The following is a 144,179-nucleotide window of genomic DNA, read 5'->3' as shown; positions in this document are numbered from 1 at the left end:
AGTGCACATATGCTCCCTTACCCAGATACACAACCAAAAATGAAAACTAGCTCTTTAAACTAGTCAAAATGGGCAATGTATTTCCCTTTCTTAAACCAGGCAGATGAACCTCTGCATTTCAAATACACAGCCTAATGAAATTTAACCTTTTACTCCTGAATTCTTAGCTGGCACTGAGAAAGAAATTCTCAACTGAATGGAGCAGAGTTGAGTCCATTAGCTTGAATTCAGAATTAAGGTGTGTTATGCCACCACTGTTTACAAGAGAAAATGTAGTTTTCCACATCAAAGAGTCTTTCAAAGTAGAACAATACTTAGAATACCATTTAATATTTATTTTTCAATAAATAATGTGTTGGGCAATCACTTCATAGACCAAGTCTTATCTGAGGATGATAGACTAATATTGCTTCAGATTATCATTTATTAGTAAGGTTTCCTAATATGCAATTAGAAAAATTAATTAAAATCAAAGTAGCTATTTTAGGTAGATGTTAACACTGATCTTTTCTTTGGTAAAATGCTAACTCTTTCTAAGCATTGACTTTTACCCTCCGTACCTTGTAGTAACACTTTCCCATGCCTTTTAAGTGACCCTGTTTTGAGCAGTGTTAACACTTCAGGAAAATCTCCAGATGCGTGCAGTGCATCTTTTGGTCCCCTTTAATAATAACAAAAAAGAGCCTCCTTGTTATCCTCACTTGCTCACCAACGTACATTTTTGGCCCTGTGTTTATGCAGTGCATTCATTAGTGGTTTTACTTGTCTAGTCTTTGGGGCCATAAAACGAGAGTTTATTATTCTCCAGGTGATGAATTTTCTTATTTACAAATTACTTGCAGATCATGTGTGGGCCGCATGATTGCTGACCCTGCCTAACGAACACATTTACTGTTTAATTTTTTTTTTCTGTTGCTATTTCTAATTTGAAGTGGGTAGACCAAAACCAATTAATTCTATTCCAGTTTTTCAGTACTTTGCTGCATGCCTTTTCTGTCACTACAGATGCTTATGTCTCTTAATATATGGCTTTAAATAACACCGACATTAGAAATGTGCTGATATTAAGTTACCCGCTGCTGATCACTGTATCTTTCAGGTAAACCAGAGCTGCTAATTACTTTAAAAATTTTAGGTCACATATTCATAAACTGAATTAATTTATCTTCAACAAAACTGCTTGTAGCTAGATTGTTTTAATGATGATCATAACCATAGAATTAGAAATCTTTAAGAACCTTTGAAAACATAGCCCCAAAAGACTATAGTATCTAGCAGAATGTAACTTTACCAGAGAAAAGTGGAGGTTTTCATATCTATATATGAAATTATGAAATAGACACGTGGGATAATTTAGCTGTCAATGTTTATAGATTTTTCTACTCTGCAGGGTCTAGCCAGTCAAAAGGCATGAAAGAAATTGAAGAAGCTTGGATTTGCAAAGGTAATTTATTGAAACTATCATAAGATTCTAGAATTTCTCATTATGTTTGTAGTTTGGGACTGAGCTTCAAGGAACAGAGTGAGTTGCAATTGAATGAATAGGTAAATATCTATGCAAGTTCATCTTGACGTAGCCAAATCCCTATCACCATAGCAATCTAGAATGTTACAGAAGTATCATCATTTTCCCTTCATTTAAAAAGCTGTAGATTGGTTCTACACGATAATATTAGACCAATGATGCTTCAGCAACCCCAACTTTAACATCATGGCAATAAAGAACCAAAAATCCTCATGTGACGTAAAATAGAAGTAGATATTTAAACAAGAGTGTGATTCAAATGGATTTAAATATAACAAATTTGAGTGCACTTTATTTCTAGCACCCTGTAGGCATATTTATATAGGTTAAATCATTTAATCCCCAGTTTTATAAGTCTTTCACAGTAGTAATTTATTCCTAGCTTATTAGTTTTCTTATTCCTTACTATGTATGATCTGGCAATAATCACAGTGATTAGTGACACTGAGGATGCATTTGTTCTTAAAGGAATTCAAGCATCAGATGGGCAGTTAACCTAGCAAACTCAAAACACATCTAGTTCTGAGATTTCTTAACTTTAGATAACATTACTGTAATAGATAATGGAGGGCCTTAGGACATGGTGAAGATAGGACACTGTAAGCTGACAATGTGAGGAAGCCATGCCCCGATGCTCCAGGTAGGCCACCTCCATGGCACTCTATACGGGAAGATGGGAATGCAATTACAAGTGTAAAATTAGTTGTACATCCTACTGTTCTACAACGTCTACATTATAGTAGAATAATCACCTAGTCACTAAAACACGATAAAAAACTGACTTTCCTAGTTTTTTTTTCTTTTTTTTCAGTCAGTTTAATATTCTCACCTACAGAATGAACAGGGGTTAGAACATTCTGATTCTATTTCTCTGTAGGACACCAAAAATAGAAGCAGCTTACATTGAAATAGGCCTGTGACTAAGCCTAGCCTCACTGTTGCATGTTTCTAATTGCATGCATTTCAAGGTTGGAATTTTTTTAGAAAGCTATTAAAAAGTGGGAAAGTAGGCCCCAAAGTATGACTTAGAGTTTACTTTTAAAAATTCAACTACTTAAAATTCATTAGTGTTTAAGGCAGTGTTATTTTCACTTCTTCTTCATTTCCATTTTTACCAATAGTCATACAGATAAATTACATGCTCATGTGTATGGACTTTAAAAAAATGTAACCTGGAGAAAAAGATACCTGTTTAGAAAAAAAAGAAAAAAGAAAATTGGGGAGAGTATGGGAAGAACAGTTAATTGATTATATCTAACTTTAATGTTGTCTTTTGTGACCTCCTTTGATAATTGGTGCTTGTATGAATTCCAAAGACAAGTAACTCCTAAGCATTTGCTCCAATGAGTTGGGAAGAAAAATTGGTTTTTCTCCTTGCTTGGCCATACATACTATAGTGTTGGGCCATTGCTGTAGCTTTTAAAATTTCCACCTGCCTTTAGTCCCAGGACTCAGCAGGCAGAGGCAGACTGATCTCTGGTGAGTTCAAGGTCATCCTGGTTTATATAGCAAGTTCCAGGTCAGCTAGGACTATATAATATGACCCTGTCTCAAAAAATAAATAACATAAAATAAAATACTTCCACTGTCCTTTTCTTAGGTGTGTTCCAGGAATAATTTGCCAAAGGCCTTTGTGTTTTAAAAGGCCAACTTTATATTTATTTGTACCAACAACAACAGCAACACAAACAAAAACATAGGAAGAAGTAGTTAAGAAAAGTGATGAAAATAAAAAATAGATAAGCCAAGGAAAATCCTAAGGATGAATAGGATGTCTATAAACTCATAGATATTCCAAATCATTTGTAAAATTAGAGTTGTGTACTGAAACAAAAGATTTGAAAAATATCCTCTAAAACTAAAAGCCAATACTTAAAGCTTTGAATTCCTGCAACCTCAAGATGGTTCTCAAGAACATGAAATAGAATATGGAAGATGAGTTTAGATGATACCGGGTCTGAACCTTGTGAAAATGTCAATTCTTCATATATTAATTATTTGTATAGCCAACATTACTGTAGCTACTGAGTTTCTGAAATAGCTTTTCTATGTCTGTTCTCATAACATGCATGCAAAATAGGGCCAAACACACTCTTTCAGAAAATTAATTCATTCTTTAATTTGCTTTTCAATTGTGCCCAAGCATATATCAGGTGAAAATGAGAAGATCCGATCTGTCAGTATTGATATATGTGTGGGTGGCTCCTTTATTATAAATTGCGAAGTGCTCGTGAGCTGTCTTGGTGAGAGATCTCACATGGGAAGAGAGAAGCAAGATACAAGATGGTCCAGGCCAGTCAGTTTGGATGTGTTTGTTGTGATCAAGTATAGTATGTAAATAAATGAAGAAAATTGTCAGCCCATTCAAAGGCGAGGTGCTATCATGTAGCATTTTTTGTGCAAGTTATTTGTATCTTAAAAGCTATTTCTTGTTATTTCTTTTCAGTCTAAAGTGACTGACAACACTTCTGAATCACTTGTTTCAGGTTGAGTGGCATTTCATTAAAACATTCCCAGCTAATGTCTCTTTTATTTTTTTTTAAGTCTACATAAAAACTGTCCCTGACCATGACCACAACTTGATTGTATTTATATCTTTATATTAACTACTTTTCAGCTGTATTGAGAAAATCACTTTTATTTTTCAATTACTTATTCAATTCTAAGAGAAACAGTTGTCAGAAATAGGTTTACAGTGGTGAATGACTGTTTCAATAGGTGTAAAATCAATTTGTAACTTTTATTTAAGAAAAGAGATCTGCCAAACTACCCACTGTTCCTTTAGTTACTGACTTTTGGAATCAATGGTATGCTGAATTCCAAAGGGAATTCTTTTGTTCTTAAAAAAGCACGACAATGTCATTTACCACCAAGCCAAACATATTATGCTGTGTTGACATTTTTCAGAAAAGTAATTTTTTTCAAACTTCCTTCTTTGTCTTAAGTTTTCCCTGAAATGATTCAGTCATCACTTCAACATAGTATAAATCAATTTCAGAATCAAAGTTTACTCTGGTGAGGCCAATGATGAAACTTACTTAGTGTTAAGATGGAGAAATGGCAAAAACTGCACAGGAAACAGATGGGCCAACTATGTAGCTAGATACTGTGGTAAAATGAAATGGATGGTTTAGTTTTTTAATCCTTTGCATTTCTCTTGTGGTCAACTTCTGTGCTTCAAATTCAACACAAAATAGTGTAAGCAAGAACTATGATGGCTGGCTATGTGGTTATGTTGGCACCAACACTCTTAAGGGGCAAAAGAACTGTTATTAACCAGCAAGTATTAAAATAAAAAAAAAAATAAGGCGTTTGAGTTCTTGATTAAGCATCAAAAATCGGGATAAATTTACAACATGAAGACTTTGATGTAAATAATAATCAGAGAGGTACAGGGCTGAAGGGTACTCAGAACATCACTTAAAGCTACCAAACGCACAGTACTAATGGCCTGCATTTGAAAACAAAACTGTTGCGTTGAAGTGTAGCCAAGTAGGCAAAAACACATGGTTCCCTGGACCCTGTGAAATGGATATGTTATTTTGGGTCTACCTGAGAAGGGACAAAGATGAAGAGAAGCCATTTAAGAGCAGTTCTGCTTTCTGCCTCTTTTGTTCTTGCCAGGGTGCCCATTTTTTAAGTATTCAAACAAAGAACCACAAACCGCCAGTCACACCATAATACCAGCTTGTGTTTACATTTTCAGCTCTCCGGATCGTGATCCTATTGAGTGCACACAGAGCGAGTGCTCGTGTACACGCGCCCGTCCGCCATCAGGAGGATTGCAACTGTAAACACAAGCTGGTATTTTGGTGTGATCACGCTAATATGGCGGTTTGTGAGGTCAAGGGGTGGAAGGTGAATTATGGATCCAGAATTTCCTTGCTTTTGTCAGTTTAAGTCAGGCTGCCTACACAGTAGCTGCTTCTCAAACTTGAATAACAGCTATTTGAAAGAAATGAAGACTCACCTTAAATAACTAAAAGGCCTACGGTGGAGAAGCCCCTGCCCTCACAATCTTAAAAATTAGATCATGAAGAACACATACAATATTGTTTACAACATAGCCAGGAGTCCGTAAAAAGTGATGCACAAGGTAACCCACAGTCTTTAGAGGACATCTTGTCCTGAGAGAAACCCATTTTGGAGGCTTGTTATATTACTGGAAGTCCACTTACCCAAGAAAATTGGTCATCGTACCCCAAAGAAAGAAAAGTAGGCCAAGGTTCAGATGGAACACAAAATATGTCTCCTCCTTTGCTGTTTAAGAAAGTGAAGTCTAAATCATTTAACTACAGGTAGATAATACATTCGTAACCACATGTGCTGGGTGCAGCCTTCTAGGTATGTAACGTGAATTTTGAAGCACTGTGGAAGCAACTTTAGTGGAAACAAATCAGAAATGGTGCCATAACCCACCCACCAAACACAAGAATTGAATTACCAGCATCAGATTTATTGGAGATCAACTCCTATGAAAACAAAGGACTGCTATCAAATATAGATAATTAATTTCATAGCCTCAGTTCTCCTGCAAATAAATGCAAACAACTAGAATTCTTTTATTCTGTTAATTTTAAAACAAAGTTATACTATTTACCAAATCATCAACTTCAGAAAGGCAAATGAAAGAGTCAGAAATGGGGGTACATTTATGCTCTATTTGTCTCATGGAGACCACCCATGTTTCTTGTGATTTCCAGAAGTTCAGGTGTTCTAAGAGGCTCAAGTGGCCTTTTACTGTGTTATAATCCTAAAGCTATCACCAGGAATGGGGTTTTCAGCCATATACTTCCACTCATTAGCCAACTCTACTGAGCAAGGTATAACGAACAGCTGACAAACCCTCCCCATCACATGTGCTAGTTCTTAGCAATGATATGATAGATATACGTCCATCTGTACAGTGAGGAAAACCTACAAAGAAACACTGAGATAACTAAGTAATCCAAATTAGTTTAGTTTAAGGGAAGTCATCTCAAGGTTATCTTGTCTCTCAGATTAAATTATCAGATGTTTAAAACTGAACTAAATTAAAATGAGAGTTGTGTTCTCACAGTATCACTTCTCTTGTTAGTGCTTGATAAAGATGGCAGCCTGGCAACATGGAGGTGAAGAGAGATGAGAACAAAAATAAGGGAGAGGATTATGTACCAAAGGGTTATTAAAACCAAAGTCAGAATTTTCAAACTTTTAAATATTGACCTGCCTAACTATTTGGACTGCAACAATGCCTCCATTCTGTAATGACTACAGAAATATAACCCCTTTTCTTTTTAGAATAAAAAGGGAATTAAGTATTAAGTTTAAAGAATAAAGAAAATTACATGAATAAGTAAATAGAAAGCAACGTGGGGTTAGAGAGATGCAGATGACCCTGGTTCCTTTCCTGCCTGGTACGTCACGATCATTGCTATCTCCAGTTCCACTGGATCTGGTGTCTTTTGACCTCTGCCAGCACCAGGCAGCAACTTTGTGCATAAAATTAAATGGAAGATTCTGGTATTTTCCTGCTTTGAGGTTTTTATCTGCCTAGTGTTTTCTTTGGAATGCTTTTATCATAAACACATGAAATCTGCTTTTATTTTCTATGTTTTTATTATGAAATATCTTTTTAAATTAGAAAAAAATTAAGGCATGCGCATTTTTCTGTATGTATGTGTGTTTTGCCTGCATGTGTGGCTATGTGCTACGTGTGTGAGTTGCCCACAGAGACCAGAAGAGGGCAGTGGATCTCCTGGGACTAGAGTTAACAGATGGCTGTGAGTCACCACGTGAGTAAAAAGCGGGGTCCTCTGTAAGAGCAGCCAGGGCTCTTAACTGCTGAGCTATCTCTCTAAGGCCCCAAAATGTCCTTTTTTTTATGAAAAAGAGTTGGTCTGGAGAATTGGTTCTCAACCTCTGGGTCAAGACCTCTTGCAGTTGCCTAAGACAACTGGGAAAACACAGATGCTTACATTATGACTCATAACAATAGCAAAAATAGTTACAAAGTAGCAAAGAAAATAATTGTACAGTTGGGGGGTCACCACCACATGAGGAACTGTAGTAAAGTGTCATAGCATCATATTACTGGTCTGGAGGAATAGCTCAGTGGTTAAGAGCTATCTGCTGCTCTTGCAAAGGATCTGAGTTCCTTTTCCAGTACCTAGCTGCAGTCACAAGTGGGGAAAGAAAGAGAGAGAGATTTTTAAAACATCTTTAAAAAATAGTATTTGAGCCTGACCTGTAGTGCATGACTTTAATCCCAGCACTCAGGAGGCAGAAGCAGGCAGATCTTTGTGAGTTCCAGGCCAGCCTAGTCTACATAGTGAGTTCCAGAACAGCCTTAGCTACACAGAGAAAACACTCTGAGATCAGATAAAGGAGAGAGAGGGGAAGGGAGGAGAGGATAAAGAGAAGAGGGGAGATGGGAGAAGAGAGGAGAGCAGGTGCCTGGGAAGACCGAAAAACAATGTCATGAATTATAGGCAGTTGTGAGTCACGAGATGCAGATGGTGGGAACTGAACTAGGGTCCTTTAGACTATCAGGAAGTACTTTTAACACCTGCACTGCTTCTCCATGCTCCACAAAACTTTTATTTGGGGAAAATGACTATTTGGGCTTTTTTTTTTTTTAACAACTAGAGCTGGAATTAGGTTTTATTCCATATGACTATTACCCTTTTCATTTAGAACATAGCAATTTGCTTTGTGAACCGATTGATCGTGCTTCTTCTGTTGAGCTCACAGAACTGGGCGGCAGCTATATGGGGAAAAGCAATGCCTAGTTTTCTTTGTAGTCTTCATTAGAAGTCAGCTTAAGGGAGTTGGAAATTTAGCTCAGTGGAAGAGTGAATCCAGTGCCCTGGGTTCAATCCTCAGACCTTCCCAAACAAACAAAAACAAAACAAAATTACAAGTCAGTTTAAAGGTCTTTAAAATGTATACTAAATTGATTTTATATATTTTTTTCTTTTAATTTGTTGGTGGGGGGTGCATGTGCTATGCATGCAAGTCAGAGCACAAATCTGGTTTTCAGAGGATGAGCTGTGGAAGTCAGTTCTCTCCTTCCCCATGTGGCTTCCACGTTTCCTCACGTTTGGCAGTAGGCACTCCTGTCCTATTTTTGCCTCAGAAAGTGTACATTAGTTGTGCAAATGCTGCCTCATTTGTACATGTCCACAGTAGGCTTCAATCATACTAAACCTCCTCCCGTGGCTCGCCTTAGTCCTCTTCTCCGTCACTGGTGGTTCCCAACTACCAGGTTTTCTCTCTTTTTTCCAATATTTTAAAACAGCCTTAAAAAAAGCCCCTCACTCAGTCATATAAAAAATAACAAAAAGAGAGTCTTCTTTTCTTCAAGGAAGATCTCTGTTAAGAGTGGAGTTCAGAGAAAACCATGGTGGGCTTATCTTAGATCTATCTTCAAGACATTTTTTTATGGAAATCAAAACCTGTACTTGAAATACAATGAGGGTTTACAAGGAACAAGTAAGTTTAAGCCTGTACGACACTGTAAAAGTTTTCTTTGTTTGGAAGGTAATTTTCTCCTGACACATTGGTCGTCGTCTTCTTCTTCTTCTTCTTCTTCTTCTTCTTCTTCTTCTTCTTCTTCTTCTTCTTCTTCTTCTTCTTCTTCTTCTTCTTCTTTTTCCTCTTCCTTTTCCTCTTCTTTTTCCTCCTCCTCCTTCTCTTCCTCCTCCTCCTCCTCCTCTTCTTCTTCTTCTTCTTCCTCTTTTTCTCCTTCTTCTTCTTCTTCTTCTTCATCATACTTTAAGATATTTCTTATACTAAAATACAGACAAGAGATGGCGTAGCTGAGTTGCATTTTGTAGACAAGTCTATATGAAAGCAGAGTGTGGAAGAGGTGATACCACTTGTAGTCCTCATAATTGAATTAAAAGTAAGAATAGATTTCGTTTCAACAATAAGTATATTCTGTAATCAAATAACAAATGAGAAATAGGGCCATGTATGGTGACCTTTGATCCCAGCAATCAAGAATTAGAGGCAGGTGATCTCTCTGAGTGTGAGCCAGGATGGTTTCTATAGAGAATTCCCGGTCAGCTGCATCTACATGGTGAGACTCTACATGGTGAGGCTCTGACTCAAGAACAGATGATGGAAGGGCGTGATGGGGCCCAGTGTCTAGTTTAATGACAGAGTACTCACCCTGCATGCTTGAGGCCCTAGGTATGATCTGCAGCACCAAAGGAAGAGGAGAAAGAGGAATGGTCAAGGGGAGCAGGAGGAGCCAGAATATGCATTTATTAATATCACCTTACATTTGTTATGTACATAAAGAAAATGTTAACTCAACATAAAACAATTAGACAAAAAAAACAAAATGCTAATATGAGAGGCATCTACTAGTTCATAAGCATTTGAGAACTATTCTTTTTTAGCTTTTTGTTTTTTTGAGACAAAGTTTCTCTGTGTAGCCTTGGCTGTCCTGACACTTGCTATGTAGACCAGGCTGATCTTGAACTCAGAGATCCATCTGCCTCTGTCTCCTGATCACTGAGATTAAAGGTGTATTCTAGCTTCTCTTTTTGGCAGAAATGGTCAGTTATATATGAAAGTTTAGTAATTATAATATTCTAATAATAATGGAATTGCCAGTATAAAATAAAGCAATAAGGGGGAGGGAAGGTGGGATTGGGAGGGGAGGAGGGAGAAGTTTATGGGAGGATACAAAGTGAATAAAGTGTAATTAATAAAAATTAAAATAAAAAAATATTTAAAAAATAAAGCAATAAAAATTCAAATGCACAAGCTACTGTAAGTCTTTAAAGCCAAGAAAGCCGCTTGCTTAGGTAGTGAGGAGTGAAGCACCAGAAGTTACAGCTGGCTTTCTCTTGCGCAGATGTGGAACCAGGGTAAATATCACGTGTGGCTTAGGGGAGTCACTCTTAAAACTCCTGACAGGATCAACTGTTTCTAATCTTCAGATGCACTGCTTTCTTAGGCAGAGTTGGAGAAAGGATAATTTTGGTGAAGTGAACCAGAGGCTGGTGATTAAATTAAAAACAAACATATTACATCATTCTTTTTTTTTTTTTTTTACCCAAAAAGTACAGATTGGTCAGTTCCACTGACAATTGAAGTTATATTTTGAAAACAGACATTATCTCTTAAACCCCCACTCCCTGCATGCCTTAGCTTTTAAAACTGAATATTGTCAACTTTGATTAACTTGCTTCAAGGGTCTAAGTTACTTTTAGTTAATTTTCTTATTTTTTGCACTATCACCAATTTTTCCCATCCTTTAAAGTGTAAGCAAGAAATATTTTTCAAATGAATATGTAAATAATACATGGAAAAAGGAGAAACTACCCTTGCCTATTTAAGGTTACTCACAAAACAATAAAAATTGTTTTAAGGGTACTGTTGACTGTACCAAGCTGTGGTGGTGCATGACTTTAATGCCAGCACTTGGGAGGCAGAGGCAGGCAGGTCTCTGTAAGTTTGAGACCAGCCTACAGAGGAAATTCCAGGACAGCCAGGGCTTACACAGAGAAACAAAACAAAACAGAAAACAAACAAACAAAAAAGAATACTGTTGACTGTTTGAGAGATCCTCAGGTGCTCCTGTACCCTGCTCCTCTTCCTCCTTCTAGGTCTTTCTAGACTTGAGCTCATAGCCCTGTTTTGTCACTTCCAGCACTGAGAATGCAGGCACGTGCCACTCTGTCTGTCTTCCTCAAGCCATTTTTGTTGTTGTTGTCCCTTTTTTTTTTTTTTTTTTTTTTAGATTTTATTTATTATATATATATGAGTGCTCTATCTACATGTACACCTGCACGCCAGACAGGGCATCAGATCACATTATAGATGGCTGTGAACCATGTGGTTGTTGGGAATTGAACACAGGACCTCTGGAAGTACCCATGCTCTTACCCGCTAAGCCATCTCTCCAACCTTGTTTTTTGTTTTTTAAGACAGGGTTTCTCTGCGTAACTCTGGCTGTCCTGGAACTTCCTCTTTAGACCTGGATGGCCTTGGACTCACAAACATAGACCTGTATGGGATTAAAGGCGTGTGCGACCACCTCTAACCTCATGCCATTTTTGATGATCCCTCAAGCCACTTTCTTGTGTCCTTTTTGCCTCCACACTCTTGTGCATTCCCACACAGCTTACAATGGGGTTATGTTTCCTTTGCCCACTGTGAGGTAATGGTATAGTAAACTGAAGGTAAGCCTACCAGACACAGCTTACCAACGCAGCACACTATAGAATATCACTTCTCTTTCTTCACGATCATGTGACAAACAGGAGCTGCACCTCATGGCTGCCACCCAACACTGTAAGAAGCAATTATGCTACATATTGCAAGCCAGGAAAAAAAAAGCATTAAAATTCAAAATTCAAAGTAGTTTCTGCAGAATGTGTAAGCTCAAAAATGCAGGTGAAACCACTCTGAAGTGGGGATCATTGTGTATTTCATTGTGTACCTTCACATGTGACCTCTACTCAGGCACACATCATTTCATGTCATCGTCACGTCACCCTAACATGAATATTAGTTTATTTCTAGGACATTAGCCACTCCTTCTGTTTATACGAGTTGAAAATTGATGCAGTGCAGGTTTACCTGTTGTGAATTTGCAGAGTACACATTCTTTATTATGGTTTCTAAGAGTCACTGCTCAGCCTCCTCACAGAAAGCTGTGGACCAGGTTACCCATGAGTATAATAGTATGACTAGACAGTTTCATCAGTTAATGAAGAGGTGCGTACATGTTATATAATCAAAACTGGAATTATTACATATTCAAAAGTCATCTGGAGAAAAATGATGGAGATAGAAAAGTTCTTTACACAGGAATGGAGCAGGGGTGCATCTGCCCTGTCACGTAGGGAGATCTTGCAAAACTATAGGATGTGGCTTTGTTAGGAAACAAACACATGTTTAAATTACTAAAGTGCAATGTGGTTGACATTTGCTTTCTATGCTGCTGAAAGTCCACAGTCATCTCATTTTGACACAGAGGATGCTGAGGTTTGGAAAACACAACCATCTTTGTGTGGCAGGCAGGGTTTTTGGTTTAGTTCTCTAATTCCTTGACATGTCCCCCCTCTCTGTCTCTCTGTCTCTCTGTCTCTCTCTGTGTGTCTCTGCCTCTGTCTCTCTTTCTGTGTGTGTGTGTGTGTGTTTTCCATTCTCATTCATCTATGGTTGGTCACTTGGTTTTCTCAGACCAATACAATGTGGAAAGCAAGGAGCATATGTTCAGTTGAGGCTTAAGAAGTGTACCAAGTTGGAGGTCAGAGAGAAGGGGAGGATATGATGAAAATACTTTGTACTTGGGATATAGTGGCATCAGGGCAGTAGGAAGATTGCCATGAGTTCTTGACTAGCCTGGACTACAATGTGAGACCATCTCTCAAAAACACAAAAGAAGAGAGGAGAGAAGAAGAGGAAAAGGAGGGATTGGGAGGGGAGATGAAAGGAAGGGGAAGGGGAGAGGAGGTGAAAGAGAAAGAAGGAAGAGGTAGGGGGAAGGTAATAGTGAGATTTATCAACATTCTTATCCTTCTTTCCTCCTGACATCCACCAGAGGATGCTGGGAGTGGCTGTCAGCATGAGAAAAAGGCACAGTAGTCCTTAGACTGACTTGAGAGGAAAGTTCAGTTAGTCACCAGAATACTGTAGTCTCTCGGCTGATCTAGAAACTCAAAACACAGGAATAAACGTTTACTGCTGCAAGCTGCTGCAATCTGGGGTGGGGGTGGCGGTTGTTTTGCAGTATTATTGCAGAAAGACTTGAACAAAGCACCCGAATCACATGGCTAAAAACGATATGAAGCAGGAGATAAAAACCAGGAACTGGAGTATCACAGTGCTAAGAACTTAGGAAAAAAAAAATGCAGAGTGTTAAATAGTGAAGCAATAATAACTAGAAAGTCAGGGGAAAGTGTGCTTGAATCTCTAACTTATACTTTAAAGGAAAAATCTACATAGATTAAAGATACGATGAAACTGTGAAAGCATAAATATACTTAGACTAAAATATAGGTTTTTTAAAAGAAGCACTTAGAGTCTAATAGCAAAATATATACTCCAAAGGAATCAGAAGAGTAAGATAAAAGTTAATTCCCAAGGGTAGAAAGTCATGGTGGATCTTAATATAAAAGCATGAGGAAAGGGATCCAAAGGCAGGCAACAGGGTCAGAGGTAGCCCCTGCTCCTGCTGCTCTAGTCCCACACGAGGACCAAGCTGCACATCTGTTACATGTGTCGGGGGCCAAGAATGTTCTCTGGTTGTGGTTTAGTCTCTCTGTGAGCCTCTATGTCTAGCCTCAATAGAAGAAGATGCACTCAGTTTTACGAAAACTTGAAATGCCAAGGCAGGTTGATATTCCTGAGAGGTCTTCCCTTCTCTGAGGAGAAAAAGAGATGGTATGGGGGGGGATAGGAAAGGGAAGGACTGAGAGGAGAGAAGGGAGAAGAATCTTTGATTGGGATGTAAAGTAAATAAATAAATTAATTAAAAATGTGTTAAGCTTTACTAGTAATCAACTTTAGAATTAAAAGAGTAGTGAAATATTTCTCACTTAAAGTGCAAAAGAATTTTATTTTAAAAAATTATAAAAGAACTTTTAAAATAAAGTTACCAACTATATAGAAAATGGTTGAGAGTAAAATTACTGTGATCTTCAAAGTTTATATTACATTTATTTATTTTAGAAGTGTGTGCCAATGGGTGGGTACAATGGGTGCATTTACTTGGAGATCAGACAATAACTTGTGGTTCTCTTCTTCAGCCAAACCCAAGTCTCAAGGCTTGGTGACAGGTGCCTTTAACTTAACCTGCTGAGCCATTTCATTGGCCATACAATTTTTTAAAGTGCTCTGTCTTCATGCACACCAAAAAAGGGCATCAGATCCTATTACAGATGGTTGTGAGCCACCATGTGGGTGCTGAGAATCGAACTCAGGACCTCTGGAAGAGCAGTCTGTGTTCTTAACTGCCAAAACAACAAATATTTTAATTTAATTTAGAAGTAGCATTTCTACTTCTTTCTCCCCATTTATTCTCTTTTTTTTCCCCTTCTTTAATTTTATTTTGATGTTACTGAACAGAGCTTTGCTGTGTGGTCCAGGAGAGCCTTGAATTCCTGATCCTCCTGCCTAGGCATTCTGAATGCTAGGATTACAAGTTTGCACCATCCTAGCCCATGATTGGGAATATAAACATCCTCTACCACATCCTGTAACAATTCAACTTATTAAGGAAGTAATAATGAACCAAATGTAAAAATATTCATTATAAATATATTCATTGTAAACCATATTCATTATAAAAATTGAAATTTACTTAAATGTTAATCCACAGAAGATTTGTCAGCTGGTGTGGTAAAATTTCGATGCCCTTGAAATTTTACTATTTGGGAGGCTGATGCAAAAGCATGTACAATCTGAGATCAGCCTTGACTACACACTGAATACCTGTCCATAGCAAGATTTTGTTTCAAAACAAAACAATAGCAACAACAAAGGAAAAAAATTAAGCCAGAAGATTAATCAACAAATTATAGGACATCCATAAAACCAAAAAATATTTTAGCACTAGCCATTAAGAATTATAAAGATTATGGGCTGTTAAGTGAAAACCCCAGTAGAGTTGTAGGGAGTAGGGTAGGCTATCTTCCTCTAAGTAGTTGGTTAGGGGGAAGTTTAGTTAGGGTTTCTATTGTGATAAGATGCCACTTACTGTGGCAATTATAAAAGAAAGCTTTTAATTTGGGGATTACAGTTCCAGGGGTTTAGAGTCTGAGATCATCATGGGAGGGAGAATAGCAGCAGGCAGGCAGGCAGGCATGGTCGTGGAGTATTAGCTGAGAGCTTACATCCTGATCCACCAGCATGAACTGACCGGAAACGGTGTGGCCTTCTGTAACCTCAAAGCCTCTTTCCAGTTACACACCTCCAACAAGGCTCTACTTCCTAATCCTTCCCAAACAGTTCCTTCCAATGAGAACCAAGTATTCAAATATATGAGCCTACAGGCCTATTCTCATTCAAATCAGACTCCTTCAAATGAGAAGGTTTTTGCTAGGGCTGTTGATTGCCCACTAGGACGAAATGATAAGACCCTAATGCTGCAGATGCTGCATGGTATGGTCACAAGACAGAGAAATCAAGCTGGAACTGACTGGGAAACCCCCTACGTGTTGGGTATCTCCTGTAGCACCAGAGGATGGATGCTATGCCGATTGCAAGGGGAGAATTATTGCCAAGTATTTCTCAGTTGTGTGCCTGGCATGCTATTCTACCAACTGGCCAGTGAAGAAGTGCCCATTGGTCATTCAGTAACGGGGGTAGACATCTACACTGATCAGATTTGAGACACACTCCACAGAGGTGGTACTGGGTCTTTAAATCTGACCAAAAGCCTGTGGCTGAGACACTCACGGCCCCTAGTAGGGAGGCTTCCAAGTTTGTTTTGCTAAGTGGACCTGATATGCCCATCAAGTTTCCATTTAAATAGTTATGTTCACACCCATAGATTAGCACGACCATCACTTTCCGTCAGAAAAAGCTGCAGGGGGCAGCGGTAACTGCAGAGACCCATAGTTGTGCAAAGTGCTGAAAACCAGGAACTGTTGAATGCCCACCCATAAACAAAACTTCTACAGCACTCTCTCAAAGGCTCAGCGAACAGTGCAGAAGGCTAGGTGGCAAGAACAGAGCAGAAAGGAGTGACGTTAGAACTCTGTCTTTGAAACGCAACGTTGCTGTCCCATTCTTTTTTTCTTTTCTGATTTATTCTTTTTCTTTATTAATTACACTTTATTCACTTTGTATCCTCCCCCCCCCCCGTGGTTTCCTCCCTCCTCCAGTCCCAATCCCTCCCTTCCTCCACCCTCTGCATTCTTAAGCACAGTTGTTATCACTGGCACAAGACCTGGGCAAAACTGGGCCTGTTACTATCCTGTCATAGGAAAATAGCTCATGCGCCCACCCTCCACCAGGGATTTCAAGCAGATAGTGGCACCTAGGTGGGAGGCGTCCATAAAGCTCCGCCCATGATGATCTCGAGGCAGCTAATGGTCCGAAACATATTTTTTTCAGGGTGTAGTCACTAGTGAAGAGGGAGTCCTTTCTCCTGTAAGCAGTTCGTTCCCCGAGACCCTGTAATCAGCTCTCATGAAATCACAGGGTCACCAAAAATAATTAAAAAGGTGAAGACAAAAAGGGGAAAGAAGAAAGAAGATAGGTGAGAGTGCAGAGCGACTAGGTAGGAAGAGGAAGGGGATTGGCAAGAGGGGAACATAATCAAAGTACATTTCAGGCGCATGTGCAAACACATAATGAAACCGATAATGAACTCCGTTGCTAGAAAAAAGAATTATGGGGGCTGGAGAGATGGCTCAGTGCTTAAGAGCACCAGCTGCTCTTCCAGAGGTCCTGAGTTCAATTCCCAGCACCCACATGGCAGATCATAGCTGTGTGTAACTCCAGTTCCAGGGGATCTGACACCCTCACACAGACCTACATAAAATAAATAAATTATTAAAAAAAGGAAACCTGAATTATGAAGGTCTATATTTACAGACACCAAAAGATTAATGGTGGTTGCACATCAAGAGAAAAAAGAATCTACAAAACCTATTATTGTGTGTAGTTTCCTTTTTACAAGTATGTAAAACATGCATTAATAGCTTAATTTGTTTATTTTTTATGTGTGCGGGTGTTTTGCTTTCATGTCTCTGTGCACCACTTGTGTGCTGGCTCCTGCTGCTCCCCTAGAACTGGAGTTACAGACAGTTGTGGTGAATGCTGTGTGGTCCTGGGAACTGAGCACAGGTCCTCAGGGACAGCAGCCAGCGCATTTGACCTCTGAACCATTTCTCTAGCTGTAGTATTAATTTTTGAAGAATAAGCCAAATATCACCATAGTTTGTTGCTATTTATAACAAAAAGGAAAAATTACAAGATTGGTTTTCATATGAGAACACATAGTGGTGTTATCTATAACTTAAGAGGTTGAGGAAGAACAGTGAGAAGTTCTAAGGCACCTCGAGAACTGGCGCAGGCATGTGCAGTTCATACTCAAAGGCATGTGTCACACAGCGCAGGGGCAGTGGCAATGGCGGTGGCAACAGCAGCGACAACGAGGGGCAGGGGGAAGGAGAGATTTCAATGTCATGGTTAATTTGAAAATTAACCACATAGTAAGGCATTGCTTTAAAAACAAAAAGAAAAGAAACAAAGAGAAAGTTATTTGAGGGTCTGGAGAGATGGTTCCGTGGTTCTCAGAGCACTGGCTGCTCTTCTAGAGAACCCAGGTTTGGTTCCCAGCACCCACATGGAGGTTTACAACGGTCTGTAGCTCCAGTCCCCAGGGATCTAATCTCTTCAGGCACTGAACACAAGCGATGCAGAGACTTACATGAAAGCAAAATGCCCATACATGTAAAATAAAGGTAAAACAAGATTTGAATGTTTTTTGTGATTAGGACATAGTTCTAGTTAGAGGCAGTAGCAATAAAATACTTGTTTTTGAAAATAAAAATACATATTTAAAGAAATATCATCTATAAATATGAGAAAAAGTACAGCTTTCAAAATAGGTCATATCTGTTCTTTTCTAAGCTCTCATAAATTATTCATGGGAATCCCATACAAACTAATATTTTTTTTGTTCATTTCTCCTTTTAGAAAATAACAGGTATTTTTTATTCACCTAGATTGCCCCTTGTAATAACTGGGTTTTTGTTTGTTTGTTTGTTTGCTTTGATTTGTTTTGTTTTTTGAGACAGGGTTTCTCTGTGTAACCTTGGCTGTCCTGGACTTACTTTGTATACCAGGCTGGCCTTGAACTCACAGAGTGCCTCTGCCTCCCAGAGTGCTGGGATTACAGGCATGCGCCACCATGCTCAGTTAATAACTATATTCTCAAGCCATGTTTACATGACTAAAAGTTTACCTCTAAAGAAAAAATTATATTGATTAAACTTAGGATATTTTTATATAAGTAAATCATTTTACCCTAAACTTGAACTAGTGTTATTTTTAAAATTAAAGTTCAAAACATTTAAACATAAAGTTTATTTTAATGTTTTTAGAGATAAAATATGAGAAAGCTGTTTTTAATTAAGCAAGTTAATTCACAAAGGATTACATATTATATGTCTTTTACTTCTATATATCAAATTGTAGCTACAGATACAGAACTCAAAGATAAATTAATAAACTACAGAACTTGCATAGGACTTACATGAAGAAAGTTCTGTGACTTTAAGACCATAGATTTTTTAAATGAATCTTCTTCAAGACCTGGAGGGATCAGGAACTTCCCAAGGAGAACAAGGCCAAAATACCTGGGCCCAGCAGTGCCTGCAGGGACCAATAACTCCAACCAAGGACCATTCGTGGAGAGGACCTAGACTGCCTGTTCAAAGGAAGCCCATTGGCTGCTCAGTTTCCAAGTGGGTTCCCTAGTAAGGGGTACAGGGGCTGTCTCTGACATGAACTCAGTGTCTGGCTCTTAGATCACCCCTGGGGGGGGGGTGCAGCCTGGCCAGGCCACAGAGGAAGATGATGCAGCCAGCCTTGATGAGACCTGATAAGCTAGGGTCAGATAGAAGGGGAGGAGGTCCTCCCCTATCAGGGGACTAGAGAAAGGGCATGGGGGAGAAGAGGGAGGGTGGGTGGAACAGGGAGGAGACAAGGGAGGGGGCTACAGTGGGGTTACAAAAAGAGTAAATTATAATAAATTAAATTAAAGTTAAAAAATTGTGGAGAGAAGACAAGCAAAAACAACGTACTTGTTTACGTGTATGGATGTTTTGTGTGCACATAAGTCTGTGCACCACCTGAGTGCAATGCCCATAGCGGCCAGGAGAGGGCATTGTATACCCAGGGACTGGAGTTACAGACAGTTGTGAGCTATCGTGTGGGTGCTGGGAATTGAATCCAGAATCTCTGCAAGAGTGTCCTTAACTGCTGAGCCATCTCTCACGTCCCCTAGATCTCTCTCTCTCTCTCTCTCTCTCTCTCTCTCTCTCTCTCTCTCTCTCTCTTTTGGTTTGTTGTTTTTGTTTTGTTTTGTTTTAAAGAGCTGGGCATGTTAGCACAAGCTTGTAATCCCAGCACTTGGAAGGCTGAGGAGAGAGGAGGAAGAGTTGGAGTCCAGTCAGAGCTGCACAGTCAGATCCTGTCTGAATAGGAAAAAGGGAAACAAACAGAAACAAAAAAGGTTTCTGGGGGGAGGGAAAGTATTCTAGTATTATAAATTTGCCTCAATTCATTTGTAAATTTATTATAATTCTGCTTACGATTTCCAAAGAATCATGGCATTAAGCTCTCTCTCTCTCCCTCCTCCCACCCCGTATGTTGTTGTGCTCTAGGTATATGTGTGTGAGTATGCAAGTGAACATGACCTTGCCAGCACATGCAGAGATCTGAGAAGGACATATGGTTTACCCCTCTCCTGTTCCTCAACGTGTTACTCTAAGGCAGTCGTCTTTTGCTGAAATGGAGACTCTGGGTGATGCTGGTGGCCAGTGAGTTCTCAGGATCCTACCAGTGCTAGGTTACAGCATCCACAGCCATGTTCAGGTTTTACATGTTTCAGACCTCCCCGGATGTATTGTTTCTTTTTTTTTTTTTTTTGAGACAGGTTTCTTTGTGTGGCTGCCCGAGAACTCACTCTATAGACCAGGATGGCCTCAAACACCAAGATCCTGCCTTAGCCTCCAGAGTGCTGGGATTAAAGGCGAGTGCGACCCTGCTGCATGAGCTCTAGCTTTTAAAAGACCCTTTAAAGCTTGTAAAACTAATGCTATATCATGACAGAAATTTAAAGTGTATATAGTAAAAAGCAAACGTTTCTCTCTTCATATGATATTCGTTCCCACCGTCCACAGGTAAACATTTCTAATGACATTTTGCCCATTTTCCGTAAGGCACAGATTCACAAGCACACGAACATGAACACTCTTTCTGCTTCTTTGCCTCTTTCACATTACGAAAGATTATGCTCTACATACTGTTCTTCACTTAATATATCTTGGGCATTTTTCCACACCAAAACATATGTTCTCAAGTTAAGCTTTTTAACATAGTAAAGTAATTCGGCAGTGCATGACACAACAGTCAAGAGGGACAAATTCTGAAAAGCTGCGTTAGAAGGACTCTCAACAATAAATGAAGGAGTAGGTAATTAAAAGTTTGCAACTTGGTGGAACATAAATTAATCTCAGGAGTGGATCCTGAACCATAAAAGCTTTCAGGCTGATTGTGAAACCTTTTAAAGTCAGTTGGAGAGAAGTACACCATTCAAAACAAACAAACAAACAAACAAAAACAAACAAAAAAAACATGCAGAAACAATTGATGAACAACTGAAAAAAAACTAAACCTTTACTTCATGTAATAAACCAAAATAAGTGGTATATGTATATGTATGGCATATATGTAAAATATATATACTATATTTATATGAGAGAAGAGAAAATATAAAGTGAATAACCTTTCTTAAGGATGATTTTCTTTTCTTTCATTTTTGTTTATTTGTTTGGTTTTGGTGTTTTGAGACAGGGTTTCTCTGTATATCCCTGGCTGCCCTGGAACTCACTCTGTAGACCAGACTGGCCTGGAACTCAGAGATACCTTTCCCTCCCAAGTGTTGATATTAAAGGCATGGACCACCACTGCTTGGCTGAGGACAATTTTCTAAGTTGAGAAATTGACAATTTAAAAATGAGTTAGTACCAAAATATTGTAAAACTTAGCCTTGAAAGACACTTGTAAATGAATTTTACTACATTTACCAATGGGTAGTATAATGTGGTTTCTTACTGTTCTCGTATGAGAGTCCTCATAGTTTAAAATAATAACATCCCAGTAGAAAACAATGGATGACATACAGGAATAATTAAGTTACAGCACAGGAAAGGAAATGGCCAAGATACTTTCACGTAAAGTAGCAGAACACAAAGATTTTTTTTCCAGTTATCAGTTGCAAAAGGCTAAGCCTGAGAACAGTTAGTGTTGGTTGGAGATGTTGAGTAAGTGGACATTCTCAGGCGCTTCCAGTTTTAGAAGACTCCTCGGCTTATGTGCAGAAACAGGTAAAAAGCAAAACCGATTTAAACCTTGAAATTCCAATTTTAGAAAATTTTAAAATGAAGAGATACATTTCAGATGTAGCTAAATATTTGTTTGTTAAACAGCTTATCACAGCAGGTATCCAGCGTAGACAATGAGATGAGCTGTGTGCATGGTGATGGTGGCAGGTCCCTGCCCAGCATGCTCAGGTCCTGGGTCGATCCTCAGCACACACATATGTGTAACACCATGGGAAAAAGACAAAGACAAACTTTATTAACAACAGTCTTAAAAGGATAATGTGATTATTATTTTACTTCTTTATTTAAAAAAAGTTAATTGCATGTAAATATTGTACATATTTATGAGGTATCAAGGAATATTTTGCTATAATTTGTGACTTTTGTTATTCCTATAATGTCCACAATGAATATGTATTACTTCTATAATGAAAATGAAAAAAAATTTAGGCCATGTGTGGTGTAGACATTGAGATGTACATTTTTCCCTCAAGTGACTGGCTGCCTTGTCGTGTGTTGGCAAAGTCCCAGCTAAGTATCTAGGCATTTCATATCTAAAAAACGGAACAAAATAAACCATCAGATTAAAACTATATATCAATTTTACAAAAAAATAGCAATATTTGGTTTGAAAAAGTTATAAAATAAATGATTATTTTCATTTAAGAAATGATACAAATGACTGTTATAATGAAAACAATTCAATTAGCTTTATTTGCCTCTAAGTAAAGATTAAATTGATTCTCTCATACCTATCAGGTTATAATAGATAGATAACCTGGTTTAATTTTGAACAAACCCCACAAAGAAGTAAACACTGAACAACAGATTATTTGCTTATCTATTTAATCTTCTGAGGCAGTGTCTCATGTAGCCTGAGTTGGGCTTGGACCTGCTATATAGCAAGGATGACCTCGAACTCCTGACCTTCCTGCATCCACTTCCCAAGTGCTGGGATTACAGACTTGTGCTGCTGTGCCAGATTTTGTTTCTTTAAAATTATTTTTAAAAATCTAAATATTTTCCTACATTATTATGCTAAGGAAGCAAGTGCATAATAAAGAATGGTGAATAACCTTCTAGAAAAATGTCTTCACTTGTTATTGCTAGGAAATGCTGACTTAATGGTTTAAAACATATATATGTATTAAGCATAATACAATAATCAATTCTGCAAACTTAATAAAACACTGAGGTTGTCAAATGCAAAACCTCCAATAAATGTTACTCACGCTTGGTTATATATCTTCTTTCATCTCCCACTTAAATTAATGAAGTCAGTTTTACACAGTTCTCAAATGATTGATTAATTAATAACTTTAAAAATCTCTTAAATGGCAAATATTATTCAGGATCTTCTTTCGGAATCTGGCCTTAGACACAAGCGATTCAGTTGGCACCGAAGGATCAGCAGTAATAACTTCCATGACATGAAAACAGGAGTGGCAACCTCCAGTCAGAGTAAGAAGGGAAACTCATCTCCCAAGAGCTAGTCTTTCCAGCCCTTGAAATGCGGTCAGAGACCAGGTGCTGGTCCGGGAGGAGAAAACACTGCCCTCCAGTGGCCTCCAGAGGGGAGCTGGAGCGTGCTCAGGTACCAGGAGAGTGTAGCGTGTTTATCTAGTCTCACTTCTGCCTGTAGATCTTGTGTCCAACCAAGCATAAAGACAGACTCTCCAAAACGAATTCTAATATACATAGTTTCTCCAGTCGGATAGAGGTACTAACCACCGTTAGCTAGAAGCCTTGCAAGTCTCTGACCCCCAAACTGACCACATATCTGACTATCACAATTAGATTGTGCTAGGCCCCTGTAGTTTCTCACTTCCCAGCTAAGTAAGAAGAGATTTCATCTCGATGTTTCCCTTGTTGGCCAATTTTTTAGCTAAAAGACATTTAAAATTGTACAGCAGGCAGAACCCCAGGGGACTGAACAGTGTTCCAACATCCTGAAAGGCTTCCCATAGCTTGAAAAACCAAATTCTTCCTCCTGTTTCTTAAACTAACCAAAGTAGGCAAAAGCAATCGTAAAGTCTTTGTGTCTAGCATTGGAGCTTTCTCATATTTCACACCATTATATAAATGTCACTCTAACCTATATGTATCACAAATGCTACGCTAAATTAGGGCCAAATTTGCAACCTAGTTTAACTGGGTTTCCTCTTCTTTGCAAATGCGGTTTTTGTGTCTGCATTTAGCAATGCATACAAAACTGTCCGAGTAGCTAACTGCTTCGAATTGCTAAATTCGAGGATGGGTGTGTAGATCGCCCATCTTCATGCATGAGCCAGAGTAGTGCTGTTTCTAGTCGTAGGAAGATTTCCTGATCAAATGGACCTTGACTGTGGTGCTAAATTCATGGACCAGGAAAGAGTTTTCAAACCTTCTCCCGTCCTCTGCACTTCATGAACCACAGTGAACCTGCAACACTTGACAAGGTTGTGGGCTCTGGAATTTTGGGGGCTCACCCCTCACTAGCCATGTGATTTAAACTTGACCTTTTTTTTTTTCCTTCAGAGCAAAACAGAGATTATTTATAATGGTCGTCTCTTAAGTGGCTATTAAAATGGAACTAGGGAATGGAGGTGAAGTGTCTACCATAGGGAAAGAGTTTAACCACGACATTATTTTTGTTCTTCTACTGTCACCTCTTAGGCTATTAATCCAATGGTTAAATAAGTTTCCTATGATTTTCTAAGCTAATCCTCTTTTATCATATTAAGTAGCGGATCTTCATTTATTTTACTGCCGAGCAGTGCCACGAATCCTGCAGATAAATTCTTTAAAACAAATGCCTTGTGCAGGAGAAAATATTTTTAACACCATATTGCTCAAGTATAGCACCTTTAAATAGGAATCCGCTTCTCCTCCCTTTCGCTCACACAGAAGGTCGTATCCACTGTATATTCACCTGCATTCACAGAGCCTGTCAGAAGTTCTGAAACGACAAACAGAAGAATTATAATTATTGTGACGATAGTATAATAATTAGACATGTTTGGTACAGTGCAGTGGGTTATATAGTTTCTGCACTTGAGGGTACAGAATGCCAACACCACACCTGTTCTGGTAAATTCTGCTTACAACCTCTATCTTTCAGAAAGGAAATTGGCTTCTTTCAGGAGACTAACTGTCCTCTGAGATGATGAAGAACTTCTCCACTTAAAGGCAACATCTTCCCCCCCCCCACTATCTGTAGCAACGGCTGTTTACTGGGCCATGGTCACATACCAGCACCTCTTACCTCTTTCCTCTTCAGCATAAGAAAATGTCAGTATCTTTCCTTTTTGATAAATTCACGGAGTGTTGCCCTCACCAGTTGTGACATCTTACCATTGACGTCCTTATGACCCTTGATGTTAAACAACACAGACTCTTTAACTACTCAAATGGTATTTTTTTTTTTTTGAGATAGGGTCTCACTATGTAGCCCAGGATGGCCTAAAACTTTGGCTCCTCCTCTGTCTCTCAAGTACAGATATCATTGATGTGTGCTACCAAATCCAGCTCAAAATATGTTATTTTTTTATTTTTTAAATCTTATTTATTTATTATGTATACAATATCTGCATGTGTGCCTTCACATCAGAACAGGGCACCAGATCTCATTATAGATAGTTGTGAGCCACCATGTGGTTGCTGGGAATTGAACTGAGGACCTCTGGAAGAGCAGACGGTGATCTTAACCCTGAGCCATTGCCACAGCCCCTAAAACAGGTATTTATAACTTAGAGTCAAATTGTTTATCATTTACAACACCAAGATATATTGGTAAATTGAGAATGAAATGATTTGAATTCCTTCAGTCAAAAAAATTAAGTATTATTTGAGGACAAAATAATGGAAGTACAAGTGACATTGCTGCCCATGTATAAATATTGTCTATTTGTCTGTAAATGTGCAGGACACTGAGGATGCAGCTCAGTGGCAGACACATAGCACGTGTGAAGACATGAATTCAACCTTCAACACCCAAAAAGGGAGGGAGGAAATTACTTTGCTATGGCTAATCTAAATTACTGTAAAAATCTGATAATTAAACCTATGAACTTATCATAAACATTCTGAATTTTTAAAAGTATATCATAATTGCTACAGCATCAAAACAATCTAAAGTCAGACACTTTTTCTGTATATAATTATAATTCTCTACCTTGACAGATGACAATTTTAGAACATTCTAAATACAATTTCTAGTATATGCACTAAAATAAAATGTAACAGATAGACAACTCACCATAATATAAGTAACACATTCAAATTTAGTAATTTATTTTCCAGGTGGAAACCAGGCTTCTTGGAAGACTTCGCACTATGCCAAATGGTCTGATTTCACCATAGAGGTAGGCACTAGGGGACTAAATTTACCTCTGCGTAATTTTTGTTAACTACATTTTACATGCAAATGTATATACAGCCATGCTAATGAAGTTATAGAGAAAGTTGGCAATCCCATTTCTCTGTTTTATTCAAAAGCAACTTTTCAATGACTTTCTCGCTTTTTAAACCTTTCTTCATTTAATCACAAGAAAACTGGAAAGCCTAACAATACTTTCAAGTTGGATCACAAGTTAAGAAAAACAATACTTATGCATAAAATTTAAACTTGGTAAAGATCATTTTCTTCCTATACACCTAGTCTTCTGGACATAGAATGTGTCTGCTGAGATCAGAGAAAGGTACTCATTTAAAAATGTACAGTGGGCTGATTTAAAGATAGTTTCTTCAGAGGGAAGAAAAGTTCTATGCTCCACATTGTCTTCAATTCTTAATTCATCACCATTCCAAGTATTTTTTCTTGAAAATTTAAATAAATATATTTAAATAAATATATTTAAATTTTACATGAGTGTATTTCTTCATGAAAAATCAGTAATGTTAGCATCTCAGCTCAAACCCTATATTAACAATGAAAGTGTGAAGTGTCCTTTCAACTGGAACATTATTAATTCCAAATTTGTCCCAGATTAGAAGTGTCCATAGAATGTAAGAAGAAGAATGTTTGTAAGCTAAAGACATAGTTCATTTGCAATAAAACAGAGCGCAGAAACACAGGTAACAGGAGAAAAAGAAATGGAGGTTTTAAGCCTCCTGCATGGCACAGTCAGGCGAAGGTAAGCTATCACCTCTCAACCACCAGAAAAAGAAAGCAAGATAAAACTTTCTCCTCTTTCCATGCTAAGGGGGAAGCAGGGTGCTGAGCTAAGTTCCACGCTCCTGGGACTTGGGAATGCCAAGGACCCGGAACAGCCCAGAAACCAGGAGCCCTTCAGCCATGGAAGTGTTTGAGTCCAGATGATACGGGGGTATGGTTCCAGGTGTAGTACCTGACTCACATGCCTGAATCCTTGGGTTCAATTGCTAGTAGTGGGGGAAAAAATTCATAGCCGCATTTATTAGCCACTCCACTCTCACACTAGAGAGATGGAGAGACTGAAGGAAAGAGCATGAGGTGAAGACTAAGTGTTGGGGGGAGAGCCTGCCGTGAGGAATGGCAGGCCCTTTTAAGGGCTTAGGTAGCAGGCCTACTTCCCGTCACAACTCCTGTATCATTATATCAGAGAAAACAATGTATTGTATGTGAGAGAGAGAGAGAGAGAGAGAGAGAGAATAAGAATTAAATTACATTGGGGTGGAGTGGGGGAAGAGGGGTGTTACAAAATTTAACAAATGGTTTTTTTTTAAGAAACATTGGGTGCCGTGTTTATACATGCTGGGCAACATAACCGTCAACCTCGCTGGATCACTGCAAACTGCTGTGTGAAACACACAAATGGCACTGCTGTCAATGGGGGGGAGAGACAGACAGGAATCAAGGGAGGCAAGCAGCACCCCAGGATGTGAAGTTTGTTCCCACTGCAAGCTGGAGTGGAAGAAGATAACACCAGGAACAAGATGTCATTTCACAAGGATGTGAAAGGCCTTGCTTTGTGATCGCTGCATAGGGCAAGAAGATCAGTGGGAATGACTTAATGTCCCTCTCTTCCTGGAATCAAACATATAGGGTCTTTTCTGAAGTTATTTTTAAACTTCTTGTTGAGAGCCCATTGTGTTCGATGAAGCAGGCAAAACTCAGAGACAACAAAGACGTTTCCTACAGAAGAGAAGGCAATAAAGAGCCAGCCCTCTCCAGAGGGTAATTAATCCTTAGTCATTCATCTTAGCAGGCCCAGGTACAGGGGAGGTTAATGTGCAGGTAGCTCTCTCTATTTTCTTTAAAAAAATTTTAAACATTTTTTTCTTTTTGCAGAATGTTATACTATTAATTGCCAATTTGCATATGTGTGCAGCTGCTGTTTTGGCTCTGAACTCAATCCGATAAGCTAGCTGGAGGTATCGCAGAGCACTTGGCAGCTTTCCTATTTGAAAAGAAAGCCTCTCCCACCACAGAACAGCTGATCGTCTATCAGCGATAGACCCTGATGGCGTGAATTACAATTACACTACTTTTCACACTAAATCTGGGTGATAGCTACTTGGAAAGAAGTTTCATCATTTTTTACCACAAACTGGAAAAAGAATTACATGGTCATGCTGTGCTTTTAAAGGCAGTTTGCTTCACTTTTGTCTATTTAGCACCTAATTCCAAGAAGTCCATAGGCATCCAGAGATCCGAATGGCGCGTAATGAATTCACTGTTTAGATTGAAGATTTTTAAAATCTACCTCAAATTACATTTATTAACAAGGCGACCAGGAAGTGTTAAAGTTGTTAGACGTTTCATTTATTAAATAATTTGTGGGTATTTTCAGTTGTCATATCTAGAGTCATGGGGTTTGCTTGTTTTTTTTTTTGTTGTTGTTGTTGTTTGTTTGTTTTTTTTTAATTAGCAATCCAAAACAATTGCTTCTGCGATTTAACAAATTCATCACGTAATCTTGGGCTCTTCCGTTCAGCTGTTAATATTAGATAATTCAGAGAGTTATTTTGATCTGTCTATAAATGGTTTGGGTTACATTGTGCGGTGAGTATCACTATGGCAGTCCAGGCAGACTCTGAGCTTCCCTGTCTTGCCAGCTGAGAGCGTTCCAGAAAATGATTTGGTGTGTTGAGTTTGGTGAACAAGAGCTTGGTGCAGGGAGGCAATGAGAACTTGATTTCCCATTGTTTAGTTGACTTCATTATCAATGTACATTGCCTTTCTCTTTGGAAAGCTGTGGGTGGCTCTCGCTGTAAGGGTGTATTTTATTAGACCCCAACGTCTCTCTCATTTTCTGGGACTTAAGGGAACACTGACTTTTCCTCCTGCAAGAACCCCCCAACCTCAGAACCCGGAATAGCCCCGAAAGGCCCTCTTTCCTCATTCCCCCCCAGCTCCCTCTTATCTTGACATTCAAATCCATTAAAAGTTAAACCCGGCAGCGGAAGCGGAGCACACTAATCCTGACGTAGTTAACCTAAGAGAAAAATAGATCTGGTTTTCCTTTTTTAGTCGCTAGCTTTATTAGATTTCTCACTCTCGCAGATTATCCGAAGACTACCCATTGATTGATCGCCCGTAGAGCTGCATTTGGTGTAAAGAAAAAACTCACAGCTTTATTGGCTCCCAGGAGACAAAACAAACAGAACAAGATATTCATATTAATGCAAACAATGCAACAAATGAGGGGAAGAATCGCCCTGCAGAAGCCTGGCAGCAGCCAGGCTGCAAGGGCCCGGGGACCCCAGCCCCAGCCCCTGGTCCTCGGCCTCTGAACTTCACTCAGTGAAGGACAGCAGGCCTAGAGTTGGCCTCTATAGCTCAGGCCTCGGGAAGGCCTATGAGGCCCTCAACCCTGTAGTGCTTAACTGGATAGGGCCCTGGGCCTTCTTCCTGGCTTCCTGCTTTTGTTCTCCACAGACCCAATTCCTCAGCTTTGCTGGGCAGTTGGGTCAGAATGAGAGTCAAGAAGGTTTTAGTGTCCCTCCCAGTCACCTGAGGCAGCAGGAAAGGAGACAAGATAGATGCTAAGAGCTCTGAAAGAAAGGAAACACCCTTCTCAAAGCTCACCTTCTTGCGGAGACTAAATGAACTCTTACGAAAATAACCCAGAGCTTTGTTTAATCAAAATCGAGAGAAGTACTGTGTGCAGCAAATCTGCATTTTGGGAGGTCTGGCCTGTCTGGTGAACGGGAGGCAAAAATCAAAATTCCAGGCTCCAGAGCTATCTCCCCAGACCTTTAGGGGAAGGCTCTCTTAAGAACTGATTGAATGTCTTTATGGTCCATATGATATTTAAAAATAAAGCTACCAAATAGTGAGGGACGTTCTTGTCCTAAAAAAAATTATTTTCAAAATTTGTTGAGGATCCTGTATTTTTATTGGCTAAATCTATAATCAGTTCTGTAAAACTCCTTTAATCGAAGAAACCACACTCGTAAGGTAGATAGCAAGCCAGATTCTCTGACATAATCCTGATATTGTATACACTTTTACCAGATCTTTCCTTTGAAAATTAGTTGTCTCTCTGGCATAGTTTTCCAGGTACTTTGTGTGGTGGGGAAGACAATGGGCAGCTTTGATGGGCAGCCTGGAGAAAGCAGATTCCTTGAGGGTTCCTTCTCTGGGGTTGTTGGTCTGCTGGCTCTCACCATATCTGTGGCCATCACAACAGAACCCCTGTCAGGGACTGTATGTAATTTTCTAACCCTTTGTATAGAGCAGTATCACGTATTAGTTTTTATTGTGACAGAGAACTAAGTTGGGTCTTGGAAACTTTAAAGAGAAAGAGTAAAGCAAAACCTGCTTTGAAAGTTTTCAAAGGCTCTAATCTAGGAATTTCACTTAATGTCTTGTAGGTGCCTAAGGAAAGGCTCTCAAAATGCCCATAGTAAATCTTCATGGAAAAGGATACCAAAGAGCAGTGGGGCTTTGCACAAGTGTGTGTGTGTGTGCCTGTGTGCGTGCGTGCCTGTGTGCGTGCTTGTGTGTGTGTGTTTGTGTCAAAGCTGCACTAGGGAAGAAGGGAAGAAGCCCCCCCTCCCCGCTGCTGCTTGCATTTCTTTTCCAGCCCCAGTTAGGAAGAGCTTTTTCAAGCAAGCTCTGTCACCCTTCTGGATTCTTCGGTTCCCTTGTGAGCTAGCCACCTCGTAAGCCAGTTGCTTGAAGTTGTAGGAACACACCCACACAGCATGCCCCTTTCCCACCGACACTCAGTGCTATTTAACAAGTGCAAACAGAGAAACTATATGTCTAATGAGAGCTGTTTCCAGAGTTGATTCACCGAGAGGGAGGGATGATAATGCAAGGCGGAGACCTGCCTCTGCGCTGCAGGGCCCTCAGGACAAGGAAGGCCAACTGGAGCCAAGCGCAGCCTGCAGCTGGAGAGCAGCACAGGCTGGTTTCAGAATGGGGCTGGGCTTACGGCAAAGCTCACACTGCCTTCCTTTCTTGTTCTTCCTTGAGGGGAATCTAGCCTCTGGTTCAGAATTCTGATTATTGGGAGTTAGCATTGTCGGTTGGGAGTTGTGGTGCGGGTTAACTGGGCATTTTAGAGGCACAATTGCTGTCCTATCTGAAGTATCTCAAATGAAAAAAAAAAAAAATCACTTCTATACCCTCTCTACCTCCATCTGGGCCAGCCTGAGAAATGTTCAGCAGTGAAGGCACGTCTTCATCTAACAGAGATGTCCTGAGGCCCTTGCCACAGTAGTGGCGAACTCATAATACCCGGACAGCAGGCCTCATTTTACTGCCAGGGTCCCTACGCTCCTCATCACACTTAGCTTAATTGTTAGCCTCTTTTATCAAAAGACTTTGGGATGGATTTAGCTTCTTTACGAAGCTCAGTATAAAGTCAGTGTACTTTGTGTGTGTGCAAGTGTGAAAGGGACCTTATGAAAACAAGAATAGCTCCACGCTTTGGAGAGCCTTAGTTGAGTTCTAGCTAACTTAAGTGCTTTTGAGAGATGCATTATTCTCTTTGGGTAGTGTTGCTTCCTCCTACCCTCCACACAAAACAGCAACAACAAAAATTAAATTGGGCCATCAACTAGGCATTATTATTTTAAAAAAACCTGTTCCTTGAATTAATAAATTATAACATCTTTTATGTATTCTTTCCAAACAAATAATATCAGCACATCAGTTTTTTGGTGTATTCATTGTAGAGCCTTAACTAAGAAAGGACATATACCCCAGATTATCTAGGCTTTGTAGATGGCAAGGGGTCATGTTCAAATGGTGTGTGTGTGTGTGTGTGTGTGTGTGTGTGTGTATGTGAAGGGATTTCATAGTAAAGTGCCATTCTCTGGAGAGGTGTGACTTACAGACATCCACCATTCACAGATGGACATGCCCAGATGTTAACTTCTGTCCTAGTTTTGGACTGAGGCCAATGGAAGAAGAATAATGTTAATGAAACAAGAGCTGAAGCTTGGTGGTGAATAGACATAGGGCCCTCATTCTACACATTTGGGCACTGGGTGCTCTCCTAAGAGTATGAATTCATCTCAGAGGTGTCCTGAGGCTGGAGGAAGTTGGCAGTGCTGTCTGTTGCAAGTAGTCACATATCAGGGCTAGGAAACTCGCCCTTGCATGGTATCAGTGGTGTTGGGTGATGTCTCTTTCGATTTGAGGTCTTTCTTGAACCATAATCTCCAACAATCTTCTGCTAAGCAGACTTCATTCACATTCTGAATCTGGTTTTTGTCTCACACATACTAAATTTTACAAAACAGAAAGAAACAATAGAGCTTATTAGGAAAAACTTGTCTTGAATAGTAAATTAAGCATAATGGGAACAGGCACATGTTTCAGCACCGTTTCTCCCCTTTCTTACCAATGGAACATTTACATCTTTTTCAGTGCTGTGATTTTTCCCCTTAAGTCTTAAGCTGGCACCACACACTTGTGGCAAATCATTTGTATCTACCGAGAGAGAGGTCTTTTTGACACTGTACCCCAAGTGCAGGGCCTTCCAAAAACAGCTTTCTGCACTCACCCCTAACCTGTGTTAATTATCCTGGTTGTGGCTTTCTAAGAACCTACAAAACTAACTCATTTTGAAGACTGTAAATCAGCTGTCAGTGATAACTGGTTTCAGAGTTTGCCTTCCTCGCCAAGCCTGTGAATTCAGAGGTACACCTGACTACATGGTTTGTTATTAAGAGATATGTCCCAGGTGGAAGCATCTTCAAAACCAATATATTTTCTTTATAACTGGTGTCAAATTGATGTATATATTAAAAAAATATCTTGGAAAATGATCTCAAAGAGGAAATAACAGCCCAGTGAGCCATATGTTCAGGGAAGCTATCAGGTTTCCACTGGGACCAAATTTCACTTCACCTTTTTGTCCTTATGTGCAAATAAAAACTTATCTGTAAAGACACCATTCAAACAGCCATGCAAATTTGTGAGGTCTACGGGTTGAGAAGAAATTATCCTAGGCCCATAAAAACCAAGCCGATGAAAGGTAAATAATTTTTGTTAGCTATTTTATATGCGTAAAGCAACATGGAATCAAACTCCAGAAATTCACACTCTTAAATGCAATGCTTCTATAGAACTAGTTAATGAAGAAAAGGGTTGATAAATAATAAATTTCGATATCGATGGAATTGCTGAACACAGGTCTACATTAATGGATGTAATTCCCCCTCCCCTTGCTGTTAGATGGATTCCAGTTTTAACAGACTTGGGGATTTTTTTTGCAAACGCAGGCTAACAGTATAGCACTGAAAAGGCTGTGATGGACTAAGGGCAGAGGTCTGTTCGGCGGTTTTCCAGGGGAGAAACCAAAAGTACTTGTGCTTACTAGCACACAATACTTTAAGTCTTTTCAGGAATTTTCAATCTTAAAGCTTCTTGGCATTTTAGTAGGTAGATCCTAATAACTGTGCAGCCATTGCTTTATTGGTACGTCTTGGGCGTTTTCTAAATGAGGAAATGATTTACATAGAGAGCACTTGGGTACCTTTCCATACGACTGGAGTGAGAATCTAAAGACACTCAGATCACTCAAGCCACTTGATTTTGTATTTGTGCACTTTCACAGGAGACATTTCAACTCCAGGGGAAAGGCAATGATAGAAACGAAAGCCTTGTGTCCTCAATAAGCCTCCGCACAGTTGTTTGTGTCAATGTGTACCGCAGTAAAAGTCGGTAGAAAGAAAATTATACTGTGGAGGTTATCTGAAAGTTTTCTCGTGTTAATTTAGGCACCTGGTTAACTAATAGCTCGGCGCCTTAGGAGAATTCAGCTCTTTGTTTCTGGGTTCCAGCTGAGACCCTTTAGCCTAATCCTAAGAATAGTCGATGAAACGGTACTGCTGAGTGTTTTCGTGTTCAACCATCAACTCTGCGGGTCAAAAGGGGGAAACGGCAGCGAAACCTCCACTGGCTGCCCAGCGATCCACAACAGGTACGGAAGACTTTTCAGACCAGACTCGGTTTACGGCGGATTCTTTAGTGTTGCTGTGTAAGCCCAGCTAGTCACAGGCCAGAATACTGAGCCAACCGACCAAGGAGGGCCGCAGCGCACCAGCCACCAGGCCTCCATCACCGGGTGCCCCTGACTGGGTGAGGGTTGCCTGCTTTGTAAAGGCGTGCATCGCACCCGCTGCCGTCTTAGGTGATATTCTCAGGGGCATATGGCACAGAAGGCCCGTTAGCCTAGTCTTGGGGTCAGCAGGTCAGGGTTTGGGAGTACAACTAATTGTATGGCCCTCTCCGGCTTATTAAAGCGCGCAGGCCGGGGAGCCGGGGTGCGAGGGTCACAGCTAGCAGCCTTTGGAGAGGGGGGACGCGGGTTATTGCGGGGGGCTTGGGGGGGGGCTTGACATCCCCGACAGCTCGAGCGAGCGCGGCGCGGCAGCTCGCACTACGGCTGGAAGGCTGTGGGGTGGAGGCCGAGCACGAGGAACCCGGGCCAGCCTGGGTCCAGCTTTGCCCTTCTGGCTCTTTCTCCCACCCGGGGGTGTCCCTGGGCCCCCGGGGCTGCTCGGACCCCGTGGCCGCCCAGCGCGCCCGCTCTCCCGCAGGCAGGCACCGCAGGCGTGTGCGGGGAACGTGGTTCCGGGGCGCCCCATGCGGGCTGCGCTCGCTCGCTCGCTCGGCCGGCCAACCCGGGTGCGGCTCGCCAGCGGCGGGGAGGACGCGCGGGAAAGCCAGGGAGCGGGAAGCGGGCGGCGGCGGGCCCGCTGGAAAGGAGGGAGCGCCGCAGGCGGGAGGACGGCGCGCGGAGGAGGGAGCGGGAGGAAGGAGGGAGCGCGGCAGGCAGGCGGAGGGAGGGCTGATTAGCATGCAGCAGCGCTCGCGCGCCCGGCTCCATTGTTTTAACACCTCCCCTCTCCTCCGCGCCAATCTGTCACCGTTCAGCAGGCGAACGCTGCTGCCTCAAATGCTGCTCTTCTCAAATGAGACGGATAATTAGTTGCCCCGCACGAATGCCGCACTCTTCTCACCCCTGATTGCTATCACCTTCTTGCTCCTGGCAGTTTTGACACCTCGTAATCAGCCTGCTGCTTTTCTCTTTTCTTCCCGACTTCTGCTTCCCTCCCCCCTTCCTTCCTAGTTGATTTATTTATTTATTATTATCATTTTAAATGCAATTTCGGTGCCTATTTGGACGAGTGCTCCACCGAGTTAACCTTGCGTATACGTGTGTGCCTATATATGCATATGTAAACTACGGTGTGTGTGTGTGTGTGTGTGTGCGCGCGCGCGCGCGTGAGCAGGGGGCGGGCTGGCAGTTTTGCGGGAAACACTGCTTCCACGCGGAGAGAATTTTCTCCTAAAGATATTTTTGGGACGGGAGGAGTTGGGGAGAGGGGCGGGAGGGAAGAGTTGGGGAGACCTCAATTAATGCTTTAAAGATCTCTTAGAAATTAACAAACTGGGGAGTCTCGGAATCTGCTGTCAGAAGCGTGTTTTCCCCTCTTTCCTCTAACAAGCACTGACAGTCTAATTACTGTAGCTACAAGCAGCTGTCGAGGCAGCAGCCGGGAGCGAAGGCGCCACGGGATGAGCGCTCACCGCCGGCCCCTGCGCCCAGCCGAATCCGCCGAGCGCGGCTCGACTCCGGAGGATGGAGGCGAAGAGCGAGGCCTGGCACCCGGCAGCCTCGCCAGCCCACGGCGGGCCTGCGCGCCAGCAGACTCCCTTATTGTTTCATATTTATGAAGTCTTTACCTTGAAGGTTAAAAGATGTGAAGAAGAAAGGAGGGGACTTGGGGGGAGTGGGAAGAAAATCTTTTAAGCTTCCATCCGTCCCTTTTCTACCTCCTCAAGCTCTCCCTCCCCCGGTGTTGGTAAAATAACCACGCAACCCGGGGCTGAGGGGGCGGGGTGAGCCAGGCTGGAGTGTAAGAAAGCAGATGTCCCCGCTGGCAGCAGCCTCAGCCTCCGGGGAAAGCTGCTCGGGGGGGGGGGGGGGGGGGGCATCCCGAGGACATTCACCTCCCACTTCTCAGGCATCCCGCTCACAACTGCCTCGCCTCGGCAGGGGTGGTTTTTTTCAGACTCAGCGTTTTGCGCATGTAGCTTTCTTACCTGGGAGCTGTTCTTACCCGGCCAGCTTAGCAGAAGCCCAGAGGCAGCCCTGGCATGGCTCAGTAATAAGACAGAGGGACAGCCCTTGGACTGTGTCCACTCCACCTTCCGAGCTGCGGCTCCTCTGCAGAGCAGGACAGAAGGCTCCTCTCTAGTGGCCCAATGTGGTCTCTGCCCTAAGAATTTGGAGCTCTTGGTACTGCTGGAATCTAAAATTCCCACCTTACTAAAAGTGGCGAGGACATGATGGCTCGAGAAAGGAATAGTGGGCCACGCTGAGTCACTTTCTGGGATACAGAGTTCTTTTTGGTTGTCTGTCAGCAAGCCAGTAAAGATTGTGTGAGAGGAGGGGGAAAAAAATCCCCTTTCAATAGGTAGTGGGGTGTATCCTGACTGCTACTTACTGGGAAGTTTTGGGTTGTGTGTGTGTACTGAGGGGGCACTAGGCAGAAGGAAAGAGCCTTTGGATAATTGTCTAGGCATTTCCATTCAGCCTAGTGGCAATGGCAGAGCACACATGCCTCAGACCCCCTCACAGTGCATGCCTAATGATCACTATGTCACCTTGGTGAGGAAGATGTCAAAGTGATGCGCTCGGCACCTTGAGAAGTCGAGGTGCCACTCTCATCCTTCCACTGGGCACAGAGGCCTACTCAAATTCCCCCATGCTAACCCGCCAGTATCAGACACTGCTCAAGGACAGTTACATTTCTGTTGAAAGCTACAAGTCAATGCTTACTTCATAAAATGGAAGCCATGTGTCAACCATTTTTAAAAACTGGGGGTGGAGGGAGGTGGGAAGAGAAGCCCAAAGGGCAAGAATGGTGCAGAACGGAAGGGAAGTCTCGTTTTAGACAGCTCTGCAGCACTGCACACTTGGGACCTCTCTCCGCCATCCCCAGTGGCCGTCAATCAGGCTGCTAACAATGAATAGCAAATTTCTCAACAAGAACTTGAATATTTGTAATCTAAATTAATAAATATGGATTCTCCTTACAGGCTTTTTAATTTGTTTCTAATAAAAGGAATAAAAATTTAGATTGCTTAGTTTGAAAGATCATTTAAAAATGTACAGTGACCTATTAATGTGCAATAAATGCCAGACATGAATGTTAGGAACGTTCCCCAATGTGATCTATTTGTCTCAGAAACAAGGAACACTTTTAATAATCACACCATAAGTAACTTTTAATATTTAACTCATTTAAGCATGCATCTATACACATAGTAAAATTTAAAACCATGTGTTATTTAAAAAAATGATTTAAAATGTTTAAATAATTTTCACTGGGTAACTAATGTCTGATTCGATATTTACTTAGATTATATTGTCTGCTATTATCTGTAAGGTACATATGTATTTTAAAGAAATATTACTTCCAGCATAAATAATTAAAAATTCAAATGAAATCCTATACACAGTACCCTATAAACATTTGAAATCACCAAATTTAATAGATCTCATGAGAGTCAAACAATGAGCTTAGGTATTTGAAACATAAATTATGATTATATAACTCTGTAAGTCACATGCATAATTTTGAGGCATGGCAATATATTATAAACAGGAATATAATGAATTACAGTTTTATACAAAATTATTAAAAAATAAAAGTAACAAGTTTAGAGAAAAATTCAAGTAGCTGTGACACTGAATTTCTTTTATAAACAATCTTAAATTTAGCTTACAAGCAAGTGTTCTTTAGCATTAAAAATACAAAATCACATCACAGAGGATGTGATGTGTTTTGTTTTCAAATATGTCTCAAGTCTCCCCATTGAAGTGTGTATTAAGATGCCGAAGGAAATCCTCTCTGGATGTAATGGATGGTGGGAAGAGCTCTTGACAGAATTCACACACTTGAGGCTTAAGGAGTTCTGAGTCTGAACCGCTTAAGTCAGTGTCCTGGTTAAGAAAAGGCTTCCAAAAGGGCTGCAAGAAACAAGTAAAAACATCTTATTATGTTTAAAAGCATTTTGCACTAAACTTCAAATCCAAATATTTGAATGACATTTCTATCTGAATTCTGTAACATGAAAGCAGATTTCTTTTCCAGAGCGGGACAACTTAACCACACTCCTGGATTTTATCTTTACACATTTAAAATTACTGCGCCTTAACAGCAGGACTCATTAATAGTCAGTTATCTCAATGGCAATAGTTCTGAAACAAGGGCCAATACTTGAGACTTTATTAAGTTCTGTATTTACTTCACAATAGGAACCGTAAATTATATGGTCTTTAATAGTACATGTGCAAGCAGTTTTACTGAAGGCAATTCAAAATAAAAATAAACAAATCACATATAATCGGCATTCTGATTTGTCCAAACAGTTTCTTTTAAACTAAAAAGTACAGATATTAAATATCTCAATAAAACCTAACCTGAGACACATTCCTTTGACTTTTTTTTTTTACATCTGTTTTATAGTTGGCCTTACTCTTTCTTGCCAACAAATAAAATGAAGCCTGTCAATAATTGCCCAATTAAAGAACTATGGAAAACTGTAATTTTATAGCACCATTTCCATTATAATTACTGGGAAATAAAAACTTGTAGATATGTTTTTAATAAGCCTAGAATAATATATATATATGAATTAGTGTAATAGTCTTTAATAAAAATGATATTGACAAAAATAGCTTAAATAGCTTTCCCTGAACCATGTCCGTCAGATTGTTAAAACACATTCTTACCTTGACAGATAAATTCCTCTGACAGAGACATAGTCACTTCAGAGAAAAACATTTAAAGAGGCTCTTTGTGCGCCAATTACTATTAAGTTTGTAATGGAACACAGCTCAGTTCAGCACCTGACAGTTTTTATGCCTTTAACTTCATTCTAGTTAGCTGGTATTTATATAAACACAGTATTGTTAATCACAGTACGTGGCTTTCAAGCCATCACTAACAGTGGGCACTGTAGGACAGCTGTGTACAGCGTAATATTAATATGTCCACTTTGTTTAGGTAGCATGACACATTCAAGTGTTAGTACAAACACCGGAGAATGTGAACTTCATTTGTTTTCATGACAAGTGCCTGTTGCCACAAAACTAACAGTATTTAAAATAAATTTTATTTTATTTCAAAAAATTTGGGGCAAAGTAATTGTTTGTTGAAAATTTTTGCTGATGAAAAACAGTAATAATTTTAAGTACATAAGTGGAGGTTAATTAAAAGTTAACTAATTTCAAGTGTTATACTTTAATGCAAAACTGTCATATAGCAATTATTACCTTAAAGATATTTGTATTAAGATTTATACAACAGCAAGAAATTAACTTAAAAAAAGTGAGTCAGTTCCTAAATTTGTTAAGCCAGTCTTCCACTGACAGTTTACTTTTGAAATCTGACATTAGTAGCTTTTGGTGCAGCTTGTTCTTGGAATTTATTTAAAACCCCAATTACTGACTCAGCAAAAGTAAAAAAAGAAAATAATCACACTGAAGAAAAATAAGCTGATATATATTTTAGTCTTTGCTATGAAAAACAGAAGCAAAAAATACATATTCGGTAGTAATGCTTAATATAAAGTAAAAGCAAAATATGTAACCTAAATTTCCCCTCTTCCTGTCTGTGGGCAACTCAATAATTGTATTTATGAGCTTTCTCCATTACAGGAAAGTAATGCTTAAAAAGACCCATTTAAATAAATATTTTTGAAACCTAGAAATGTAACATGGCCTTTAAATCAAACCAATTTCTTTGCTTTTTCTGCCAAAATATCAATTATCTAACCTTATGCCCCATGTCTTGTGACAGCTCAACACCAATTCTCTTGCATTTTTAAAGCTGAATACTTTTCCATCAAGTTGTAATCACATACCAGCTGTTTCCCTTGCTGCAATATAGAAAGTAAATGTACAATGCAGGGTGCCATCTACTGAAACATGAGCGCACAGACGGACTAGTAAAAGAACAAGCAAGAGATATAATGGAGGAGAGTAACAAGCATTAGAATTGATGCAGTTCACAGCTCCGCAGGAATTCCACTCGCCATAAGTGAAATTGTTTAATTGTTTCATTTGGTAGCAACCATAGCTGAGACGGTAATGTGAAATAAGGTACGTGGTAGAACATAGGAACTTAATAATTAAGACCTGTCCGAATCCCTAGTTTTACTCCCTACCAAAACATACTGCAGCTCGACTACTGCCTCCTTACACGCTGTTTAAAAGCCTATAACTGCTAAAAATACTTAAAGCCAAAGTTTTAAGTTTTTTTTTAATCTGAAAGAAAATCAAATGTTTGAAAGTTCTAATGAGAATTTATTTTTCATAAACTTCTACTTATTTTAACATTTACATACTTTTCATTTGCCTTTAGGAATTAAACAAAACTTTTTTTTTTTTTTTTTAAATCCCTAACAAAAAGAATGTTTCTGTGAAAGAACCTGAATCTGAAAGACAGGGTGGTAGGATTAAACTCATGGGCTATGAAGTCTTTTTGCTTTCCAAATAGTAAAGAAGACATTGATGAAATCATTCATATGCACAGATTATCTGAAAAACATATAAGGACGTCTGCTTAGTATCAGGTTAGAAAACAAACTGAACCCTACAGACCTGTGTGCTGATGAAATCGCGACTGTAACAGAAGTAAATTGAATGACAGTTTATTCTGAATATTTGGTTCAATTATCTCCTATGGAAAATTACACATTATTATGTGCACATGCACAAGTTTTTTAAATATTTGTTCACATTACTGAATTTAATAAAGCATCCACTAGAACACTGAAGTAAACACACTGTGATTGAAGAGGACTATGCAAGTAAAGCCATGCCATAAATACCATGATTGAGCTTTATCATATTCGTATTTAAAATTCATGTCCTTTAATAGAGAACTTACATATTTACTGAAAGCCTCAATTCTGGATAGTCATTAATTTAAAATCGTTGTCTGAGAACTTCAAAGCGATTCGTATTTGTGCATGTATGACAAAATGTGTGTTCACACATAATAAAATATTTGTTAATGCAAAACAGTTACCTGCTGTGGTCCTCGGACAGCTTTTCCTGGGGAATCCAGGGAGGGAAAAGGTGCATCAGGCGGGTCTTGAAGTGGGAATGTATTTACATAGAACACATTATGGTCTCCAGCTGGCAAACACGGAGCTCTAAGATTTGAGGGTTTTGTTTTGTCAGTTGTTTTAAGGTTTTGTATAGCTGAAGTTATGGGGTCAATTCTCTGAATTTCAAATAAAGTTTCTTCTGTTTTAACAAAGTTTCCTGGGTTGTCTCTGACTTCCATATTAAATTTGTCCTCACACACTGCCTCAGGTGTGGCAGGAGTAAGGATGTTTGGCGTCTCTGGAGTGCTATGTAGAAAAGTAGAGTCATTGTCCATAGGTGGGAACTTGACATTGAATTTAGAAAGCGATTCAAAGGAAGTATCTTCCTCATCCCGGCCCAGTCCTCTGGGTGTAACAGATGTGATGCACAGCGTGCCTCTATTTGTATCGTCTTTAGCCTGGGGCTTAAACAGCGCTTCTTGTTTATCGGTTCTATCAGTACACTGTACAGGCACGGAGCACTGCGTGTCTGCAGGAAAAAGATACAAAAGGGAAACAGTCACATTCAAGCCACTGGAAAAAAACTGTCGAACCAGCATTAGGCAAAGGACCATTGGTTTTTATAGCAGCTGAAGACAATGTTTTCCGCTTGCTACCATCCTCCGTGAGCATAACAGCAGTCCCCTGCAGATGAACTGAACACAGCGTACAGGCTGCGACTTCATTGCTTCGTCTTCTCCTACGTCTTCCTCTGTAAGCTTTGCATCTTGTTTGCAGGTATATTGATTTACACTTAAAAAACACTTGTAGGATATATATTTAATTACTTTGTAACAAAAGCCACAACTGTACCCTTACTTAGACAAATAAGTTTAAAAGGAGAATTACATATGTATATATGTAATTAGGCATTTATTATTTACTACATGAATCAGTTAATTCACTTCCCCTAATACCAGTGTGTTACTATGTATACCTCTAATCACTTCAGTTACTGTCTACACTCAAGAGTGCATGAGAAGGAGCAGTGGTATCAGGGTCAGGATAAAAGAAGATAGTAGAGGCAAAAGAGGTTGACATTCTGAGATGCAAATGAAGGAATTAAATGTGAATATGGCTCAATGTGGTGGTGCACACCTTTCGTCCCAACACATAGGAGGCAGAGGCAGGCAAATCTCTGTGAACTGCAGGCCAGCCTGCTCAACATAACAAGATCAAGGACAGCCAAGGCTAAATGGAAAGACTCTGTCTCTCCCCCCCCCAAAAAAAAAGGAAATGAAAGAAAACTATGTGTATATGTTATTTTCTCATCTTTAACTAAGAAGCAGATGTGAGATGGGCACCAGAGCTTCTTTAGCACATTCATGTAGAAGCTATTTCTCCAACACGATCTCTAGGCTGCAGCCAGATGCTGGCAATGGGGACTTCTGTGGAAGCAGAGTTGCAGCTACAGGGACCACAGCAAATTAAATGGAGATATGAGCCGTTAATGAAAGACAAGAAATTGGCAAATGCTGGGTGTATGAGAGGAGTCAAACAAAACGAAAATGCAGACTTAGGAATTCAGAAAACACCACAGTGTTATGCTGGGAAGATGGCTCAATACTAAGGGTATGTATGCCCTTCCACAGGACTGAAGTTCAGTTCCCGGAACTCACACAGGGTGGCTCAAAACACCTGACTCTAGTTCCAGGGGATCCTGCATTTCCGGCTTTGATGGGCATCCACACTCATACACATGACTAAAATTAAAACTTAGAAACAAGCCAACAAAAGGCCAGTGTAATAAAGGGCCAGCAAAAGCAGTATTTCATAATACAAAACGAAACCAAACCACACCCAACAATTATCAAAGCACTGCTCATGTTTATGATCTTGAGATACTGGAACACACAAAATTAGGCTTCACAGATGTCATTTCAAGAAGCCAATGTGCTTTGTGGTGTATTTGGTTGTTTGTTTTTGTCTTTCAGACAGGGTCTCCCAACGCTCAGAATGGCCTAGAACTTACCGTGTAGGTAAGGTTAGCGTTGAATTCCTGATCCTCCTGACTCCAGCACCCACAGGCTGGAGTTACAGGTGTGCAATACTAGATGTGCAGTAATATATTTTATTCAATGGAGAAACAGTCATTAGTGAAGTCATACACTTACAAACAAAGACTTTACCAAGAAAGGCACAAGGCATAAGACACAGGGTACACACAGGCCCATCCACAGTCTGTCTTTGTAAGCAGGCACTCAACAAATGGCAGTTTCTTTATATTCCTTTGATCTCTGGGGCCTTATGGCACTTATATGTTGTCATAGCACGTTCCAACACAAAACACTTTCTGCTTGGATATGGCGTGTAGCACAATGCCCCCAACCTCTTCAGTTCACTCTGTAACACGACATACAGACCTACATGCTCTCTCAGACTGCCTCATCACGGCACCCAGGTTGACTCCAAACTCTCAGTCCTCCATCCAGCGCCAGCTTCTTAGTGCTGTGCTTATGAGATCACCATGCACGACTCTCCCATGATGAGGACTGAACTCTTATATTTGCAAGTAGACTCCCCTTCCCCTATTAAAGCAGGTTTCTATGAAATCTAAAACCATGTTCTGCTCCCTGTTTACCCAGGTGTCCCACCTACTGCCTGGCACACATATGATACTGTATCTTCTCCTCACAGGGTCTAAGATTATAACCTACATTTATCAGATATTCTGTCTGTGACTAGGAAAAATATAGTAATTGAGACCAAACTCAATTGCTTTGCTGGATTTGACTTGTGAGGTAGATAAAAGTCCATTCAATCTCAAGCAGTCATTTTTCCTGGCAGCAGACTTGAAGGTGGTGGGAAATGCTAGGAACAGGAATAAGATTCTTTTAATACCTGAGAAGGAATACCTTCTCAAATGATTTTCAGTACAACAGGGTAAATGCTTTAGAATCTGCAGCTGCTGCTAATGGCAACAGCTATTAACACTGATAGCACTTCCATGTGCCATGCACTAACTGTGGTACGCACATTAATCCACTTCGTCCTGAGAATAACGCCAACTCAGGCACCATTATTATCCCTAATTTACATGTGAAGGAATGGATATAGAGAGGTTAATTCCGTGGCTACTTCCAAGGTTGTGCAGTTAGTGAGTGCTAAATCTGGCACTAGAACCCAGGCAGTCCACTCCAGTGTCTCAGAACCACTAGCTAAACTGAACATGTTGGTTTCTACACGGAGAGGATCCCTCAAGCTGACAGAACTATGCTTGCAATGACTTTCTTACCAGCTGACCTGAACCCCCTTCAAAGACAGCAGAGAGATATAAACAGCTGTAATGAGTAGGCAGGTACTTTCTTTTGTAAGAGCTGGCTCCCATATGAGCTTAGCCACGTTAACCCTATGACTATCAGAAGTCTGAGCTTAGATAAAATAAAAACAAAGTTCACAGAAACACTTGTTACCAGACACCGCACCAAGAGCCAGTGAGTATGCAGCTTTTGTAATCTGTTTCTGTAGCACTTAGTTTTGCAAGGAAAACAGGTGCAATAAAAAATTTTTTCCAAGTTTACATATAGGCTCTTTAGACTATTTTTGCAAATTATCATGAATAGTGACAAAAGAGTTGATGACTGTCTACTCCACTTCTACACTCTTCTAGTCTAACTGACAATGAAACAGAAGCCTGCTTTTAGACCAGCTACCCTCCCCTGAGAAGACGCCTGCTTAAGCATACAGTTCCACCCTTATCCTTCTTCAAGCTTATTGCCCTGAGTGAATGGCTAGAAGAGACATGGTAATGACACGTGCGTCTGGAAACCCTAGGCAGGTGACTGCTTCTACACTGTGTCTTCATTTTTCTCCCCAAATCACAGTAGGAGATAGTATAGGCTATACTGTCAGGGCATAATATTTAACATTTTGTGTTTTGTTTGGACCAAGCAAAGCTTTACTTGATTTAATACAGATAGATCTAAAACACTTCAAGAGTAGTTTTTTACTTCTTCTCTGTGACACAGTTATTATAAAGCACAGGAATAATCTTAGGAAACAGCTTTAGTGGAGAAGAAATTGAAGTTAAACACTCAGTGTTCAGGTTGACAGATACATACTAAGAGTTAGACTTAAGCAATTTAAAAATGGTCAAAGTATTAAATAATTGATAATGGGTTATGTTCTCTGTGTAACAAAGAGTATATCGCTATTACAGTGTTTTGATAACATGTTGATGTTCAAATAACATGCTTATGAACTCTAGATACAGCTAGCCTATTTTAAGTGAAACTGCTGATTTCTAGTATCTCTAGCCTGTGTAAAAGATCAGTTTCTCATGAACATTAAAAAAATTAAGGTGGAGAAATTTTTTTTTTTTGAGAAGGAGGGAAGATAGATAGCAAGAAAAGAAACACAAATTCTTTCTACTTACAAAGGTTGTTTTCCTTTCCTCTCAACACAATGTTCAGCTCTTCTGGAAATAAACGCTAGTAGTGGCAACGAGAATTTACACTAGCAGTGATGTAAAATGCTATGATGTGAATGAAGCCACAGAAAAACAGGATCTTCAGTTAAGGACATGCTAGTCATCACAGTTGCAACGTCTCTCAGAGTGAAAACTGTAAATCATATTGCTTAGGCACTGCCTATTGAATATCCCAAGCCACAAGGGTAAAAAGAGAATATATCATTCTGAATGATCATTTTACTTTCCTTTTGTTTACTGAAGTATTTGGATGCTAGACTCAATTTCTGTTATTTTGTTGGTAATATTTAACTACTGAAGTAGCTACTTATAAGTCTAGAGCTTAAAAAACAAACAAATAAACAAACAAGCAAGCAAGCAAACAAACAAACAAAAAACCCAAACACTGCAATAAGCCTGGGGCTCAGGCCTACAATTCCAACATTTGGGGACTGGCAGGTAGACTGCTGCACGTTTAAGGCCAGCCTAGTTGACATGCTGGGTTCCATGTCTCAGACTGCAGGTTAAGACCCTACCTCAATAAAAACAAAAACCCAACATGTGTGCAAAACAGATGTTCCTAAGTGGTATTTTATACCCAATTTTTATTTTGTGCTGCCAGGAGAACTGGTTCTAAGGAAATATGCATTCCACATTTTCATTCTTAAGCTAGATTATCATAATCTATAAGTGTTTAGTGATATGACAGATAAAATTTAGTTAAAAAATAATGTAATATTATAATTTTAGTTACCTCATATATGGTAGTGTTGCTTTAAGATCACTTACTGACATGTGAATTAGTGTTCAATATGACCCCCCCAAATAAACATATAGACATGAATCCTATATTTTTCAAGACGGTACTTCTCATTATGCTAATTTCTAATTAGGCTATTCAATTACATATATACAGCACCATATACAATGAAGACAATAATAAGACAAGAATCTTATAATGTACATTATAGAAGTTAACACCATACATTTATTCAAATCTAAGGGGCAAGGTGCAGATTCTTAGCCTTTCATAAGCATTTGGAAGTATTTTCTCATTGAAAGTTAAAGCAATTTCAACCAGCACAATTAAAATTACTACAAGAAAAATTCAGTCTTACCAGTCACAATATTTGGTATATTAAGTTTGTTTAAATGTTCTTTCTGTGCTTTTGCTAGCAAGCATATCCTATGAAATTCTTCTTTAAGATCCCAGAAAGTCTTCTCTATATTATCCCTATAAAGCAAATCAATATTTTAAAATGTAAAGTTATAACTTCAAATGTTTTAATTGTAATTAAATATATACAGCATAGTTTTTACAAACCATAGAATTATCAAAACGTTAAACATTAAAAATAAAATTTAAACTTGTAGAAAATATCCTGCAAACAATTCTAATATTTAAAAAACTAAGCATAAAGCAAGTGATAACAGTTACAGTTCAAAAGAGCACCTCAGGTTAACGTATCTACTTATTCACACAAAACACTGATGTTCTCCGTAGACACCACAGAGTATTAATTATTCTTCACTCTGGTTCATATCAGGGTTCACACCCATGTCAAACAATATAGCCACAATAAGGCTTGCTGAATAAAGGACTGTTAGAGAATTCAGCTTTTTAGATTTAATTCTGTTTTTAACTATATGTGGTTGTTAGGTCATTTTCATATGCGGGTCCACTCTACTAGTTAAGAATCAACTATTTTTCTTTTATAATGGTTAAAAAATTTAAATATACAAATAGTACATATTTTAATATTTACAAACTCGAGTTGGCAAAGAGGGATGTAGAACCACCTTTCATGCTGTAAAGGAACGCTGAGATCCTTTGAGGTTCTTCTTCCAGAAGAAACTTCTTGTCTTCTCCCCTTAAGATGAAAGAAATGGTCATACTTTGCACACTTCCAAACTCAAATGAGCAAACGCAACATGCACCTGTTTAAGGCCAGTCCCATTGTGCATATGTGCTATCTCTCTCACACACAAGTACAACAGGTTTTATGTACACATAGAAAATATGACAAGACTTTTTCTTTAAATGAGATCAAGGAAAATGAAGATAGCAAATATAAAGTATTTTTTTATAATTTCTCGGCTACTATCCCTGTTAATGGCAATTAACATTTTTTTTCATATTCAGTTAATAAAAATTGCTACTCTGATTACCAAGCACCTCTATACCCAGAAATTTAGGGGAAAAAATTCTGATATTTTGTCCTTTGATATTCACTAATAATGGCCTGTATATATAAAATCAATGCCCTTTGGTCTCTTATTACAGTTTTTAAAAAATGAGAAATGCAGCCGTAACTGAGGAAGTAGTCAAGCTACAGCTTCTATTTATTTACTAAGCATTTAAAAGGTTATAAAGACAATGCATCATATATTTGGGTTGTTTGGCTACAAGTCCTTGCCTTTCACTCCCACCTTGTGGCCTACACTGGTATTACATATATTGACACTAAAAACTGACAGCACAGAATATACCTTAGTCATGTACTCTCCTGTCCAGTTAAAACAGAACCACTAACCACACCTGGTATGCTCTTTGTACTTTCTGAAACCATACGCTGACAACATGTCAACTAGTCCTCATGTCAGAGTCTCAATTTAGCCTACCCTGTGTAATTTTTAAATTAAAATTAAAACCATTTTTTACATTTATTTATTTTGTGTGTGCATGCAGGAACAACTGGCAGAGGTCGGTTCTCTCTTTGCCATCTGGGTCCTGGGAAATGAATTCAGGTCTGCAGGTTTAGCAGAAAGTGCCTATACTCCCTGGCCCAATCTTGCGTAACTTTTAGTTTTATTCAATTAATGTCACTGCTAGCTATTAACAAAATAAAGACTTACTTTTATTATTTTTAATTGTGTGTGTCTGTACATATATGCAGATGCCCATGGAGACCAGAGGCCTCAGACACCCTGAAGAGCAGCAAGGGCTATTAAGTCATTTCTTCAGTCCCTGTACCAAAACTCTGACAATATTATCAAATGTACAGTAAAAAAGTTAAGGGTACAATAACAGAATAAAAATGCTTGATAATTTAATATTAAATTATAAAAAGGATTATAATAAATTGAATGATTTTCTTTTAAAAATTGCCACTAGAAATTTGCAGTAACTGTTTTATTAGGAGCTTAAATAGAACCAAATAGAATGTTTAACCTAAAACTGAAGATAAATTACAGAAAGTTGTAATGACATCCTACTTTCCAAAGTCTGAGTTTTACAAAAACTAAGAGTGACTGTTCTGAGGTCAAAAGATCATTAAAAACCAATTGGAACTGGGAAGGGGTGGAAAAAAAAAGGTAATAAAAGAATGATAAAATTTTGTTTGGCTTAGAAAATGATTGGTGCCAACCTTCTCTGATGTCGAGATTTGATAACTAGTGAAAAAAATCTTTGGGTATATTGGCATGGGCAAAACGAGACTCAGGTAACTCAGGAATTTCTATAAGCATCTAAAAATGAAAATCTTTTCATTTATGATTTAAAAATACAGCTTTTCCTAGTCTTGTTCTTAATACTACTGAAGAAAAAGCATTACCATATCAAACATTACACTGCAGTTTTTACCATTCATACATCTGCTAATGTGATGCAAATGGACGTTTTCCCTTTGAGACAGGCCTGGAACTCACTATGCAGTCTGTGATAGTATCATGTCTTAGCTTCAAGAGAGCTGAGTTTACTGTTGTATGCCAGCACCTCCAGCCCTCATTTGAAAACTTTAGAATCCCTGGCATTTAAAGGACCCTTAACATATTAACTGGAATATAAAAATGTGAGTGGGTTTCTGAAGATGTTCTGAGGTAGGGTTTAGTTAGAATATGTACATGTTAATGCCATTTTCCACTGTAACAATATAAAATAGCTTTTTTGAGAAAAATGTTTATTTTGGAAAGATTTTAGGATTAATGTAGTCACTGACAACTTCAACACTTTCCTCAACCCAGACCTTCTTTTAAATGTTGTCTCCCTCCTGCCACCTCCCTCTCTCTGACACGGTCTTCTGATGTCTCACCCTCCCAACTACAGAACTGTGTGCGTGTGTGTGTGTGTGTGTGTGTGTGTGTGTGTGTGTACGCATGCATGCATATACCAGCAATCCTGCTTTACGGTTACCCTCCTTAATGAAGGCTATTATTTGCTGTGCATGCTAGCAAGGAAGCTAACACTAGAAAGACATTAACTTGCATTTTTCCTTTGATTCTCAAATATTATTCAAGTGAACTTTACACTATAGGAAACTGAAATTATCATAATTTCAAGTAAGAGAACAAGAGAAATTTGAGCATTAAGAGATTATTAAGTGTCAAATCATTCAACAAATTAATTTATTTTGAGGCATGAAACACACAACAGCATGACCTAGTTCAGGTTCTAGTCTAGAATATATAACTAGTGAAATGAATGATGAAGTAAGGTTTACATGTCATATTCACTCTCCATAGGGATAAGCCCATGGAGAATCTATTAAGATAAACCCACCTGAAAGCTGAAGATGTGAAGTATTCCTGATGTGTCATTCTGTGTGAATTGGGATATCTTAGTGTTAACCAATTGTTTTTTCATAGGTAGGTATCATATAAAAATAGGCATGTCAGAGCCAGAGTATTTGTTGATACTCAAATAGAGAAAACAGCAGCTAGTATTTCATTAATAAAAATCTAGTTTATTCTTCATATATAGATAATGAAAAATTGGGCTAGCCATGTGGCTAGCATGGCCGAGACCTGGCTAGCATGCCTGAGACCTGAGGTGTGTTCCCTAGCACTGTAAAATAGACAAAAAGATAACTGAAAATGTTTTGGGGTTGCCTTTCAGAACATACCCTCCAAGAAAGGAATGCAAACTGAACCATGTTTATAATCCTAGCACTTGGGAAACTGAGGCAGGAGAATGTGGGGTCAAGACTAACCTAAACGATGTAGATAGAGACCAGAGTAACATGACATACCTAAGTATGTCACTGAGAGAACTTTCCAAGATCCTCATGCCTCCGCTGCCCAAGTGCTAGGATTATAGGCATGGATCAGTTTACATTTTGGGACAAGTCATATCTTTGTTATAGCTGATATAGAGAGCAAAAATGTGTATATTCTCTTATATTTAAGTAACAAATACCTTAAAAAGATTATATTAACTTTATTTTTATTAATTTACTTTGGTATTGTTGGGGATTGAACCCATCATCTCAAACATTCTAGGCAAGAATGTTTTTTACTACCAATGAGCTGTATCTCCAGGCCTAGAAAGCTAATTTTACATAAAGGAGATAAGTTCTCATAGCAATGACAAACATAGCAATACCTGTCATATTATACCAGTCTTGCATAAAGTATTTTCTAAATTTTAGATGGGATCCTTGCATGTAAAAATGATGTTTACTTTTAGGTGCTCAGGCAACTTGGTGGAGTCAATACTAATTCACATAATTAAATTCTTTTAAAACAGAATAAAGAGAACTGTGTTTTTTTTGTTTTTGTTTTTGTTTTTTTTTTAAAGAAAGGCCAATTTGGGACTGTGTAGACCAGGCTGGCCTTCCATTCCCAGGGACCCCTCTGCCTTCACCCTAAGTGCAGGTCCATCTATCTATCATTTGAGTAACACAAATCAAGAAGCACACACACAGGGGAAGAGGAAGGATTGATAAGGGATGGAAAGCTGTGATGAGCCGGGTAAAACTCAGCACAGAAGAATAAAACATGAGTAGTGGAAAACAAAACAAAACAAAAACAGAAAACACGGGATTCACTTTCATGTAGATTTTGGGAACTTCAAGAATTAAATATTAAAAGACCAACTGAGGCTGGATACTTCCATACAAGCTTCAGTGAGACAAAATTCACAGTGATGTCAAGTAACAGATTTAATTGAACTAGAAGAGAGCAAAAACAAGAGGATTAAGATCCCAGAAAATAGGATCAGGAAAAAATACAGAAAGAAATGAGATAATGTAAGTATAAAAATAGGAAAATTATAATTAATCTGCACAAATCTATGTATATGTAAAATCTCCCCCTGTTCACATTTCTGAAAAAACAGCACACAAAAGGAACAAAATACTAGGAGCTTGGTCTGTTGAGAGAGTGCGCTAGGCACACTACCAGTGTGCAAACAACTCCAGGGCAAATGGGTTGATCCCACTGTTCTAAAGGAAATGGCAAGAAAATAAACACTATATAATTAAATACCCCAATTACTTCCAAGCTCTCTACAGGGTTCTATTTAAATATAAATCTACCATATATATATATATATAAATATATATATTCATTATACATGATATATATATATATATCAATTCAATACTACAATAAAAAACATACTTTAAAAAAGTTAAAAATACTTCATCTACACATAACTATTATAACTTCAAATGTATTACCATCACCTTGGAGAGTAATACTTTTCTATTAAACTATGTTTTAACTCCTTCACTTTCCATTACATTCTACATTTAACTTTCTGCATTTATTTTGTTTAAAAAAATACTGTATTAGTTTAGTGTATGGGATTTTCCTTGTAGGTTTGTCTGTGTACCACATCCACGCGTGGTGCCCTTGGAGGCCAGAAGAGAGCATTGGTTCTCCTAGAACTAGAATTACATGAGTTGTGAGCTGCCATGTGGGTTCTGGGAACCAAATCAGGGCCCTCTGGAGGAGCAGCCAGTGCTCTTACACGCAGAGCCAAGACTCCAGCCTTTTTTCAGATGTAAAAATATTCATTCCTGGGGGTGAATTCTCATGCAAAATAGAAACCACATAAGTTAACTATTTTGAATAAGGTTTCCTACACCCCTCTCCCAACGCAGCCTTTAAATTAAACTGATCTGGGAAAATAACTATAACCTAAGTTAAGTTAACTATAAGTTAAGTTAAGTTAGCACCGTGACGGGCACTCTTCAGTATTTGTATTTTACGTTAAATAAAACCATACTCAACATACAAAAACAAGACAAATCAGAGAATCTTTGAAATTTTTAAATGAGAATATGGAAATATGACTAGTGGCAAAGAAAAAAATCTTTTGGGGTGAGTCTGCTGTCATAACGTAGCAGTCTGCCTCCGTAAGCAGGTGAGTTTAGTGTGTAACATATTAGGTGCACATGAAAAGGTAGGTGAGCCTGCCCCTCCTCAACCCCCAAATTCTAGTACTGTCATTGAAGGGTTTACAAAAAATGTCAAAATACCACATTGGAAAAAGTGCTGGGGATCCCGTGGATAAACAAAGCTAAGTGGCTTTTTTGCTATTCATTTCTGATCCACATATATTCTCTCTTTAAAAAAATTATTGCATTAATTTACACATTGTGTGTGGTGAGACTGGAACCTGCTGTGGTAACCCTCTCCTTTCACCACGTGGGTCCCCAGGACCACACTCGGGTCATCAGACTTGGTGGAAGTATCTTCATGCACTGAATGACCCTGCTGTCCTGTCACCTACATTCTTAAACCCAGGACTGAGAACACTAAACCAGTTCTCTACCCCCGTGCTAGACACCCCTAGTCTCCACACTTTTAATAGATTACAGTAAAAAAAAGTAGCATTTAATGTGTACTTACTACAACGGATACAGATACGCAACTGGAAATCATTTAAACATATAACAGTTATCCAGTAAATGTGAAAAGAAATGATGAGGAAACATTGTGATCTTCATGCATTCTGAAAGCTGATGAAACGCTAGCACATTCTTAGTATTTCTGCCATGATTTTTAAAAACAAGTTTGTAATTAATTTAGGTAAGATGATTTTCTAACAGCAGTTATCCATCTAGACCAGTGAGTCTCAATGTTGAGCTCAGGGTCCCCGTGAATCCCAAGACATCTGCAACTGGAGGGGGACGTCTATCACAGGCCTGGAGTGTCCTTGCACCTGCCACCAACAGAAGGCTCTGACTCTTTTTCATACCGTCATTTCAGGACTGTTTTACAGACAGTCAACTGGAAAGACCGGATAGCTTCCCAAAGATCCAGCTTACCTACTGCTTGTTCTAAAGTGCAGGACTCCCTAAGCTGCATGTTCCTTTCCACTAACGTCATTATAGGCATCCATCCGAGTTCTCCTCTGTAAACCTCCTCCTGCCCAGGTGGGAACAAGGCAGATCCATTACTGCTGCTTGCATTATAGCCAATACACGCATTTTTCTTTGTCATGCTCTATTTTTTCTTTTGACATCTACAAAATGGTTAGTGATTAAACTTACATAATGCCATCCATTTGCTAAACTAGTTTCACAATAGCATTAAAATGGTATTTGCAGTGTTTACTGTATTGGCATTTAAACTGATTGTACAAAAAGCAACTGTGAGTGAAACTGCTGAAGTGTCTTGAAGTGCAAGGACTGTCTTGGGGAAAAAACTTGTGTAATGTTTGAGTTGCAAGCTGAACTAGTCACTTTTTTAATAGAATGCTATTTTCACTTCAAAGAATGAATGACATGCAGGCTATGGTTATTCAGACATTTTCTCAAAAGCAAATGAAGCTAGCCTGTCACTTTAAGGAAAACAAGTGACAAGACTTGTTGTCAATGATAAAATTTGAGCTTTCAAGTGAGAATTAAAATTTTGGAAAAGTTGTACCTGTTATAGTAAGCTTGACAGCTGCCCGATACTTAAAGGCTTTTGTGGTGAGCTTGGTGATGACATTAAATTTGATTTTAAAATATCATCTAATAAGTCAACACTCGGAAGATCTATAATCCATACAATTTAGTACGCCAATATCTCCAAATGTCTACCTCATTATGTTCTAAAACCATACGTAAGTAAAAAGGCAGTCAATATGTAAGACCACTGGCTTTTAAGTCAGTGAGAGTTCACTGATGTGGCTTCCAACGTCAGATTGTAGCTAACATTTAAGAAACTGGACCAGTGAGATGGCTGGGCAGGTAAAGGCACCTGTCACCATGACTCTGGACTTGGATCCCTCCTACCAGCATGATAAAACGAGAGAAGAGACTCCTCCTACATGTTGTTTTCTTACCTCCCTATGTACACCATGGGGTGTATGTACATGCACATGCAAATACATTTTTTAAAAAAGCAACTGTTTCGTACTAAGCTTTGGTATAGTATCAAAGAATAATACTCTTGAAAGCTAAAGACTTTTCTTTTCCAACTGTGTTGTGTATGTGAAGCTGGATTTGTGGCACATAAATTCAGTGAAAATAATATGAAACAACCCAAAATACAACAAATTGAATGTAGACACATTCTATACCCCTGAAAAAGAACATCTTCAAAGCAGACGTGGAAAGCTTTTAGGACGACAGATTTTAACACACAAGTAAGAGAAACTAGACTGCTTTGTGTTGGTCAGTGGAGGGCTGGTCTGTTCCTTACCTACTAATGTTGTGAGAGAAAACAGCCTTTTTAAGCTTCTGCATGAGAAAACAAGGCAGGAAAGAAAAATGCCAACTCAATTTTGTAGGCTTTCCAATTAAAAAGAGTGTGTGTGTAGAAAGGTGGTAATTTGGGGACAAAAGGGGAGAAAAGTCAGCCACACTGAAAATACTCAAGTTTGCTTAAATGTTAGGGAAAATACCACCTCTTTTTTTTTTTTCTAAATATTCTTACATATATATTAATTTAAATTTAAGGGACATAGTAAAAAGTTTTACATATCAACTTCTTTTTCTTAGAATTTGTGATATTTAATTCTGATAGCTTTGGGAAAAGCTTTGAACTTTAATGACTGAATAAAAAATAAAGCCGGTTAGGAGAAGGAATGAGACATTTACTTTTTCTAAATTCTCGAATGTGGGACATATAAAAAAAACATTTTCTTTTAGTTTTCTCTAGGCCCTAAGTTGACATGAACCACTGTTTACCAACCACAACACCATTTCTGTATACTAAACAAGGGAAAGACAGAGTAAGCATTAACAAACCACTGCAACGAGATTTTTAACATTTGAGTAACTTTTAATATATTAAAATGTCAATTTTAATATAATTTCTTCTCTTAGAAACATATAATAAGATGTTTAGATGAAATAAATCAGATATAACTTTCTGATGAAAATCACTTTGTGATTAATGTCTTGATGAAAAGTCTAAAATTTAAGTTTTGTTTAAATGATAAATGGTATGTCTGCCATCTATCTGTATGTTATGCTCTCTTTAGACACAAAACCCAGACTATAATATATAGCAACTTAAAAACAAACAAACAAAAAGTTTACAGAGACTTGCAACAGAAAATAATGTCTACAGTACTGAAGGAAGGTATGGGTCCAGCACGTAGGTATCCCTAAGTTGGAAATCAACCAGAAGTTCACAGTCCGTAAATGCACATAGTGCAAGCATGAAGATGCCATCCAACACCTAAACCTGTCAATCCTGGGTTTATACACTACAGAAGACCAGAAAGCTTAATGGTGTTCAAATAGCCCCAACACAAAAACTGAAGGCTATCTGCTGGGTTGTTTTTTTTTGTCAACTTGACACAAACCAGAGTCATGTGGAAGGAGAGAATCCAACTGAGGAAGTGCCTCCATTGGATTGTTCTGTCTGTGGGCATTCATGTGGGAAGGCCCAACCCACTGTGTGTAGTGCCATTCTCTGGGCAGGGAATCCTGGGTTGTATAAAAAAATAAACTGGGCTCTCTCTCTCTCTCCTCTCTTGCACTTTCTGCTTTGTTTTTTTTCCTGTCCCTCCATCTCTCTCTCCCTCCCTCCATTTCTTCTTCCCTCATTCCCCATTCAATAAATCTTTTTCATAAAAAAAAAAAATAGCAAATGAGCAAGCCATGAAGAGCAAGCCAATAAGCAGCATTCTTCCATGGTCTCTGCTTCAGATCCTGCCTTCAGGCTCCTTCCTTGACTTCTTGCCCTGACTACCATTCATGATGAACTCACTGTAAGACGAAATACATCCTTTCCTCCCCACATTGCTTTTGGTCATGGTGCCTATTACAGCAAAAGAAAGCAAATTAACAGAGACACTGGAACCAGGACCAGAGGGTACTGCTGTGAGAGACTTGACTGTGTTGTTTTGGAAGAACTGTGGTAGCATTTGGAACTCTAGGTTGCAAAAGAACAGTTGAGTACTCAAAGCTTAAAAGGAATTCAAGTTCAATATATATGCACACAGTAGGAGTTAGGGGAAGGGAGGAGGAGGGGCATTTTCACATAATTTGATTTTATTTATGAATATTTTCAGTTTTTAAACTTCTTTATAAAACTAGTAACAACATGTAATGATTTCTAGTTCTCTAGGCACTGTATAGTAAATCACTGAATATAGTAAATTCTCTATTCAAATTATAATTTTTCGAATTCTTAAGATCATAGGGCCATGGTATTTCTTCCTTCTGAGCTTAATCATAGGATTTAAGAAATTGAAGTCACTGTCATCATTTGATGCTGGGACTAATCCTCTCTCCTACCCCTTAACACTGGCATTTTCCTAACAGACTCTAACCTACAATGCCCGTGATGCTTTAAAAATACGTGCAACACTATTGTTTTACTCTTCAACATACAGAATTTAATTCTTTGCTCCGGGAGCAACTGATAACTTACTTCTAATAAACAGAATACTGTGAAAATAAAGGTATGTGACTCCAGTGACTCGGTCATAGGAAACACCTTGCACTATGCTCTTGGATACCTTACTCTGAGGAAAGTTAGCTGCCAGGCTGTGAGTAGACGCCCATATGGCAAATCTTCCTGCCAAAAGTAATGTGAGTGAGCCATTTTGGAAGTGGGTCCTCCAACCAGTAAAGCCATCAGCCTGTACTCCTTGATTAATTTTGATTCCAACAACATTAGAAATTGTGAACCATCCACCTAAGTCACTTCTGAGTTTCTGACAGAAACAGAGAAAATAATTTGTTGCTTTCGTGCTGTTAAGTTTTTGAGTTTGAGTAAGTTTAGAGTAACCAGTTATATGACAGGCAGAGTAAAAGATAGGTAACTACTGTGGTGAACAAGAGGAGAAACAGGTACATTCTTTCAGTTCTGAGTGTCCTCTAACGACAGAGCCTTGTTGTCTTGGCCTCTTTATGTCCTTTTTAGAAGACAAAGGACTCCTGCATATTCTCTGTATAGGAATAACACAAATACAGGCTGAACTATAAATATTGTTTTGATTGATTGAGTGACTACAGTATTGGAGACTAAACCCAGGATGCATGCATACCAGGCAAGCACTCAACCACGAAGGCACATCCCAACCCAATTTTATGTTTTTTAAAGTCAAATTTTTGGGCTGGAGAGATGGCTCAGACATTAAAGGCTAGGCTTACAACCAAAACATAAAGTCAAATTTTCTAAAATGGTTCCTCCATACCATGTATTTCTTATTCCTTTGGCTTCATGTGTCATTTTTGTAGGTGGCCACACAAATTGCAATTTGCCAAAATATCCAACAGCCTCTTGCATATTCTAACAGAAAGTTTAAAGAAAACAAAATTTCAAGTGACCCAACAGATATAAGGACAAAAGGACTACAGGTGGCTAGTAATAAATCCTTCTCTTATGGGTTAAAGACATTTCTGCTAACTTACTAATTCATACAGAAACAAGACCGACTGATTAGGAATGTAACTTCTAGAAACAGATTAGTTTTATTTAAACATTATCAGCATATTAGCGTACACCTAAAAGTATAACCCACCCATTCTTCTATGTCTTCCTACTCTCATCCTGTAGATGCATACTTTTACAAAGGAGCAGCTAAATATGGACTGCTTTCATTTAAAAGAAAAAACTAATATAACAAAGTATTTCAAAGTTCTATTCCTAGGAAATGATTTCTCATCTGGATTAGCTAAAAGTGAACTTAATTATAACTTATTAAGTACAGATCAATACATATGCAAATGTAAATGATTTTAATTTCAATTGCTTAATTAGCCAATATTTTCTCTAAATTAGGCCTAATTATATTATTACATTGAATATAATAACTGGCTCTCAAAAATGTAATAAATTAAAATTATCCTTAAAAACACATTATAGAGCTACAGTAATAAAAACAATATGATACTGGCACAAAAACAGACATGAAGACCAATAGAATAGAACAGAAGACCCAAACATAAGTACTATAACTATAACCATCTAATATTTAACAAGTTGAAAAACATATACAAGAAAAGACAACATCTTTAACAAATGGTGCTGGGAAAACTGATGTCTACAGGCTGAAAATAATGAAATTAGACCTGTATCTATCACCCTAAAAATAAAAATCCAAGTAGATCAAAGACTTCAAATGTGAAACCTGAAACACTAAAACTTCTAGAAGAAAGCACAGTCAGTACCTACAAGATATAGGAGTAGAAAAGGACTTTCTGAATAGGACTATACTTGCCCAGGAATAAGGCCAATAATTGACAACTAGAACCCCACAAAACTAAAAAGCTCTGTACAGCTAAGAAAACAGTCAAGCAGAAGAGGAAAAGGTTCACAGAATGGGAGAAACTTTTTGCCAGCCTACACCTGGCAGAGCATTAATATCCAGAACACACAAAGAACTAAAGAGCAAAGAGCCAAGAAAACAAATGACCCCATTGAAAAATGGGCTAGAGCTCTAAAAAGAGTTCTTAATGGGGAAAAAAAAATGGCTAATACTTCAAGAACTGTTCATCATCCTATCTGTTGGCAGTTAGGGAACTGCACATGAAAACTACTTTGAGATTTCATCTCACCCTAAGTCACAATAGCTAAGACCAACAAATCAACTGCCAACAAATACAGGCAAAGTTATAGAGGAAGAAGAACCCTCATTCACTGTTGGTAGGATTACAAATCGGTTTGGCCATTCTGGAAACCAGTATGGAGAATCTTCAAAGAACTAAAATTATATCTAGTAGGTGATCTGGTATACTACTCCTTGGCATAATCCCAAAGGACTTGGTATTTCACTCCACAGATACTTGCTCAGCAATGTTCATAGCCATCCTATTCACAATAACAGGAAAATGGAAAAAACCTAAGTGGCCTTCAACAAAAAAATGGATGAGTACTGTTCAGCTGTAAGAAAAAAAATGGAAGTTTCAGGTAAATGGTTACACCTAGAAAAGATTATACTGAGTGAGAGAACCCAGACCCAGAAAAACAAATGTCACATGCTCTCTTTCATCTTTGGATCTGAGCATCAAGTCCTCAGAAGGGAGTCTAAACATAGAGTAACCACAAAAACCAAAAAGGACAAAGGATCATTGTGTGTGGGGGGGAGAGAGGGAATAGCAGGATATCGGTGATATGAACTGGGAAAAGAAATTACAGGGAGGGGGCCTCCAACTGCATAAGAGGGAGGAGACAAGGGACAAGAACACCAAAATTGCTTGAGAAAGCATTAAGGAATTGTATTATTTCATATTTACTTAAAAATATACATGGTAAATCAGTACATGTGCACATATATACCTATATCCTTATATAAGTCATACATACTGAAGGAAGTTAAACCACTTGTGCTGACAATGCTTCCCTCAAGCACCACAGACTAACAAAACCCCAAACAGTGAGTATAGAAAACCCTCTTTTTTGAAAAGTTGGTCAGGATAGTCCAGTGACTCCCAAACAATATAGATACAGACCGTGGTTCTCTCTCGGGGTTTGAAGGTGGGTCCCCATGGTGAAAAACGTCTCACAATTGGGACACAGGACTTTGAGGATCTGACCGGAAAGCCTCTTTACTGCAGTTTAGCTTTCACATAAGATGCAGAGGAGTGATGCAATTAAACAGCTGTAATACTTAGGAACCACGACAACTGCCAGCACGGCAAGATACACATAAAGGTGCAGTCAGTGGCAATCAACAGTTGTCTGACAGGACTTAAGGCCCGCTCAACAGGAGGGAGATAATGCCTGGTATTGGAAATGTAGCCAGCTTCCTGGGCTAGTGAGGCCATGGACCTCAGAAAACAATCCATTATCACTATGTTCTTAGGCTAGAATAGTTCCTTACTACATTATCTTATCCGTAAACCTACATTTAAGTGTAGCCACGACCCCAAATCAAAGACTCTTCCATACAGTAAATGGAGACCATCACAGAAAACCATACTGGACCCCATATAGACATCAACAGACGGTGGGGATCCCAGTCCCAATATATACATCTACATCACTGTTCCTGTATTTATGGAAATAATGGAAGACAGGGTGGAAAAGTTTTAAGAACCAGAACACCAGGAAGTTGGTAAGAGAACTCTAAGAGTCAGAGCACCAGAAAGCCAACTGTGAAGCAACTCTCCTAAAACGGCTGCATAAACAAGGCCAGAACAATAGCAGTATCAATGGACACGTAACTTGGGAGAAAAAATTTTGTGGCGTCCCACCCCTAGACAAAGAACTATAGGCAACTAATGACTATTGAGAGAGGGATCATTAGCTTCTCCCAGGGGTAAGTTCCCTTATTGGTTGTACCATAACTATATGTACACAAACTACAAAAATGGACTCAAAGTTGTGTTTGTAGATGTGTATATATTATACATAATACATATAATGCAAACATAAATATCTCTTGTATTGTTAGCAAGGATAATGGTGACAAATGACAGAAGTTATATTATTTCCTTATCCAGACATATATCTTTAGACCTTTTCCACGGTCTATCCACAAACACAGTATAATTGGTGCAGCATTATTAATTCTTTGGAGATAAGCTGGCCAAGCAAAGGAAATTGAAGGAAGAAAATAGAAAACAATTTAAACCCAGAATCATTTGTCTTACTATCTAATTCACAGTAAAGCTTTACTACTTTTTTAAAACTCAAATTTTATTAAATGCTTCTGAGGGGATGGGGAACCACTAGGGAGCCTGGGGAGATGGCTCAGCATAGCTCTGGTGTGCAATCATGAGGAGTGAAGTCCGATCCTAGCACTCAAGTAACAAGCAGAGTGCCTGTGACCATTTATAACCCCAGCACCAAGAGAGGTGTGGGTAGGATTGCTGGTGCTTGCTGGCTTTCAATCTAGAGGAAAATGTAAGTTTTGATTTAGGGAAAGACTGTCTCTGGGGCAGGGGCGATGGTGCGCTGGTTAAGATCATTTGTTGCTCTTTCAGAGGACCCAAGATGGATTCCCAGCACCTACACAGTGATTCCCAACCATCCTTGACTCCAGTTCAGGGGATCTTCTGATCTCTTCCGACTTCCATGGCTACTAGGCATGCATGTGGTGCATATGCAAGCATGCAGGTAAAACATTCACACATATAAAACTCACAAACCAACCTTAAAAAAATCCTGCCTCAAATGAACAGGTAGAGTAGTAATATCAGAGGATACTTAATTCTCTCTTCTAGCTCTGAAAGCCTGTAATAGGCACATGCATCTATACACACAAAGAGCATACTAACATAAAGACATACACAAACAAATCTTTAAAAAACATTAGGACATATGAAGCTTAAGCTTTATTTTAAATGTAAGTATTTAGGAAAATATGTTACTTTTGCAGATACAGAACTTTGTTTGGAATTCTAGTGGTAGGGGACTGAAGAGAGAAGGCTCATCAGTTAATAGTGTGTTCTTGCAGAGGATTTGTTTGGTTCCTAGCACTTACTCTGTTCAAAAGCAACTGTAACCCCTGACCAAGGAGATTTAATGCGTCTGGCCTCCATGGGCATCTGCATATATTCACATACAGATACACACATACACATAATTAAAAATAATAATAGGACTAGAGAGAGAGAGCTCAGTGGTTAAGAGCACTCCTACTTTCACAGGGAAACTGGGTTTAATTCCCAGATCCCACACGGTGGCTCACAACTGTCTGTAATTAGTTCCAGGAGATCTGATGCCTCTTCTGACCTCTGAAGGCACTGCATGTATATGGTGCACACACACATACACATAAAATTAATTTTAAAAATCTCCCTAAAAAGTTTCAATGGTGCATCATTGCCTCAGAGAAATGAAATGAAGAAGATATATTGCATATCCACATTTAAATTCTATTTTCTGCAGAAGCAATGTTAGAGGTAAAAAAAAAAAAAAAAAAGTCTACTTTCTTTCTATGATCTACCCATTCAAATTATGAGATCAGATAGACTAAATAATCTATAACTCTCTGAAGCCTAACCCCTTAAACATGAATCTGACAGTACACTTCCTACCTTTGATTGCTTATCTCTCAGTGTTCCTAGTTTCACTTTATCATGTGGTTCATCAAGGGTCAAATTATTCTTCCTTTTTTCACCATCTTCAAACAAAGGTACATAGCCATAACTATTATCTGCAAGAAAAAACCCTTGTGAATTAGCAGAAAGCCCTGGAAAAATAATTATAATAAAAATGAAGCTGGGTATAGTGGCACCAGCTTTTTAAAATTATTTTATTTTTATTTTTTTAATATTAATCACAGGTTATTTACTTCGTATCCCAGCCGTAGCCCCCTCTCTCATTCCCTCCCAATCTCACCCTCCCTTCCTCGTCTCTACCCTGTCCCTTTCCAAGTCCACTGATAGGGGAGGTCTTCCTCCCCTTCCATCTGACCCTAGCTTATCAGATATTTTCAGGACTGGCTGCAATGTCCTCCTCTGTGGCCTAGCTAGCCAGCTTTTAATCCCAGCACTAGAAAAGCAGAGACAGGCAGATCTCTGTGAGTTTGAGGACAGCCTGGTCTACAAAGCAAGTCCAGGACAGACAAGGCTACATGAAGAAACTCTGTCTCAAAAAAACAAAAACCAACCAAACAACAACAATGAAAAACCAAACAACCACAGAAAAACAAATCTCAGTAATTTCAAAAGAATAAACTGTAAGATCTAGTTTTACAATATTTACGTAATATTTACTTTGGCAAGATGCCCATTTATAGAGATTTTCCCTTCCCACTGAACACTTATTTTCCTATGAGAATTCAGAAAACTTGAATTCTGCTTCTTGCATTTTACTGTATCAACAGGTAAACTTTACGGCTGTTTTAGAGGAAGGATAGCGCTGGGAATTCACTAGCTAAGTGCCCCACCCTGGCTACATCCCCAAGTCTATTAAACTTTCATATGGCCATTGCAAGTACAGATATTTGTCTAAGATAATTACTTTAAAAAAAACTTCCATGCTTATAGAAAATTAGAAAATGTAGTCATGACAAAAATATGGGAAAAAAAAAAAGCTGGAGGCTGAAGAGATGGCTCTATGGTTATGAGTACTTGCTGATTTTTCCAGAAGACATGGGTTTGATTACTAGAGCCCCATGGTGGCTCATGACCATCTATTTTCAGGTTCAGGGGATCCAATATATTTTATGGACCTTGGTGGAAATCAGGCACACACATGGTGTAGTAACATATGTAGGCAAAGCATCCATAAACATAAAATAAACTCTTAAAAATTATTTTTAAAAAAACCTATCTAAATTTTCATGACTTGTGAATTATTGTTATTAACATTGTGGTTTATATTCTTTGTTTTACTTTTTTAAAATTTACTTATTTTTATTAATTACAGTTTATTCACTTTGTGTCCCAGCTATAGGCCCCTCCCTCTTACCCTCCCAACCCCACCTACCCTCTCTCATCTCCTCCCATGCCTCTCTCCAAGATAGGGGAGGTTCTCCTCCCCTTCCTTCTGACCCTAGCTTATCAGGTCTCATCAGGACTGGCTGAATTGTCTTCCTCTTCTATGTTTTTCTCTTCTGCATATAAATTTAAACAAGAATGTTTTTTCTGTACACATGAAATAACTAATTTATTTTTGTATTTTGCTTTATTTTGCTGAACAATTGAACATATCATTGCTGCTTATCATGGCTCTACAACCGCTCATGGTAACTTAACTTCTGGACACTGTATCTTTTTGAATTATTTACTGTTTTTGTTCAAAGGATATTTACTGAGAGAGATGCCCAGGGCAAGGAATACGGAAAGGGCACAAAGCTTCTGCACCTTCCTGGGCTCAGTCCACGTTCAGCTATCTGAATGCACGGATCTTTGATTTCTCTTCTCAAGAAATCTAGTGTGATGTATAACGTATGTGCATCTTCTAGTATTTGCACAAATTGTCTTATATATTCTTAGAGCTTCTGTTTTCTTTTCTTTTCTTTTTTTTTTTTAGAGCTTCTGTTTTCAACTCAAAGGCACAAACTTTTAAAAGAAGCTTGTTGGTATTCATTGGCAAAATGCTTTCAAGGAAGTTTTATCAATCTAGTGTTTCAGCCTACAGAACATACTTCCGCATGTCCTAAAGTTTAAATTAAATAAACATAATGTAAAGCTGTACTATGGTTTTTGTATCAGAACTAATTAAAAAAACAAACAAGAAAAAAAATCCAAAATTTACCTTTTCTCTAAAACGTCCCAGAAATACATTTAAAAAAGAAAGGAAAGAGAAAGAAATACCTCGACTAGACTCCATAAGAAGTAGCTGTGATCTTAGCTTGTCAATAAGAGTTTGTTGAAATGAGAGCTGTTCTTGTTGCTCGCGAATTCTTAGTTCATAGTTCTCAGTCTGCTGACAAAAAAACAAAACAAAACAAAACAAAAAACCTGAAATTCACTGACAGATGCATTTACTGTGTATTAATAAGCACAAGAGCTACATGTTCCACCCAGGTAACTGAAAAATCTATTCATGAGTTACTGATTGGCTCCAGGAATTTACTTGTGATCATTATAGTATCAGTAACTTAAACCATTACAGCACTATACAACTTTAAAAATTATCTTATTTAAAGAAATTCCAGTCAAGAGTTTGATAGTATGGTTTCTTGGTCTCTCAGTAAAGACAAAAATTATAATTTAAAATTTAATGCTTGCAATAAAAAAGCATGAACAATTAAGTAGCTGCACTAAAGTTATGCTCTAAAAATACACACTAGTCTTAAAACAAAATTTTATGTCTTTTAAATAGACACTGAAATTAATTTTTATAGTACAAAACCATAAACCAAGTAGCCTATTAGTAAAGATTATGAAAGTCAAAAGAATAAATACAAATTCTAAAAGTAATGTGGCCAGAAACAAGAATAGCAGGGTTAATTTTTATTATATAAAGATATTATATAGATTTTAAGAGGCATAATCCTCTCATACTTTTATTCCACCCATCTGCTTATTTTATTATAATTGCTGTGAAAACTAAGCAACAAAATTGACATATGCATTAGAAATATTGACATACAGATGTACAAACCTTCAAGAAAAATCTGAAAATGCATCACAATTACCTAATGAGTATTCTTAAAAGCTATATTAAGAAAGTATGCATAATATGAAAGTCTTTGCCACTTTCTACCACTGGAAGAACAAATGACTAAATATAAATTCCTTAAAATATTAAAAGGGCCTTAATAATTATAGCAACATCTGGTATATACTAGATGTTTGATTTTTTAATCGACCAATTCCAAAGTTCACAATTAATGATGTTGAATTATTTTCAGATCCCAAGTAATCCTAACATTCTTTATAAATCAAAGATTTATGCCTTAAGTCTCAAATATAAATTTAAGAGAAATTAAAGAAAAATACTACATTTGCCTTAATAAAAGGTGGATTTTTACACATAGGGCACTTAAAACAAAAGTAACGGAGAGAGCAGGTAAGTAACCCAACTGGCAAGTAAGTTTTGTATATTGCCTGGAGGCAGTCTTACATAACTTGACATTCTCCACAGAACCACACAAATGATGTTAAATATATGTTGATTATTATAAACAGATGAGTTTCAGCCTTACAGAATTCAAGCCCCAGATACTGAACACTAGATATTCAAGTATAATACAGAGCCATACTTCTCAGAGGAAAACATCTTATTCATACATACACTGGCATCCAAGCTGCTAGAATGAGTGGATAAACTGACTACAAGAAGAATTCAAACATTATAGCTAACTTGGAATACTTTAAACTTATCTGGGCTACCAACATTCTCTGAGGTGAAAGTATCAGCAATATATTATGATCTTCCATATGTACTTTATGCATTTAGGACATTTTTATTTCAAAGTACTAAAAAATCTTCATAAACATAAGTAATTTCAATAATTACCCATTTTTTTCAGTGTATCTGGATAGATGCATAAATCCTGTTGTTCAGTGAGCAAGCAACCAAATTAAAAAAAATAAGCTAGCAAATTATAGATAGGCTGAGAATAAGTGTCTAAATTATTCACGTCTCAGCCCATTCTTCATCTATTATGCACACTCCCCAACTCCAGTGAAGAAACCAAAAGACCATGTATGTTCATTTGGAACCAACTCAGAACACTTCTGCCAATTAATTTTCATCTTCTTCTCTGTAGCCTAAAAACACACTTCAGCACATCTGCTTACAACATATTATAATAAAGCTGAAATGCATTCAATATCTGGAAAAGTTAATAAATCACTGGTTACTTCACAGAGAAGTCTTAAACTATTTCTTGACTCAGAAGATAATGTATTATAAAGCCAAGGCAAAACTTTAAATAAAAAAAAAAAATCAATATGCTGAATGTGTAGCTGGGCAAATAACAGAGCTATGGTCCATGTTCTCCTGGGCTTCTAGTTTATTTATGGTATTCTAGTCTGTCTACATGTCTGATGGACACAGACTGTTACTGTAATCTCTAGTGTCACAGAGTGTCTGGCACATACTGAAATGTTCAGTATATATTAATTGAATAGCAAGCTAATTAAATACCTGAGAAATGGATATGCCTTCAAATATGACCTGAAATAATGGAGGGATAAATGGTCTTGCTTTTATGCTTAAAACTAAATAAAACAAGTTTACTTATATGTATTCTTCTTAAAAACTCAAATGATTATGTTCACTGTAAATGAACAAATAGCATGAAAAAAAAAACAATTTTATGCTATTTGTTCATTCAAATTGTTTTTTAAAGATCATAAAATTGATGCACAGTCACAGTATTTTAAAATATAGTGCAATTACAAGCAAGTGCATTCCAGTACTATCAAAGACCCCACAAACAGAAAACTCACTAACAACCACATTGGAAATGTACAACAGTAATGTCTTGTCAACACTTCTGTACAGAGCACAGACATGACAGCTAAAACAGACAGAAGAGAAGATGCTTTTGACAGCCAGTGTGTGTGAATGATTCTTTGAGTCAGATGGCAGCAACAAGTTACCAACTAGGAGATCTGCATGACAACTAACCATCCATCTGTATCAAACACCATCTGGCCAAGATGACTCTGGCTTCTGTGTACTTGACATTCCTTTTAATTCCAAAGACTAGCAAAACAAGTGGTCTATCAGAATCTAAGAAGTAAACAGGTATATAGGTATTTGTGTCATAAAGGGTTGTATATTCTTTCTTAGTGTTCAAAAGCAAAACAGCACCATGGAGATCATATATACAATAATACATATAATCAATTTATCAAAAATGGTCATCCAAGCATACTGTAGACCATCATAAACAAAGCAAAAGCCTCATCTTAAGAATTATTCTGAAGCTGGAGAGCTGGATCAACAGTTAAGAGTAAATGCTGTTCTTGCAGAGGACCTGAGTCAGTTTCCCAGCATTCACATGGAAATTCGTAACCTTCTCTATCATTAGCTCCAGGGGATGCATTGCCCTCTTCTGGCCTCTGTAGGCATCAGGACTGCATGTGACTTTTGACATACATTCAGGCAAAACATTCATATACAGGAAATAAAAATTAATTAAAAAGGCTTATTCTTTTATTAAAGAAAAATTTCAGTCCACCCTCTTCAAAACAAAGATACCATATTTTCAATAATTTTGGACATACAGCTGTTCAAGTTTTCATGAGTTTCATAAATATTAAGATAGTATTCTGTTAATTGAATATTTTTCCTGTTGCAGCATTGGATGTTCTAACTTTTCATATTTTCTAAGATGTTTGCTTCCTATATTGGGGGAAAACTTCAAACATCCTTAAGTCATCTATAATATTCTACACTGGCCAAATATTATTTTTCTCATTTTCAAGAATTAATCCCAATATTCTGAAAAAGTACTATGGCTTTCTTCCAATGATTTTTACTAGGAAATTTAATAAATGTTGAGTGGATAAAACATAGTCTTAATTTAAAAACATTTAAAACTGCTCCAAGATTAATAAATATGAGAGCTTTATTGAAGGCTCTCCTTGCATAAAAATGTTCACAACAGGGAATGCCACAGCTTATGAAGGATATAAATATTACTTATTTCAATATACAGCAGTTTAGATAAAAGCTAATAATTTATACGCAATCTATTTTTAAAACCCATCAAAAACTTTAGTAAACTTAATTATCAATTTTACTTTCATTTTTTAATGTACAAGATCATCTATCTTGGCTGACGTGTAGCTCTTTCTTCAACCTTTCTTTGCATACTAATTTAATAAGCTCCCCACCTCCCACCAGATACTAGGATTTAACTAGGAAATATTGAGCTGGGCAAATCAGATTTCACTTTGATTATCTATTGCTAGTACCGTCCTCCATTTCTCAGCATGGTCAATGGCAAGCTATGAAAAACTGTTTTTAAAGTTTTGCTTCTGTGGGGAAGGGAGCACTCCTGCCAGAAGCCATAAAAACATTCCATTCAACTAGAAGTTCAAACTTCCCCTGGGCCACTGTGGGCTTCTGATGCCCTTGCTAAGAAGGAATAACAATGTTAGACAGGGTGATTGATCCAGATTACCATGGGGAAACCAGACTGCTTCTCCAAAAGGGAGGTAAAATCCATTATCTGGAATACAGGAGAACCTTTCGAATAGCTCTTGGTGCTACCATGTCCTGTGATTAGAATCAATGGGAAACTACAACAGCCCTTTCAGGAATGAAGGTATGGGGTACTCCTTTAGGAAAAGAGGCAAGACCTGCTGAGGTGCTTGCCAAAGGAGGAGGAAATACAGAATGGGTGTTAAAGGAAGGTACTTATAAATACCAGCTAAGGCCATGTGATCAGCTGTAGACATAAGATTTATAGTTGGCATGAATGCTTCTGTTATATTTTGTAAATGTATTTGCAGATATTTGGTTTTTTACCCAATTTCTTTACTATATTATATAACATCAATTAAGAAAATTTATCAATGGTTATCCTATTTAACTTCGAGATACTAAAAGAACACACCCCTCGAGAAACATCTCCACCTATTCTAATTTATAATACATTTGTGGTTGGTTGTATTAGGGATAGTATATCATGTTTGGTGTTAGACCTGGTTAAATATATAGCATATTTGTTATTTTGTGTGTTTAGGCATAATTATGACATGGTTTTTGTTTTAATTTGAAAATTAATCATGATATAAGGAGATATGATTGTGTAACAAGGGGTACACTTGTGATTGGTATTGACCATACTGGAATTAACTAAACCCAAGAATGAAAGGATGCATATGTGAGTGATTTTTGCTTAATATGAAGTGGCAAGATCCACTTCTAATCTGGATCTCTGAGGTGGGAAGACCCATCTCTAAATCTGGGCTACACATTCTGCTGGAAGCTTATGTAAGGTCATGGAAGGAGGATGCTTTTGCTCTTTGTGTGCTTGTTCTCACCTCACTATCAAGTCCACTCCTTCACTGGCATTAGAGCCTACTTTTAAGGGATTCCAGTGTTTACTGAAGACCAGGTGAGACATCTTGCCTCATGAACTGAGCAACTATGGATTCTTGAACCTTCTGTCATAGGCAGCCACTGTTGTATTAGCCTATAAGTCATTCTATGTACTCATTCTGTAAGTTCTGTTACTCTGAAGAACCCTGACTAATACATTTTACAATCCAATTTTGGTCATCCCCCTTTAAAACCTTGGATTCTATTAGAAATGAAAATAAAACTTGATGTAGTGGTGCACGCCTATAATCCCAGCACTCTGGGAGGCAGAGGCAGGCAGATCACTGTAAGTTGACGGCCAGCCTCGTCTACAAAGAGAGTTCAGGACAGCCAAAGCAACACAGAGAAACCCTGTCTCAAAAAACCAAAAAAGTCTGGTATGACAGTGAAGACCTTTGATCCTAAAACTGGGGAAGCAGAGGCAGGCAGATCTCTGAGTTCAAGGGCCAGTTTGGTCTCTACATAGTGAGTTCCAGGATAGCTAGGCCTACATAGTGAGACCCCATCTCATAAATAAATAAATTATCTTTACTGGAATGATTGAAAAAAAAATGGCAAATACAAAATATTTGTATATATTAACATTTTGGTGAATGTTAGATCTTCTTTTAAATAAGAAATGTAGTATCTACATACTATTTAGAACTGTGGAAGCTGTACACTGAAGTCTCCACCAGGGTAATGGGGTTTGGGTCACTTTAGAGTGCTCTACAAGGACAATGTTTTGTGGGGTAGTCAGGGTAAAGGATACGCTCAGACCCCAGACTGGTAAAGTGAACAGTGTGTAACTTTAGCCTGGAGAATCAAAGGCATGTCATCCAAATCAGGATACAAAAATGCAGGTAGAAAAATGGATCCAGGATTACCTAGAGCCTTGAGGACCCAACCTCCACCCAAGAGTGTATAGAAGGCGAACCACAGACTCAAAGATTCTCTGCCTCATGATTTTATATTTGTCCTATATTTATATGTCAGGACCTATTGTCTCCCTTTTCTTTCTCACTAATCCCTTTTCAAATGAGAATGTCTATTCTATACTTGTTTTCATTGATTTTTAAAAATGTTTATTTTATGTGTAAAGATGTTTTGACTATCATGTATTTCTTCGTGTCCTTTGCATGGTATCCACATTGGATCCTCTGGAACCTGAGAAACAGAAGGTTGTCAGCTGCCACGTGGGAGCTGGGAAGCTAACTCCAGCCCCCTGGAAGAGTAGCAAATGTTCTTAGCTACTAACCCACCTCTCCAGCTCCCCATTATCATTGTATTTTTTAAAGCATATAACTTGCTTAATTTTTTTTTTAATAGGCTCACAACTGATAGGGAATATGTTACAGGACGAACTATACCTTGAGTCTCATCTATTCCTGATTTTAAAGCTGGGGAGTGCGCTGCTCTGGGCGTGGGTGCTGCACCTACATCACGAACTACCAGCTCGACCGAGACCCAGTGCTTTCAGTGGGTCCATTCTCTCCTCTACTCCATCTACTAGCTGCTGGAGCACAGGGAGAAGCCAGTGATCAGGAGCATCAACACTGAAGATGAAAACCTGAAGCATGGCTGTGATTAAAGAAGACAGTGACCCCTGGCATCTGCTGATGGGCTGCCAAGCATCTCTAAGGAGCTTGGGAGAGCCATGCAGACTCTGAGGAGAGACATGGCGGTACAGGAGGAATCTGCAGAATCTGCAGTATCCCTTGAACAACTAAAAAAAAAGACAGGTCCTATAGGAAGATGCTTTAAAAAAAGTGGACACACAAAATTGGAAGGAAACAAGGCAGAGCAGATGTCCCTCATGCAGGGGAGAAAAGCAAAACTACAGATCCAGTGATGAATGTATGGGAGCAATATAGGAACATAGCCACAGTGGACAAAAACATGGCATTACTGAATAAGGATGGCTTTGTTGATGAGTGTGGTCCATGTTACCAGCAAAGGTTATGTTGGATGTCCTTGGTCTTTTGCTGCCATCTGAAGCCATGTTGATGTCTGTGGCCTGTGCTGCTGCCAGGGATCATGTTGGTGCCATAGCCTGTGTTGCTGCCCTAGGCCATCCATTCGAGGGCCATGATAGGTCTGTAGTCCATGCTCTAGCCGAGGACTGTGTTGATGTCCATGGAGACCATGTAGAAGTCCATGATCTGTGCTGCTGCTGACTGTAAAGAGCAAGGAAGCTTCTTTTTCAGTGGTATCGATGACTGCAGACTCAGTTGAAAATGAGAGACATAGAAGGTTTCCGTGACAACTCTCCTTCTCCACATACACTTGCACCCTTCACCTACCTCAGCACCAAATAAAATTTAGAGAGAAAGCTAGTGAAGAGAACTCTTAGAAATTGTGATAGGGATGCTTGAAGCACAGCTCTTCACAGTTTATGGGTTTTGGTGGGGGTGGGGAAGGACTCAGTTTTCTTTAAGGGGCTGGCCAATGGGAGTTTGACTATACTCCAGTGAATATATGGGCAGGACAAAATGGGCTTGGTATTATTTTTCTTTCTTCTTATTTCTGGGGAGATGGTACTAAGGTAAAGGGGTGGACCGGGGAGGACTGGGAAGTGAATGTGATGGGTTACATTATGTGAAATTTCCAAATAATCCATAAAAATATTATGTTGGATTAAAAAAAGATTTTCAAAGATGTTATTAGAATACATCAAGTCATAGGGGTATGGATTTGAAGCTGTGAAAAACAGGGGTAGAATGGACGTTTTAAATGTGTCCCTGAAAAATTCATGTTGAAACTTGAGGGCACTGCCTTTATTCCTCATGGAGGTTGCAGTATATAAGAGCTACCCTCAAAATGGACACAGGCACCTTGCAAGACACTTAGAAATATCTAAAAGGTTTGTTTGTTTGTTTGTCTTAGAGACAGGGTTTCTTTGTATAGCCTTGGCTGTCCTTGACTGGCTGTCCACACTGGCCTCGAACTCGGAGATCTGCCTGACTCTGCCTCCCTGAGTGCTGGGATTACAGATGTGTACCACTGCGCCCAGCGTGCAATGTCTAAAAGTTCTGACAAGACATTTCTCAGATGAAAATATGAGATGAAAATGTGCAGATATCTTTAATTATAAAGAATAAATAATTATTTTATGGCTTAGAACTGACAATGTCTATAGAAGAAATAAGACTTAATGTAGAAATCACCAACAATTACTTTATTTTAATACCACTAGCTTCAACAGAAACAATTAGAATGAAATGTTTTATCTACTCTTCACAAAGAATATGTTGAAGAATAAAAGAAAAAAAAACAGAGTATTAAATAATGAGGTATTTACAGCTTAAGTGAAAGCACTTTGTTTTTGGTTATAAAGCTTTCAGTGCTTTTATTGCAGATATATTTAACATTTAACAAAAATACTTTAAAGCATATTTGAATTTTTATTTTATGTGTATGAGTGTTTTGCCTGCATGTATTTGTACCACACGTGTGCCTGGAACTTGAAGAGGCAAGAAAAGATGTCAAATACTGAAGCTGGAGTCACAGAAAGTTGTAAGCTGCTATGTGGGTTCTAGAAACTAAACCTAGGTCACCTTCAATAGCAGTAAATGCTCTTAACTACTGAGCTTTCTCTCTAGCACACATGAAAGTACTTTTTATACTTTAAAACAGGGTCTTTAGCCTGGGTTGCTTCAAACCTACTATGTACCCAAGGCTAACCTAGAACTCATCTTCTGTTCTTTACCTCCTGAGTTCTGGGATCACAGGCGTATACCATCACACCCTGTTTATGAAGTGCTAGGGACTGAACCCATCCAGGGCCTTGTGTATGACAGAAAAACTATCCTAACAGGTGTTTCTCCAGCCCACACAGGTATTCTGTAAAAAGTAGTGCCCATAATAAAGTGCTTTTGTGATTCAGATGAGCTAGTACTAGCCGATACAAAACATTACTATTGCAATATATTAATGGTCAGAAAGCATTGCAGAGTATCTATTTCAAAAAAAGAAGAGGAACATAGCCAAATTTAGTCTTATTTGTAGCCTTTAATTTAGCTTCACTGGCTACTCAGCAAAATTCCTTGCTTTGCAAATTGGATGACTTGTATCAGTTACCTTTCTTAACAGTATAAAGAAAAAAACAATGTATGGAGTAGCACCTGAAGAATTCTTGAATGAAGAAGAATGTTTCTTTTCTATGCAAGCCTGTGACTTTTTCTTTAATCAACACTGAGGAAGAAGAGATAAATTTTATTTCACACATTTCTTTTCAACAAAGAGATTAATATCTTCTGATTATATAATGAAAAGACTTGGGATAAAGAATAGAGGTCCACTGTAGGACATTTTCTATAGCCCAATATTTATGATTTATAAATTTACAAAATTCAAATGTTTTGTTTTATTACTGATTCTTCTCTTGGAAAGATGGTCAAGAGAATTTACTTAAATCTTAACTATATTTGGTTTCTCACAGAACTGCAGAAATCAGTGACAGGCAACTTTGTATGAGTAATAAAAGGACTGAATATTTAATTTCACTTTATGGAATGCTGCAGTACTTGAAACTCTCCAGGTAAACTCATCAAAGCCAAAAGACGTGCAAGGAATGCTAATTACTTCCTATATCTCCTCTCACTCTTCAGTGGTTTAGCTAGCTGTGCAGCCATTATGCTAGAGAATATACTTACTCAGTAGTCTTCCTTACTGTTAGGTGTGACCATATCACTAAAATTAAGTTCTACTATGTTCCTTCTTTACTAGGAAGAGAACCAAAAGTTAGGCTCTTTCCTCCAAACATACCATGCTATTTTAGGATGGTGGTGGCACAAAGAGAAGAAAAATGCCACAAAACTCCCTGCCACTTTGTAGGTCTAAACTTGGTTACTATAGATCACTGGTTGGGTCATTCATTATTTGGGTCAGCTTTCAGGTGGGACTGTAGACCCGAAACATCCTAGCCTCTCATCTGTGAATGTCCTTCAACAGATCAATTCTTTCAAGTACAACTTTAGAAAGAGGAGTTGGGTTCATTCACTTTTCTGCCACCATTGGTTCTATTTTTTTCTTTGCTCTGTAATCAATACTTAAAGATCCACCTTTTATCACATCAAAATTCATCTCCAATGCAGATGAGCCCCCAATTTGCATTTCTAACTTTACTTCAAAGAACCAGTTAAACCAGTTTCAACTGCTTGCTGAGAATCCTCCTTAGCTATCTGCTAGAACTTAAACTCAAGATAACTAAACAAATAAAACAACAACCTTCTTTACCACTATCACCAGGAATATACTATTTTGCATTTTTGAGAACACATTTTAAATCTTTAAACAACCAAGACTGAAAATCTTGCTGGGTGCAAGTGGTGCACACCTGTAAATCCCAGCACTTGGGAGGCAGAGGCAGGCGGATCTCTGTGAGTTTGAGGCCAGCCTGCTCTACAGAGTGAGTCCAGGACAGCCAAGGCTACACAGAGAAACCCTGTCTAGAAAAACCAAAAGAAAAAAATGGAAAAATAGTCTGGGAAGTAGTATATAATTTTTAAAACACCAGGTTTGACTTCAAAGCTTTGCTCTTATCACATTACTAAAGTGAAAAAAAAGTGTCATTTTATTATTATAGTTTCTAAATGAGCTTGTTTTACCTAAAAAGTTCAATATTATATCCCAAAGTACAAATATAACAGAAAAATTAGTGAGTTGGACTTGGTAACTTATAGAACAAATGACCACCCAAGAAATGTCGGCAACAGCCTTGTTTGAGAAACACATTTTGCATCTGAGAAGCTGACCCTTTGCACACCAAGTCAGAGGGAAACAGTTTGCACAACAGACGTTTTCACCTCAAGGATCTGGGAATGTAAGGAATCTTAAGAGGTAAGGCTTGTTCTGTTCCCATCTATTTTTCTAGCCATACTTCCTTGTCTTTGTTCTCCTTGGTGATCTTTTAAACAAAATATTGTATTTCCTTATAAGCATAGCTTAATGATTGTATAGTATCTTTAAATACAATTGCCTCTAATAAAATCTCAGCACTAGGGACACTGTGCATCCCTTCAAGCTTCTTGCAAGAGGGTTCTCTTGTCCACTCTGCTGAAAACTCACAATGTAGACTTTACATCTTGTTTGATGAAACTGAGCTCTGCTATCTACAGCACATACGTATTTCCCCAAAAAAATATTACAGGAAAGTTAAGTTTAAAAAGATAATAAGCAAGGTCATAGTACGAAACCCAAATGTCAGAATGGCTGTTTTATTATACTATAGATTAGGTAATGGCTAACAACCTTCAATATTAGCGGCTAACATATCCTTCAAAATGAGGGCAATTTTATTGTTTTCCAAGAATACAAATACCTCAAATGAACTTGCAGAAGGAATCTCTTGTGACTGTATGGAAGCATCACCTGTCAATTAAAAAACAAAAACAAAAACAACCCAAAACCCATGGCCTATAGGAAAGGGTAGAATAGAAGGTAGGACACCTAGCAGGCAGAAAGGATTCTGGGATACAGCCAGGCAGGAGATTCACCCAAGAAGATTTGAGGAAGACAGATGCATGGACAGGTAACCAGCCATGTGGCTGAATGAAGATTACAATAAATGTGTTATTTTAAGTTATGAGCTAGTCAGAGAAGAGCCAAGCTATAAGGCCTAGGTATTTGTAAATATATTTTAAGTCGCATGAGTCATTATTCTGGGATCTTAGGGCAGGGAAGAAAAGCCACCACAAAATGAACCTGTGTGATAGTGCATGAATTCATAAGGACTGGACAATGAAGTAAAACATGAGAGAACAAACAGACAAAAGAACCCACTAGCCTACCACTGTCAGTTCTGGACCATCCACTCATATGAAACACAAAGCACTTAATTATATCACTGTCTCTCTTCAAAACTGTTAGCTGATATTTTGATCATTCTTTCATATCCAACAACTTTGGCTCTTTCACACAGCTTCTCTAAATCCTACTAGTAAGACCATCACTCCAGGAAGTATTCTACTTCCTCAACTCATTTCAGCTTTTATGGCTTGAGAAGACAGGGGTTCCTAATCATCAATATATGCTAAACTAGTATTACAGTCTTTTCACTCTTACATTCCACTTCTAAATTTTTTCTTTCCCCTTACAAGACCTCAGCCATTAATTAGCTTTTTGTTCTTAGAAGCTTCTTTCTAGTTTCAGCTCATGTCTCAGGGCACATAATTTCTATTACTTCTATTTGTACTTATACTTCTTTTACCCTCAATTCTTTAATTTAGCATCTTAATGTGTAAGCACCACTTAACTCTGCACCTTATCTACTGATTTCTATTCAGCTGCTAAAAAAACGACCAACAAATATATAAACTGTTATTACTAAAAACTCAAAATAATCTGAATCTAACGTTTTTTTATTTCTTATCTAACACTACTTCAGTATTTTATCCTCACATCACTTTATCTAGTACCTGACATCATATCTCACACTCTTATATAATAATCTCTCTTTCTTCTACAACTGCCTCCAACATCCACATTTATCCTCCCTTGTGTGTGGGTTTTTTTTGTTTGTTTTGTTTTTTTGCTCCAGTCTTGAGGGAACATTTGCTTTCTATTCCTGGTTGCTTTCTAACCTAAGCTCTGAATTTCCAAAAGCAAACTGACTGGTTACCTTCCTCTTACCTTCTTTCTGGTACTTTAAATATCTGATGCCCTGTATGTGAGATTCAGTATTGAATAAAACAAAGACTTCACTTTGTTAGTAAACAAATACGTAAAAATAACAAGAACACAAAACTCAGACATACACTCTTGATATAATGTGAAAGTAATACATGCTTCCTGAAAAAAATAAGCAAGTAGAGCTTGAAGAGTAGTAGAGCCTATTCTTAAAATTCAAGAAATCCCGTGAGAAGGTGGCATCTGAGGAGAGATCTGAAAGCAGTAAGGAAGGAAACCATGGCACTATATAAAGGGAGACTACTTTAGGAACAGCAATCATAAAGGTTTCAAGGAAAGAACATGCTTTGTAAATTTTCAGAAGACTTATGTGGTTGGAAGACTGTCCGAAATGTGGCAAAGGAAAAAGTACCTATGTGTGTGTGGCTAGGGTATATGTGTCTCTGTACTGAAATCTCAAACCCAACAAGGTCACACCTTTTAATCATTTAATCTTTTGAAATAGTGTCACTCCCAGGTGACTAAGTAGTCAAACAATTGAGCTTGTGCGGCCCATTCTTATTTAAACTACCACAATCTCCAACACAAAACTCCTTGTAGGCCTACAGAACTGATCTTATACCTACCCATCAGATGGTTCGTCCATATGTTCTACAGGTCTAAACCTAAGAATCAGAACTGAACTATGTATCTTATTTCCCAATACCCAAACTCTACCTTCTTCATCACTTTTGTTTTGTTTTGTTTTGTTTTTCCTTTGAGATAGGGTTTTTCTGTGTAGCCTTGGCTGTCTTTGACTCGATTTGTAGACCAGGATGGTCTTGAACTCACAGAGATCGACCTGCTTCTGCCTCCCAGTGCTGGAATCAAAGGCATGCAGCACTACGGCCAGACCTTCATCACTCTTGATTTCAGTCATTAGCACTGAACTAGTCATTCAAGAGTGTACTGCCATCAACTTCATAAGTGACCAACATTCAGGTGCTACCTGCTTTCCATTTCATCTCCTAAAGAAATTTTAGAAATTTCCCTTAATTCACCCATAACTACTAATTCAGGCCCTTGTTTTGAATTCTTGATTTCTATTCATTTTTTTTCTTTTTCTAGACCAAGGTACAAAAGTACATATACTTACTATTTAATATATGTTAATAAAGATTTAATATATTATAAAAATTATTGATTTAGTTTTTAAATTAATGTAGATATTGGAATTTATAAAGCATGAGTGGATGATTGCCATATTTTTATATTAGTTGCATTTAGAATATATGTAATGTGTCTCTAGTATGTTTGTTGAGCTCTTTGTCAGTGCCAAGACTTTTCTAAAACATACAATTCTTCAGTAACTTTTGACTGAATAAGATAACAGTAAATACTACTTAGTCATACCTCAAAATGAGGCTGTTATCTCTGCAGCTTCTTCTCCTGCTATACCTCATCATTCTTTATGGATTCATAACACTGCTTTGTAGGACATGTAAGGTACCAAACAGTCCCTTATTTCTTGTTTTACATAGGCTCATAAATGCAGACACACACATTCACATTGTGGTGACCTGATCCACAAAGAATGAATTAGATGCCTCTTCTCTGGGTCACATACTACCTTCTTGATATTTTCTGTAATACCTGATAATAGCCAGATAATAGCCATTAAGCCTCTTTTCTATTTTTTATATTACATATGAAATAACGATTTTATTTGTTACCTATTTGAACTTTTAAAAGTTCCTAAGAGCATAAACAATGTTTTACTTATCTTAGTACTCTCAAAACTTTATCAAAGGTTCAGTTAACACAGACTCCCAATAGATGTATCAAAGAAATCAATCAGGCTATCCTTGAGTTTAAAATAAGAGATTTTTCTTTATCCATTCTTGAGTACTTGACAAACACTAACTTAAATTCCCATTTCCTTCTTTGAGATTCATGCTAGTATGAGAAAAGGCTTCTTCCATGGCAGAAAGGGGATTAAACTGTAAGGACACAAGCAAAATTCTGGTTTCTGTCTTAATCTAAAATAATCTAGACACTCTCTCTTTCCCTAGTTCCAAGCTACCCTAGACCATAAAGAGAACTGCCAAGTCTCTTAATGAATCTAATTGTAAAGTAGGAAGAATTTCTTTTTTGTTCATTTAAATAATTCTTGAAGGCCCTGTCATATCATGCCCCTACCAAAATGAGAAGATTTAGAGTCTTTAGTTCACTCAACAACAGAATATATTCTTTTGCAAACCAAGAGAAGAGTCACAAAGAATAAAGAAGCTTCTGTAGAATTCAGGGAGGTATATACAGAAATGATTCATAGTAGCTGTATCACCTATAAAGGAAGAGACTGTAGTGAACAAAGATGGCTAGCGTTTTTCTCTTTTTTACTTCAAATGTCCTGGAATAACATTTTTCTTTATATCTACCTGTATGTGTCGTATGTGTGAGTATTTGCTCATGTTTGTGGGCACATGTGCAAGCGTGTTCATGTAGAAGCCTAAGGTTGATGCTGAGAGTTTGCTCAATCACTTTCCACCTTATTCAGTGAGGCAGGGTCTCTCAATTGAAGCCTAGAGCCTGCCACTGTGACTTCTCCATCTCTGCCTTTCAAGGGTTGGAAATTACAGGCAGATCAATATGCCCACCCAACATTTACATGGATTCTGGGGAATCAAATCTGGCCCTCATGCTTCACGGGAAGCACTTTAAACCACTGAGCCATCTCTTCAGCTCCTCAAGAAGCTGTTTATCCAAAGCAAACTATCTAAGATCCCCTACCTCCAACTGTCAGTAGAAGAATAAGCTAACATTCCTCCTAGTAGATCTTTGACTATTATTTTCATAAACACCTACTTGTAAAACTGGTCCTTTGATATTACTTGGGAAAATGGCCTTTAAAAATATTCCTTTGTGGTAAGACTGTACTGCTGTGTCAGCTGATTTAGACAGTGTAACAACACTTAGGTAGATCTACTGTCCCTGATGTGTACTTTTGGTTGACACAGTATCTATGAGGCTAGCTCTGAATTCAAAAATAACAACAAAACTCAAAAAACTGTGATTCTTAAGTGGAATTCCTTATGCTTTGCACACATGTGACAGAATTTGTGAAGCTGGAGGGAAAGTACGCAGGAAAACTGAACGCAGATTCCTGCATAAAGAATGGAAAAGGATAGCAACAAATTTAGTTCCAAGTCACATCAAGACCTGAATCTTCCTGTTACCCAAAAAAACAATATGGAAAAACAAACAAATATCAAAAAACAAAGAAATAATGCAAAACTGAGAAACAGTGATAAACTTCTTTCAGTTAGTCATAAAATGACTTTTACATTTCTATCTCTTTCTTATATAAAAGTAAATAGTGATATTTAAAACTACATATGGAGAAACGATGTCTAGCTTACTTAATCATAATCACTTTAAGATGAGCCCATCAAACCAACTTTTCCCAGAGGACACAGAATGTTTTTTAAAGGTAACAAATAAAAACCTCAATGTTCAGTCATTACTACACTCTTGTGTTTTAAGAATTACAGTTCTCTCACTAGTTTTCAACAAATTAACATTCTCAGTTATCCAACCTCAATTTAACAGCATAACCAATTTTCAAATCCAAACCCACACACCTTTTGCTGTAGCTCTCTTATTGCCGAATCTCTATCCATGCATGCCTGTCGGAAGGCTTCATATGCTCTATTGAGTTGTTCACCAATGTTTTTATCCATTCCTCTTTGATCTGTAGCATCACTGTAAAGGATGGTATGAATGCCAGCTCTGGAAAATATCAGAACAGCTTACATAGTTATTAAAGTTACACGCATTTTAAAAATACTTCCTTGAAAGAGCCCTATAAACACAGCACCAGGTGCTATCAAGGTTTACAAAAACATAAAAACCTGAAATCATGACATGAAATAGAAAATTTACAATGTTAAGTAAAATATTCTTTGCTAATATTCCAGTTCCTAAATTATGGTCCAGCTCATAGAAATGCTGTTTTGAAAATCAGAACCTGTAAATATCATCTAACAATGGAGAAGTATTTAAAAAAATCATTTATTTATTAATACTTTAGAAATATACATTATGTGGGAAAGGATGTCTTTTTACTAAACGGACAGTTATTCCTACTTATAAGGTGAATTTTTGCTACACTGAATTAGAGCAAAACTAAATAGATAATAAATGTTTGTGGATGGAATTCACACTGTTGTTATCACAGAGCAATTAAAATGTGTGAAAATGCTCTTATTTTAGAACAAAATCTAGGGAGAGCTGTTGTTGGAGTGTACATTAAAAGAAGAAAACTCACATCCCTTCAGTCTCAACTCCACTACCTCTTAGTTTCCTAACTTCCCTGCTGCTTCTGAACTGCAGATGATTTTCTCAGAGGAGGTAATTTGGTTTATCATCTCAGTTTGCCTAACATCTCTAATACATTCCTTGGCACTGAGCAGAGAGCTCTTTAATGATTCTGACTCTTCCTGTGCAGTTATGAAAAAATACAACCCAGGCATTTTTTTTTTTTTTAGGATTTTCTAAAATGCCACAGAAGAGATACAACTCTCTATTGGCTTTCCAGGATAACAAATTGTTTCTTTCTAGGAAATCTTTATAATCTTAATTAAAAATTTAAAATACTTATTATATGTGTGTCTGTGTGCATGTGTGCATACATGTGTGTATGAATGAACACATATGTAGAATGTCAGAGGATAACTTGCAGGAGTCTGTTATCCGTTTCTACAATGTAGATTCTAGAAATTGAGTATTTAAAAATTATATTTAAATATAATTCACATAAAATAAAATCTAACATTTTCAAGCATATACATGGGCATTTTAAATATATTTACTATGTGGTACAATTTTGTGAATTTTTTTTTTCCTGACAGAAACAATGAACCTATTAAAAGCTAACATCAATTCCCTAGAAATTTCCCTAATGTCATTTATTTCCTAGCAAGTAATTGGTCTCTTTGAATGGATTTGCCTTTTTATAACATTTTATATAAATGAAATAACAAAAGCTGGCTAGGGATATAGGCTAGTAGTAGAATGCTAATCTAACATATTCAGGACCCCCATTTTAACCCACAACTATCATAAAAATAAATAAATAAATGGAATCATACAACACAAGGCCTTAAATGCGTGGCTTCTTTCAGAAGATACTACTTCTGAGGCTTATCCATTTTGTAGCACATAACAATAATTTGTTTTTTATATGAAATGTATGTTCACTGAACAGATATGCATTTTGTTTATCTGCTCCTCAGTTACTGGATATTCAGATTGTTTCTACTTTTAGGCTATTATGAATCAAGCTACTATGGGAATGTCTGTGTACATATTTAAAATTTTTTTAATTTATTATTTTATGAATACAGGAATTTTGCCTATATGTTTATCTGTATACCACATATATACCCAGTGTCCAGAAGAGGGTATCAAATGCCTTGGAACTGGAATTACAGACATTTTGTAAGCCAGCACGTGGGTGCTGGGAATAGAAGCCAGGTTCACTGGTAGCACAGTCAGTCTATTAACTACTGAGACATTTTTCCAGACTTCTGTGGAGGGTAATTTCTGGGTCAAATGACAATTCTATGTTTAACTGACAAATTGCTTCCATAATGGCTGTGCAGTTTTACATTTCCACTAACAATGCACAAAGTTTCCAGTTTTTCTACACCCTCACCAACATTTTTTATAGTCCATTAAAAAATAGTTGTTATGACATCTATGAACCATAATAATAACCAGCATAACAATAATGGTACTCATATGTTGGAATTAATCAACAGTGGTCTAACTGGACTTAAGGTCCATTCAACAGGAGACAATCCTTCCTAGTATTAGAAACCTCACCACCTTCTCTAGGTTAGTGAAGTCAGGGATCTTAGAAGATACCCTACTACCACCATTTTTCTAGACAAGCATAATTCTAAACTACATTCTAAATATTATCCCTATACCCACAGATAAGCGAAGATTATGAAAGAAGCTTCTCTTTAACAAATAGAGACCATCACAGAAAACCACAGTGGATATACTGCAGAGACCAACAGGTGGTTGAGGATCCCAGGTAGATATATCTACAATACAACTCCTACACTTAAGTCTCAAAGAACATCTTAAAAGATTGGGAAGAGATTCTAAGTGTCAAATAACCCAGAGGTCTGCTGGTCTTTCATGAGACTGTGCCTCCTAGAAATGCCTGTCTATGAACTAGTCTCTGAACAATGACAGCATCGATAGACAATAGGGAAAAATCTCCCAGAGGTGCTGTATAATCCCTAAGCAAAGACCTAGAAGCAACAATGACTGCTGAAAGAGGGAGAATTACACTTTCTCAAGAATGAGCCCCCTAATTGACTACTGTCATGTGACAAACATTTCCTGGGGAGATTCAATATATACATCTAATCACCCCAAATAGAAGGGTCTATGACAGAACAAATTATGGATACCACAAAAGTTCAGCTCGGCATACCAATGCGTTTCATTGTGGTTCTTTAGGGAGTATGGGTGAGGAGTCACTTAAAAGGAACAGATGACTTCAATGACTCAAATGACATCAGAAGCCACTTCAGCACAGGTGACAACACACAGAAGCTAGAAACCTAGAGCATACTGCAGACCCAAACACAGATCAACAAGTTGGAAAGTGTCCATTCCTGGTGGTGAGCCTTTCCAGGCAGCTCAGCTGCTCCATCGATTCTTCTTTTTTTATTTTTTGTAATTAAAAATTTTTTAAGCTTGGCTAGTCTGAAAGCGGCTATAAGCAGTCTACCATTTATATCCTCTTGAAAAGAGAGGGACTAGAGAATCTGGTCAGTTTCAAGGACTTCCTGAAGCTTAATGAGTGGTTTACTTCCTGTCAAAAATGGGTTTCCTTCTAGGATGGAGTGTTTGACCTCCACTTAGAAATCCCATTGTTTCATCTCTTCCTATAAATAATCTCTCCTAATGAATCTGTTGCTTTCCTTTTCTTTTATATCCTATGTCTTAACAAGCTTCCTTCCAAGATTAACCTAAAAGAAAACAGCTACATAACAGTTATCCAATATTAAAAAAAAAAATGGCCTTGAAAAGTTGTGTATTTGTGTACGTGCACATGCGTACACATACACAGAGTGAGAGAAACTAATAAGCAAAGAAAAAGAGGCCATCAATTTAAGAGAAAATGAGGGGAAGAGCATGGGAAAGGAAGACATGGGAATGATTGGAGGGAAGGTAAGGGGCTATGATATAACTATATTTTACTTACAGATATATTTTTAAAAAATGGATGGACATTAGCTTGGATGTGAAGCAGTATCAAATTGTGATTTTTGGTTTTCCTCTTCCTTATGTTTAATGATAACATTCTTTTATGTGCTTTCTGGCCATTTATCTTTGGAAATAATTTCCATTCAAATCCTTTGCCTATCTTCTACAAACCTTATTTTCCTTTATAAGCTAACAAAGAACAGTGGAACAGCCAACAAACAAAATGATCACTGTGTAAGGCTTATGACCCTGGTGCTTTCACAGCATCCTGGGTTTTTCAAGCACACCAGGCAGGAACACTGGGGCTCTCCTCTGCAATAGGGGTTTTTGCTTGTGTTTCCTCTTCACTTCTAAAGAAGAACAAATACTGCTTATGAGAGGCATGATCTCAAGTGAAACTATCACTGATGCAAAAAGCTCCTTTCTTTTTTGTAAAGCTCCTTTCTTCTTTGGCACATGACATTTTTAACCTGAATGAATTTCAATAGAATAATAGTTCTTTTGTTGCTTGTAGTTTCTTTTGGTGCCTTATCTAAAGAACTGCAGCCAATCCAACACACACATTTTCACCCATGTTTCCTTAGAAGTGTTTTATAATTTTAGTGTTTACATTTGGCCTTTGATAAAAATAAGTTAATTTTATATATGATATGAGATTCCAGATTCACTTTTCAGTGTGAGGCTATCTAGGTGCCCTGACAGTATTTATTGAAAGGGTTATTGTTTTCCTGTGGAATAGCCTTAGCTACCTTGCCTTATGCTCTTAAAATCAGTTGCCTATATGTCAGTATTTCATTTGTGGTGATACGGGAGGTTGAATCCAGGGACTTGTACATAGTAAGCACATGCTCTACTGCTGAGCTATATATATGCCCTAGTCCCACAATACTGTTTTAAACACAGAAGCACAAACAATACTTCACTACTAGCAACCAAACCCTATCATTTTAAGATACTAAATACATTTCCAAGTAACTTATTAGGCTTAACAACAATTTCCAGGTTTTAATTACAAAGATCGAAGTGGTAATTATGTGAAGAACAGAAGGAATAGTAATTCTTCACTTGTTCCACTTAGGAATTTAATTCCCATTGATACCTCTGATAGATGAAAGAAATGAATCCTGTTAGGATACCTAATGTGGCTAGGATATTTCTTTCCCACAGATATATTAAAGAAACAAAGCAATTAGCATTAAGATAAAGTGCTATTTTGAGTATTTTATTTACATATTTTAAAAAAGCACGTAAGAATATGTTCTTGAAGCTCCTCCCACTCTCAGTTCTTTCTCATTTTTACGTTTGCTATGTTTGGAAAAAAAAATACTCAGGACTGTTTACAAAAACTCAGTAAGAGTTAAAATCAGTAAGAGTTAAAGAGAAGCACAGTAGTGCAGAGGTTAGATGTTAGAAGCTATCTCATCTTAAAACGCTGTACATATAGCAGTTTGTCAGTGTAAACCACAACTCCATTTAAAAATCTAGGGCCTTGAACTGGACCTCTGTCTAGTTCAACATTTTGTTCTGCTACTGGCTAATCCTTAGTTACTGGCCACTAAATTTTTCGGTGACCCAAGTTTCTTACTCATCAATACAAAAATGTATATACATCTATTCCATCAAAAGATATACTATTTTTAAACATCTAAAGGCTGTATTAAAAATACCTTCATCGCATGCAAGTAAATCATATGACATGTTCAACATTTTACATCCTTGAATGAGATCACATGAACGCCATGAAGAGGAGCTGCTAATTTAACCCCACCTGGGTGCATATAAAAAATAAGAATATATGCTGAGGAATTAAGTTTTGGTTGATACAAATAAATCAAATGATATTTAGTTCAATCAAGACGGGAAATGTGTGTTAGTGACAGTGACCAGAGGAAAAGGAAGGTCTCTGGGCGAAGTTACATGTCAATTACATTTTGGTGTGCTCTTTGAAAAAAAAAAAAAATCACTCTCCAGAAAAATAAGTTTTATTTGGCGTAATCCAAATGTTTACGAGTTTTGTGCATTTTTGTGTTAGAAACAAAATATGAAGTGCTAAAGAACTAAGCAAGATAAAGGTTCAAATAAAAGAAAAAAAATAATAGGAAAAATGTGAAAACTTCATAGAGAACATGACAAAAATGGGTCCTAAAAGATGAGAAGGACTTCAGAAGTACAGAATAAAGAAAGCATTCACTCTGAAACAGTAAAGGCACTAAGAGGCCATATTTGGTGACTGGAATATTCTAATAATGAAAGTCTAGTCCAGAAGGCATAAGAGAGGGAGATTGTGCTATACTGCAAAAACCCCAGGGTACCTTATTCATAAAGCCCATGCTTAGAGTGATACCTTCTGGGACTGCAGAGTGCATTTACTGCAAACACCTCAAACATAGTCAGGTAAGGGGAGACTGTAGTAAGCTCTAAATGTCACTAGGAAACTTAGGCTTTAACAGTTCAACTAACAGTTTAATGAGGGTTTTCAAACTGGGCACAGGCACATTTTTATAAGGTAGGCTTAATTTCTCATGTCCTTGGTTCCAAGAGGACAAACAAAGGCAATTGGCCATGTGCAGCCTAATCAATGCATCAACTACATCCAATGCGTACCCAAGAACAAGGCCGTTGTTGTTTAAAAGTGGAATGTTTACTTAGAGAGGGCAAAGAGGAGATGAGGGAGGGTGGGATTGGGAATGAATGAGGGAGGGGGCTACAGCTGGGATACAAAGTAAATAAACTGCAATTAATATAAAAAATAAAAATTTATTAAAAAATAAAATATACATTTATGCCATTAAAAAAAAACGTGGAATGTTCCCCACAGGTTCATGTTTCAATGCTTGGTCCTTAGCAACCAGTGCTTGAAAGGAAGTGGAACCCTCACAAGATAGAACCTTAGTGAGTGTGGGCCTTGAAGTTTGACAGTCTAACCCCACTTTTTGTCCTCTTTCTGTGTCTTCACTGGATTAGTCTGTCCAGGTAGCTCACACTTCTGTTACCAGCCCTTACTATATAGCTGTATCTGTCTTAAACTATAAGCCAAAATAAACCATTGCCCTCTTAAGTTGCTTCTTGCTAAGCATTTTGATTATACTGACAAAAAAGGAACTAATACAGCTATTATATAGGTCTGGTATAGTGGTACACATCTATAATTCTGGCTTAAGAGGATGAGGCAGGAGGTTCTGTCAACAAGTTTGAACCCAACCTGAGCTCTACAGTAAGTTCCAGACCTGCTTAGACTAAACAGTAATACCGTCTCCAAAAACACAAGCAAGCAAGCAAATAAACAGAATAAACACAAAAACTGACATTTTGTCATATGAAACTACATGAACTACATTACTATGTTCTGCCATTCACTTTAACATAGCTAAAAAATTTTAAAAAATTGATTTTATAAAGCATGGAAACACCCTTGCACTCTGATTTAGAATTGCCACCAAAGCTCATAGAAAGTACTAAGTTTTTAGACTAAAGAAAAGTTATCATTTATATATACATATATATATACATACATACATATATATATATATATATATATATATATATTTTTTTTTTTTTTTTTTTAAGAAAAGGAGAAGGTAAAACTGGAGCCAGCATGCAGTACAGGCTAGCAAAGAAACAATGTTGGGGGTTACTCTTTCGAAGCTATTGCTATATTCTACAACTACTGCTATATTCTACATGAAAGTGAATGCTTGGAATAAAACCAAAGAAAATAAAAGATGAGTGGAGTCAAGAGACATTTCAAACGTGAAAATAACAGAATTTTTGATGGCCAACTTGATACTCATTAACAGATGAATTATCAGGCAGAACTTGGATACTAGTATTCTAAACTAGTCAGGGAAGGCGTGCTAGGACCTCCATCTACTCAACACAGTATATAAGACGTTCTGTTGCAGATGGCCCCCCAGTAATTTTTCAGAATATTAAAAGAATAGTAGTGAAAGACACAGGGGAAGAAGAACATTTGGTGGGGGTAGGTAGGAAGACTGAGAATATACTCAATTAAAATTTGAGCAAGCATGTTAGAAAAGATAATTAATGAGGAAGAGAGAGGCAGTAAATTGATAATTTATTAGAATTAAAGGTTAAATATGTTTTTCCCACTGTTGAATTTCCTGGTGACCGTTTCGAATATTCTGACAGTGGCATATCTTTGAACAGTCATATTCAAATATTCTCACCAAGAAAATGTAGGAAAAAAATCATTTTTGAAAAAAAAATAGAAGAGAGAATCAGGATTTATTATTATCTCACTTTGTATCCCCACCAACCTTTATACTTTTTTCCTCTCCTACAAATAAACAAACTTATGTTGTGGATATAAACATGTTTTTGTTTTGATCCCAGGTGTAGGATATGGGACTGATTCAGATTGTCCACAGCAGCAAACTATTTGCCTGGTGCAGGTTGTGAGAGGGGCCCTTAGCCAGTTACAGGTAGTTTAAAGGACTATGAAAGGGAATAAAGGCCAGAGCCCAGAGTGTTATGGGGGCTCCCCCTGCTGCTCCTGGTTGCTGTTGATGCAGTATGAAGAGAAGTCAGAGAGATAGCCTGAAATGAAGATTGGACTTTCCACAAGGAACCTGAAGACCCTAACCAGCAAGAAGTAGCTAAAGAGAACTCTGTCCCTGTCCACACTAACCTTTCTCACCTATCCGGTATTGAGGTGTTGGAAGGTATTGGGATGGACAAGGGAAAAGGAGACCTAAGAAATGTAAATAAAATAGTTAAAAAGTACGCCAACACATTTATCTATAAATGCTAGAAGGCAAACTAGGAAATGCATAAAACTTGGCATTGTAACATAATTCCATGATTTTCTAAAAAGAGATTATTAACAAAATAGTAATGCAAGTCTGCTAATCTTTACACATAGTTAAACAACATGAAAATTAAATCTCTGGCAGGGTGCTTGACTTCATGACTTGTTTTATTTTTTCATGAGCATGCATGTGCATTTACATGTGGCCATGTGAAGGCTGGGGGAAGATGTTGGATGTTCTGCTCGATTGCTCTCTACCCTTGACACTGAACTTGCTAGTCACTATTTCACTTAGTAAGCACTCGTGATCTTCCTGAAGGAAACTACGCTGGGCCAGGCTGGGCCTTCTTACATGGGTGCTGGGACCTAGAGCACTCATGTGCTTGCTCAGCAAACACTCTTACTCAAGGAGCCATCTCCTTTGTTTTGAATACATGTCTTAAAAAAAAATCTCTTTTCTAGTCTATCAAATTTATGACAATAATGCATGACTAGTATTGTTTTTTCAAAAGTAGTAGTTTGTATCATCTTAAGCTCGTAACAAGAAAACTTTGAAAAATTATTTTTCAGTAATCCCAAGCATAAGAGAACAATCTAAGATATGCCACAGGCTGTACAACATTAATTAACTAAATAAACTCCGTTCCTAAACTAGTGCTAAAAGCTTTGGGGTCAGATTAGCTTCCCATCCAGCATAAGTCACTGCAGCATAACACATGGAAGGAAGACTATGAAGGGAGAAGGCTCTCCTATAGAGAGAGACTGAAATTTCAGGAAAGAGCTTTTCACAAAAGGCCTATTTTTTTTTCTTTAAATCACAAGTTTAAAACTGCTGAACAGCATTTAGCCTTGAGAATATTACGTTGATAAATAGAAAGAAGCAAAGGCCTCGTAATTAGAAAGCCGTAACCTGCATACTCTTAACCACTGGCATAGCTCTTCATATCTCCATGTTTAATTTCCCTGAGGACACCTAGAGGCTGTTAGGCAAATGGTTGCAAGTCACAACTTGTTCTATTAGAAGTAATTGTGAGAACTCCAATGAGAAAGTAAATAAGGTTTCAGAGCTCTCCAGATCTCTATTTCCAGTCATTCCCAAGATGTTTAGGGTGTGATTTTAAACGTACAATGTACATTTAAATATAGATTCAATGTTTTTATACTGTGTAGCAGCATACTCTCATTACAACTGCTGAATATTCCTGATGAGCCCCATCTGCCCCAAATCCCAGACTACTTGGGTAGTCTGGCATTTTTTTCACATCTCCATCTGTGCCACAATTACCCAACCTTTCACCCTTTCTTTAAGGGCCACACCAGTTTCTCTAAAATAGGAAGGTTCAGATCTAATAAGTTTAGCATTATTTTTGTGCCATTCTACTGTAGGGAAGCAACAGTTGACTACAAATTTGATCTTCTATATCGATTCCATGTATCACTGAAAAAAAAGTTAAATGATATAAAACTAATTAAAGACAAGGTTATTTTACAATTTGCATAAAACATATTATCTCTAAGAGAATTTGTAAGTTTAGATATCTCTATATGGACCTTTTCATGGACCTCATTCATCTGCCCACTTTAAAACGTTTCAGATGTTGTTATAAGCTACTTCTAGTAAATACATTCAAACCATCAAGCAACACATATCAGCAAACTGTATACAAGTCTTAGATGATAATTCTGTGTAAGGGGAAAATGTGCCACATTTTAAATCACTGTCATGGGTCAGGTGACAGCTGGAACAATACTATAAAACATGGTCCATACATGATCTGCTTTAAGAACTGTCCCTGAGGAGTACAGAATATGTGAACAAAACAGCAGCTGCTAACGTAGACGGCCTCTGACTAACTCTCCTCCTGTGTGTGTGTGTGTGTGTGTGTGTGTGTGTGTGTGTACGTGCACCCGCGTGAAGCTGTCTGTCTCTGTCTCTCTCTCTGTTTTTTCAAGTCAGTGTTTCTTTGTGTAGCCCTGGCTGTCCTGGAACTCTGTAGATCAGGCTGGCCTTAAACTCACAGAAATCCACCTGCCTCTGCCTCATGAATGCTGGGACTACCACTACCACCTGACTACAGAAGTTTTTCTTTTTAAAAAATAAGTATTTTGATGCTTTGGCTGATGTCCCAGAACAACGGTAATTTACTGAAAATTCTATTATTTTTATAGTATAAACAAATGTTTTCATTATAATGGCATTCTTGTGGAAAAGGTTGAGTATGACATCAGTCCTTCTTTGACCAAGCAACAATGATCCTTTTTACTTGATGTTTCTCCTATCAATACATAACCATGCCAAATCGAATTAAAATTTCAAACTGTTTATAGATATTTAAGGACATAATCCCAATAGCATGTCTTCAAAGTTCTAAAAGATATACAGCCATTGGCCAGAGCAATTTAGGTTCTTCATTTGATTTGCATCCCAACAATGAAGGAAGTAAAAAGCAGTCCTCTAAACATAAGGCAATCACACAAGTGGTTTCCTATTCTTCATGGGAGACTACAAGACTGGGGTGGAATTTGATATATATTTGCCAGAAGCTTCTACCTGCTTTACAAGCTTCCTGCTGCAGGAGCACATATTCTGGCACTCTGGCAATAAAAAAAACTGAACGTCAAAAGGGCATGTAAGTTAACTAAGGTCACAGAACTAGAAAATGGAAGAAATGGAAAAACAGAGATCTCTGATGTGAAAACACAAATTTTAGTTCTTTGCTCCCAGACACCCCACCTCCCATTTTTAAGATAGGGTTTCCTAGTTGTTCTGGAACTTGTTCTGTAGACCAGGCTGGCCTCAAACTCGGAGATCCACCTGCCTCTGCCTCCCCAGTGCTCAGATTAAGGGTGTGTGCTACCACTACTCAGCCTAATATAGTCTCTATTTTATCAAAGCAACACACATTTATATACTTCCTACTGAGCCAAATAGCTCTATGAGGTTTAATACAGACAACAGCCCTTTGCTTCCCCACTATAAATGTGTTTCCTACTGTAAAAAGAGTAGTTGGCAACAACTCTTTTTGCCTGATTATCATTTGTACCTCTAAATAATATGTGATACTGACACAATGATTTTTATTTTACTGTCTTCCCAGTACACAAAATAAGAATTTTGTCTTTAAATACACCCTACTTACTCTCCCCATTTTTTCCTTTTTTTTTTTATTAGATTAGCACTCAGCACTTACTGTATTTTATTATAATACTATTTACTCCTGAACTATGATACTCTGTGTGGTTGCTCTCATTCCTAAATTTTTTTCCTTAAAAAAATCTTTCATTCTACTTCCTATTACTGTATCAAAGTTTCTCAATTGTTTTTCTCTGTTCTCACTTTTCTGAAACTTATATCCATTACAAATTGAGATTTAGTGAGTTCAATCTAGAAATCCATCCTCCAGTTCTTGAATTTGTTTTCATTTTTCTTACTTTTGTATTCTTTTCTGAGACTGATGGCTGATGGATCTTATGAATTGGTAATCTTCACACCAATACTATCTTTCATTCTCTCTGGTTTGTTTTTTTGTTTTGAGACAGGGTCTCACTATGTAGCTCTTGTTGCTCAACAACTTACCATGTAGACAAGCTGGCCTCAGATTCAGAGATCTGCCTGCCTCTGCCTCCTGAGTGCTGAGTTTTACTGGCATATGCCACCATGCCTGGCTATGCTTTTCTTTTTTTTTTTTTTTTTCCTTCACGGTTTTATTTTGTTTTCCTAGAAGACAGGGTCTTGTTATTTAGCCAGGCTGGCCTCAAGCCCTCAGATTTGCCATCACCTTTCTTTAGCTTCTCTGCCCCCTAACCTTTTAAAATAAACTTTTCTTATTTTCAGACACAATAATATAAGTCTGTTTTTTCTGGAGGCCCTATTAGGCTGCTAAAGGAGTCAGCCAATCCTGGAAAAAGAAAGTAAAAACCAAAGAAAGTAGCCGTGCTTTAGGAGCTTTCTAAGATTTGGGGATATAGGTGTTAAACAATTTTGTATCTTCAATATTCCAGTTCAACCAGACTGAATTTTTACTCAGGTAAAAATTCTAGCATATCCACCCTAAAGTAATAAATAATTCTTTAAGGTCTACTTTCTTTGTTTGTGGGGTGAGAGACAAATGTGGAAGAGTTAGGAGGTAAGGAAGCTCTCCCTAATGCCCAACTCTACACCCCCTCACTGGATTTCCCCAACTGCTGAGCCTATTGAACTTCTGGGTAAATGTTCTGTTAAGGTTCACACTTGTGGTGAGAGCCAACTCAAACTAATGCAATTTCAGAACAGAGAAAGGAAATCACCTTAAAAACATCAACCTCTTCTTTGCCCTGAAGTAGAAAGTCTCCCGAAGGCCTTCTGGGATGAATAGTAAGAACCTACATTCTATTCAGAAAAGTTGCCACCTGAGCAGGGTAAAATGTGATTTATATATTATCTTTTCTGCATCTCAGCTATAGTCCCTCTAATGTTAGCATAGGGAGCAAAAAGCAGAAAAATCAATCAATAACAGTACATACACATAAATAAGACATTCTCTATTCTCAGTTGGGGCTGGATTAGACAGATCTTTCAAGACACTCATGTTTTCTTACTCAAAAGAAAATGGTAGAGAATTTTCATTCCTAGTATTAATGATCATTCACTTCCAGAACTATGTAAGAGGCAATCAGCCAACCTCTCAAATGACAGTTTGTATTTCCAAATTTATTTTTCATGTCATAAACGTCGATTATGGATATTCTCATAGCATGCCACATAAACAATTTTTATATTTCAATTACACAGCTGATACAAAAGATATTTTATTATAGTTCCAACAGTGTCAAAAAGTTTTGTTCTGCATTTTTATTTCCTATAATCTGGTTAGCTAAAACGATCAGGATAAACAAAATAGGACAACTACACCAGCTGAACCAAAGAATCTCTAAGTAATACTTTGCTAAATGTTAGAACCTGGTGAAAATGTATCTCCCAAGAAGGAAATATTTTATAGAACCACACCCATGAATTTCAGTTTTGCTCCCCTTCCTTGTTTTCTCCTTAGCACATTGGAGTATTCTGACAAACATACAGGGGATCTTGTCGCCATGTAAACACTAGACTGTATACTTACTTAGACAAGCCTAGATACTATAGCCTACTACACATGCAGGCTGTATGGCACAGCTATCATCAGATATGATATGGTCTATCTGACCATCGGGAATACGACTGCACTTTCTCCAGACTCCTTATCAAATGCCAGAAGCTCAAGTGTATAATTAGAGACCAGAACATCAGAAGAAAGACTTGGGCATATGATTTTCTACTTGAGCTAAACATAAACATAGTACTTAGTAAGCTGTGCTTACACACGAGTGATTACATTTTGGGGTTTTGTGGAGGTATGGGTAGAGTGAGAAAAAGAAGGGAAGAGGGGAAAGAAGGGGGAGAGAGAAATAGACAGGCAGAGCACTCCATATGTGGTCCACACTGGTTTTGAACTTGTCATTCTCCTGTCTCAGCCTGCCAGGAGGTTAAGATTACAGGCAACATGCCACTTCACAAGTAATGTTTAAGAGGTCTCGTTAGAATTGAGAAACAGAAACAAGGACATGAAAGTTTATATGGTTCACATTAATCTGTTCTTCTAAGTCAGATACATCAGGGACATTCATAGATGAGAAAAATACAGAGAATGTTCATATTCAGCATGCCACATGAAGAAGACAAGTACAATTATATGGAGAAGAGCAGCACAAATTATCTACAATTTGTGAGAGTTCATCTGAAAGAAATAAGTTTTAAAATATTGAGACATGTTAATACCCAGTGAGAAACTTTTCTAGTGTAGGGAAAGCAAATACACGAGGTTATAAAATTATGATATAGAAATGCTATGTAGTAAACAGTCATCAACGGTCACCAAGTGTAAACTATTCAACTTCCCAGAGTAACAACTGATTTGCTGACTGGTTCAAATAGTTTTCTTCAAGCAATTTAAAATGACAGGTTCTTTAAACTGAGAGGATGGAAGTTCTTGATTTCCACCTTGATAGCAAGTAAGTGCAAAAAATCACTTAACTGCATGGGGTCTGTTGCTCAATAAGTAATCCCCACTCTATTGCAAATATTTCAAGGACTCATACTTTTAACTTGGTAAGTAACCAGAAAAACGGAATTCTTATTATTCTACTCAATTTCAAATAATTCCCTAATTCAATGTCTTAAAAGTTAGACTTTATTTTCACTGTTAATACCATTGTGTGTGTGTGTGTGTGTGTGTGTGTGTGTGTGTGTGTGTGTGAAGGAAAAGTACTACTGGTAAGTAAAAGTTATTGTACAGTATTGATACTTAAAGTATCATTATGGTGATATTCTAATCTCTGAATGAAGAAAAGTCAAGTCACTGTCTAGGATATTTTCTGTGAGAAAATTAGCATTATTTATTCCTCCAATTTCTTTCCCTCAAAAACAAGAAACAAAAATCCAAGAAGTCCTTTTTAAATTACTGTTATTGCTCAACCCTGAGGTACAGATTTATAATCCCAGCCAGCAGGAAGGGTGAGGCTAAAGGATCGTAAGTTCAAGGCCTGCCTGACCTACAGTGTGAACTTAAAAACTCCTGGAATAAACCCAAGAAAATGAAAAAGTGAGGACATCAACTTTAACAAGAGCAAAGAACTGCTTTATTAATCTTGATCAAACACCAATTCTGCACACAAAATGAAAAATGAAGTAGGTAGGAGAGTGCTATTATGTAAAACACATCACCTTTTTACCTGCTTCAATTCTGCTATAAAAGGAAAGGTGTTGCTACTTCTGCACAGGCAAGTTCTATACCCTGAAGGAAACTATTAGCTTCACTCTATTGTCTTTAGCTTCCCAATTTTGCTGGGAAATTCTTACTTTAATGGTAATGACCAAGCTTACTTTACACTGTAGCCATTTCTCACAGGCAGTTTCAATGGAAACGATGAGAAAGTACATACGATTTACTAGGAAGTGAAAAGCACCAGAACAGTTCAGGGTAAAGATGGTGTATTACATATGCATGGGTCAGACCTTTAAGGACTGCTTACAAGCCAATCACAGAACAAATATGCCTTAGTTTCGGGATTCTATTGCAATGATAAAACACCACAACTGTAAGTTGGACAGGAAAGGGTTTGATGCTACATCACAGTCCATCATCTATGCAAGTCAGGACAGGAACTCAGATAGGGCAGGAACACTGAAGCAGGAGCTGATACAGAGGCCATGGAAGAGTGCTGCTTACTGTCTTGCTCCTCATGGCTTGCTCAGCCTGCTTTTGTACCCCACCAGCCCAGAGGTGGCAACACCCACAATTAGCTGGACCCTCCTGTATTAATCACTAATTAAAAAATGTACCATAGGCTTGTCCACAGGCTATTCTGGTGGATGAGTTTTCTCAACTAATGTTTCCTTTTCCCAAACGATTCTAGCTTGTATCAAGTTGATATAAAACTAGCTAGCACTTTTAAACTAATTGTTTATTGTTAATATACAATAATGGTAGCTAATTAATTGTGTATGTATCTGTCAGGACTTTGTGGAGTCAGCTCTCCTTCCAACTTTAATTGGATACCAGGGTTCAAGCTCAGGTTGCCACACTTGCAAAGCAAGCACCGTTACTTGCTAAGCCATCTATCTGGCCTTGAATAATTAACTTGAATTAAAAAAGCACCCTGTATTAGTTATTTGTAGATGGGGGTAAATAGCGGGGAGGATGTATGTCACGGCAAGTGTCTGAAAGCCAGAAAACAACTTACAGGAGTTGGTTCTCTCTTTCTGCCATATGAGTCCCTGGGATCAAACTCAGGTCATTAGACTTGGTGGCAAGCCCCTTTATCTCCTGCACCACGTAGCTGGCCCTAGAATTACGAACTTTTATAAATGGCTATTTCAGACATTTTTTTAGTTACTTTCAAGAATCACCTTAGGCAGGTAACGGAACTTAGCAACATACATCAGTAAACTATGGAAGATATGACATGACACTCCTAAATGCTACTTTTACTAGAATGAAGGCACTTTAGTGAATGGTTATTTTAATTTATGACTAAGTTTTCTATAGTAAAAATATCTACTGGGGCTGATGAGATGGCTCTGGTCATAACCCACATAAAAAGCCAGGTGAAGTAGTGTGTACCTAGCATTCCTATGGTAAAATGGGAGAACTGACATGAACCTGGGTCACCTAGCCTGGAGTACACACAGAAAAAAAAAAAAAAGAGAGAGCCTACTGTAACAAGGTAAAAGGTAAAAACAGTATCCTGACACGTTACGTTCATACCCCACCTGCACCTCATACGCATGCACACATGCATGCATGCTCACATATACACACAAATCAAACACAAAAATGAATTCTGAAAAAAATTATTGACATATTTGAGAAGTTACCATATAATAACTTAAAAAAAATACTCATACAAAGATATACCACAAATAAAAATCATCTGCTGATACAGAATATTATTCTTGTGATTATAGTCATTTATCTTTTGTCTCTAACATTTTAAAGGCATAAATATTGGGGTGATTTTAACTAATTTGTGTTCAGTTATGTCAAGTGAGGTTTATGTTTTTATCTTCTTTCTTAGACACTCTTTTATTGCTGTGAAGAAAAATCAGGACTAAGGCAACTTATAAATAAGAAAAGCATTTACTTGGGACTTGCTAACAATTTCATAGGGTTAGCCCATGACTATCACAGCATTTGGAAGCAGTAGTTGAGGACTTTGAATCATGATCCTCAGGCAGCAAGGTAAAGAAATACTGGGCCTTTGGAAACCTCAAAGCCCACCCCACTGATGAACTTCTTCCAACAAGGCCACACCTCCTAATCCCTCCTACAGAGTTTATCAAAGTAGGGAGCAGGCATGCAAAGCCCTAGAAATAGGTATCTCATTCAAACCACACTTCCTTTAGAATTTATAGTGCCATTTCTCCAAGAAGCAAAGGAAAAGAGGAAGCTATTAAAATAATTAAGAAAAATATCTTTCAAAATCAAGATTATGAACTATATTTAGAAAGGGATAACAAAGGACTACCTTTTTGGTAATAACAATCCCAAAAATCCTGAGGGGTGTTAGAAGGCAAGAGAACCTGGTTTTAAGCAACTGAAAATATGCCTCTCAGGCCTTTGTAGTATATGTGTCACATTGTTCAATCTAATCTTTAAAAAGATTAAAAACAAAGTAAAAACCTGTGATAGAACACACATAAAATTAATCACTGTAAACTGTTTTTGTTGTTGTTTGGTTGGGTTTTGTTTTGTTTTTTGAGAACAGGGTCTCACTAATATAGACTTGACTGGCCTGGAACTTGCTATGCAGACCAGACTAACCTTAAACTCAACACAAGATCCTCCCAGTACTGAGACTAAAGGCGCATGCCACCATGCCTGACTTTTCTTTTTTCTTTTTAGACAAGGTCTCATGTGGCCCAATCCTCCTACCTCAAAATACAAAATAAAGAATTTTCAGACACTTGAAAAAGAACGGACTACCTTTTTTTGGGTCTATTACTGTGTGTGTGTGTGTGTGTGTGTGTGTGTGTAACATTCAGTGGACAACCCTTGGGAGTTGGTTCTACCATGCTGGTCCTGGGGATGGAACTCTGATGTCAGGCTTGGTGGCAGGCACCTTTGCTTACTCAGTCATTTCAACCACTTAAAAAATGATTGTAAAAAATTATTTTGGGGGAAAAATGGCTATCCACTTGGGTTTATTCCATCTTACAACTCCTAATTCATCATCCATCACTGGCAGAAGTTGGGGCAAAGGTCACGGAGGGACACTGCTTACTGGTTTGTTTTCCCTGGCTTGCTCATTCTGTCTTATAAGGTCCAGGCCCACCTGCCCAGAGAGGACAGCGCTCAGAGGGGGCTGGACCCTCCCACATCAACCAGCACTCAAGAGAATGCCTCTCAGACAAGTCTACAGGCCAGTCTGAAAGAAGCAATACCACAAAGGAGAACTCCTTTTCCCCAGTATGTCTAGGATTTTAGCACGTTGACAAAAACTATGATATCACTCAAGAAAAATTAAACGCCTACGGTGTACAGAACTAACTTTAGATGTTTAAAAGGAGTGAAACATTAAAAAGAAATACCACAGAAAATCATTTCAAGAATTTGTGAGAGGACAATAATCTTGGTCACAAAGCCTAGGTACTTAAAGCCAAATGAAGAGTATTTGGCATGTATCATGAATGGTTACTGTATCTGTATTTTCCTCCTGAGTGCTGGGATTAAAAGCACGGGCCCCCATGCCTAGCAACAATTATGTTAAACACACACACAAATAGATGAGGGGAAAATGAACAAGGTAAGTGGAGAGGACATACATAGAAAGCACTGGTACATCTAGAGAAACGCCATCATGACACAATTCAACTACATATTTTACCTATTATACAGTCTGTAAACATCTAAATCAGCAGACCGTAGAACAGTATGCACGATCTCATTTTCGTAGAGGAGAAAACAGCACTAGTATGCGCCTTTAAAAGACGTGGAAGGCTTAGTCTTACATGATTGGAAATTATTTGGTGGGTGGTTTTACTTTGAGGATTCACGGCCCCTCTCAAAAGGGCACAAAATGGGTTTTCACAAGAAGATGGTGCCCCCGTGTTTGTGCTAAATGTATACTCCAAGTCGCAAATGGCAGGGCTTTAATTTTTCCTTCAACTTCGCATCACTTCACTTTCTATGCTATCATCGCTTCTTCATAACTTCTCAAAAGCATCTGTGAGAGAAAAAGACACCCAGGAAGGCTGCTTAGTGAAGCCAGCCTAACAGTGGGGGAGCCCAAGTCCTCTGCGGGAACAGCATCTTCCCCCTTGTTCAGATTTGACAAGCACCACTGTGTGTGTGTGTGTGGTGTGCGCCCGTGTGTATAACTCGTTGCCAGTCAGTTTACACCACGGCGGGGACTCCACCTAATGTCTGGCTGACTAGTTGAGGTGACTGGCGACTTCTGCTCTTTGCGTCCCGGCCACACGTTCTCTCTGGGAGTCGTGGGGGAAGTTACCCAACTCCTCATGGACAAGCCTATGATGACACTCCACGGGAAAGCGGAGAAATGGATTGTGCAACTGCCGGGATAAAGAGCCTAAGCGTCCCAGGGCACAACCGCCGGGGCACCCGCTTCTGCGAGTCAGCCTCTCTCCCGCAGGGAAGTCGAGGACTCCGGGGTTCCCCCGCACCCCGACACCGCGGGCCGCGACGCGCTCATTTCCCGTCCCGGGAAGCAGCGCTGGGCGGACAGCCGCGGCGGCCGGGGGACCGCCGTAGCTGAAGCCGAGCGCACCGGCCGGGAAAGCCCCACCGGGTCAGCTCGGGGGCAGGGACCCGCGCTTTCCCTCGCTCCAAATCTCGCCGCGAACTCGCCGCGGCCGCAGCCCCGCTCCTCCCAGGCGACTTCCACGCAGCGCATCCCTTCCGCTCACACACCCCTGCCCGGCGCCCCCGCGCTCGGCCGACCCAGACACCCTAGCTCAGTTTTTACTCACAGTTGAGGGACTCCGCCGCGCTCTCTCGCGCCACAGGTCGCCGGTGCCCGGCAGAATGACCGCAGCCGGAAGTTGCTTTCCGTTCCAGTTCAGAGGGCAACGTCTGCGCTCTGAGTCATTAACGCTTCACCTTCCAGCCTCGGGGCCAGGCCACGCCCCCGTCCCGCCCCTCGCAGAGAAGCCCTGCCCACAAAGCCCCGCCCCGCCCCGCCAAGCTCCACCCCGGCCGGCGGCCGTACAGGAAATACATCTGGCAGCAAGGGAATTCTACACACAGGTCACTTACTTAAAGGTCATTTCAGTGTCTCAGCTAGAATTTCGAGCAAACAATAAATAACCACTTCTAATATCACACTATATGTAGGTTAGAGAACCACTCAGAAAAACTTGAGATATTGTGAAATTCCTGTTTAGAGGAGGGAGGGGAAGGCCCAGAAATCTGCATTTTTTTCACCAGAGCCTTATGTGAATGTAAATAAAATCCACACTTCAGAAATACTGAACATACATGTCATTTTGAGGCCAGTATACCAGGCTGGCCTCAATACTGCTAGTAATAATTTCCAATAAATGTATTTGCTAAATAAAATTCAATTGTTGGTAAATGGGGATAGAAATGAAATTTAAAATTCCCAATGGATTAAAAGTTTCTCCTTATTCTATTTCCAGAAATGCTTGAATGGTAGCTAAGAGAGAAGTTTCAGACGGACACAGTGAGAAAAACATAGACTTGGTAGATAGACTTGGGAAGAGGAGGGGCCAGTTTTCTTTAAGGTGTGGCCCGTGCTCCGTGAATGTCTGATCCTGCATGTCTGAATGACTTAGTGCTCTCTCGGGGTTTGCGGGGAGAAGGAGACAGACTTGAGAGAGGGAGTGGATCTAGGAGGAGTTGAGGGGAATGTGATCAAAGCACATCGTGGGGCTGGAGAGATGGCTCAGAGGTTAAGAGCATGGTTGCCCTTCCAGAGGACCCTGGTTTAATTCCCAGCACCGCACGGCAGCTCACAACCGTCTGTAGCTCCAGTTCCAGGGGACCCAACACCCTCACACAGACACGCAAGCGAAACAGCATTGCACATAAAAATGTTTTTAAAAGAAAAAAAAAACCAAACACATTGTATATTTTTTAATTATAAAAACATTATTAAAACTTTTAATAAGCAGAATTTCCCATTTATAACATTTGGATCAAGTAAAAAAAATTTTAGTAGTAAGTCAAGTTCAATGTGATACAGCACTGCTTACATTAAAAATGAAATGCTTTGCTTTTTCTAGAGCAGGGTTAGGTGCAAAATAAAGTGGAGAGGAAGGTCTACAAATTTCCAGAATGTCCCTCATCCCCACCTCTGTCAGTCCCTCATCCCCACCTCTGTCAGTCCCTCATCCCCACCTCTGTCAGTCCCTCATCCCCACCTCTGTCAGTCCCTCATCCCCACCTCCGTCAGCTTACACAATGTCAGCACTGAGGTCGAAAAACTGCTATAAACAACAGTGTGCTCGTTTTCATGAGGAGAAAATTAATTATCAACTCCTTAAGGCAAATGCAAGGACTATGAGAGATGGTAAGTATGTGTTGATTTTGCTAGAAAACTGCCAAACTGCTGTGTTCCCCACCGGTGATGAAGGAAAGTTTCTGTTTCTGCTAGCCCTTACCAGCATTTAATTCTCAGTATTCTAGATTTTTTTCTGGGGGGGGAGTCATTCTAATAGGCAATCGTGTCTTGGTTGCTTTCACTAATGGCTTCTGGGAAGGAAGTGTTTTATTTAAAGCAGTGCTCTATGACACATGGTCTTACCTTGTAACTCTAGATGGCCAGGAAATCTCTGTGTAACCAGAATGGCCTTGAACTCACAAACATCTGCTTGTTTTTGTTTCCTGGGTGCTGGGATTAAGGGCATGAGTCACGTGGCCATCTGATAATGTCTTTTGAAGGGCAGAAATTTAAAATTTTAATAAAATCTAGCTCTTTCAGGATTGATTTTGAGTATATTTGAAGCTGCTTTGAAATTCTCTCTCTCTCTCTCCCTCTGTCTCTCTGTCTCTCTCTCTCTCTGCTCTATTTGTATACCAGGCTGACCTCAAACTCGCAAAATTTCACCTGCATCTGCCTCCTGAGTGCTGGGATTACAGACATGTGCCTCCACGCCCTGCTATTGAAATTTCTTGTTGAAATTATAGATTTAAAAATACATTCAGAATGCAAAGCTGAATGTGCAGACAGAAATATGGATGTGCTACAAACTTTTGAATAAAAAATATACATTTCTAAAATATACATTTTTTTCCCATTCTCATGATGTTTAGTCATGAACAGAAGTGACTATATATGTGAAACAAGCCTGAATGCTAGTAGAATATTTTCTTATTTAAAATAAAAGATTTTAAATCAAAACAGTGACATGTAGTGTCTTACCCCTGTAATGATTATGATTTTCATCAGACTTGACATACAGTGTGTTTAATGAATATTAAAAATATACTGTGGTGCACATCCATTTATAGAAGAATGAAAGTAGATCCATATCTCTCACCTACATGCACACACAAAAAAATCATCTCCAAAAGAACCGAAGACTTTAACATAATAAGAACTAAAACTCTAAAATGGTTAGAGGAAAAAAGTAGGGGATCTAGATATTTTAGATCTAGGTATAGGCAAGGAATTTCAAGAGGACCAAAGCTGCTCTGGCAATAAGGCCAGTAACTGACAAATGGGACCTCATTATATAAGCAAAGAGAAAGACTATAGGATGGGAGAATATCTTTGTTAGGTATACCTTTGACAGTGGATTAATATCTAGAATATACATAAAACTCAATAAATTAAACAGGGAAACAACCCCATCAAAAAATAAGCCAACGAAACGACCAGTGCTCAAGAGATGACATACAAACGGCCAATAACTGCATAAAAATGTCAAGCGTCACCAACCATCAGAGAAATAAAAATTATAACTACATTGACATTCCATCTTAACCCAGTCAGCATGGCGGCTATAAAGAAAACAAATAAAGGCAAAATGCTTGCTGGCAAGAATTGAACAGAAGGGAGCCTACACTGTTGAGTAGAGAAAGCAAGCTATGTGAAAGCACACCTGTATCCACTAACTCCCTGCTCTTGACTGTGGATGTGAGCAGCTTTTGCCTTTGCTTCCTTGCAGTGATAAATATTAACTGGGGATTGTGAGCCAAATAAACCCTTTCTTCCCTAAATTGCTTTTGTCAGATTAGTTTATCACAGCATTGGGAAAGGGAACAAAAACAGGACCTATTTTTGCAACTGATTAATATTTTATTAAGGGTTCTGAATTTAAATCTAAGAACAAGGAAAATTGGTCAATATAAATACTTACTGTAGTTCGAAATGTCAGGGACTAGATAAACCTCTAAAATGAAATATCACTATTAATAGAACATGGTTGTCTTTTGATTTAGAAGCACATCTGGATGAGCTATTTGTGTCTTCGATTCTCCAACTAAAGAATTTTTTAAAATATCAGAAAAATATGAATACTTGTAACACCACTGGGAGCAGAAGATGAAATCTGATGGCCAGTACCACTGCATATGGTTGAGCAGGCTGTGGTCATTTGCTGAGCTTTTCCTGAGTTTCCCCAGAGAAATGCATTTTTTCCTACTTTACACAGTTGCTACAACTCTGCTGATAAGAAACTGCAAGGAAGAATTGGACATGCACTTTGCTGTGTGAAGGAAAGCAAGTCTAGTGACCTGAAGGATAGAGAGAAAGTTCCTCATCCTATGGCACCGGCTTATCATCTGGACAGTAATTGTTACTATGTGTGACTTATAAGTGATATTTTTGCCCCAGTGATCCCTAGGAGTGTCTTTATTATTTGTTTGGTTTAGAGTTATGATTTGGAGAATAACAATACTATTATGTGAGTTGACAGGTATGATGCTCTATATCCAATTATGCGGACCCAGTAATGAGAGGAAATGAGTAGACAAGGCTGGAAGTTTGAATCTCTTTCGGAGATTACTTTTTATATGATTTCTAGGAAGAAAAGACAAATAATAGTGTTGGGAACAAGCAAAAGAAACTTATTCTAATTACTTCCATTTCGTTTTCAAACTCCATTTAATCATAGGGAGAAACTAAGCTCAAGGTCCCAGGCCCTAGGGGAACTGGAGACTTCCCTAGATGAACAGCTTATTCTATGAGGAAATAGTTTGTCTGAGTTCAGACATCTCAAGGACAGCTTCTCTATCTTACTCCCAGGGACAAACAAGTTCATGTTCCCAGACCCCTATACTGATGGATGGAAACTCCCTTGCTCAACCCTTTATATCAAAATATGATTGGACAAAGCTACAGACCACCCTTATTCCCCTTGCCTTATGGGTTCCATCCCTTAAATACACAAGACAGTTTATTCTCCAGGACGTGGTGTAGATCCCTAATTGGCCACCTCCCGGAGCTCAGAAAATAAAGTCTTCATTTTAATCTTCCCTATCTGAAGAAAGTTTTCTCAGCTTCCTTTGCAAACCCAACAATAGTTTCTAGTTGCCCAGGAATTCTTTTTTGTAGTGAAAAGTAGGCATCTGTATAAGGGATTTCACTTCAGCCCAACACCCACAGTGCCAAAGTTGTATCAGTTTCAAGCTGAAGAGTTAGTGGTGAACCGTACATGTCCTTATGGTCTCCTAATTCAAGCTCTGTGTGGAAGAACAAGTTACAACCAGGCAGAAAGTGAGACGCAAGGAAAGTCTATGCTTCCAATTAGAAAGGGCTACATTAGGCTTTAAATAAGTAAATACGAGCCGAGTGCTCGAAGCACTCAGGAGGCTGGCAGGCAGATCTCTGTGAGCTTGAGGCCAGCCTCATCTACATAGTAGGTTCTAGGATAGCCAGAGGTACGCAGTGAGATCTTATCTCCAAAAAACAAAACAAAAAAATGCAAATAAGCAAACACAAGACAGGCACTTCTTTGGGAAGACTATGCTGAGTAAAGAAAACACAACACAGTGAACACATTGGAAAGTGATTTATAGGAATGTCAAATAATGAGAATTTCTCCCCCAACTTTTTGCATATATATGTGTATATATATATATATGCAAATATAAATATACTGTATGTCCTCAGTGTCACAGTCTGTTTCCACTGCCACCCTTTGTTCAAACCACTATCGATTCATAATTATCATACTGACATTATGAGTATTCTTATATTTTCTCTTGTTGAAATTTAATGTTATCATGTTCCTAGATTTTTTGTTTTATTATTTGATCACCTTGAGTGGCTTTATGTCATCTTATCACCTTAACAGAAAATCCAAACCTCAAGCCTGGAATGAGTTTTATTTCCACATCTCTAGACAGAATCCCAACACTCGGTAGGTGAAGGCAAGAGGATCAGGAATTCAATTCTTGGCCCACAGAGTTTGAACCAACCATAAAAATTTATCTCAAAAGAAAAAAAAATCCTTATTTGGGACTGAGTATGTAGCCTTTTGGGAGAGTGTGTGCTCACATAAACAAAACTTTGTGTTTGATTGCAGCACTGCACAAACCAGGTGTGGCAGTACACATCTGTAACCCTAGTGCTCAGGAGCTAGAGGCAGGAGGATTGATCAAGAGTGCAAGGTCATCTTCAGATGTAAGTTCTAGTTCAGCCTGGGCTACATGACACCCTATCTCCCAGGGTAAAAAACAAAGAGCCTAAGACAAAATAAGAATCTTGAAAATATCAAGAAAATCAAAGAGGAGCCAGGTTACAATGATACACAACCTACTCTCAGGTCGAGGATGAGATCAGCCTTAGAAACATAGCAAGTCTGGGGTTAGTCTGGACTATTTAAGCCCTTTCTAGCAATCAATCATCTCTTTATCTAGCTAGCTAGATAGCTAGCTATCTCAAAAAAAATGTGTCATACACATACAAGCAATTATTATTAAGATTAATGGCAGTTTGATGGCTAGACAGACAGCTCAGTGGTTAAGCACTAGCTGCTTTCCTAGGATATGACATGGTGGCTCACAATAGTCTGTAAGGTAACTTTCAGCAGTCTGTAATACATTTCCAGGGGCTCTGATACCCTCTTCTGGCCCCTGAGGACACCAGGAACACACATGATACATATATATACATTCAGTTAAAACAAGCATACACATTTAAAAACATTTTTTTTTTAGGAAATTCACAGCAGTTTTTGCTCTGAAAACCGTGGAGACTACAAGATCATGCAATGAAATACTGAAAATGCAGAAGAAAAGGTGCCAACTATGCATTCTATATCCAGCAAAACTATCCTTCAAAAATTTAAAAGAATGAAGACAGTTTGATATTAAATAAAAGCTGAAGGAACTTATTGTTAGTAGATTATCTAGAGAATGATAAAGGAAGTCCTGGAAGATGAAAATTCTTAACACCTACTAGATTTCAAACCATATAGAGAACAATAAACTTTCGTGTAATTAGTTAACTACATAAATATAAATTCTAGAATGATTCATTTTTTTATTTATAATTTCTTGTTTTTATTTTCTGCATGAGCACACACTATATAAAGATATCTCACAAGAAGCCATGAGGGAGGGATTAAACTGATACCCATTTAAGTTACCTTAATCTCCATGTGACCCCTAAGAAAATATTTTTTAAAAATACATAAAAGAAAAATGGGGAGGAGCTAAAATGGTGTACTTCAAAGAATCAGTTAAAAACAGAAGGTGGAAGTAATAGAGGAGGTAAGGAACGGGACAACAATTTGTAAGAGCATGCAGAGGCATTTGCAAGTTAAGGGGATGGTGTCTGGAAATCAGTTTGCAAGGATGACTCAAACAGTCCACGAAGGGGCTTCTCTTGAGAAGACAGACTCCTGCATTCAGGTTGCGGTTATGCTTACCAAGCTGCTGTCAGCTGCTGGGTTAGACAGAAAGCTGCCAGCTTGCATTCACAGAACAGTTTAAGGGAAGTGACAATGACGTCAGATAACTTCAATGCCTCTATTGGGGTGATGCTGAGCAGTCAAGCTACCAGGCGTGTTTATTACCCATCGAAACAGAATAGCATCTAAGCACATAAAAGCAATTCTTTGATACTGAGGAGGAAATATCTTATATCTTATGCTGTTAGTTTGATTTTGTATCTGTACTGCTAAAGTTAGGTTAGAAAATTTTATATTATATTAACATATGATTTCTCCTGAGAAGAAGCTCAGCGGTTGACTTTTGGAAATACTTCTTAAAACAGACTAACTGCTTCTATTGAATATTAAAGTTGCTTTATTTAATTTGACATTAAAGTAAAATTAAAAGACGGCTTAGTTTTTCTCATGAACTTTTAATGTCAAAAGCCACCTTGTCTAAGCTGATGCTCAACCAAATACTTGGTAATATTTCAAATTCATAACTATGCCTTATCGTGAATGCATGGAAATAATTAATCCTTTAAAGATTGCTTCCTGTCAATAAAGAAACATTTAAATTTCATGATAAGAATGTTGATAGGTAATACCTAATTTCTTCTTTGCCAGTTGCTCACAGATGTTACTTTTATTTTTGTAGCCAATTCCTCACTGAAACTAGGCAAATACATCAGATCTGAGCAGCTTCAGCTTCTTGCCTTGCTAGAGGTTGCTAGGATTCCTTGTTGTCCTGATTAAGCGCCATCGGTTTCTTTTGTAACTTTGCTGGTCATTGGCAAGTTCACTCGAATGCAGGACATTATTTCTAAATACAACATCACTTGAATTCTTGAAAATGACTGTGATATAAGGTTGTGCCGTGGTGAAAAAAAGTAGACATTTATCTCTATGTTCACTGGACTATTTTTTTAAGTGACGTGATGATTCATCTAATGTTAAGCATGGATATTTTTTGCTTTGTTTTGGCTTTTAAAAAAGAAATATGGTATAAGAAACACGTACATGAAGTAGTATGGCAGAGGCCTTTTTTCATTAGTTACTTTAAAAGTAAAGAGAATACAGAGCTTGGCCAAGCTGTAAGTGGATAATTTCAAATAAACAAATGATCAAAGTAATTGTCGAGAAGAGACATACTTCTGGTGAAAAAGCAGAAACAGAGGAAAATGAAAGGTGTGGACGGGAGAGACGGCTCCGTGTGTAAAGAATTTGCCACGCAGGTATGAGGTTCCAACTTTGAATCCCCAGAACTATGCGAAGCCAGATGTTGTAGCACATCTATAATCTCAACACCTTTAAGGGAGGATGGGAGATAGAGACAGGAGAATCCCTGGAAGCTCAGGGCCCAATTAGCCTGGCATATGGAGTGGGAAAGAAACAAAACAAAACCAAGAGCACCTTTTTCAAAGACGGAAGGTGAGAATTGCTGGCTTCCACATGTGTGCCATGAAATGCATGCACACGAATTCACACATAGAAATTCTTATACAAACACAAACACACACATTGTACACAAACACACAAAGATATGATGATGATGATGATGATGATGATGATAAAGGATGAAAAATATTATGCGTACAATAACCAAAAGAGATATGGGTGACTGTACTAATATTATACAGAATATGCTTTAAGTAAACAACAACAACAACAACAAAACTTCTATAGGAGACAAACCATAAGATTATATATATTAACAAGAGGATCATTCACCAAGAAGATAGACCAATTAAATACATAATATAACAAAGCGGGACCTAAAGTAGATGAAAAGAACATTTAAAAAATTGGAAAGAGAAATAGACTACAATAATCACTGGAGACTTCACTGAGCCACATTTGATGATAAATGGAAAAACAGACCGGAGGGAAGGACAGCTGGAGCTCTACCATGAACCTACTAGGCTCGACCAATGGAAGCGGAGCACTGTGCCAAAAGGAAGAAAAACATGCTCAGCAAGTAAACACGGAGACTTCTCAAGGACAGACCAATGCTGCCCCTCCAAAGTTTCCATGTATTTCGGGAGATAAGTCGTATGATATATCTCCTCCAACCAAGATAGAACAAAGCCTGAAGTCAATCATCCGAAGGAAACTGGAAAAGACATAAATCTGTGAAAACAGACGCATTTTTAAGCTACTAATGAGTCAAAAAGGAAATCATAAAAGAAGGCAGATTTTGCTAGCGATTAATCAAAGCAAAAATTGCAGCACATGCAAGTTTATATAGTAAAAACTGCTCAGGGCGACATTAATATCAGTTAACACCCACATTAATAGAGAAAACCAGGGGATGGAGAGAGAGCTCAGTGGCTATAAAGACACTTGCCACCAAGCCGGACCATCTCAGTTCTATCCTGAGCACAAACAAGTTGGAAGGAAAAAGCAGACTCCCTCAAGTTGCCTCTGCTCTGATCACACCCAGTAAATATATAAATGTGGTCAAAAAAAAAAAAAGAAAGAAAAGAAAGAAAGAAAAAAGAAAAAGAGAAAACTAAGGATGGGGAACTAGCTCTGCTGATAAATCATTTCTTTACAGACGTGGAACCTGGATTTGATCTCCAGAACACATGTAAACAAGTAAGTGGGCATGGCGGTGGGGCTCTTGTAATTCCATTCCTAGAGAGTCAGGGACAGGTGGGATAAGGTGAGACCCTGTGCACTTCAAAGAACTAGAAAACAAAACAAAACAAAAATTACCAGGAGAAAGGGACTAACAAAGAGTAGAGAAAAGACAAGTAAAATAAATAATAAAAAATTAAAGACCCAATAAAATAAAAATCTGGATTGTTTTTTATAACCACGCTAATCCAGATATCAATAAGAGAGGACTGCTTGAAGGGAGGGAGTAGGATGACCTACAAGAATTGTTTGTAATAGTCCCTGTTTAATTTTGTTTTCTAAATCGAAAATCGTCCTAAAATAATTTTGCTGACTGAAATAGCTTTATGATCAAAGAGAAAATAAAACTGCACAAGATAAAGTGCATACTGAGCCTGTGTGAGGTCCTGGAGTCAACACTCAGCCCTCCCCACTCCCCACCCTACGCAGACCCTAGAGCCAAACCAAAACAGCTCCCCTAAAACCATAAAATTATGCCAATGTGAAAGTGGCATATAAACAATGAGCAGATGTGGTTAAAATGGTGTTGAAAGTTTCATAACCTTAACTATTATTTAAGAACAATATTATTTTAATCAAGTCACTCATTTATTATCATATATCATGCATTACTATATAATTATATTTAATTATTATTAGAAAGCAATAAAGCACTAAAAATGCATAAACTAAGCACTCAATTCAATAACTGAGAAAAGCAAAATAATCTGTAAAATATCAAGAAAATATTAACAAAGATAAACCCGAAAGACATTTTATAAAAAGCCAAGTGTAAAATGTCACATTCAAGGGATCAATTCTGTGGTATGACCAATCAAGAAAAAAAAAAGAAAAAATACAAATAGACAAAATGGGTACTAAAAAGGGTTATCCATATAGTGACAGGAATGGTTAAAAAAAATGAGTAGGACTCTAGCATGTGCATCAATCTGTTCGAAAAAAAAATGAGCAAAAATAATTGTTTTCAAAGCCTGCACAGGTCCAAGCCAGACAGACTCCCAGTGATGAGAAGAGGAAGCGGACACAGGCTCCCACCCCTAGCCAAGAAGCTGTCTGCAAAAGATATCCAACAGCAAAGGAAAAATCACTTTTCTACAATGGCATCTCACTAGGTGGATTAACCACACTTCAGGGCAGCCTCTTGCCCAGCAGTAGCTGGCCTAAGCAAAACAAACTCAATGGTATTTTTGTAGAATTTTGTATCATTTTGTTTTCTTTGGACTTTTTTTATTTTGTCTTATTGGTCTTTTGCTCGTTTATTTTTTATTTCTGTTTTTGTGGGTTTGTGTGTGTGTCTCTTCAGTTTTGTTTGTTTTAGAGGGAGTGAGTGGGTGAGTGAAGACATAGGGAGTATCTGGGAAGAATTGGGGGCGGGGAAACCATGATCAAAATATATTGTATGAAAAAAATTTTCAACTAAAGATTACTTTTCCAAAAAAAAAAAAAATTGTTGTCAAACAAAACCTAAACCGTGTGGAAAACAGCATTAAATTGCACAGATCAGCAGCAATAGAAGATACTGGGAAAAAGTTAAAGAATTGCTTGCAAGTGGAGATGTTTTGGATTTATTCCTTAAACATTTCAAGGAACAAACCACATGCATGAAATTCTTAGAATATGGGGTGTTTTTGGCTTTTTTTTCCTCATTATACTCCTGAAAGTAAACTTCAGTATAGAAACTCATCACTGATAGGCGCCATAAAAGTGAAAATATAGATGAATTTGCCTTATGAATATGAATACAAAAATTCTCAGTAAATCAATAACATTTGCTTTCCAGTATGTCTTTTCTTGATGTAAACTGGATACAAGATAATCAGTTTGGACACACATTTTGCATACCGTCTTTGGATGTAACTTTTGAAAGCTGTTTGCAGGAAGCATATGAACAGCTGCTTTGTTTATAGATCTGGTTGCTCTGCCTGATAGAACTTCTTGGCTCCCACCACATTGTTTTCATTCTTTCCTGTTAGCTTGAGCTGTGAACTGAATTGTGAAGCCAAAATGATAGAGGAGAGGCGTCTAAGCGTGTGGATTGAAGAGAAAAAGGAAATGTGTAGGCTTGGTTTGATCAACCAGTTTATTATTTTAATCCGAGAAACAACAAAATACAGTTTCTAAATATAAATCAGCTCTGTCACAGAAGCACAGCAGAAACCTGATTTCTGAGAAGCCTTTTAAGAAAGCAGATCACTGCCTCATTTGAAATGCTGAAGCCATATAGTTAGTTGTCTCTAATGTTACCAAAGACATCAAATATTATTTAATATGAAACCTTGGTATATTTTTTATGAAGTGTACCCTTAAAAAGTGAGGATACTGGTAATTATTTGTTTTTTTATGATGAAAACATTTATCTCAAACCAATAGCCAATCTCCTTCTTCATATCAACCACTAAGAAAATTCGCCTGAGATCAGAAATATAACAGTTAACTGCTCTCTCCTCTGTTATGAAACCCTGATCCAGAAATTCTAGCTGGTGTTGTTGAGAAAACAAGGAGGAAGCATGTGCAATAATTTTTCTTTTAAATCTAGAAATCACATGTGAATTATGTAATTTAGAAAAAAATAAGAGATCAATAAAATGACTAAATAAGATTATGGAGTCAAGATATTAGCAGAAGTTAAAACCCACCAGAAAGAACATTCTTACACAGATATTTCCCATACTCCACTCATAAGAAGGAGGCCAAGTAAACTGGCTTGAAATATGTTCTACAATTTATATCTACAATGTCCAACTCAAAGGACTCCATTTTACTGGAGCCTCAGTGCATAGAAAGACAGGAAGGTTTTATACTGCACGGGTGATCATGTCTCTCAAGTTAGTGCACACATTTTCTAAAATTCCAACCAGATTTTTTCCCCCCGGGGAATTTAACAGATTTGTTTTGAGTTACCCTGGTAGAAATAATCACAGGTGTTTAAGAGAAATAATTGGACATTGCTCTAGAACCCCCTTTGTCTTCTGGGCATACGTTTTAGGCACGATGAGTTGACACACAGTTCCATATCTCCCAGAGGAAGACTGGCAAGTCTAGCTATGTACACATGGAACTGTAATCCCAGCGGGGCTCAAGAGATGGCGGTGGATGAATGACGTGACTCTTCTGTAACTTGGATGAAGTCATTTTCTCTTTTCCCCTGCAGCTTGGGTAAAACATCCCAAATATAGTTTCAATATTGTAAGAAGGCAGGGCAGTAGTGACAAAGTGCCAGGAAAAATGAACAGATATGAGTTTATGTTTAAGCCTTGCTTGGCTGCACTACCGCACGAGTGCCACTGAAATATGTGTCATTTTTTTTAGCAGACATTCTTGTTGAGTGTCTAAAAGCTACTATAACAATGCTGAAAATAGTTCTTGATATTTAATCTAGGATTATCCTTAGGAAAATAACATTACATGATCTTCAGTATTAATTGTGGTGATGAAAACAAAAGGGTCTGTTGGTAACAACATAAAACTTGGTTACTATTATTAGAATTACTTATAAGACTAATGCTTGATAAATATTCATCATTACATGTTTCTTATGAGAATAAAAGTACTAATGTTAATTTAATATTTGAACAGATACATTTAATCAGGCTAGAACTGATTTTTTTGAAAAAATATAAGCAGAAAGTATGACTACATATGCTTTTAATGTACTTTCAACTTAGTAAGCTTTATGCCACCTAACTTAGACCGAATCTCACTTAGTCTCATAGAATATGAAAAAAAAAATCACTTCTTGAGAAGATTTGCATACCAGATACAAACTTTTAAAACTCATTTCATTTAAAGACATAACCAATTCCATCTTAAAAGTCAGAGGAAGGGTAAAAGGGCCACAATGCTATCAATTTTCCTTGGATCTTGGCTGTTTAAAGGGCAGACTTCTAACTGTGACAATGATGCGAGAGACATCTCTGACTCACTCCAGGGACTGCCTAGGTAGCTGGGACGGGAATGAGACAGATCTGGCCTCCCTTAAGGCATCCCAATCACCTTGAACTGATAGGAATTAGTAAGAATTTATTACCTCTTCTCCAGGTGACTCGATTTCCTTCACCAGCAATTTCCCTAAAGACGGAGGCAGGTACACATTCTGGAAGCCCTTTGCACAGACTCTGCAAACGCTGCCCAAACTGTCCTGAGCTCTCCCTTGTTGAACTGGGGACTTCCACCGAAAAATCCCCTGACTTGAAGACTTCCTTATTTGTAGCTATCAACAGCCAATCGTGGCAAGATATTGAAATGAAGCAAAAACTACCAGAAAATGTTCTGAAACCACCCGTGACTATAACTCTGACTTCCTTTTGAAGCAATAATATTTTACCTGGATAGTTAAAACATTAAAAAAAAAAAACCTAAAACTTATAAACAGGGTTTTCTTTTTAGAAGAAGTATTATTTTTATGTTAAAAGTTTTAAAACAAAGCTTATTTGAAAAATGCTATTTTAGCCTTTAAGGAGTCACGGTTGACCCCAAATCATTGTATTTATCAGTAACAGGCAAAGCCCAAATTTGAGTCTATTTTTCTTTACTTTCTGACTTACAGAGGCCAGTGAGTCTAGTGAAAAAATAAGGCATGTCTTAAGATTCCAGAGCTTGACGGTAGGTGCTGGAAAGAAAAGTGAAGCAAAGACGGTTCTCCAGACAGAATTTCTGGTTTGAGATGTAGGATGCCATTTGTATAGATGAGTACGCATGTTCCAGCACACTGGGGATGGGGGGGCAGTATTTCTCCCAGGCCACATGGAACTTGCATGTAAGCTTCACATGCAAACAGAAGGCAGCAATATTCGGACATTTTTCTTTATCTAAAGCTGGAAATGTCCTTTGACACTGTCTGTCTGTCCCATTTCCCTTTTATTACTGATGGTGAAAGAGGGGAGGGCGAACACTTAGTTTGAAGCAACGGCCACTCTGAGTGGTCTGAGTCAAGGTGCAATTTCGTACTTACTGGATTATGCTCTCCATGGTAAGTGTGTGAGCCGGGACAAGGCTGTATCCGGTGGGTAGTCTTGCTGCTGAGGGCCTGCCTGAGAAGCCTGTGGAGGCATCCTCCAAAGCTTCAGGTAATAGAAACCAAAATTTACAATTTCTGGTTCATAGCCTCGTCTCTTCTCTACTTTAAAGCACTACCACCTCTTAAATTACACTTTAAACATACCGGAGGTCATGCTGCATGTGGTAGAATTATTCCTCCCAAATACTTTTAAAATTTTCTAACGTGCTGAATAAGCACGTGTTTCAAAACTGTTCTCCTTACCCATAAAACTCAGAGTGAAGCCTTTGCTTTTTTTCAGCACTATATACGTGTAACAATCTTACCGTTGGACATCAATTAAACATGCTTTTGTGCAGTGGAAAACTCAACTCCAACAATGTAAATACTACCAAGTGAAATGTGAAAAACTTAAGATTGCTTCGGCGTGAGGAGATTTACTCCTCAAGAGTATACAGTTGTGAGGTAATCTTTTAAATGCACAGCTTTTTGGCAAAGCAGCACTCCCGTGTTGGCTAGGAAACACCTCCTCTCTTTTTATTTTATTTTTTTGCGGGCTCCATCCTTCTATTATCTGCTTTGGCCACAGTTTGGCTGAGACCCAAGCTCCGGAAAAACTGGCTCTCCCTGGAATACTGGTCTCCACCTGTGAGGCAATTGAGAGAGGCTTCTCAGGCCATTGCATAGATTTTGATTTGGTTAGAGATAATTTTTGAAGACATTTATGTGTATGTGTGTGATATTAAAAGCCTAAGACATCACTGACTAATTTAGACTCTAGGCACGGTAACAGTATTTTACCTTGTTACTCTTTTGTCTATTCCTGCCCAGCTCTGCCTTTTTATCCTCTCATAGGACAGCAAGAAACAGATAAGCATAGTTAACAGGGTGGTAGGGAGAAAGGGGTGTCAAGCTGACGACATTGAGGGGTGTGGGAAAATACTAGCTTCCGATTCAGACTGACAAATGGCCAAGGTGATGGATAACTAATAACAGGACTCGGTGTACATCTGTGTGGAAGGTCTCCCCATGAAAAATTCTCAGTAGCTGTTCTTTCTTTCTTGCTTTAAGACAGTAAAAGGCAAGTTCTGTTAACTGCTAAGTAAGATTCTGGGAGACTCAGATAACTGCAAATCTGGCCAAGAGGCTATTAGGCAGCTATGTGGCACAGGAGTAGATACTTAATTCAGAAACTTCACTTAGATTATTATACCAGGCACCCCGAAGACGAGTGTTCCTAGTATGGGGTTTCCTGGATTCGAAACACTTTCCTGGTTCTACTTGTTGATAGGTGAAAAGATCTAAGATTGTGTTGGTCTATGACTACAGCAGGCTTGACCCTGAGATGTAAATAGCCATTACGAAGTGAAGAGTTCATATCTGAAAAGATGATTAATGCTTTAAAAAAAACTTACTTTCTTAACTTCCATAAACTATGTGCAAGGGAGAGTAGCTGATCATATGAGTTTGCAATTCAATATAAATTTCTGCCAAGTATTTCTTTCATAGTGGTGATGCTTATGTTTGTTATCCACATTCTGTAGAATTTGGGACTAGTGAGAATGGATGGCGAACATAAGGAGGGTAGCTAGGTAGGGAACTTACTTCACTTGTTACAATTCTTCTATATATATATATATATATATATATTTAATTCTTTGACAGTTTCATACAAGCTATTATGCTGTTTCAGGCCTCCTCTTGCTGAAACCCTCCTCTTCCTAACTCGCCCATCTCCTTCTTTTATGTCTTTGTTTTGTGTGTATCTCACTACCTGAATGAACTTGGATGGGAGATTCTTTACTGAAGTATGGGCAACTTGTCAGTAGCCACAACACGTAAAAAAATGAAATCCCTTCCCCCAGCCACCATTAACTGTCAAAGTTTCCAATAGGGAAGGAGAAGGCCTCATTAGCCTTCCCCTCTTTCATGTTGAAATGTTGAGAAGCTGAATCTTGTGTAAGCCTTGTTCAGGTAACCACAGCTCTGGAGAGTTCATGTGCTCACCAGATGTACCATGTCCAGAAGAACCTTTCTCAGCACCCTCCTCCAGCCTCCTACTCTTACATTCCCTCTGCCCCCTCCTGAGATATTCCCTGAGCTTTTGGTAAGAGGATGGAGTATTACATTTCTTGTATTTAAGCTGTATGCCAATTTAATGATTGACCTTATATCAGTGCTTGTTTAATGGTTTGTTTAATAAACATTCATTACCTCTTTCTTGAACTCAGGTTATCAGGCTTTGGAAGCAAGCACCCTTCTACTCTGTGCCATCTCACCAGCCACAGTCCAGGAGCTTAAGAATGCATGCAAGCGGCCTGCACACCACTCACTGAGAAAGATGAATGTAGGACGTGTTACTTACTTTTTATGTCACTGTGACAGAATGTCTGAGAACACGGGTTAAGGGAGGGAGGATTTCTGTAGACTCATGATTTCAAAAATTTCACTTCAGGCCTATTTGTTTCCACAGCTTCTGGGTTCTTGTAGAGTGAGGTCAGACATCATTTCAGACAGTCTGCAATGACATAGAAGAGACAGAGTGGCACCAACAACAGCCAAGCCAAGACAAAGCACACCCTTTAAAGACACAGTGACTTATTTTTTCCAAGCAGGCTCTACCTCTTAATAAGGCACTAAGCTACAAGCTCATCGGTGAGCTATTCTGCTGAGGAAGTGAAAACCCTTATGATCCCATCACATTTGAATATTTACCATCTGTCAACCAAGCTCTTAACACATAGGTCTTCTGTGTGGGAGCATGAAGGACACTTCATACCCAAACCACCTCAAGATATAATAATGCTTTATGGGCAAAAAGACAGTTCTCAAGCCAGGAAATACTCGTGAAGAGTAGGCATCGAAAAAGTAAAAGAATCTAGGGTTAAAATTTTATTTCTTTTTTTTTTTCTCCTATAATCTCAACGAATCTACTGCATCTTTTAGGTCGAATTTATGGCTTTTGATTGTTTTTATTGCTTTTCAAGTAGACTTTCTTGAAAAAAAAATCTCCATTTGCTTTTTTAGTATTATAGAAGAATATTTACAGTTTTGATGACAAACACGACTTTAATATTTTTGGCACTTCTTAAACTAAAGTTTCTGGGGTACATACAAACAGAGAGGCTAAGAGTTACTTTAAGTTTATTATTTTGGAAATGGCAATAAAAGCAGGGTATCATTTATTTGACAACTAGTATTATGGGCTATCTAAAGGAAAAAGAAAAAGATGCTGTGATATATAATGGACCAAAGACTGACAGACTCAAAATCTAGAAATAGCTGGGAAGATTTTAGCAACTGGCTGATTTCAAAATGAAGCTTAATAGGAACAATTACAAAGTTTCTAGTTACTGGTCTCTACCATCCAACAAACAGAAACAACAGGAAAAAAAGTTGCATGTGCCTAGAACAGGTTGATAAGATTCAATTTAGAGGCATTCATGTGAAATTGGGTTTTACCTGAGGCTGTAATATGGAGGCAATGAAAAATCCCCAAACTAATAAGGACCTTTTGGAATCCCCTTGGGGGGAAAGGAAGCAACATTCCTGCTTTCTGACCCATCTTTCTGATCTCAGAGATCAAAGATAAATACTCATCCATGCTACAAACACATGACTACAGGAAAGGGGAATGCCTTTCTAAGAAAGAAAAAAATAACTGTATTCAAATATCACTTAAGTTCTTCAAGGTAGACCTCAGGCTAGTGGACAGGAGCAATTAGAAAACAGCGTGATAATACACGCCCGCAATCCCAGCACTTGGGGAGGCAGAAACAGGTGGGTCTCTGTGAGTTCGAGGCCAGCCTGGTCTACAAAGACACGGCTGTCCAGGATAGCCATGGCTACACAGAGAAACCCTGTCTTGAAAAATCAAAAACCAAACCAGACAAATAAAACAAAAACAAATAAATAAAAGGAAAGAAAAAGAAAGCAAATTTGGTTTATTACAGAAAAAAACAGCATTCTTGTATTCAGAAAATAAGAAGCAGTGAGTTCCTTCTTTCTGCACAAATAAATACATCACAGATGTTGGTTGTTAGGGAACATTGAAAGGGGATTAAAATCTCAGTCAACAATGACTAAAAAGAACACTTACTATGACCATGACACAATTCTAAGCACTTTACTATTTCACTTCATTCAATTATTTTTATGATTTTTATTTAGTTATTCACTTTACATCTTAATCTTAGCCCCTTCCAGCCTCTCTTTCTGGTCCCTCCCCTCTGTCTCTTCTTTGTCCCCCTAGCCCCCCTCCCCTAGCCCTCAGAAAAGGGGAGCCTCTCCCCCCTCACACAAACCCACCCTAGCACATCCAGTCGAATCACGACTGTATACTTCCTCTTTTACAGTGTCCTGGCAAGACAGCCCTGCCAGAGGGAAGTGATCAAAGAGCATGCAACAGAGACCAAGTCAGAGACAGCCCCTGATCTCCTTTTTAGGGGGCCCACATGTTGGCCGAGTTGCCCATTAGGTATATATGTGTAGAGCGTCTAGGTCTAGTGCATGCACGGTCCTTGGTTGGTGCTTCAGTCTCCACAAGCCCATCTGGGCCCAGGTTAGTTGGGACAGTTGGTCTTCTTGTGGAGTTACTGTCCCTTCTGGTCCTTCTACCCTTCCCCTCACTCTACTGTAAGGCTTCCTATGCTCCCTAAGCACTTTACTATATCACATCATTCAATTTTTGTAAATACTCCGTGGTGAAAGCGCTGTTTTACTGGCTCAAAAATGGATGCATAAAAAAACCGAACTGACCTAATCAAGTACAGATAACTATAGAAGCCCACATGTGTGTTTCTCTTCCCGTACCTAAGGCATCAAAGCCCACACGGTTTTAACAAGTGTCTTATAGCACAGCTGGCATGTCTGTTTGTCTGCTCTTGCACTTGAGCACAGAGACCACCACTCAGTAATAGTGCAGAGTTCTAGGAGAGGTGAAAAGCGATTCAGATGTGTTTTTTTTCTGCCGCTTTTGATTGCTTCATGCCATTCTGGAAGCATCCGGACTGACAAAAAAGTAATGAACTGAAAATATACCATTTTTAAGCTCTCCTCTCTACCTGTAAGTTCAGTCATGGGATGTGCGTATGATCATAGGGCAGTTGAATAAGGTAAGAGAGTGGTGAAGGGAAAGAAAGGTGATGCAGAGGGAATGGATGTTCGGATTATGAACTGGAGGAGCAGGTTAGGCTTGAGGTCTCAAGTGCCAGTTTAGGAAAGGTGATCTGCCTTGGAGAATGCATCACCATCACTTAGGGAAGACGGCAATGCACATTCTGATTTACTTGTTCAACTTTTTTTTTTTTTTCATTTTCTAATCTGTTCCAGACAGCTCAGCCAGTCTACACAGTACAAGATGAACTGCTTGTGTTTTCATTAAAAAAATCTGTTAAGTTGACAGAATCCCATCAGGGAATGAGGCAAGCCTATTTCAAGCATTAGATGGTTTGCTTTCTCTTCTCGTACCTAAGGCATCAATCCGTTTAGTTTATAGCCAAATGATGCTCTTATTTTGATCTGTGCACTGAAATTTCTGTCTGATATCAGGGAGAACCACCAAATGTGCCCCATCGGCTCTTCCCTTCTAAACTGAGAATCCTAGAAAAGGGCATAGATACCAGGATGAAACAGAAATGACTGGCTCCTGCTAAAGAGTTTCGGGATTTATAAATGACAGAAAACAAGTTTGTAGACCTGAAATATGTCTCTCTTAGACTGATAAATTCATAAAGTTGAAATTGCTGCGAGATACCTAAGGTCATTGAAAATTTTCCGTTTGAGTACACACAGCGTGGTAATTTGGTACTTACACAGCATCTAATATTAGCAAGAGTCATAGTTCATATTTATATTTCTGTAAATGAGAAGATTGAAGAAGTATGCTAGCCTGTGTGTAACCTTTCAGGCACAGCAACAGTGAGAGAGAAATCAGATGGAGAGAAACGCTGCTGAGACAGGAAAATGTTTCCATGCCTTTAATAAAACAAATCAGTCTCCCAGTGAGAGCTGACCTTTGAAACCTGTTTAGCTTGATGCCAGGATGATGCTGGGAGGGTTATCAGGCTGAAGCTTGCAGAGTGACTTCAAGGTTCTTTAGTTTATCAGTTGAGTTCCTCTTAAACTTGATTATACTTAGTAAGATGCCTGATCCATGGTAGACAATTCAATAAATGGAGGTTCTAAGTAAAATCACAAGCTATTGTTGCCAGGGGAAAGATTCAAGTAGAGCTAAAGTACAGAGCAACTGTGTGTGGGGCGAGCTGCTTCTCTGGTAACCTGGCTGAATTCATCTGTTTCAGAGAAGAGGAAACAGACAGGAAGAGACACATTGATTTTCCCACTATCAAACAGCTCACTGATGGTGCTGACAGATTTGTAGGGGCACTGTGACTTTGTAATCTAAAGATGCTGGGACACACACACACACACCCATACCATATACACCCCACACCTCAACTACAAATTGTAATGGTAATACTACTACTACTAATTTTTGTTTTGTTTTGTTTTGTTTTTGAGACAGGATTTCTCTGTGTAGCTTTGGCTGTCCTGGACTTGTTTTGTAGACCAGGCTGGCCTTGAACTCACGGGATTCTGTCTACTTCTGCAAGCCTGAGTGCTGGGATTTAGAGGTGTGCACCGCCACTCCCAGCTCGAACAGGAAATTTTAATATGGCAAATTACGCCAGGTGCTACTCCACTAAGAGCTAGCAAAATAATTCGTAAGATTCTCAGTCTTTGAAAGAGTATCCAAATAAGAAACAAGTGTGGAGAAGAGACCTGTGGGAAATCTGCTTGATTGTTCACCCCAGGAACCGCCTACTCGTCCTGGGTAAGCAGTGATCACTTCCTGAGTACAGAGGGACTTAGCCTGACCAGTTGGCTTTGGGGGTTACCTGTGAGGTTCACTGGGAAGCGGTCAACAGTGCTGAAATTTCCCGAGAAGCCTCCTATATACAGGCACCTCAACTTGGGGTTAATGTCGCTAGGTCAAACCACAGGACAACCCAGCTGTCATTCATGAGCTAGGAAAACGAAGCAAGTGGAAAACAGAAAAAAAAAAAAAAGAAAGAAAGAAAGAAAGAAAAGCTTTGTTCCATTTCTAGTGCCTTGGTAACCGCCCATACTCAAAGAGATTAAACGTGTGTTTACTGCAAAGAAGAATCCTTTCAATGGTTCAGCCCTGCCCCCAACTCTTTGAAGAGCAAACAGTAAAAGACAGGCTTGGAGCAAAAGGACAATACATATTTAGCTGGCACACTTTCGTATGTATGGGGGTTAGTTTGGTATTTAAGTTTATTAGCTCTCTTTGTTGAGATTGGAGAAACAAATTACCTATAATTTTTTTTTCAGGTATAGTTCTACTATAGGTCTGTTTCTCCCCAAATCATCATGGTCTGATGTTTGAAAGAGGTTAGTTCTTATTTGTAACATAAGAAAACTCCGCTTATATTGCTTTACACGTCAGTAATGTATTCAGAATCTAGCTTTGTGTACAAATAGAACAAGATAGTCTGGTGCATGGACACATTTTCTTAAGGAATTACTTCAGGCCATGTGGTCAGACCAGTTTGCTGTATGGGCTCTGGGACTTTTGTAATTCTTTTAGGGTGTTTCCAACTGGTTGGGAAACAGATAGGGCAGGTAAATGATAATGCTTTTGTAGGCTAGGATGGACAGAGAAGACTTACAAGAGATACAGTTAAGCTGTCTTATGGTTTCTTTCTGGAGAAAGTCTGACACAAGGGTCTTTCCTTAGCATTCGTCTGCTTCTGGTCTTTTGTGTTCTTCATTTTTAGATAATGAACTAATTCTGATCTACTCTGTTCCTGGTTTTGGCACAGTCCCCACACTGTAACAGCCTGTGTTCTTGAACTATTCCTGCGTTACGCTTGAATTCAGTGGTCTGTTCTCAAGTCTAAATGTACAACCCGGGCCTGATTTCTGCTCCTCTCTTGCATGAATTCTGTTATGTATGGTCTTGTCTTAACTAGGTGCTTCATTCTACTGTGCCCACTCAGCAGAAAGACCTCTGTCTCTGCTTTCACAGCTTGACAACTAGTAAGCAACCCAGAAATCAAGGGTTTGAATTCAAAAAGCCATTTTTTTAATGGTCATTGATGCCAATTTTAAAACATAATTTTACCTTTTCTATCATTACTTCTTTCTCATTTTAGATTTTATATATTTTTTGCATGCTTGTGTGTGTGTTGCACATGGATATGGGTGCCTTCCCAGGCCAGAAAAGGTTCTTGGATCCATGTAGCTGAAGTTACGTGTGGTTGTGAACACGTACCTGGCTGCTGGGAACCAAACTCAGGTTTTGCAGAAGAGCAGCAACCTAGCAGCCTCTCCATTCTGTCGACACCAACCCCTCCCCCCGTTTAATTCTTCGCTCATACATTTTTTAAAAATTCTCTTATACATTACATCCCCTCCCTCTTCCACTCTTCTGAGTATCCTCCCTCCCCTAAATTCACTCCTCCTGCTCACCCCCCCCACACCTTTCTCTTCAAAAACAAAGAGCAGGCCTCCCAGGGATATCACGGTGTAACAGATTATTAGACGAGGCACAAATCCTAATGTCAAGGCTGAACAAGGCAACCCAGTAGAAGGAAAAGGGTTCCAAGTGCAGGCCCCTACTTGCACTGTAACTTCCAGTACACAACCAGCTACACAATCATAATGTATATTCAGAGAACCCAGCACAGACCCATACAGGGTCCATGCTTGTCTCCTCAGTCTTCTGTGAGCCCGTAAGAGCCCTGCTTCATTTGATTCTGTGGGCCGCACCACTAACTCTTGAAAGATGGCAGAATTAAATTCTGACAGAGCTTCAGGGTCCTGTCCCTACTCTAGGTCCTCATATATGCAGCCCACACTGTATAAAGCTGTCTGTGGCAACTTGACAGAAATGAGAGGGTTTGCATTCCAGAAAAACTGAGAAAATATGCGGCTCTTTTTTTGTCCGGAGTCTGACATTTCTTCAGTTGACAGGAGAGAGGATTGCCATAACTTGGATATACTGTGAGTGTGGACCCTCAGGTAGCAGAAGGAGGAGGGAATGTGGCAATGAGACGAGGAAAGCGAACTCCTGGAATGCCTGGCAGTCCACTGAAAAGAGCACTGACAGGATGACATCCGCGACAGGGTTGAGCTTGGTACTGATTTTCAAGCTTGGGGCTGTGGCTTGGCTCTTGAATAATGTGTGTTGTGTCTCCCCACCCGACTCCACCCTGCCAAAGCCCATGTGTTTAAAAAAGATGCTTTGTTCCTAGCACAAATAGAAAGTGGGGGAAATCCTGGGAGGCGTGGCCAGTAGGCGGTACTGGTACAGTGTTTCCAGGCCCTAAAGAGACTTGACTCCTCCTCTTCTCTTTTGCTTCCTGGATGTGGACGGGACAGTTTAGCTTTGACACGTGATTCAGCCAGGTGCGCTGCCCTGGGCAGCAGCATTTAAAGCACTGCCCAGTTGACTGTTATATGCAGTCAGCGTTGCAAAGTCTGTGTGACGCTTTCTGTCCTTTTAAAGACCTAAACGGCGATCGAGAAAATTGATAGAACCAGTTGTACAAGGTTGTCCTCTGACCTCTACGTGTGCTGTCTCGCATGCATGACTGTACCCATATACACACACAATAAGAACAAGGAAAATTTAAAAACATTAAAGTCCTGAGATAGAAAAGTAAGTATTTTCAGCCCACAAAAGCTGCTCTGTTATGGCACAAATAAATGCTGCATAAATGAATACGAAAATTATACTAAATATTTAATTGGAAACATTTTAAATATATTAGAGTATTTATAGATTATCTATTTATACTAGAGATTAGGATAAGAGGGATGCATAAATTCAAAGCTCTATCTCCTTGTCTATTTTTAGAACTACAAATAAAATATTGTGTTGTCATCGTATTTAAATTTCCTGTAGCAAACACACTCAGAACTATAAATTGGGAGTAAGACTCAGGAGGCCTGGATATACCCCATGACCCGCTGCTAGTGATTAACTGCCGTTGGAGCTGATGGCTGTGTGGGTGAAGGTGAAATGGGTGTTAATTACATTGCCTTGAAGTGGAGCAGCTCCACAAAAGGCTAATCTTGGAAATGTGGAGATTTTTTTTTATTACCTTAACACCTAGTTTGCAAATTTCAGTGAAAGAAAGAAGCAGGAAGCTAACTTGTATTGAGTACCTCTTCTCCTCTTCTAGGCTAGGCTATTTTTTCTTTTCACAGTTACCTTCTCAATTTGATATTTTTCAGGGGACAAGGCAGGCCCAGAGACTTGGTCACATGAACAGTAGATGCCTTAGTTGTCAGGTGTGCAGTTAGGGTTCTTTAGGGGAACAGAACCGAGAGAATGAATGGATCTCACAAAGGAGATCTGTAAGATGGACTTACAGATAGTGGCCATCTGCCTGACATGGGCTGTCTGCCGGCTGGAGAGGCCGAGAGCTCACAGCCCTCTCATCCACAAGACTACATGCTTCAAGAATCTCAGTTTGGTGCTGAAGGCTTGTAGGATCCTTGAGAGCTTTCAGCTCATGTTGGAAGGCTGAAGAACCTGGGTTCTAATATCAGTGAAGGATGGCTGTAGTAGCAGCAACGGGGCAGATGTATTCACCTGGAAGAAGGAAAGTGGGCCGGAGAACACAGCTCTTTTTTTTCCCTCAGTCCTTCTTGTTTTTGTTTGTTTGTCTCTTTGTTTGTGTTTGTGGCCCTAGGAAGGTGCCATCCACTCTGGGGTAGGGTTCTCCCCCTCAGTTAAGCCTCCAGGAAATGGCCTCAGAGACTCTCCCAGATGCTTGTCTCCTAGTTGATCCCAGATCCAATCAAGCTGACAATGAAAGTTTAGTACCACATCAGGTCTATCTGTCTCATGATCTATAGGCTTCATGGACAGGTTGTGTTTTTCAGCAGGCAGAGGAGACAGCTAGCATCCTTGTTTACTTCAGCAAAGACACGTTCTACACAAAAATATGGGTGACAATTAGTTAAAAATAGACAAACAAATATTTTTAAAATGCACACACCCCCCAAAACCAAAACAAACAAGCAAAAATCCCACAAATGAACAATGAGTTACATACAAAACACATTTTAGAAAGATATGTATCTTATATCATGGCAGCGGCCATGCACCCTATTTTCCCTTGTTTTTTACCAACGTCTTTCTATGTATTCTTCGCAATATGCTACATCTTTTGCTGTGTAGCTAAGGAGCCAAATGCTGGCCCAGCTGCCAGCTACTCCACAAGTCTCCCAGCTTCAGAACCTGGCCTGGTAGTCTCAGAAGTCTAGGCAGAGGGTCAGCTTAGCTCAATTCTGAAGATGGCCAACAGAACTCATTAAGATGCCTTGTGTTTGAACCTGCTTAAGTCTACTTATGTAGGCCCGGAATAGAACTGTAAGTTCTGTTGAGTCTTAGGGAAAAAAAACAAAACAAAACAAAATATGGCATCTGGGGAAATGGGAACACTGCAGAGATAGGAAGTCCATTCTCTCCTCCAGACAAGCAGTATCAATAGAGCACATTTCTAAAAAAAAGAGAGGATTTATTAGATTGGTTTACATGATTGTGATGGTTTAGATGAGACTGTCCCCCACCATAGGCTCATGAGTTTGAATACTTGATCCCCAGTTGGTGGAACTGTTTGAGAAGGGTTAGGAAGTGTGTCTTTGTTGGAGGATGTGTCAGGGAATGTGGGCTTTGAAATTTCTAAAGACTTGGGAGATTCCCAGTGTTCTCTGTCTGTGCTTGGGGACCAAGATGTGAGCTCACAGCTGTTCCATTGCTCTGCTGTCGCCGACTATAACCCTTCAACTGTAAGCCAAATCAAATGATTTCTCTTATAAGTTGCTTTGGTCCTGGTGTTTTATCACAACAACAGAAAAGTACCCAAGACAGTGAACCAAGGCTGAATGGTGCCACAATAGTTGTAGGCCTGAGAGCCGGAAAAACCGGTAACTGCTCAGTCCTGGAAGCTGGCAGTCTCAGAATAAAAAAGACCAATGGTTGCCTGGCTGGAGAAAATTAGTCTTCAGAGGCTGAAGAATTTGGTTCAAAGGTTGTGGAGGCAGCAGCGAAAGAAAGAAGGAAAGAAGGAAAGAAAGAAAGAAAGAAAGAAAGAAAGAAAGAAAGAAAGAAAGAAAGAGAAAAGGAAGAAAGAAAGAAAAGAAAGGAAGAAAGAAAGAAAGAAAGAAAGAGAAAAGGAAGAAAGAAAGAAAAGAAAGGAAGAAAGAAAGAAAGAAAAGAAAGGAAGAAAGAAAGAAAGAAAGAAAGAAAGAAAGAAAGAAAGAAAGAAAGAAAGAAAGAAAATAACCTATTAATAAGAGTTGAGCAGAAATGGTAATGTAGGAGCCTCCCACTTCTTTAGATTTTCATTCCATTCTAGAAGCCCTCCCCCCGGCCTATTGAAAGGTGTCGCTCTCATTTAGACAAACATTCTCCACTTTGTTTCCTGACCCACGTGCCAATCATCTCTGGATACACCCTCACAGACCCACCTAGAACTTGCTTTGTGAGTGTCTAGGTATCTTTCAATATAGACAGGTGGGCAAGTGACATTCAGCTTTGCAGACACTGTCTGCTTTCCTCCTCAGAGATCTGGCCATAAAAGCGTTCTCTGCTCCATCTTCCTTGAGAGTAGGTCACAAGTCACTCACTGCACAGTCCTTCTGCTTTATAGACAAAGGGAAAGAATGTTGGAGAGGGAGGCCAAGGAAAACCTGAACAAAGAGGCTTTTCTGAGCACGATGTAGCCTGGTTATTTCCTTTACATCAGACCTTTTGTTCTCCAGGCTTATTTCTGCATAACTGTACAAAAAAGAAATGTTTTTCCCCCTGCTCTTCCTTTCTGAAGCTCATGTCACACAAAACTTATTAAATAAATTTGCATAATTTTCCCTTGTTAATCTGCCTTCTGTTGCAGAGCTGTCGGCCACGATCTTGTGATGGATGAGAAGCACAATCCTTCTATCTCCATAGCTCCCACTGTAAGTCAGATCAGTTCAGACTTAACTCTCATAGGTTCCCAAGGCTGTATTTTTATTATTTTTTTTTAATTTTGAAAGGGCTGACTACAACAGCTCATTCCTAAAGGTTTATCCTGGCGATTCTTACCGTTATAACGGGATGCACTTAAGACTAACTAAATCATTAAAGCAGCTATTAAAGGGAAATTGACAGAAATTTTACAAAATGGATATTTGAATCTCAAACCTCTAAGATGAAAGATGGTTAGGCTTGGTTAGTCTGAACTACAAAAAGTGCTTAAACCAACAGTTTTCTAAAACATCACTGATTTAAAAACTGATGAGTTGATGATGGGTGTGGTGACAAGGACAATGTTAGATGTGGAGAAGCTGAATGGGCATATGATAGTCACAAGCTTTTATTACTGAGTGAGATGAAAACAGTCATTATTTTCAGCAAATGAGGCTAGTTAAGTGGAAAATATAACAGCTATCAATATGGAATTAACTCACAAATTATTTTGGGATCCCCCCACTTCTAACTTAATCCTTGATTAATGTCCTCTCTCTTTAGCCTTTACATGAGAGAAACAATGATGATGGCCATGGTTTATTAGACACATGTGTTCTATGTATTGCATTAAATACTTGTATAAATTAACTGTAAGGTTCAAGGCTTATGAACAGGACCTATCGTATTTACATGGTTCCCGCTTTCATACTGCACGCTGCCTATTGGCGGAGCTACGCTGTTTCCAGAGACACTGCCATGATTATCACTGCATTTCCCTGGAGTTGTGGTAGTGCACGACAGATGCCCGAGTTACTTTTAAGCAGGCAATTGCAAGCCATGTTCCCTTCAGCAGACTGTGCACGAAAGAAATCAAATACTAGGGCCAATCTTGGCAGGGTCTGAGTTAGCTCCTTTGTTTGCAAGTACAGTCAAAAAAAGCTCTGAAAAAGGAACGGTTTCTTATTCACAGATCCCTGGTTATACTGAATGCTCGGGCAGGCATTTCTGATGGGGGAAGGGGAAATCAGTCAAGGAGCTTTAATGGCAGACAGACCTATTACAGATTATTTGCTTTCTCCCAATAAAGGGTGTGTATGCCATTCCAGATGTTACCTTAACAGAAGAACAGGGCCGGCGAGGTTGGGTCCGTCTGGTGATTAGCTGCCACTTAACCTTTGCCTCAGCTTTTGTGTTAGATATGTCTTGAGCAGCACCTTATGGTATTCCTGATATGAAGTATAGTGCTTCCTATTAAATAAACAATGGAAGAACATTTCATCCTGAAATTTTCCATTTTGTATGTTTGCAGCTAATAAGTAGAAGAGGAAAAAAAAGAAAAACTCTTAATTAGGAACTCTAAAAAAGAACAGCAACGTTCAAAAACATGTACCCAGTTTTGATAGGTTAATCAGTGACCTTTGCACTGCAGAAGAACATTTACTATGAACTCTAAGGTTGGGCCACAAGGTCTGCGGGTTTTTAGAGAAAGAAAAGACAGGTAGCTGGGCACATTGGCACAGACACCTATAATCCCAGCGCTCAAGGAGGCAGAAGCAAGCAGGTCTCTGTGAGTTTGAGGCCAGCCTGGTCTGCAAGGCAAGTGCAGGACAACCAAGGCTACACAGAGAAACCCTGTTTGAAAAACCAAAAGAAGAAGAAGGAGAAGGAGAAGAGGAAAGGGAAAGTACAGGTACTTTCTGGAAGGTGAATTACTGAGATTTCACTTGAGAAATTGAGAATGACTGGCAGGAGCAAGCATTTGAGGCTAGCTGTGGAGAGAAGAGAGAAGAAACAGTATGTGATTCCTAGATTGACAAGTGTCTTTAGGTCTCAGTCATAAGAGACTGGATACGGAAAACATGAATGTTTTAAATATTAATATGAAATATACACTGATAACTAGCCATCATCATCTGGTGTTTCATAGGACCGAGATGTGTCGGGCTTAGGCTGTGGCTAGAATTCCTAAGTTTAGTCACATTCTGTTGCTTCAGCTTAGATTATACAAGCAAATATAATTTGAAAATAAAAATGAGGGAGGAGCATTAGCTTATAATGGTACAGCTCTGACCTTTTCTCTTTCATCTTTTTCCAAATACATGAAACATTTAGTTTCAAACATGTACTTTTGTGTTCCATATTTTTGTTTATGCTCTACAATGATCATTTATAATAACTGAAAAATAGTCATTGAGAGTACATACTACACTTTAACTGCCTCGCCATTGTTGAATTCTCTTTAGCCCACTGTCCTTTTGAGAAAAGACTACCTAAGTGCATCATCAAGATACACTTGGTCCTTTTTATTTCATTAAAAACAGTCTCTTTCTGTCTTGTTTTTCCTTTTAACGAGTAGCCTACACTTGCATCTTACATTCGAAGATTTACAAGGTTAACATAATTATTGGAATTGTATTAGTGATTATTTTAATGAGCAGTACTCATACCCTAGAGGCTTTCAGAATCACCTGGGTTGTTTGTCTCCATCCTCAGATATTCTAATTAAGCTGATCTGGGCTGTGGGAGAGGCTCTCTTGTATTGAGGGTTAGAGGCTACGCGTAGGTAAACACTTTTCTGGGGAAATGCAGGCTATCTCAATTGTTAGCAGGGTTAACCACAGAGTGCTGGAGGTCTGCGTTCAGACAAAGATGAAAAGGTAGAGTCCCATGATTCTTGTAACTATATGTTTAAAGCCTAGTTTGGCTTTATTCACACACTCACCAGACAGCAGAGAGAATGTTAAGACAGAAAGAATGAAGAAAGCCCTCAGTTTTGAGCTGGGAGACAGAGGGAGGGGAGGCTGGCTGCCATGTGTGTATGATAATGAAAACAAGATGAAGGAGGACTTGGAGATTGTGGGGATCATGTCTCAGCGATCGCTTGGTGGTTTTGATAATAACTAAGTAATTAATAGATATCTGATTGACTTTATAGTTTGATGAATCTAAAGATTTAAACTTATTCCTAATGCTTACAAAAATCTGCTTTCCAACATATCAGAATAAAATATCTGTTCACTTATACTTCCTTACAAAGCATCAGAGAATAAAAGCGTGATTAGAACCTAGTGAGTTTGCATATACTGTTCTTCTATTTTAGTGTCCATCATGAAAGAGAATTTGTCAAACTGTTCTTTCCCTTTATTTCTCAAAATAAGCAACGAGTGGGCAGATATCATTCCTATTTTATAATCATAGAAATGAATGCTGAAAAGTAAAGTTCTTTGCTTGTAGTCTCACATCAGCTAATTTGAGCTCTTTTATGGAATTCTTGAAGGGCTGAGGTCATGCATTTTTTTAGCCTTTGTAAATGTTACAGTAGGATTAGCACTGCTGGGAGACAATTTTCCATGGGTCTCTGACATTTCTGTATGCCTTAGGAACAGAGGTATTGCTAGATACATTTTCAAATGTTGTACAGCAAATAGGTTTTGAAGAGAGTTTGAGTCTCAAGAGCCTAAAACAAGCATGCTTGCTCTACAGTGGGAAAGATTAGAGCCCCTTAAGTTTAGCACTGTTTTCTTGAAACATAGCCCACTGCTTGTACAAACACATAGGTGAACACATTTATACTGCCTCCATGGCACTCAAGGGCAGGAAAGTATGGACCAATACTACTCATGCAGGTTCCTGGCTGTCATCTGTCAGCAACATCCATGAATTGTGGCAGGTAACTTATTAATCAGCACAATTAAATGCTAGAGCCAATTATTCAGATTAAAAAATGGAGTTCGATTGAAATCTGTGAAATAGAAGTGTGATCAAATAATACCCAGCAGACTCTAGGTTGTCATACTCCAACTTCATAGCATGTGGCCTACAAAGTACAGCAAAAAAGAAAATAAAAAAATAAGAGAAGCCAAAGATTCCCTGGGACAGAAAAAGAAACTTTTTTGAGTAGAATAATTAAATAAAAATGGTGAGTCTTTCTTGGTATTTCAAGTTGTTGAGTTTGGAACCACAAACTTGTGTCAACAAAACTTATTATAGCGTAGTGCAATACCAAACTAGTAGAAAATCAAATTATTGCCCATATTGCTTCTCTTTAATTTCTCTGCAGAGGTTTAAATTTTACCTAGGAAATGGGAACAGAGTCAGTCTGTCCCATTATGCTCACCTCTGACATGTCTTTGTCTAAGTCACTTCAGTCCCCTTGATATAGCCAGTCCCCTTGGCTATGAGCACCTCAGGTGAGGTTCTGCCGAGGGAGCGGGGTACAAGTCTTAGACAGCCCACCTTTGTGTCCAGGTTAGAGAGAATCTTTTCTCTCTGTTAGGCCGATTTCTTTCTCAGTCATCACCATAGCATAATATCCTTGAGGTGCTCATAAATTTGGGAGGAAAAGGTCAGGGAAGCAAGGGAACTCAGGAGCAAAGGAGTCCAAAGTACGTTAATTTTTTGGGGAGAGTGGCCTGTGCTTCGTCTAGCCCAGGTTAGCTTCAAAATTTCTACATAGCCAAGGATGACCTTCAACCTCTGATCTACCCACCTCTACCTCCTCAGTGGATTACAGGAATGGCCCACCATGGCTTATAATCTGAAATATGTGACTCTTATTCTGGAGAGGGACTGAAGAGGAAAAAAAATAATTTGAGAATAAAGCACAATTTATTATGCCAATAATAAAAATGACCACATTGTGTTTTGTACCTCGCTCTTTGCATTCCCTTTGGATCTTTTCCAATGACAGAAATGTGTGACCACATTCTGAGTGTTGCACACTATTTTAAAGTTACGTGTTCCAGGGCAGTGGTCTGACATGGAATTTAAGGAAATAAGTAGCAAAGTAAATGCATAAATACACACACAAGTACATTAAATACCTGCAGAGAGTGAGCAAAACGAAAGGACATATAGGTTCTTTATGCTATGTCCTCTTTGTTTTCTTCCCACTGATGTTTTCCTTCCCTGTATCAGGCTCTCAAGGTAAAATCAACCAGCAAAATGCTTGCATCAGCACCACTTTCACATTCCAAGACTATGTAAATGACAATAAAACACTGGCAGTATGTGCGGATTCTCTTGCATACTAGATTCAGAAAGGAAAATATGGTGTGTCTTGACTCTCACTGCTGTCAAGTGTTTAAATTGTCCTTCCAGCATATATTTAAAACACATTGTCATTGCAATGTTACCAAACAGTGAGCAAGTCAATGTATCTGAGACCACACAGTGATTGACATTTTATAAGTCAAACAGAGAGATATGGAACCTCATTCTGTGACTGCTGTTTCCAGCTCTGAGGACGGCTGATACAGTTTTTGACAGCGTGGAGAGATGTGTAATGTTGGTTCGTAACCACAAGCTGTAGAGTCAGAAGGTAGCCTCCGCTTGGTGGCTTGGCACATGTTGCTTTCTTAAATGGGAGCGAAGCGAGGCTAAGAACAACAATGTCACCAACACGTTTGCATGTAGTTGTTCTCTGCTGTGAATGTGCGTGTGATGGGGAGGGGGTACCTGATTTTACAATTCCCTGCTTTTTAAACATTATTTAGAAAAGCAAGGCATATCTTAGAAACACAGTTATGTAGGGCCACTTATAGGTTACTGAGCAATGCCAGGGGAAGCCATACATTCACCTGTGGATTCACACGGTCACACTTAAATGAGCAATGTTGTTGTCCTAAGTTAAAACCCTTTACCAAGTGGGGGTTTATCTTTTCTTTCTTTCTTTCTTTCTTTCTTTCTTTCTTTCTTTCTTTCTTTCTTTCTTTCTTTCTTTCTTTCTTTTTTTCTTTCTCAAGATCAGCTAAGGCTCAACTTAAAACTTAAATTTGCACCTGAAATGGAAGGACAGACTGATCTTAGAATCATGCTCTATCCAAATAGGTGCCTCATTCACATGTCAAATGAGTGAGGGCGGAACATTTTTCTCATGCCTACACCGAGAGCCACGATAGAAAGTAGGGATTGTATTTTTCATCCTGTGTTTCATAAGTATAGTTCAGTGCCCCTGAAATATGTGTTGATACATTTTTATCAAACGAGAAAAATGAACGAATGTCAATAGTTCAGTAACAGTGGGGATATTAAAGAGCTTTTGAGGTTTCCTGGGTCTTGTTTTCAGAGGTTACTCTTTCTATTGACATATTTTTCAGCTCTAATGATTACATCTCATTTTATATGTCTTTTACCCCCTAATTACTCTTAGCACAGTTTACAAATCCTTATAAAATAGCAAGGTTATTCACCAAAGAGTGTTTCCTGACCCGTGTTCCCTTAATAAGCATCTCTGGCAATGATTTTGACTTCCCCAGAGAGTTGTTATATAGATTTCATATTATTTATATGGAGAAAGAAGAGAACAACATGATCAATGAAATTAAAGCTTTTGCATAATTAGGGGAAAAGCACCTTTTGCCTGGCACAACTTCAATCTTCCTTCCCACCAGCTGCTAAGTCGTTTTCATATCCCTGGCTGCTTTCTCCAAGCACAAACACACCTGTTCTCTCTGTTCAATACCCATTTTATGTTGGCGCCTTGTGAGCAGGAGTTGGGAGTGTGTTTGACTTGCATCAGAGAGCTGAATAATCATCTTGATTCTAAAATGGCAGTAGTCCACTTTGGCAGAGATAGGCAGCTGAGTCCTGGCCAACTTCAGAATTTTTCTCCTGAGACTTTGAGCAGGACAGGCCACTTAGCAAACTATTCGTAGGATCATTACACATTGGCATTTCTTCTCTGGTCCACTGATTGTTACCTTAATCTGTGAAAATGCCTCCCGCCTTCTTGTGCCTTTTGCAGCCGTCAGAGGTGAGGGTGAGGTGGCTAGATCACAACAAACCAGTCCTGTGCTTTTAAGTTCATTGCAGAGGAAGCTGTCAACAGATTGGGCGACTGGTAGCCAACATGACAACTCTTGCCTTGCTACTTAAGGAAGAAACTTGCGTAAAGTCTACACAGTGTACATGTGAGAAAAATAACGGAAAGTGGCAGAGCTTAAGATGAAGGTAGGCTAATGTTGGAGTGATTGGCACACTGACTGGCAGTATTTGGCAAAAGTAAGGCCTAGTCACTCTCCTGCTAGACTTTTAGGCTTCCATTAGGTAGATGAATATTCAATTCAAAAGTTTTAGTGTGGACTCTCCATAATGTGACTCCCCACAGGATGCTCAGGAGAGACTGACTCTTTTTTTTTCTTTTTAATGGAAGTTCCCTGTACTCTCCACCTGATTTGCAACAGTTTCCAAGATAATGGTGTCATTCTGAGGATTTCTTTCCATTGTTCTAATCTGTATTCCTTCCATCTGGCTGGTACATCAGTCATCTTAATTAGGAGCATGGCATCCTGTCTGGTTCTCCTTTGCCAGCAAGTCATTCAGTTCTGAAATAACTTCTTCACCTCCATCATTCAGTTGAGCGTTTGCAACAGGAAAACAGTAACCCAGCACATTCTTCCCTTACTGGGGGGTGGGGGTGGGGGATGAAAATCATCTACAGCAATGCTAATTAGGTGGAGTTTAACATTAGCTTTAATTTAAATCACCTCTCCTGAGACTTCGTAGCATCTACCCAGGGTGTCATAAAATACGAAGCCACACTCCCTCTCAATTAGCATCCATTTATTTGGGAACAACACCAAGCAGCAATAAACAGGCACAACCTGTTCCTTTCCCTCCTATTCTGCCCAGCAGCAGCCTGTTCACTGGATTGCTTCAGGAGCAGCATCTTCCTCTGTGTGACTGTGTCACTCCGAGTTGGGCCAGGTATCAGCTCTTTCTAGGCACTGCCCCTGTCGAATCTAATCTGTGTGGAACTGTACCACCAGCAGCGAGCTGGCCGCAGAAACAATTTACATTAAAAGAAAGAAAAAGTCACCCTTGAAGTAAAATGGCTTCGACCAGAGGTGATGGTAGGCAGAAAGCAAGTCAGTTAGTGGGTGGTGTGAGACACGACCTAATTCTGTTAGGTTCTAGAATCTAGACCTTCATAGGAAAATGTAACACTCCCACTTGAGCCCTCCCCGTGTCCACTGTTGGTTGGCCAGTGCTCCCATTACCGAGCCTTCCTGATCTCCCTTCTTCATTGCTGTGAATTGCTGGCACACGCTGGTAATTGTTCTCTGCTGCTTTTATCTGTGGTGTCCATTTAGCTATCCCAGGTAAATATTTAAATCATATGTGGAACTTTAACATCCCTTATTAATTAATATTAACTAATCAATACTAATATTCCTTATTTAATTCCCTATTATCATTTTACAAACATTAAGTACCCATAGTTTAAAAACTATATATTTCTTGTATACAATATGATATCTTGAAGCATATGCACACAGAGTAGTTAAACCAAAGTAATTACCAAATGTGTCACCTCACACAGTTATTTTTGCAGTAAGAATACTTAACACTCCTTATATTTGCATTTTAAGAATATATAATAACATAGAATCATTAACTATAGTTACCATACTTGACACGATCCCTCCCAACGATACTTTCATAATATTCAATCGATAGCTCTTCCTTGTCCTCTTCCAACTACTTCAGCCTCTAGTAGCCATCATTCTATTCTCTATTTCTGTAGAATCTACTTGTTTAGATTTCATAAATGAGAACTCTGGTTTTTTGTTTATCTGCGTTTATGCTAATTTTCTCATCATCAGTGCTGTCTAGGTTTACTCGTATTACTACATATGGCAGAATTTCATTGATTGAGGCTTGAGTGTGGCACATATATATCACATTTTCTTTGTCCATTCACCCCTCAATAGATAATGAAGTTGATTTCTTTGTCTTCGCTATTGTGAATCATGTTGCAACAAACATGGGCGTGAAGATGTCTCACATCCATATACTGATTAAATTTGCTTTCGTGCGGATCCAAAGGTAAGGCTCTGGATCACACGATAGTTCTAGTTTAAATATTTGGAGGAATTGCTGTAGTGGCTTCCATAAAGACTATACTAATTTACATTCTGACCAACAGTATGTAAGTCTTTGCTTTTTCTTCATATTCTTTGTCAACTATAAAAAGCAAGGAAAATAGCTTTACAATCCATCTATTTATGTGCATCAACTCCTAGGAGGCTAGCAATCCAGTTGTGCAGGTTATTTCCAAAGGATGGAAGCCACATGCTTTACCCTGTCTGAATTAGATCATCTTGGCATCATCTTGGCAAATTCAGCTGAAACACAGAAACCGCCTATTTTTTTTTCTTATTATGTGCATTGGAGCTAGACTTTTAATAAATAATAAATGAGAGAGATGGGAAGAAGGAAATATTCAAAGGGAATATCAACACTAGGCACCCTCCATGTCCCATCTGTTGCGCTGCAGAGAGCCCTAATAATAGCACTTAAAAATTTAAATAGCACCTTTCAAACAGAGAGCATCGCCATCGCTAACTTACCTCCCTTCACAGCGGCCTTTTAGGATGAGTTCCTGAAGCAGGCATTATTATCTATGCATCACAAACAGAAACACCTTGGCAAGGAATTTAGTGATGAAGCAAACTCAGATTCAGCCAGGGCAGGGACAGGAATGTAGACCGTGTGCTGTAACCAGGGAATTCTCTGGTTATGCTGTAAACTAAAGATCTGGGGGAACCTAGAATGTAATGGTATAGAAAGTGCTGTCCATAACCTTGTGAGAAATGATCAGTTCTTCTCTTTAAGGTATGGTGGCTCTATGTATGATAATATGTATTCTTTGTAAATGCCTTAATAATGCCTTTGTGCAGGTGAAAGCACTTAAAGGGTTTCCCCTAGCACACATTGACCCCTTTTATAGAAATGCACTCATTATACCAGTCTCATATGTATATATATATATATATGTGTGTGTGTGTGTGTGTGTGTGTGCATATGCATGTATATACACACACACACCTACATACATGCACGCGTACATGTGTGTTTGCTCACATGTGTCTATGTGTGTGCACATTTAGGTATGCGACTTTTTGATGAGTTGCTCAAATCAGAAGTTAAATTAGTTATTAGGGCAAACTTGGACAAACCATACTAGTAAAATCCAATCAGAGACAAATGTGCGGTCAAGTTCTGTTAGCCTTTGATGGTCCCTAAAGTCTGTGTGATTTTCTGCTAGTGGGAACTACCCCCAGTGGAGTGTTTTTGGGCGAGTGATATTGAAGAAGAGGCTTTCAAGCCACAGTAACATGGTATCTGTGCTGTTTCTGTGCTCTTAGTCTCCGCTGGGGCCTCTGTGTTACAAAGTCAGTGTCTCTTTTATATAGCACACATTTAGGTTTATAGGAACAGTGGCTCTTAAACTTTCTGATCTCAGGACACCTGTAAGTTTGTTTTCTTTTTTAATTTATGAACTGTTTGGCTGTGTATCCCACCTTAGCCTTGAGCACACAATCCATAAGGATTGACTATTCTGCTTCAGCCTCCCAAATTGCTGGGATTATAGGCATGTAGCATCATCCTTGGTACCCTAATGTTCTTGAACATTGTCGAGGAGCCCTTCAAGTCTGTGATTTATGTTTTATGTTAATATTTATAAAAGCAGAACTTAGAGAAACTTAAGTACATTAATTCATTGAAAACAATGTGATGGGTTTATTGACATAGTAACATAATTACATATTATACGAGCACATATTTAAAATTTATTTTTAAAAAGAAAAATTAATGCAGAAAGTGGCATTGTTTTACATCTTCGCAAAGCTCTTCAGTGTCTGGCTCACAAGAAGACAGCTGGATTCTCATGTCTGTTCCTGCATTCAATCTGTTGTGAAATGTTGTTTTGGTTGAAGTGTATATTTTTAAAATCCAGCCTCACACAGCGATGTAGTTGGAAAAGGGATGGTTTTACGTTCCTTCTGAGAACCCTCTGCCATGGAGTTGCTTTTGGCTCAAGTGCATATGTTGTAATTCCAGGAAAAGTAAAAGATATACAGGATGCTCTTAAGCATCTCCACATGTGTTAATTTCAAGCACTTTTCCTCTCTTGTCATTATGGGCATGTATTGGGTTAAACTCAGAAAGCACCAAAACTCAAAACAGGGCTTCCAGAAACCTATTCTTATCTGTGCAATTTGCAGTGACTTTTACATCCCAGAACATGGAAAATGTAGCAGGTGGTAGAAATTTACACACCAAGACTCATGTTTTCACTTTATTTTCTACAACTGATTCTCATGTACTCGGGAGACCACCATCTTGCTGATGGCAGAACGCACTGGTTATGCCAGTAACACACACCTTTATCTCTGCGGGTTCAAAGCGGTCTTGTAGGCAATTATTCAACTTTGTCTACACAGTCCTCTGTTGGAGAAGTCATCATGGCTTTTGATAGTTTTCTCATGAATATGACAACCGACACTCTGAACTGTCTTCTATGTCCTAGTCACAGGTTGTCCTGGAGAACAGAGTGCTGGCCAGAATCTCTTTTAGCAGGTGATCTTATTTGTGTGTGTGTTTGAGACTGTGCAGCCCTGGCTAGCCTGGAACTCCCAGAGATCTTCCCAGGTGCTGGACTTTTAGAGGCAAATTGTTGGGAAGGTTGTGCATTTATCTATGCATCTCATGTAAGAGGACTCACAGTCTTTTCCTTGTGCTTCAACTAACATGACCTTCTCAAGTTACATCCATGTTGTAGCATGTGATAGACTTTCCTTCCTTTTAAAGCTGAGTGAAATGCCATTGTGTGCACATTCTGTTTTGTTCATCCACTCCTCTTACTGTACCATGGGTACTTGGCTTGCTTCCATCCTGGAATATTGTAAATGCCACTATGAACACAATCTTAAAATTTCTGATAAAAACAAACAAACAAACAAACAAACACTACTTTTAATTCTTCCAAATATCCATACTGGGAACTGAGATTCTTGGTTCATATGGTAGCTCTAGTTTCAAATTTTAAAGGGACTGTTACGTAAGTGATACCATTTCACAGTCCCACCATCCCATCAGAGTGTAAAAAGCTTTTCATTTTTCCAGATTCCCACTAACAGGTTATCTTATCCCTTTCCCATTGCTCTAATGAGTGAGACAATATCTCATTACGATTTGATTTGCATTTCCCTGAAGATTTGTTGTATGGAGCATCATTTTAGATTCTTTTTTTTTCTTTGTTTTTGTTTTTACTAGTTTGACTTATGCATCACAGATAAATGGAAGACTTTTTAATGTTTTGAAGCAGCAAACATCGTGTTAAATTAGCAATTTCACAGTATTATTCTCAACAGTCTGAAAGTCTTCACAGTTACACATTAGAAATAAAATTCATTCCTTTCTACTCTATTGTTTGATTAGAAAGAACTATGTGTGAAAAGAGATTTAAGAATATATTTTAAAATGTCCTTATTAGTAAATTTATATTTTTAATAGCACTACTGAAAATATTTTAAAACTTTAATAAATGATTTATTTAATACTTGTAAATTAAAATAACTGCTATAAAATTTAACATAGCCAATACCACAGAACATAGCCAATACCACAGAATTTTAAAATATTTTTAAAATTTAAATATTTTAAAAATTGAAAATAATTTTTTATTTTTATATTAATTACAGCTTATTCACTTTGTATCCCAGCTGTAGCCTCCTTCCTCATCACCTCAACCCCTCCCTCCCTCCCCAATCTCCTTCCATGCCTCTCTCCAAGTCCATTGGTAGGGGAGCTCCTCCTCCCCTTCCACCTGACCCTAGCCTATCAGGTCTCATCAGGACTGGCTGAATTGTCTTCCTCTGTGGCCTGGTAAGGCTGCTCTCCCCTCAGGGGGAGGTGATCAAAGAGCCAGCCACTGAGTTCATGTCAGAGACAGTCCCTGTTCCCATTACTAGGAAACCCACTTGGAGACTGAGCTGCCATGGGCTACATCTGTGCAGGGGTTCTAGGTTCTCTCCATGCATGGTCCTTTGTTGGAGTATCAGTCTCAAAAAAGACCCCTCTGCCCAGATTTCTTGGTTCTATTGCTCTCCTTGTGGAGCTCCTGTCCCCTCCAGGTCTTTCTATCTCCTCACCATTTGCTTTGGTACCCTGCTGGGTAGAGTCTTTCAGAGGCCCTCTGTGGTAGGCTCCTGTCCTGTTCCCTGTTTTCTCTCTCTTCCAATGTCTGTCCCATTTGCCTTTCTGAGTGAGGATTGATCATCTTACCCAGGGTCCTCCTAAAAATATGGAACACTTCACAAATTTGTGTTTCATCCTTGCACAGGGGCCATGATAATCTTCTTTGTATCGTTCCAATTTTAGTATATGTGCTGCCGAAGCGAGCAGCACTTTAGATTCTTAATGGATATTTGTATATCTCCCTTGGAGGAAATCTATTCAGATCTCTTTGCCTGGTATCCTCTTTTCCCTTTGAGGACACTCACTCCCACTTTGTGGGTAAAGTCTTCTTATGTAGACCCAGAGTATTTCTGTAGCTATAGTCTTATTTGCCCTGTACTGTGGGTTTCTTTTTTTTTTTTTAATTTAATTTTTTTATTATTAGTTACATTTCATTAACTCTGTATCCCAGCTGTATCCCGCCCAATCCCACCCTCCCTCCCTCATCTCCTCCCTGCCCCTTTCCACGTCCACTGATTGGGGAGGACCTCCTCCCCTTTCATCTGACCCTGTTTTATCAGGTGTCTTCAGGCCTGGCTGCAAAGTCCTCCTCTGTGGCCTAGCAGGACTGCTCCTCCTTTGGGGGGTGGGGAGTGGGTTTTTATGAATCCTTTTCTGCCCTGGGGAACGGAGTGCTGCCAGAATGCCTTTCGGGAGTTCAGCTTTGCAAAGAAAGCCTAGAATTTGCAAAAACTGTAGCTTGTTTTCAACGATTATCTTCTTACTGACTGACTTAAAAAGTAAAGGATTTTCTAGCTTAAGATTCATTGCACAGGAAGATCCCCTCAAAGTAATATATGAGTTTAATAAACGAATAATTTAGTTATACCCATTTCCACTCTACTCCATTTAACTTCCATTTTCTTTATTTCTGCTTTAAGACATGGCCATTTGACTTTGAAATTGAAAGAGAGAGAGAGAGAGAGAGAGCACAAGAGAGCGAGACTACATGATCTGTCCCATCATGTTAGCTATACCAGTAAATTTGATATTTGGTTTCCTCATGTCTAGTCTTGACCAAACCATTCAAGCCATTCTCTTGTCTGTTAGTGAAATGCTGTTTATAAAGTATGATTTTAGAAGAGTCATTTGCTGTTAAAACTTCTCAATGGTTCCTGCCTACAATAAAACGTCTGATTTCCTTGGTGCAGCCCATAAAGTTATTTGTTATCAGAACCCTGTGTTTTTACTGATTCTGAATATTGTTATATTTTCATTGATTTATTCATTTTGTTAACCTTGTAACAATTTCCTTTTCTTTCCAAGGTGAATCTCTTAAGAGAAGTGTTCTGTAGTCTTCTGAAGTTTTATATTGAAGCCTAATCAATAAAGCATATGCAAATGTTAAAAAAAAATCTTCCAAAAAACCTTCTGAAACCTGAAGCGTTTCTAGTCATGAGCATTTCAAACATGGGCTGCTTAACCTGTATTCCAATTTGCATCTTTCTAATTCACACAGTTCATAACATAAAACAGGATTTATAGTCATCTATTTAACAAAGGTGAATAATCACGTTTTGCTTTTAGTATTTTAAATTCTATGTTGGCTTTTCTTGTGTATTAATTTTGCTTTTCTGAAGCAGGCATGTATATATACACATTATATATAAAACGTGCTAAGAAATATTAGTATAGACATACATGACAATTAGAACAAGTTTATCTGTCTTTAAACCAACACTGGAAACTAGTAAAATTTAAGAAATGAAAGAAATGAAATGAAATGGTTTAAACCTCCAAGAGCTGGGAGTGGTGGTGCACACCTTTAATCTCAGCACTCAGGGGCCAGAGACAGGTGGATCTCTGAGTTTGAGGCCAGCCTGGTCTACAGAGAGAGTTTTTGGTCAGCCAGGGACACACAGAAAAACACTGTCTCAAAAAATCAAAACAAACAATCCTCAAAGAGATTTGTAATCTGCTTATAATTCTATAGCAGAATTTAATAGCATATCCTAAACCTTGAGGAATTATACTGAAGAGGGAATCAGTTGTAGCTAATTCTTATCCACATACATTTGTGTGAAACAGTGCTGCTGTTTTTACTGTCACATTAAAATTTTTTTTAAATTGTTTTAGCTCTTTTGATACAGGATCTCATTATGTAGTTTGGGTTAGTCTGAGACTCTCTAAGCATACCAGGCAGGTCTTGAACGCACGGAGATCTACCTGCTTCTGCCTCCTGAATTCAATTCATTGGAATTGAAGCTGATTGGCAGCCCTGCCCATTGCCTTTTGTTTGTTTGCAACTGCTCATTTAATCCAGGATTTAATCACTAGACGGCATTAACATCTTGACACAGAAGACACTGTCTCTCCTCATTTCATCAAGCTGAACAAAATGTGGCAAAATCAAATACCTATGCATTGTTTTTTCAGAGTTACTTCCTTGCAGAGTGGAGTATCTGCTTTGTGTCTCCCTTCCACACGGACAGTAAGCGACCACGCGG

The 144,179-nt window shown here is 38.6% G+C and overlaps 1 protein-coding gene and 1 non-coding gene across 12 annotated transcripts; both read right to left on the bottom strand.

Moving 5' to 3' along the window:
- Positions 1-37,495: 37,495 nt before the first annotated feature.
- On the bottom strand, positions 37,496-114,883 carry Tank (TRAF family member associated NFKB activator). 11 transcript variants are annotated; one of them, XM_021647368.2, is made up of 9 exons: positions 101,207-101,344; positions 100,226-100,440; positions 81,284-81,431; positions 64,859-64,970; positions 62,633-62,751; positions 47,334-47,404; positions 46,652-46,767; positions 41,065-41,615; positions 37,496-37,997 (listed from the first exon to the last, which is right to left on the bottom strand). In XM_021647368.2, the coding sequence occupies exons 3-9, from the start codon at positions 81,380-81,382 to the stop codon at positions 37,830-37,832; spliced, it is 1,236 nt and encodes a 411-aa protein (XP_021503043.1). In that variant the 5' UTR covers positions 81,383-81,431; positions 100,226-100,440; positions 101,207-101,344; the 3' UTR covers positions 37,496-37,829. The 11 variants fall into 11 exon arrangements, with proteins under 11 accessions (XP_021503043.1, XP_021503045.1, XP_021503048.1 ...); XM_021647370.2 differs by lacking the exons at positions 100,226-100,440; positions 101,207-101,344 and adding an exon at positions 114,747-114,883; XM_021647373.2 differs by lacking the exon at positions 100,226-100,440.
- Positions 114,884-141,793: 26,910 nt separating this feature from the next.
- LOC132656177 (U6 spliceosomal RNA) lies at positions 141,794-141,900 on the bottom strand. Its single transcript, XR_009594100.1, has one exon. It is a non-coding gene; the product is annotated as a U6 spliceosomal RNA (small nuclear RNA).
- Between the last annotated feature and the right edge of the window lie 2,279 nt (positions 141,901-144,179).

Source organism: Meriones unguiculatus, chromosome 8, assembly GCF_030254825.1.
Source record: "Meriones unguiculatus strain TT.TT164.6M chromosome 8, Bangor_MerUng_6.1, whole genome shotgun sequence".
Taxonomy (NCBI): domain Eukaryota; kingdom Metazoa; phylum Chordata; class Mammalia; order Rodentia; family Muridae; genus Meriones; species Meriones unguiculatus.
This window is presented reverse-complemented; position numbering and strand designations above follow the sequence as displayed.

Coding starts and splice junctions, on each gene's coding strand:
- Tank (XM_021647370.2), bottom strand. CDS start 81,382: ATGGATAAAAACATTGGTGAACAACTCAATAGAGCATATGAAGCCTTC. Junction 47,405..62,632: donor TGAGAGATAAGCAATCAAAG/GTAGGAAGTGTA, acceptor TTTCATCTTAAG/GGGAGAAGACAAGAAGTTTC. Junction 46,768..47,333: donor GTTCCTTTACAGCATGAAAG/GTGGTTCTACAT, acceptor TTTGCTTTATAG/GGATAATATAGAGAAGACTT.